Genomic DNA, 142865 nt, shown 5'->3' with positions numbered 1-142865 from the left:
AGTCTCATGGACTTTCTTACCTGAGCTGGCTTTGAACCATGATCTTTAGCTCTCCTTCTGTATAACTAGAATTACAGGTGTGAGCCACTGGTGCTCAAGTTCTTCCTTCCTCTTACCTCAAAGAAAAAATTATCCTTGACCTTTCCCAGTTGGGACACTTTGCCTGTGTGTCTGATTGAAGCTGTGTTCTGAGTTCCAAGCCCTCCCCCACATTATGCCCACACAGCTGTCCATGCTCTGGTTCCTGGGGCATCTCCAGCTTGCCTCTGGCTCTGCTATCCCTGAGTAGCAGCGTGACTTACAAATCTAGAGCAGGGCCTGCTTTCCCTTCCATTGGGGGTGTTCTCACTCCTTCTTCTCCAAGTGGAATGTGGCTCACCCCGCCCCCAACCTCCTCCATGAAGCCTGGTTAGATCAGCTACTTCCTTGCTCTGCAGTCTACTTGGGCAGATCCTATAGATAGAAGGACCTGTGTCTCTTTATTGTATTTGTTCGTGTCTTTGCTCCCTGATTCCCCACCCTCTGCCCTCATGGATTTCACAGTCACCGGAAGTGCTTGGGCTATGTTTGTTGACTGGATAGGTAATGCTTGCATTTTGATGAAGATCGTGCTTGTATATGGAGCCACTCAACCTCCCCTCCTCCCCCTCTCTACTGTCCCCTCAGTCCCCTCCTTCCCCCCAAGGCACAAGGCCACTGGTGATGTCTTGCTTTACTCTAGCAATCACTGTCTCTGCTGGTCTTCCTTCAGCCTGCCTCCTTTTATTCTCCTCTTCAGTCTCTGTTGTCTCCACTAAATTCTGAAGCATGAGGGTCAGGAGCCACTGTCTATACTATGTCTCTGATCTTTCCTGTGTACCATCCATTGAGCCATATCAGGCCAAAGCTTCTCAGGGCTTTTCCCTGCTTAAAGGACGAATGACAGCTGCTGAGTCTTGAGTATTTACTGCATGCTAGGCTCTGATATATATTAGCTTATAATTATTCCTTCTTTTACTGTGCTGTACTGGGATTTGAGCTCAGGGCCTGGGAGCTATCCCTGACTTTTTGCTCAATACTAGCACTCTACCACTTGAGTCACAGCTCCATTTTTTTGGTAGTTAATTGAGGATAAGAGCCTTAGTCTTTCCTGCCCAGGCTGGCTTCAAACTGTGATCCTAATATCTCAGCCTCCTAAGTTGTTAGGTTACAGGAATGAGTCACCAACATCTGGCTTTATTATTACTCTGATTAGAGGGCACCTATTAGCTTCATTGGGAGGAAAAAAGGAACTGAGTCTTAGAAATATCAATTAGTCTTTCTCACTTTTCAGGTGGGAATCTCAACTTTCCCTATGAAACTCTGGCTTCTGACCTTTCTCTCTTCTATCCCATCTTCATTCATGGATGCCCTGGATGTGAGTTTGGGCCCATCCTCATCTACTGTCACTGTCTTCCATAAAGGCCACACTACTATTCTGAGTCACTTCCTTCATGGTTTTTCTCCTAGGATCCTAGACATACCTTCCCTCCTCAGGTCTGGGCCAAACTTCTGTTCCTCTTTGAAGCTTCAAACAGCTCTCTCTTCCTCCAGGAAGCCTGTCTGGTTGTTCTATCAGGAAATATGATCACCCTTTTTTGATTCTTTAGACTTACTTCTCCCTGCAGTTTCTGGCTGCTTCTGTGTAAGCTTCTCCAGGATAGATATTCTGTACCCTCAGCCAGTGCAGGGCCTCAAGCATGCAAGGCCCTCACCACAGATGGCTTCTCTATTCAATTAATCTTTGGAGAAGCCGCTAAGGACCAGGTCTTGATGGGGGGACCCAGAGATGAGGATGAAGATGATGGCCATGATGGAGATGGTGATTTTTGACGGCTGTCTTCAGCAGTTCTGACTGCTATTAATAAGTGGAACCTCAAGGTGGTAGTGTTGTCAGGTTCTGGGTTGCAGATTGCTGATTTCTTCTAGTATTCTGACAGGGTGAGGAGAGAGTGGAAGAGCTGCCTTGGTCCCTTTTATTAAGGTGTTGATCCCATTTGTGATGGGCCATCTTCATGAAATAACCAGCTCCAGAAGGCCCTACCTCCTAACACTATTGCAGTGGGGTGGGGTGCAAAGATTTCAACATAGAGATGGGGGAGGAGAATGCAGACCTCAGGTTCATTGCAATAGCACATGACTGCGAGGTTGTGTTTTTCTTCTAAAGGATTGCTGAATTCGGCAATCTGATGAACCAAATACTACTGCCAGCCCCATTTTACAGAAGCAGAAAGTGAGGTTACAAAATTGCCACGGTCACATAGTAAATGGCAAATCAGAAGCCAGGAATCTTGGCTAAGTCCAATCTTGGCTGAGTCATCATCGAACTCAGTCTGAGGCTCCCATTTCTATGCTGGCTAATTTCGGAGTAATAATAACGACTTTTTATTGCGTTATTTAACACACATAATATTCTATGCTCAGCACTTTAGAGACATTTCATTGCAATTCTCCCCTCCTCCCCCAATCCTTACAAAGCCAGGATTATGATTCACCTTTCACAGAGAAAGAGAGAGAGGCTGCAGGGAAAGTGGATTTGCCCAAGGTCATGAGCGCACAGGATACAGAGGTGGGACCAGAGCCCAGGTCAGTGTAACTTCCAATAGATGCATTCATTACCACTGACTTTGGCTGCCCCTGCCACCACAAGACCTCAGACTTGATGGAGCCACCTTTTGAAGGCACCAGGCTCCATTTCCTTCTTGATGGGGGAAAGCCATCCTTAGAATCTGTGACAGAATATTCTCCTGGCCCCAAAAGAATCTTTCCAGGGGTGATCAGCTCCCTTCCTCCTGGGGCAGGCAGCCAGCCCATCGGTGGTTAGAAGGTGCTAGAGAACACTTTTTCTCCAAAGAGTCCAAGAAATGAGCCACCCTCCTCAGTGCCCAGCAAGTCCACTCCAGAGCTGCCTGTATCCTCCTCTTAAGGATCCAGCTTTGCTTTGCAGGAGGATTGTCTGGCCTATCCAGGGTTGTGCAGGGAAGGGGTGGGCAGTGGTGGGGGGGGGGTGGGGATGGGGAAGGAGGTAGGGAGCTGGGCAAGTTGCAGGCTTCCCTGGAGGAAAGAGATGTGCAAATCTTCTGGGCCTTTCATCTTAAGTGGTTTCCGATCTGTCTGTCTGAGCGATTGCCTGGAGCCACCCCTGATTAACATTCATGTGGATTCCAGGCTGGGTTGTTGCAGAAGCAAATCACCATGCTTGCTTTCACTCCCCTCCCTCCCCCCTAGTCCCCAATCCCCAGCCTCCCCAGGCCAAGGATCTCCTTAGTTTCCATGGCAACAGGGCCATCTGTTTCACATAGCATCCCAGGCCAGGAGAAGTTCATTCTGTCCCAACTCTGCTAAGTTATGGAGGGTGCTGGGAAAAGGGAGGTGGCCCTGTGGTTCTTTCTCACCCTACTGAAATGTGAACAAGGCAGCAGATCACAGTTGGAAGAGCCCTTAGGGGTCAAGGCCTGATACTCATTTTTTTTTTTTTTTTGAGAAGAGGTAGTCACAGACACATTAGCTTCAAAACTGGGTCTAGGAGGCAGCTGATAAACATTTGATGAATCATAAAGAAAGTCAGAGGTAGCTAACACGTTATGCAAAATTTCTATTGAATGCAGCGAAGTGTTCAGAAGTCGTACTCAACAACCAATGGTCATCCTCAGTATGCTCGCATGCTGCTGGTGATAGGGTGATCATGGTCTGTCTCACATCATTCCACTGGTTTGAATACAGAAAGTTCTTCTGCCTAGTCATGCATCTTTCCAGCCTGCCACCCTATACAGTTTGTTACCCATCCATTCCAGTTCTGCTCTTTGGAACCACAGAGATTCAAACTCTCCACATGTGTTGTCTTATAGCTTTTCTCTGAGGGCTGTCACTGGGTGGAGTCTGAGAAAGAGATGGACCTCTATCTTACAGGGCTCAGAAGAGGTGAAATAATTGACCAGATACCCAGACCTGGATTAAGGTCCTAGCGTGCTCAGATGTCCTGCTTGAAGGAAGGAGGGCTGTCTTTGGGCTCTTCTTACTCTTTTTCCATTAGTCAGGCTCTTGGAGACTGACCCATGTGCTTCTTGCTTTAGCCAGTTGTGTAATTAATTCCAGAACTTCTCTTCTTATCTTTCTGTCTCTCCCACTTATGGATCAATATTTCTGTGGGGGCAAAAAAGCAGTTGCCCTGGCCAAGTTCATGCCTAGACCTTTTGTGTGCATGAGCTGTGTATGAAGGAAGGAGAGGGAGATGGAGATGGTTCTACACCCAATCATTGCCTCTCAGCTCCTTCATCACCAAGAGAACAGCCTGCAAATTCCCTGGTGATGTGAAGTTTGGAGAAACGAGTAAGACAGGAGTGGATGTCCTCACTAGGAGCAGCTCTATTCTATACATTTGGGGAGGTGACTAAGCTTCCCCCAAACATTTCCCCTCTCCGGCCTTCATGTCTCTTAATGCCTGGAATTTTCTTCCAGGAGCCTCAAGCAGGAAAGTGTTTGTGGTCATCTTTGGGATACTGAGCCAAGGGAATATAAGAAGTTATGGCAAGAAGAAGAAGTAAAGCTGAGAAAGGGCAGTAGAAAAAGGCCTTTGGGGAACTTAATTTTTCCTTTGCACCCCTCTTAAACTTGACCTCTTTCTCTTCCCTTTTAAGATGATCCCATTTTACCCCAGAACAGTTTGCTCTACTCTGTAGACCATCCTTCCTAGTCCTCTAATGGAGCTGACCACTATAGGGTGAATGGACACCTGGATTTCCTCTACACTGAGAGATTGCTTTCTACCACAGGAGATGGTGATTTAGCCAATCAGTGCCAGGTATGCAAATGAGAGCCTTTTCCCTGGCCACTCATCAGCTGAATTAGCACTTTGGCTTTCTGATTGGCCCATCAGAAGACAGTTTGGGAGTTCAGGCTGAGTTATGGTCTCTAATGAGCCAGTAGGAAAGGAAAGAACAAAAGAATAATGAGAAGGAAATAACAACCTGTTTTTAGTTTGCTTGGGAATATACCATATCAGAATTGCTCATTATACTTGACTTCAACTAATATAACAACAGAATTGACTTTTGTTGAAGGAGCTTGGGGGAAGACAGATCATAGGGTGGACAAGGTACTAACAGGCCCTTCAATAGTTACCTCTCCACCTTTGATTGGTATCTGACCTTTCTTATTTTGTCCCCTCTACCCCCATTAAAAACGTGTTCATGGGAAACTTTCCAACTTTTAGCACCAATACCTCTGGGTGTGTCCAGAGCAAAGTTCCATATGCACAGACCAGACATAAAGATGGATTGTTCCCTGCAATAGATATTGACTGATTCATAAATCTGGTTGCCAGATTCAATCAAAGTTGCTGCATAATCCAGAAGCAGGAAGATGCCAGCTAATTCTGTGCCAGGCCAGCTGATTCCCAATGGAAGTTGTATATATGTCTTTGATGTCTGCTCTCTACAGCTTGAGGCTCTGTGAGTCCTGGCCAAGAGTGCTGGTCTCTGGACAGTTGTTGGATGAGCTGAGAGACCAGAGGGCTCTAGAGGGCAGACTCTGACCCTTCTCCTTCCTCTTCCTTAGTCTTCTCAGAACTGCCAACTCATAGGCCGGCAGCCGTCTCTACAGCAACCACACTCAGACTGAACCCAGAGGGCGTTGAACATCTGGATGAAAAGCAGAGCCAGCCCATCGCTCAGATGTTTCTAACTACATAGAGCATCAAAGAGAGACAGAAATAGAACATCTTGACAAGGATGATTTTCGCGTTTCAGCCAGGTGTTGGATGCCAGGTAGAGTCCAAGTAGCCTTGCATTGTTTTCCCAGAACCCTATCTTACTGACTTGAAATTTCTCAAAAGCCCCCTCTCTTCTCTACCCTGTTCCCCCGCTGTGAGAAACTTCATGGAATGGAGAAGGTGGTCACATTCCCTTTGGGTGACTTGGGGAGCTGTCTTCTTACATTCAATCTGCTCTGCCACTAGGGGAATTAGGGTTTTATTTAAGGCAGGAGACAGGGCCACCCCTTGCTCTCCATTACCCCCTCTTGGCCCTTCCGCAAGCCATCATTCTCCTCTCTCACTTAGCCACCTTTTTACTTTCCTAATGAGGACTTGCCAAGTGTTTACCTACTACAAAACAGTCTTCCTCCTCTTCCTTTTTCCTCCTCCTCTTCCTCTTCCTCCTCCTTCTCCTCCTCCTTCCTCTCCTCCACTTCTTCCTCTTCCTCTTCCACTTCATCCTCCTCCTCCACTTCTTCCTCCTCCTATTTCTGGCATCATGCCTGGCTCAATATGCAAATGAATCTTTCTGTAAGACTGACTTCAAGAACCCCAGCCCTGTCTAGCCTAAACCTGGCAGTTGCTGGGTTCTCTGTGTTTCCTGGTTAAGGAGAGGCAGTACTGGGGAGGGTCTGACCTGGGCATGATGAGATTCCAACAGATGATGCCAGGGGGTAGTTTTGAGGGCTACAAATAATTTATTCTCAGCTGGGCACTGGTGGCTCAGGCCTGTAATCCTAACTACTCAGGAGGCTGAGATCTGAGGATCACAGTTCAAAGCCAGTCCCAGCAGGAAAATTCATGAGACTTATCTCCAATTAACTACCAGAAAACCAGAAGTGGCGCTGTGGCTCAAGTGGTAAAGTGCTAGCCTTGAGCTGAAGAGCTCAGGGACAACGCCCAGGCCCAGAGTTCAAGTCTCACAGCTGGCAACAACAACAAAAAAATCATTTACTCTCTCATCTCACATACCACAAACTACTGGAGCTGGAGAGGCCCTGAGAGGGCAGGCAGGGTAGCTATTCATAGTATAGATATCAAAAGGAGGCACAAAGTGAGCAAGAGGTGTTTCCACCAGTGTTGCCAGTGGTAGAGCCTGGACAGCCATTATCATCCCGGAGGGCGTTCCCAAACACAACCCATCTCCAGACCAGCCAGGTAAGTGCAGCTCAAGAGAGGTGCCACATAGAAGATCAAAGCCAAATGACACCATTTGCACCCTCAAAGAACAGGTACTGAAACAGCAGGGGTAGTGGTGTGGGGGGGAGACATCCTCACAGCCATATATATAGCATGCGATGGTGGGTCAGGAACCCAGCAGCATGGGTGTCATGGTCAAGCAGTCCTGTACGCAATTTCAGACCTCTCCAGCTTCCCCTGTCACCTGCTCCCTTTCTGTGTTTCCTTTAGCTCTCAATATATCATTCTATTTTTTTTTCTTTCACCCTACTCCCTGCCCAGTGGCTCCTCCTGACTTAATAGAAGCATATGTTGCTGTGGAGAGAAATGTGTGCCTATAATTGCCATCATAATTGAAGCCACTCTGCGGAAATTTCCTCTCTGGCCCGGCCTGGCCTTGCCTCCGGCCTCTCAACGCTCCCACTTAGGCATTCATTCACAGTTGCCTGATTTTACAGGTGTCTGGATGTGGAATCTTCTAGCTGCTTCTAAACCTCTCCAGTTCATGGCCCAGGGTGGGGCCAGCTCTCACCTGCAGAAAGCCATACATCTCAGTGGATGTTGCTGCTGCACCTATGTGCCGGGCACTGTCAGAGTCTCAGGGCAGAGCAGTGCCTGCCACGGACTGCCCTCGTGAAGCATCTGTGCCAGTACAGCCAAATGCATACAGGTGCGAGGGTAAAGTAGGCTAGGTTGGATGGGGAGAGGCATGTGAGGGGAAAGGCAAGGGCGGTGTAGGTCCGGGGATGGGGGTGATGGCCAGATCCAGATAGTGTTACTGGATCCAGGTAAGAAGAGAGTGAGCCAGTTACATGGTGTCTGGGGAGCCATAGCAAAGGCTCAGAGGTAGCACAGTGTCCAGGGGCTCTGAGAGGCAACAGAATGGCTAACATGGCTGAAATAAGCCCCCAGGACAGAAGCAGAAGGCAAGGTAGTGAGGTCATGGGTCTGCATCTCACCCAGCCCCGATAGTCATTGCAAGAAAGCTTTTACACTATGGAAACCAAAAAAAAAAACTGAAAATAAAGCCTACCATATAATCCTGCTATACAGCTTCTGCTCATGTATCCTAAGTCGGCATCTAATAGCTATCTCTGCACACCCGTATTTATTGCAGCATGCCTCACAATAGTCAAACTACGAAATCAGTCGATGTGTCCAGCAACTGATGGATGGATAAAGAAAACTCGGTGTACAATGGAATGCTATTCAGCCATAAGGAAGAACAAACTTACGTGAAGACAAATAAACCAGACTCATAAAGACAAATGTCTTATTTCTCATAGGTAGAATCTACATCTAAAAAAAATTTGAGGGCTGGGAAGGTGGCTCAGTGGTAGAGCGCTTGCCTTGCATGCATGAGGCCCTGGGTTCAATTCCTCAGCACCACATAAGCAAAAAGAAAAAAGCCGGAAGTGGTGCTGTGGCTCAAGTGGTAGAGCGCTAGCCTTGAGCTGAAGAGCTGAGGGACAGCGCCCAGGCCCAGAGTTCAGGCCCCACAACCGGACCCCCCAAAAAAATTTTTTTTTTGATGCAAAAGGGGGCATGAATGTAAAAGTGAGGACTACTTGAAGGGGAACCGGCTAGAGGATGAAAAGAGAGGGTGAATGGAGGTGAATATGATGCAAGTGTATCTAAGCATGTAAGAAAATGTCATAACAAAATCCATTAAAACACTTGAAAAGGGAAGGGAGGATAAGAAGGAGCAATAGAGGGGGTACATATGATCAAAGAACATCATATAGTCACCGTATTTCCATGTATATGTATGGAAATATCACCCCAATATCCTTCTGGTTGTGAAATTAATATACACTAAAAAAAGGAAGGGAAGAGAGGAAGACAGAAAGAGAATGATGAAGAAAGAAATGAAAAAGGAAGGAAAGAAGGCAGACAGAAAGAAAGAGGAAAGAAAAAAAGGAAGGAAGGAAGGAAGGAAGAAAGGAAGGAAGGAAGGAAGGAAGGAAGGAAGAAAGGAAGGAAGGAAGGAAGGAAGGAAGGAAGGAAGGAAGGAAGGAAGGAAGGAAGGAAGGAAGGAAGGAAGGAAGGAAGGACAAAAGCTGGCCAGCCAGCCAGCAGGCTTTTGCTCTGGAGAGCACCAGTCTCCCAGAACATCTGATGTTCTAGGCTCAAAGGTCAGAGCAACTTCATCAGTCACCTGCCAGAGCCTTGGCTGCCTCCTTCCCTCATCTCCTCCTCCTTCCTGACTGAGTCAGGAAGAGTGGTAGATGTTCCTCTGCTACTCTGGCACACTCTGTGTCCATCTAGTTCGAGTCCACCTCTGGGCCAGGGCCACATCTTCTGTACCCAGGGCCCAGCCTCAAGGAGGAAGTGAGGAAGGCCTGGTCCCAGGTGAAGTTTTGATCAGCCAGTGCTGCCCACTGGCTGGGTTCTCCTGCACTGGCAATAGGAATGTCAGCTGCCTCCTTGCAAAGTCCTGGTACTAGAGACATGCAGCATTTCCCCCCGCCCCCCTCCCCCGCCATGTATGTGAGAGTTGGCCCTTGAGTCCTAACTCTCTTTCTACCTAGCCCCTTTCCCAGACAGCAGAATTCAAAACAAACCAAATTCGAATCTTAAGGCAGAATTGGGAAGAGCCTGAGCTCCAGATCCAGGTGATCTCTAGCCCCTAGATCCACCACATTCCTGCTGTGTGAGCTGAACTGCTGGCTGAGCTCCTCAAAGCTCGTTCCCGGATCTGTAGAGTACACAGGTAATAGCACCTAACTCATGGAGAGGTGGGCTGGATGTGTGTAGAGGGCCTGGCATGAAGTGGGCCTTTGGTGAACCTGGGTCTCTGCAATGGTGGTACATGGACAGACTGATACAAGGATCGTGGGGTCCCTGACTCACTCCCAGGGCCAGGGAGGCTGAAGCCCCTCAGCCACTCCAACCCAAGGCACTGCTCAGGGCCCAAGGTGCTCTGAGAATGGCTGAGGCCCTGGCACTCCAGACCCAGCCACAGTTCTATGGGCCACACGGGGACTTTCCGCAAAGGCTCATGGGTTCTCAGGTCCAGTAAGGCAATGTTGTCTTCTCCAAGGCAATGTTGTCTTCTCCAAGGCAATGTTGTCTTCTCCAAGGCAATGTTGTCTTCTCCAATCACCTCTTGCCTTCCTCTTTACGTGCAAATCTCTGCACGTTATAAAATGAGTCTGTGCAGAAAATCTGAGTTCTCACCTGCCTGTGTGACCTGGCTGTGTGACCTCGGGCAGATTGTTTCTCCATCCTAGGTCCAAGCAATCATTTTTGTCAAAATCCCAGCTTGGTCGAAGAGACCAAGGGTCCCTCTGGCCAGAGGAGGGGGAAAAAAAGTCTATTCTGAGGATCAAAAAAAAAAATGGATCAAAGCCAAGTTCTGGTGCCAAAGTTGAAAGCGGCTCATCTATGAGGAGGGTTTAAATTAAAACAGCAGAGAGGAGAGGAATTCCTGGAGCACAGAATGTGAAGTCCAGTGGGATGCTGCTTTTTGGGCAGAGCAGGGGAAGGTAGGGTGAGATGGTTATTCCGGGCAGCTGAGCATTTGGACTCCAATCTCAGATTTCAAAGGTCTGGCAGGTGTGGGAAGGGGCAGGCGGTGTGACTCAGGTGCCAGGAAGTAAGGGAAGGTGGGTCATAGAGGGGGAAACGTGAGAGGGACCCGAGGGAAATGGGCCAAATAGTCTGTTTGGAGGATGGTTTCTCCCCAGTGAGATAGCATTGCAAACCTGGCGGAGGCTTCAGAGTGTATGCTTGGTCTTCTGCCATTCAGTGATTTGGAGCTTCAGTGCTGGACATTGGTGGGAGATGGGGACAGATGCAGGGGTGGGTGGGTGGATGAGGCCGGGGCGGGAGGCTGGTCCAGAATCCATCTTGTTTTCTAGATGTGGGAGCCATTCATGTCTTCCCCGAAGCCACACAAACTCTCAGGGAGCTTGCCTGGGGCCCTAGAGCAAATATAGGGCAAGAGAGGAAGCCAGAATTGTGATTTATAAAGGCAGGTACCTCCGTTCCCCAGCACTAGGTGGAGGTTATATCCTCTAAAGTCCAAGGACAGAGCTTCTGGGAAACACACGCATATATCCAGTAAGCATCAAGAAGTCCCAGGCACAACGATGTCATCAGAGATTGTTTGTCTTTTTCTTCCAAGAGTGGGACTTGAACTCAGGGTCTGATGCTTGCACTCACAGGGTGGTACTCTGCCTCCTGAGCCATGCCTCCAGCCCCTGGAGATCGGAGGATGACTATGACACTCTTGGCTCTGGTTCTCTTGGACCTTGGAGTGGTGAAAACTAGACTGGACCTGCCAGCCATGTGGAGGAAGCAAATGGTGTCTCTTCCCAAAGTGTGGTGCTTGCTGAAATCTGATGTCCGTCTGTCAGGGCAGCTCTATGAGGAAGGGCTAGGTGTAGACAAAGACCTTATGGAAGGTCTGTGGTCCATCCATGCTTCATAGACAAGGCCTACAGCTTGTGGGTGACACCATCTGCTCTAAGTTGCCGCAATATAAATGGGAGCTAGAATTTTATCCAGATTTTATTCCAGAATCCAAACCGAGGGCTTTTTCAGTGGCCTGTGTTGGGAGCTGAAGAGGGGGGACTCTTGTTGTCTTGGATCAGGCACAGCTCCAACAGAGGTGTGACTTAATGCAATCTGATTGTGATGTCACCTTGGATATTCCTAATTCTTGGCCCTTCAATCCCTGGCTTGGGGTTTAGCAGGCTCAGGGGTCCCAGCCTCCCAAACCTTCAGGTGATCAGCAAGCCCCAGGTAGGAGACAATGGCTCTGAGGTAGCCAGCCAGACCATGCTCTAGTTTCTTTTCTGAGGAAGAACAAAAATAAACCTTGCTGTCATCAAGCAATTAAGTGGAAATCAAATCATCTAAAGGACAGAAAAGCCAATTAATAAAGGAGCAGTGAACGCTAAAAGCAGAGCCCGGGGGCTGAGTGTAAATGCTAAGCAAGTCCAGGCTGGAATAGCCCAGCGGGCTGTGGGCTGTGGGCTGGGTGGGGGAGGAGACCCTGCACACCCAGGGTCCCTAGTCAGAGGGGATTCCCCAGAGATGCCTGGCTAAAGATGCATGACCTCTGATGTACAGGACCTGGGAATTAAGTGTAGTAAGCCGCTGTCCTGTTAGGCTTATTCTAGGAGTTTTTACACAGCACAAATGGCTGAGTTAATACCTTTAACTTGACTGTCTTGCATTTAAAACTCAAGTCCTTCCAAAAGTGCCCTCCTAAATGTGGTCTTTGTCCGCCACATGCTTCCTTTTACCTGCCTCTTCTCTCCTTTCTGTGTCTCTTGACACTCAACACACAGCCATCCCAGGACTTTTGCACCTACTGGTCATTTCTATCTGCTGTATCCTTCCCTTAGAGTGCAGGCCTTGACTCTATTCCAATGTCTTCCCTTTAGAGAAGCCTTTCTTGACTTCATGTCCTAAAATAGCAACCCGCTGTGGGTACTTGGGTGCATTGCCTCATATCTTGTGGTTCCTATGCAGCAATACAGGTCCATCACTGTCCCTTGCAATCCAGAGAACTGAGACTCCTGAATCCCAGCCATGTGACTTTTTTTTATTGTGGGAATACCGTACAGAGGAGTTACAATTACATGGGCAAGATGATGAGTACATTTCTTAGCAAGCATTGTTGCCTCCTCCTTTGTTTCCCCTTCCCATCCCTTCCCATACTCCTCCCTTCCCCCACTCGATCCCCCCCCCCCCACCAAAGTTGTGAAGATCATTTTCGACATAACGACTTGTACATCTCATTGTTGCAATGGGTCCACCTGTATCCCTAGTTAAATGATTTGTTTTTTCCCTTCCCTCCACAAATTATACCAACATCAAATACAGTGAAAGCAGGGGTTATACCATGGGAGAGGGGCATACAAAGCAACATAGAAATCATCTTATAAATATGTTAGAAACAATTGAATGAAAGGAAAAAAAACAACAAAAAAAAAACATTTGAATGCTTATCTTGGGGTTCATTCCCCTAACATAAACTTATCTGACCTTTTCTGCTTGACTCAGACATATACTAGTTATTGCAAATAAGGGAAACCATGGGACCTATGTTTCTTTGGGCCTGGCTTACTTCACTTAATATAATTTTTTCCAAGTCTTTCCATTTCCTAACAAATGGGGCAATGTCATTCTTTCTGATGGAGGCATAGAATTCCATTTTGTATATATACCACATTTTCTTGATCTGGGCATCTGGGTTGGTTCCATATCTTAGCTATGGTAAATAATGCTGCAATAAACATAGTTGTGCTGGTAGCTTTAGTATGATCTTGTTTGTGATCATTTGGGTAAATGCCCAAAAGTAGGATTGCTGGGTCATAGGGGAGCTCTATGTGGAGTCTTTTGAGGTACCTCCATACTGCTTTCCAAAGTGGTTGAACAAGTTTACACTCGCACCAACAATGCAGTACGGTTCCCTTCTGTCCACATCCCCTCCAGCATCTGTTGTTATTAGAGTTCTTGATTATAGCCATCCTAACTGGGGTGAGGTGGTATCCCATCCATGTGTTTTTAAAGCTCTTTTGATGACAAAACTTGGGGGGGACAGGAGGCTGTAGCTACAGGGCATTTACTCATCATGCTTTGTGTTCATAACCAACTGTTTCTCCCTGAACACTATGGGTTCTTCCTGTGAGGTGGAGGCATAACACTTCCATTTTACACATCTAAAGGCAGAAGCTCAGAAAGGTTGAGTAACACTGTTAGGATTACCCAGTAGCTAAGTGTCAGAGCTGTACTCAAAGAAGTCCCAGCCTTAGGTACAAGTATATCATCTAATTAAAATGTCCTCTGTCAGCTTGACTTGTTTTCCTAGAGGTAGTGTAAGGTGAATTTTACCTGGTGGCCTCTGTCTCGCCCTCCCCTGCGTTGGCCTTGGGGAGGGCTGACTAGAGCCCTGGGCAACTAACTTCTGTATTGTGTGCTGTGCAGGAGGAGAGTAGGAGTTATGACCAGCCTGGCCTGTGATCATGGCTGGAAATGGCCAACCATGCCTGGTCCTTCTCTTCCTTCTTACCACAGCCTCTTGGCATGGAAGGTTAGCTCCTGAAGCACCCCACTTAGACTGGGGTAGGGGACTTAGGCTTAGAAGCAAAGCAGAAAATTCTAACCCCTTCAGAATGCCAGCCAAAGTTTCATCTTCCCTTGGGTTTCAGTTAAGAGAACGATCTTCCTCCCCCTCGTCAGTGTGTGGATGGGCTGGCTAATGGAGGCAGGGAATGGCCCAGATACCCATAGCATGTCATGTCCCTTCTGGTGACACTCAGACAGAGAGAAGGAGGGATGGAGGGCCAGGTGATTCTCCCTCTAACGGGACCATGGGTGGCCTCAGCTAGCTCTAAGACCCTAAAGCAGGACAAGAGGCAGGCAGGGGACTCCTGATACCCACTCTCCTTTTAATTACCCCTCAGCTTAATTTTTCTTCCAACTCCCTCTCTCTGCCTGGCGGGGAGAGACTCTTGTTCACTGCCTTCATGTTTACTAAGCAAATGGGGTTTAAAAGCTTTCGTAGACAGAGAGCCCATTTAGGAGTCTCGGCAGATAAAATTATTTATAGAGATTAATGGTTATGGTTCTTGTGCCTTCAGGAGATCAGAAGCCATATGCTACAGCAGCGCGATGGGGTGGTGGGGCCAGGCTGCTGCTCCCACGCCTGCCCTGTTCTCCCAGCCTGGCCTCTGCCTTGCTCCTCCTCCTTCTCTGATTCAGCCGCTGCCCTTCCTCGCTCATCCATCTCAGATTCTCTGTGGGAATTGTGCTTTCTCTCTGGCTCCCCATCACACCCCTTTCAGTCTTCTCCCTTTGGTCCTTTTTTCCTGCCTGTCTCCTCACTGCCTGTCTGTAGTTGTATCTATCATGTTTCCTCTGTCTTCGTGCTCTTCTTTGTCCGGGTGGCTCTATGTTTTGCTGTATCTGCCTCAATGACTCTGTCTGTCCACTGCTTTGTGTCTCCCGGTCTCCCTCTGGCTCTGTGTCTCTGCCATTCACCTCTCTCCCATCTCTCTGTTCTTGCTGTGTTTTCCTCTTCCTCTCCCCTCCAGCTGAATCCTGCCTGTTTTGTCCCAGAAACAATATACTGAGCTATGGCAAGAGGGGAAGTTTGCTCCCTTCTGGATCTTTTTCATTCTTGTCTCTCCTAGGGCAAAGCCATGCTACTGGCTGGTAAGGTGGGCTACTGCATGGGGACTCAGGCTTTAGAGAGGGATCCACTGTCCCTCTGCAGAGTGGGACAGCATACTGCTCAAGGCTGTCAGCAGGGGGCAGGAAAGCAGAGAATGCTGTGTCCTCTCAGGCTGTGATTCTCAGGTTGAGAGTCATGGACCAGAGAGTAGTCCAAGGAGGCAAGAGGGACTTCCAGAGGTCAGAGATTCAGGGAAAGCTCTTGGGAACAGAGTGGTCTTTGAAGTTTTTGTTCATCTCGGATGCAGACCTCTTGATGCAAAAAGACAGAAAACTCTCCTGAAGCTGAGTGCTGGTGGCTCACACCTGTAATGCTAGCTACTCAGGAGGCTGAGAGCTGAAGACTGCAGATTTTTTTGTGGATTGCAGTTTGAAGCCAGTCCAGGTGGGAAAGTATGTGAAACTCTTTTGTCCAATAAACCATCAAAAAGCCCAAAGGAGAACCATAGCTCAAGTAGTAAAGCACCAACCTTGAGTGAAAAAACTAAGGGACAGCATCCAGGCCCAGAGTTTAAGCTTCATCACTGGCACAAAATACACACACACACACACACACACACACACACACACACAACCAAACCAAACAAAAACTGACTTATCTCAAGCTGAGCACTGTGGCTCACATCTGTAATCCTAGCTATTCAAGAGGCTGAGAATCTGAGACTCATGGTTCAAAGCCAGCCCAAGCAGGAAAGTCCATGAGACTCTTATCTCCAATGAACCACCGGAAAATTGGAAGGAGAGCTGTGGCCCAAAGTGGTAGAGTGCTAGCCTTGAGCAAAAGAGCCTAGAGACTGCGCCCAGACCCTGAGTTCAAGCCCCACAACTCATAAAAAGAAAAACAACAAAACCAAACAAACTCAACAAACATCGACCATCTCTATCTGTGAGTTTGTTTGGGGAAGCTTGGCCGGAGGCCACCCCTCTATGCTGAATGGCACCTCCGTGAACAGGAATGAGAATCTGGGCAGGCCCAGGCAGATGAAAGCCAGAGCTTCCCCAGTGCATGGCTGGCGGGCTGGGCTCCAGTTCAACTCAACACAGCCCTAATTATGAGCCCTGAGCCCTGTACCTTGGCAGAGTCACCCATTCAAGCCTTGATTTCTTCTTCAGGAGAATAGGGTTGGAGGTATCATAGTGCCTTCGTTTCTAGGTTGATGGCAATACAACATGGTAGCCATGAGCCTGAGGTAGGGTTGCTGAAACTCCGTGTTCTAATTCAGACTGCCCTGCTTTCTAGGTGTGTGGCCTTGTGTTGGTTCCTTAACCTCTCTGTGCTGCCGTTTCTCTACAAAATGGTAACAAAAAGAATCCCTTACACCTTCGAGCTGTTAGGAGAATAATTCAGCAAGGTTCTGTTAGGCCTAGTGATGACCTTAGGTAAGTTACTTAACCTCTCTGTGCTCACATTTCCTCATCCATAAAATGGGGATCTGTATGATCTCCCCTGCAAGGATGACAGTGAGGACTGAAAAAAAATACCACAAAACCTGTGGACCAGGGCCTGTTCAGAATGAACATCACAGGAGGGTCACCTATGCTTCTTAGCACAAGGCCTGGACTGTAATAGGATGTGGTAAACTCCACCCTCTGGACTCCTCCTCCTCCTCCTCCTGTCCTCGGTGAGTCCTCTCTTTCACTAGAAAGAAGACAAAAGAAGACAGCATTGGTTATAACCAGAGATGCCTTCCTCCTCTTCCTCTTCTCCCTCTTACCTCCTTGCTGCTTCCTGCTAGCAGATTCAGCCCAGAGGAACAGGGTAGGGATGGGTAGAGCATCTTCAGAGAGTGAAGCCTCAGTTTGTGGAGGGAGGGGTGTCTCTCCCAGTTCTCCCCTAAGGGGCCAGGCCTTCAAGCTGCTGCCCCTGGAGCACTATGGGGCTCATGGGTCCCTTTGATGAAAGTACACAGCAAGGCAGACTACCAGGATTTTAGTCCTCAGACTCTGTGGCTGGTGTCCTTCTGCCTCAGCTACTCTGGGTGCCCTGGAGCCCTGTGGCAAGCCTCCTCCCTCTTCCCTAGCTACTTATGAAGAAATCCTGTTCAAGGATTTGTGAGAGGAATTAACTTGGGGTGGTGGCGGTGGCAGTGGTGGGGTGGGGGGGGGAGTTCTTGTTTTCTGGCTTCTCATTTGACCTTACATTTAGAGATGGTTTAAATCTCCCTCTCATCTGGACCTCCATTTGTCAGTTTATAGAATGAAATTAACCCTGACCTTCACTTAGCCTTTCACAAAAGGGAAACAGATTATTAATTAATAACCACAGGAATACCAGCCAGCATTTACTCAGCACTTACTGTGTGCTGGGTACTATGCGAAGGCATTTGAAGTGTTGAATGTCTCTAGCCTCCCCTGTATGGCCCCTTTCCATGTGCACGGAAATGGGGCAATGAGGCCTGTTCTTGACCTCCCACAGTGTGTGATCCGTGGGGGAAAGCTAGGATTCCATCTTTATTCTGATTGGCTGCCCAGGGTCCTCTCTACCCAATCATAATAATGAAGGGCTGCGTCTGGAGACCTAAGAACTTTGATATAGAAAAGTGCTCATTTCTTTCCTAGTGAAAGATCCCCTTTTCGAGGGAACCCTCTACTTGGCTCTCCTGGAGCTAGCCCTACGGAAACCCTGCATCCATCATGGGTGTGTTTGGCTGGAATGTATGTGTGGGGAATGTGGGGGTTGGAATGCAGGGCCTCTCTGGGTCCACAAGACCCTCTAAATCCAGGGCCAGTTGGAACATGAGTGATAGCAGAGTGAAAGCCAAGAGAAGGTGAGAGACCACCCTTCTGGTGGGCTCTATTTTGGGCACATGTTTTCTTAGAGTAGATGCTCAGTTAAAGCTGCCAGGATGGATGATTGACTTTGGAACCCAGCAGAAAATGCTTAGCTCCCTCCTGTGAGACCTAGGGACTGGATGCAGCTGTTTTGGCTGTGAGTGGGATCCATGGAGAAACTGACGTCTATCTGTGTTTCTGTGAACACAAACAACCACATAGGTGTAGGGAGGCGCCACTGAGAGATTGTACCACCTTGGCCATGTTGGGGGTGGCAAAGGAACAATGATACAGGGGTAGCAGTGCTGGGGCTAGTTACACTGCAGGGGAAGACACTTCTGGTGTACCTCCAAGACACCCATCCCCCCATTTTAGATTCTAGGTGAAAGGGGTTTGCGATATTGGAAGGATTAAGGGACAGCTCATTTTGGAGAGGTCTAATGAAGACTTGCATACAGAAATGACATGAATATGCATCCGCAGTCATATTAACTCACTCATTACTGGGGGCCCCAGTGAGAGCACCCCACACCTGCCATCACGTAAGCTGGGCCAAAGTGAGCTCAGGAATTGATCCAGGAACTGGCCATCTGTCAACAATCCACACAATGCTCCATCACAATGCTCCTCTGAGAACAGGTGACATCCTGTGGGCAGGAATTAGCATTCTTGTCCATTGGGGCCTGCCTGACATCTGGGAAGAGGTGTGGAGGGAGGGGGAGAGGTGGGAAGGGACCTGTCATTGTCATCTTTGCTCTGGACACCCTCTGTCCAGGCATGGCTTACCTGCTTCCAGGGACAGGCCATCGCTTAGGTGACCTGAGCAACACACACTTCCGTAGGCACTTGACGTGGGTTGAATCTAAGGGCCCTTCTGAGACCAGTATTGTATTTATGCTAAGCTTCCATTACCCGACCACGGGACATGGAAGAGCTGAGCAATCCCTGCTACCTCTCCCCTTTCCTGAGAGGTGCTCTCATGTTTGGACAAAGCCTTTTAGAGGTGATGGGGGGCAATAGATGGAAGGTAGGGCGGCAGAGGGGAGAAGGGAGGAAGGGCTGGTGGTAAGTGACCAAGGAGTGGCTCCAGCAGCAGGTGGGGAGAGAGGAAGGAGGGCGGAGCTCCAGCCTGGAAGTCTTGGGACTGGGGTGCCACCCCACCATTGCATGCCCTTGATAGGTGAAGTCCTCTGTGTTTTACTTGCAAAGAGAGGTGATAGGAGAAGATATGTGGGTGCCCATAAATCTGACTTCTTTGTAGGTCACCCATGGCTGGCAGGTCTTCCCAGAGCTCACTGACCAGAGAGGCCAGGCTACCTTTCCTTCCTGTTCATCTCTCCAGACCCAACCTTGTCCAGAAGCCTCCCTTCCTTTCCCACTCCCAGGCTTCTCGGGCAGGCTCCTAATCACTCAGCAGTAGTCCTGGGATTACCTTGTCACCCAGTAGATATTAACTATTGTTGTACCCCTGCAAGGGAGCCCCTTACCCAGGGATCACTGGCAGCTCCCACGGTGCCAGGTCTCCTCGGATCTTGGAGCATCCTTGCTAGCGAAGGCAGTGGTTTTGGGAAAGTAGATAACAAGATGAGGAGGGACAAGGAAAGGAAAGGCAGGAGGAGGAGAGACCCAGCTGGGCAAGGTGTGCAAGTGTGAGCTGCCAAGAGTTGCTGCCAGTGCGGGCGATGATTAGCTCGGGAGGAGGCGAGGCGCCCAGCCGAGTCTGGCTGCTGGTAGCAGAGCTGGCATCTGGTTGGAGACTTATCTTTCAGGACAGGAGCCCACTGGAGTTCCTCCAGACAGGAGAACTCTCCCTGGGGACACCCATGAGGCTGGATGGAGACAGCTTTCTCGGAGGGGGAGCAAAGAAAACTTGGCACCCATCCCAAGCAGCTTCTGCTAGAGATGCTCTTTCCTGTGTGTGGGAGGCAGGGGAGGAGCCCAGTATGGCTGGAGTAGACATAGTACTGGCACCTGCCTGGCACTGCCCCATCCAAACTGCAAGGCAACAAAGTGGCCGAGGTCAGACCAAAGGTTGGTGCAAGCATTCCACTGCAAAGTCTCACTTTGCAGTTAGAGATAGGAGGAAGAGCTCATACTTTCCATTTTATGGAGGAGAAAAATAGATAAGCACTAACCCAAGGGGAGGTGTCAGTGTTAAACAGCTCAGGGTTAGAACCTCACTGGGTTTGTTCATCAGCATGTGGGGTGTAGGGGTGGAGATGTTACTCCAAGACAGCTTGAAGTCAAGCTTAAGTGCCGAGATCTTGGTCAAGGAGTAGACAAGGAGCAGGAGAGGCTCAGCCTGCCAGTGGCTAGCTGGGCAACATCCCAGGCTCCCAGGCTGCTCTGGAAGCTGAGGGGTCAGAGGCTGCCAGGCCTGTTGGCAGTGTGGTGGCCACACTCTGGGAATGGGGAGAAGATGGGATTCAGGAATCATCACTGGTGCGGTGTTCCAGCATGCTGGGCTGGCTCCTGGCAGTGCCCGCCTGGATCCCAGCTACTCTGGGTTGGTGCTCCTGCTAAGCAGGGGCTATTCTAACAACTCACTCCAAGGCTGGATACAGTCCCGAGCTGCCACATCCTCCCCAGCCTTAGCTGCATGGTCCATGGGGAACATTGCCAGGCTCTTTGTGCAGAGGACCTCTGCCAAGCCTGGAGGAAGCGCTGCTTTGGGGCCAGGTGAGAACAGTCAGCGTCTCCGTCGAGGGGGTTCTGGACCTCCTAAACAAAAAACAAAGTGGGCAAGACAGGTGGGGAGAGAGAGCTGATATTCATTCAGTGACTGCAGGTGCCTGTAGCATCAACCATCCTTACCATATCTTCAGGAAGTGACCACCACTGTTCCCCTGGATGGGCCAGCATCAGAGATCCACACACCTCTCAATGGGGGCCGTTTGGATGGCAAAGCACAGATGTGACCCTCCCCTCTTGTGTAGTAAGAGAAGTGAGAGGAAGGAGCTGTGAGTTCCCATGGGAGTCCCATGGAAAGGTTTCACAAAGACAAGGCATTTGCTGAAAGGTAGAAGAAAGAGCCAGAAGAGTAGTAAAGAGGCCTAATGTTAGCTAGGGGTGTTTGAGCGGATCCTGTAGTTTTATCCCTGCAATGTGACTATTTGATTAATATCTATCTCTTCCAACAATCTGTGAGCTCTGTGAGGCCGGAGAGGATGTCTGTTTATTTATTTTTCCCCCATTATAACTTTAACATGTAGTACCCTGTGGGCAAATACTAGGGACTCAATAAGGATGTGTCAATCAAATAGCAAGTTCCTGCTTCAGCTGGGCCTCAGGCCCTTCCTCTGCCACCCCTCCCTTCCTAGGCTTTCAGACCTCCGATACCTTCCACTGCCCCTTCCCAGGTGAGAGATTCATTTAGTTGATGGGAAATCTCCCACTGCCTGCCCTCCCCCCCCCCCCCCCCCCCCCAGTGTGGGGCTCAGGGTCAGAGTGCACAAGGGAGGTCCACAAATACTTAAGTGTCTAAATACTTAAAAGTCATTCACTCAACCAATAGGCTGGTGAGCAAACTATATTTCCTCACTCATTCTTGGCAAGTCTTCCATCACTGGATAGCTGAAAAATATGTATTCAACCATGTTTGCAAATACCAAGGATTACTGAATTTCTGCATAACTGAGTTTTGAGTCTTTACACTGTGCGTGCCTTGGTATTCTATTGGTGGGATGCTCATGTCTATGTGAGTAATTAAACAAAGGCTCAGGAAAGGAGCTAAACCTAAAGGGAAGAGAATATGTGATATCATTTACGAGTTGCTCTGGAAGGTTGTAGAAGGTTCAGTGGTAGAGCACCTGTCTGGCAAGCATGAGGCCCTGAGTTCAAGCCCTGATAGCACTTAAAAATCGAGGGAAATGTGCATGCTCAAGTGATTACATATTTGCCCCCATGAAATTTATTTTTCTTGCCTTTATGCTAGCAAAATTGCCAAATTGCCAATTTGAAGGTTAAATTTTCAGTTTTGTGGTTAAGATGGGGATTTCTAGGCTGGGAATATGGCTTGGTGGTAGAGTGCTTGCCTAGCATGCATGAAGCCCTGGGTTCGATTCCTTAGTACTACATATACAGAAAAAGCCAGAAGTGGCACTGTGGCTCAAATGGTAGAGTGCTAGCCTTGAGCAAAAGAAGCTCAGGAGCAGTGCCCAGGCACTGAGTTCAAGCCCCAGGACTGGCAAAAAAAAAGAGAGGATTTCCATATAACTTGTGTTGTAGGGACCAGTGGAAATATAGATCACAATGTGATCTGTGGGTCCTCCATTAAAAAAATGAAACAGGTGAAACAATCTTTTTTTTTTTTTTTTTTTTTTGTTAGACCTGGGGTTTGAACTCTGGGCCTGGGTACTATCCCTGAGCTCTTCAGCTCAAGGCTAGTGTTTTACCACTTGAGCCACAGGGCTACTTCTGGTTTTCTGAGTGGTTTATTGGAGTCTCATGGTCTTTCTTGCTCGGGCTGGTTTTGAACCATGATCCTTAGATCTCAGCCTCTTGAGTAGCTGGGTTTACAGGTGTGAGCTACTGGTGCCCTGCTGAAATTAATCTTAATGGCACTATTCAATCCAACATATCCAAAATATTTCCAACTGGCAATCAGTATAAAATTATTAATAATATATTTTAGGTTCTTGTTTAACTATTAAGTCTAAGAATTTTGGGTGCATTTTGTATTTACAGCATATTTTGAAACAAACCAGGTCCGTTTCAGAGGCTCCTCAATGATATGTAAACAATAGCTATTGTACTGGATCTTTTAGACAAAGGAATTAGAGAATAAAATGAAATCATATTCAGCACCTACTATTTGAATGAATTTTCATTAAATGTTTAAGTTAAAGTAGTCGTAAAAAGCTAAAAAAACAGACATATCAAATGTGTTTTCTTTTTTATTCTTTGTGTGTGTGTGTGTGTGTATGTGTGTGTGTGTGTGTGTGTGTGTGTGTGTGTGTGTGTGTGTGTGTGCTAGAACTGGAGCTTGAACTCAGGGCCTGGGCACTCTCCCTGAGCTTTTGTGTGGAAGGCTAGTGCTCTACCACTTGGAGCTACAGCTCTACTTTTGTCTTTTTGGGGATAAGAGTCTCACAGACTTTCCTGTTAGGGTTGGAACCTTGATTCTCAGATCTCAGCTTCCTGATTAGCTAGGATTACAGGTGTGAGCCACTCACCTGGCTCAAATATATGTTCAAAAAAAGAATTCCAAATGATCTATTAAAATCAAAAGGTATCATTAGAAATGACAAAATAATGGCATTTGCAGGGAAATGGATGGAGCTAGAAGGAATCATGTTGAGCGAGGTAAGCCAAGAACGAAGAGACAAACGGTACATGGTCTCCCTGATAAGTGGATGCTAAATCCAAAAGGTTAGGTGATACGACAAAACTAACAGGACTTAAGAAACAAAGAACTCCCGCTCATCTGGTTGAACCACTACTAAATATCCCCATGCTGCTGATCACAAACATGGTATATAACATGTGAACACTGTTATATATTACAGACTGTGGTAGACAATTTGCTCCAGGGAAGTTAGAATGAACTTGTGACTTTGAAATTATGTAATCATTTAATCACAATCAAAAAAAAAAGAACCTCGGGGAAGGGAGGGAGGGAGGGGATGGTAGGGGGAAAACAATGGAGGGGGTAACAATGTTCAAGAGGAAGTGTACTCATTACCTCACTCATGTAACTGTAACCCTCTGTATAGTAGCTTTACAATAAAATAAAATTAAAAAAAAATCAAAAGGTATAATTCATTTTATAAGGTATGAAAGTAAATAATGTAAATAAAGAACATTGAACTATAGATGAAATTTCATTTAAAGTTTGTGAGAAGGTAGCTTCCAATTATTGAATTTTTTTTCCAGTCCTGGAGATGGAACTAAGGCTTGGGTACTGTCCCTCAGCTCTTCAGCTCAAGGCTAGCACTCTATCACTTGAGCTACAGTACCACTTCCAGCCTTTTCTGTTTATATGGTACTGAGGAATTGAATTCAGGGTTTCTGCATGTTAGGCAAGTACTCCATCACTAAAACATATTCCCAGCCCTATTGCATATTTTTATCAGAATGAAACTGTTCATAGCCATTGTACTGCATATCCATTCTTTTGTTGTAATGAATGTGGGCTACATTTCACATCTACACCTACAAATATTCTATATGATTATAGATATGACTTGCTAAGGTTGCAGCTGAGTGTTTCTTCCTGCCCTGTGAAGGGGATGTAAATGCTACAAATAATAATTAGGTAACTTGTGGGTATTTCTACAACCATTCATCGGAACAGGAAGACAGCCAGAAAATGGACACTTGGCATCACTTAGAAACGACACTTTGTTTCAAGGATCTATTACATTCAAGCTATCAGCAAGCAAGAATTTGAAAAGCTAATTAATTCTTCTTCCTACCTCGGCCTTTTGCTGCTCCACATTCTGAAGTAAGGGGCAGGGTGCCACCAGCAGCAATTCTAGCAATGTGGACTCTTTGTGTGTATGTGTAGTGTGTGTGTGTGTGTGTGTGTGTGTGTATACGCGTTTAAGTATCTCAGGGTCATGATTGGTATTTTGCTCACAGTTGTTGCTTTTCCACTAAGCCACACCTCCAGTCTAGCATTTTGCTGGTTAATCAGAGAGGGAATCTTAACCAGATTATTCTCCTCAGGCTGGTTTTGAACTGCTGCCTCTAGGTCTCAACTTCCTGAGTAGCTAAGATTACAGATGTGAGCCTCTGGCACTCTGATTCAGATTACCTTTTATTTTAAGAACACTACAGTCAAATATGTGAGGAAACCTTTCCTGGGTCCTGAGTAGTGTTGAGCAGGACAGCAGAAACTGGATGCCAGATGATACATGGTAATATTGAGTCTGGTAAGCTTGAGTGACAAGAAATGTTCCTGTGTTCTTTAAGGAGTGTGTGTGTGTGTGTGTGTGTGTGTGTGTGTGTGTGTGTGTGTGTGTGTGTGCAAGACAGAGACAGAGAGAAGAGAGAGAGAGAGATTCCAGCAGATGGCTGCCTATTTTCAGAAATATAGTCATCCTGGAGCTCAGCTCCGTTTACTTATTTATTCAAATACTGTCCCTGGTTGCCTTTGAGCTGCAAGGACTGGCCAGGCCTCTGTGAGGTCTGCAGTATTTGGTCGAGCAACTACTTCTGCTACAATTATTCACTTTCCAAAACAGGCCCTCCAAATCCTCCTCTGGGGGCTTCTGCTGTATTGGGTAATGAATTCGCCATTTCCATGGCATGTAGGACAATGCTCTCTCACCCATGAAACACAGTAAGCAGGTGGTCAGGGGCAGACCAAGAGAATGGTTTTCTTCATGTTTCTCTTACTCCTTACTCTTCCTAAGAAGGGCCAGGTGGGAATTTCCCACAATACTCCACTCCTGAAGGGCTGCAGTTGTACTGAACCTTCTCTCTCTTTCCTCTAGATCCAATGTCCTGAATGGTGGTGGTTCTAAGAGAGTCTTCTCTGGGTATTCTGACCCAGCTCAGCAGGGGTGGCTGGTGTGAAGTAGGTCAGGAGAATGATGTTGGGACATGTTGTTGACAGCATTTTGCTTGTTTCTGTGTCATTTTCCTCCCTTGAATACATCTTTCTTGCTCAGCACCTTGTATATGTATATTATATATATATATATATATATATATACACACACACATATATACATATATATGTATATATACATATATATTTATGTATATATTTATATATACATATATAGTGGTAGAGTGCTTGCCAGCATACACACACACACACACACACACACACACACATATATATGTACACCAGACTCACTGTTTATAGCTGCAGTCAGCTATCTTTGGCATGGGCTTATGCCAGGCCCAGGAAAAGGGTTACAAAAAATAAATCCAAATGATCTGTATCCTCAAATAGTTAATGGCCCAGGAGAAATAGGAAGGCTAGCAACAGACCCTTTTGAGGACTGGAGCCTCAAGAAAGTGTTCAATCTGAGACTTGCAAGCAAAGGCTCCCATAATTCAGCCCGGAGAGATTGTGAGGCTTCCGCAGAGAGGAGACAAATTGAGCTACTTGTTGAACGCAAGTGTGGACAAATGAGCCTGAGGCTGTGGCTGTGAACTTTAAAAATGTGGGGAAGGATTGTCTGGGAAGTTTTCATTGCAATCTGCGCCAGACATTCCTGAGCTGAAAGCTGGGGCAGGGTTTGGGGAGGGGGGGGAGTCCTAGAGCAAGAGAACCAAGGCTAGAGCCCAGGGATGGACTTGGAGTTTCTGCTTGGCTCTACCCAGCAGTACCTGCTGAGAGAGACAAGCCCAGCTGGAGTCAGGGCCCAGGAAAAATAGCCCTGCTCCTCCTGTGAGAGAGATGAGCTGTTGCTGCATGAGACAAATCTCTTTTAATTTTGTTCTCTGGAGGGGAGAGATGGAGGGTTGGAGTAGAGCAAGAGAATGGCTCAGTGAATAATGGCCTTGCTGCTTCCACTGACACCCTAGGTAAAGGGAGAAACGCCTCCTCCCCTGGGCCTATCCTGGAGCTGGCTGGTCACTAGGGGACAAGGGGGAGCGGCTGTCTGCTTGGCTTCTTCTAGGATTCAGGACTTGGAAAAGTTCGAAGCCATCCAACAAGGGCTTCTGAAAATGTCCCCCCTGAAGTGCTAAGGGAACCTTGTTGGTGGGGGTTCCTCAGCAAGTCAGCTACCCCTGAACAGTGGGAAAATGTTGCACAAGTCAGGATTTTTAAAGAAAGGTAAAGTGTGTGTGTGTGTGTGTGTGTGTATGCCTATCATAAAAGTTACTCCTGGGTTTCATCAAAAGGGGCTACGAGGGCTGGGAATGTGGCTTAGTGGTAGAGTGTTTGCCTAGCATGCATGAAGCCCTGGGTTCAATTCCTCAGTACCACCTACACAGAAAAAGCCAGAAGTGGAGCTGTGGCTCAGGTGGTAGAGTGCTAGCCTTGAGCTAAAAGAAACTCAGGGACAGTGCCTAGGTCCTGAGTTCAAGCCCTAGGACCAGCAAAAAAGCAGGGGGGGGGGGGAAAGGGCTACGATCGGGAAGAATGATGGAAAGGGGTGACATTGACCAGGATGCACTGCACTCACCATCTAACCCAATGAATTGAAAGCCCTTTGCACAACTACTTCAAGGCAATAATAATCTAAATAAATAACTAAACAAATGATAAAAGGGGGCTACAATCCCACCTAAGTTAGACCTCCTGACTCTTCTCCTTTGCTTCACAGAGGGGTCTCATCATGGAGGTTGAGGAGGGCTCTGTGAGGGCTGATTTGGGTGATAGTCATCTTTATCTGTACCTCCTCTTGGTCTCTAAAGCCTCTGGCTAAAGAGGGGCATTGAATGAGGGGAACTTCTCTCTTCCTATGAACAATGGTTGGGGTAAGATGTGGAGCAACAAAGCCAGGTTCCTGTCACTGTCTGGTGTGGGCCACCATGTGGATGAGTTCTTGCTCCTACTCCCCCAGGGTCTCAGGAGCTGAGAGGAGCCCCGTATTGGAGGAGGCAGATGGACATCCCCCTGTGTGGACCATCCCCTGGGCTATCACAGGCCTGATCTTTGCTCCCTCTCCAACCAAAGGACATCCAGAAAAGATGTGGGGGTGTGCAGCCCTCTAAGGGGTGACAGGATCAGATGTAGATGGTTCTGAAGCCAGAATGGGCAGGGGGAGAGCCAGGGAGGAAGAGAGGTAGGAGGGTGTCCAGGTAGCATTCCTGATGAGAACAGAGGTTTGGGGCAGAGTGAAAGAGTATTGAGGGAGTCCTAGTTTTGCTGGTGATGGAGCAGCCACCAAAGGCTGGTGCTGAGAACTTTAAACGTAGACAGATAGATTGTTTCTAAAGTTTTTTAATGAAGCCAGCCTCAATCCCTGCTTTAATGAATAGTTCCTCTGGGCAAGGCTCATCTCTGCATTGCACTGCATTTTATCTATCCATTAGATGGGGGGGAGGGGAATCAGCACAGTGCAACTCTTCTTAGCAAATGAAACATGAAGATGCCAGCAGTTCACACTGGATGCCTATAGCTTATGCCTGTAATCCTAGCTCACTCAGGAGGCTGAGATCTGAGGATCACAGTTCAAAACCAGCCCAGGCAGGAAAGTCTATGAGACTCTTCTCTCCAATTAACTATGAAAAAGCTAGAAGCAGAGCCATGGCTCAAGTGGTAGAGTACCAACCTTGAGTAGAAAAAACTAAGCTACATCACCCATGCCCTGAGTTCAAGCCCCAGAACTGGCACAACACACACGCACACACACACACACACACACACACACACAGAGTAAGTATAAACATGTATAAATGTTCATTGAGGACAAATGGAAAGTAACAAGGACTTGAGAAAGATCTAAGTAGAAATGGTTGTGGGAGGGGACTCTGTAACTGTCAGTAAACAAAATCTGTAGAAGGCCATTGATTGGCACTAGGCTCTTGTATTGGGTCCAACAGACCAAACCAATATGGAGTCACTCATGCTAAATGAAGCTAAGGAACTTAGGAGCACACTCATGCAACAAATGGCTGAGCTTTCGGTCAATTACAGCAGCTGACTGCTAGTCAATGGTGGGTGACCGACTGTGTCACACAAGGCAAATGCCAAGCTAAGTGAGCCCTGAAGCCCACTCCTGTCTTTATGGATACTTCTGTTTTCCATCCATGAATCCTGCCTGGCCAGGTTGCAGCCCTTGCATGCTTTGATCCTCTTCTCTTTCTAACAGCTGCCCAATTCTAGAATCATGTGTAAAAATAGGCAAGATCTCCAAGCTACCTGTACTGTAATTGTGATTTCTTTTCTTTTTATTTTCTTTTACAGTACTGAGGTTTTTTTTTTTTTAATTTTATTTTATTGTAAAGCTACTATACAGAGGGTTACAGTTACATGAGTGAGGTAATGAGTACACTTCCTCTTGAACATTGTTACCCCCTCCATTGTTTTCCCCCTACCATCCCCTCCCAGTACTGAGGTTTTTGCACTCACTTACTAAGCAGTTACTTTGCTGCTGAGCCATGCATGCCTGCAGCCCTTTCTGGCTCTCATTATTTTTGAGGTAGGGTCTCACTTTTGCCCAGGTGCATGCCTGGATATAATCTTACTAATTTTTTTTTCTGCTTCCTGTCCTAAATGGGATGGCAGGTGTGTGCCACCACACCCATCTTTTCCCATTGAGGTGGAATCTCTTGGACTTTCCTGGTTTGGCTCGCCTGGAACTTTGATCCTCTTGGTCTCTCAGTCTCCTGTGTGTCTGGGCTGACATGTGTATGCCACTTCACTCAGCTATTGATTGAGAAGGAGTCTTGGGCTGGTCTTGAACTTCCATCCTCCCAAGTAACTAGGATTACAGGTGCAAATCTCTGGCAGCTGTAACCGTGACCTTTCACAGGTCAAACCCCACTTGGAAGTGTTAATAGATAATCCACCTACCTCTGTTGGTTTGCCCTACATTTTTTTTTAAATGATGTGATGATAGAAAAAGACAATATATATTCATTAGAAACTATCCTCCGAATTTGGGATGCTGATCTTTTCCCAGGCTAGCAATATGCAGTCAGATACCACCATGCAGCTGCAGCTCCCAGTCTGAGCCAACCAGCCAGGTTACAAGGGGAAACAGCCACACTTGAAGGTGTGCTGTGATGCCGAACCTTGATGCTTGGTAGAGGAGGAGGGTTAAATACACTTCCAATTTGTAATCTTTTCAATTTATGATGGGCTTACCAGGGCATAACCTGATAGGAAGCAGCAAGACCTCTGTACTTTTCTTTCCTGGAAGTGTGTGACAGAGCTGTTTGGGATCTGGCCTCTGACTTGGGAGGAGACTAAGAACTTTGGTGTTACACAGCTTCTAGCTCAGTTCTGAATGCAGAGGATGCGGAGATATCCCTACAGGCATATTAAGAGAAAGAAGGTTCAATGGGGGCAGAGGTGGGATAAATTATTGAACTACCTGAAGCTGCTTTTGATGATAAGAAAGATCCTGAGAATGCTGGGAAGGGAGAGGGGGAAGTGACTTGGGTGTTGGCTTGGTAGGATTACAGCAGTGGCATTGAGGGGGGGGTAGTTCAGGGAGGAGGGTAGCAGGGACAAAGACGAGGCTCTGAGAGCACTTTGGAAACCCAATCATTTTCTTCTTGGACCACCTCAGAGGTAAAAATAATTATGGTCTGAAATCATGGTCTATCTGCCTTTCTAAGGTTTACTGGCTTTTTTACTCAAGGCTCTACCATTTGAACCACTTCTCCACATCCAGCTTTAAGTGGTTAATTGGAGTCTCATGGACTTTCCTGCCCTGGCTATCTTGGAGCTAAGAGCCTCAGAGATCAGCCTCCTAGTAGCTGGGATTACAGGTGGGAGCCAATGGAGCCAGTGAACATTTAGCTCTAGAAAGTGCAAGTCCTGTGGGTTGCAGGCAGCGAGGGAAATAAGTCCTCCATTGTTTCCTGTCTCCTACACTGTAGAACACTGACTGTGGAGCTGGGCTGGCTCGGGGTTTCTCTCTGCAAGGCTGGCCTGTTTGCTACTTCGCTGCATAACAGATGGATGACATGGAGGCTCCATTTTTCTCCTACAGCAGTGGGAAAATGAATCTCGCCAAGTGTTGCCGACACCATCCTACCAGGTTCCACATTCATCGCAGACCAGGGCCGCTGACAGAGCCCAGGTCATCCCTCAGCCCTGTGCCGGAGCCCAGGGACACTGTGGTACACATTTAGCATCTCTCCTTTCCTCGTGCCGGCCCTCCCTCATCTGCTTTGGCTGCTGCTGGAGGCTGGGCCTTGGAAAAAGATGCTCCAGGACAGGGAGAAAAAAAGTGAGCCTGTGGCCTGGGAGGAACAAAGAGAAGGCATTGCACCCAGACCCCGGACCTTCTCATCCCACACAACCAGAAAGGGCACATCTCAATGGAAGGCCTTGAAGGCTAAGTGTATTTGGGAGAGAGGCAGTAGAAAGATGGAAGAGGCACCCTGAGTTTGAATCCCAGCTCTGTTACCAATGATGCTGTCACATGTCGGACAAATCACTCCACTGTTTGGGTTCTTGGTTTCTTCCAGAATTTGAATAGATTTCTTTTAGGGTGAGAATAGTGTTCTTTTAGTATTTAGAATTAGTGAGTCTAGATTTAACAACATACGTTGGAATGTAAAGACATGGGCCTGATGCTCCCTGTGGGCTAGGCCCTGAGTCAGGTGTGTGTAGGGTGGGGAGCTCAGTAAAACAAGGTCCCAGTCCTCAGGAAGATACACAGAACTTGAGCTAAATAGAAGGCCAGGTCATGGCAGATGCTGTAAAAATAGCTGAGGCCAGTAGGGGACAGGGGACAGAAGAGTGTGTGTGTGTGTGTGTGTGTGTGTGTGTGTGTGTGTGTGAGAGAGAGAGAGAGAGAGAGAGAGAGAGAGAGAGAGAGAGAGCCATTTAGAAAGGTTAGGCCAGGAGGGCAAAGGTCCAGGACTTCAGGACTTTAGGAACTGGAGTTTCATGAAACTGACTTTAGGGGTTCAGTGCCTCTGGGAGAGGCCAAGCAGAAGGCAGCTCCCAGGACCTGCTGTGGGACCTGACGCTGGGATACCTAGTCTGTGCACCTTCATGGAATATGAGTACACCAAGGGCTACAGCTTATCAGGAGGCTCAGCCCAAGGGGAGGTCATTTGTTCACAAAGCCCACCCATTGCTCCCTGGCCATGCCCTGCCTTGAAAAAAAACAGCCCCCATTAGCAGACAGTTACCTAGCTGTCATTCTCTGCTTCTATTTTTCTCTCCCCCTGGCTGTGCTGACTGCAGAAATCCCTCCCTTGGGAAGGGGCCAGGCTGGTATGTCTAGAATTCCCTTTTCTAGTACAGGGCCTCATCAGGAAGATGAAGATGCAGGCCTTGGACAAAGATAGAAGAAGGATGGAGAGTGGGGGGAAGTGGTAGTTGGCCAGCTAGCTGGCATCCTTCCTGTCTGTGAACACAGCCAGGAGAAAGGCCAGTGTGGGCTCAACTCCCTGCTTGTAGGCCTGGGCCTTATCTGCTCTCTGTAGATAGACATCTTGGCCTGGCTGGGTTCTGTGTCAGGCTGAGGAGTGGGAAGGGGTACTGCATGCAGTGTGGCCTGGTAAACAGTTCCCAGGCCTTGTCTTAGGAGATCACATCCAGGGGCTTGCCTGTCTTCACTAAGCATTGCTATCCCACTATGATGGTACCTTGAACAAGCAGGCTGGCTGCCACAGATTAGGAAAGTTCCAGGGAATTGAACCTTAGGAAAAAGCTGGCCTTGAAAAATACTTTAAAGGTAGACGTTCCCAACACCAGCTTCTCCTCACGCTCCTTTGTTGTTCTCATCTCTGCCTGCCCCAACTTACCAAAGTATCCATCTCTTTCTTTGCTGGGGACCTTCCAACCACGCTGCCCCTGAGATGACTCCATTTAAAAAGGGAGGTCTTAGCTCAAATGCCAGGCCAGAAAGCAAAACACCACTAGCATCAGATGGGGATGGAGCCTAGATCTCCACCATCATCTCATCTCAGGAGTTCATCTTTCTTTGGAAAAAAAATGAGAAAAGAAGAGCTTGCATTTGCTGAATCAAAGCGGCAGGCTGGACATTTCTTGTTATTTGTGTGCAGTTACTCCTTTAATCCTCTGAGATAAGTGGGGTTTTTTTTTGGTGCCCATTTCCTGGCTGAGGAGAAGAAGCTCAGAGAAGGTTAATTCTTCCTCTGGCCAGGCCAATTGGGCCAGTGTCACCCAGGTGTCCTTTCCTCCCCTTTGCCCAGCCTCTTGCAGGGTACTCTCTGTACACAGAGTCTCTCCTCTGTCTTCTCAGAAGCCCTATTGGCTGCCATGCAAAGAACAGCGTACCCCCTACCCCGCCCCTTGAAGGAGGGCTTCTGTCCCCAGGCTCATCTTTCCAGGCACTAGCCCTGAAGGAATCATTTCATTAGCGTTAATAGTTAATAACTAGCCCCTTTAACTGCGAAGTGTTTCCACACACAGGGCCCTCCAGTCTGCTATCAGGAGCAGATAAGCATCTTTGTAATTAACTCAGTGATGGCTGGCATGTAAATGGTATCTCTCTGGATGCTAGGAACCCATTTATTTACTGTTTTACGTGTGAAGTAGATGTGGTCTTGGCCAACCCTATTTCTGACAAGCTCTTAGACTCGCAGGAACTCACAGGAAGGTTACTTAATGGAGGTGGGCAGCATTCCCCCTCTGCAGAGACCCGCTGGGTGTACCAGGGCTGGGAAGGCTGCCTGGTTTAGCTGCCTTCCTGTCCTGGGTCCAGGAGAAAAGCAAATCAAAGAATCACAGCTCTGTGAGTCTGCCTTCACTCTTGGGATCTGGGTCTACCTATCATCGAATCAACTCTGCTTGATGCTATAGGCTAGCACCAGCTGCCGCTGGCTAGAGCTCCATTGGGACTGGGGCTCCCACTGCCCATGTAGTGGGGTGTGTACATGTGTGCAAGTGTAGAGTGCATGCATACGTGTATGTGCGGGATGTGTGCAGTATGTGGGTGTGTAAGAGTGTCTGAGAGGATATGGGTCTGTATGTGCATTTGGAGTTCAGCTGGTGGAGATATGGGTGTGTATGCTGCTGGCCGCCAGCCCATTTCCTCTTCCTCTGACAAAGGCTGCACTTTAATCACTTGACTAGACAGGTGCTTTCTTGTGTTCTTCTGGAGTGGGGTTTTCTGAGAGTGGGGATTGTCATTGGAGATTTCCTAGCAGAGCTATTCTGCCAGAATGTTCTCTTCTCCTTTCATCTCCTTTATCCCTCACTCCCTAAAAGATATAGTCACTTCCCAGTGGGTAACCAAAGTCCAGCCCCCACTGCCTGGCTAGAGATTCAATAGGAGATGAATCTAGACACGGAGCCTAGAGAGCATGGGAGTGGGTTTGTATGGGGCGAGGGGGTACATAACAAAAGGGGATCACCCGGCTCCATCACAAAGAGAACCAAAGTCCCTAGGGCCAGGAATGCTTGAAAAGAAGAAAACCAGTTATGCTACATTGTCAGTAGCTCAGGAGGGAAGTGGTTCCTCCTCATACCACAGGAAGACAGTATGGCCTTGCCTGAGGAGGTAAAGGATGGAAGGATCTGAGCTGGGTGGGCAAGGGGCCCTGTGGCTGCCTGCTCCTTCTCTCCAGGCTAGATCCACTCCTCCATGCCTAGACAGGAGCTGTTAAGGTCTCACAGCTGTGAGGATGGGCCTGATCTGCAGATGGGGTAAGGGCTGCGTCACTGGGGCTCTGCTTGGGGCACAGAGTCCAGGGCCAGACCCTTAGGGGATGTGGAGTCCAGATCCTCTCTCTCAGAGTAGAGAAATGGAGATGCAGGAAAGTTGGCCCTGGAGAGTGGGAGGCTCGGGAGACTGAGGCCACACTTCTGGTCTTATTCAAGCTTTTCCTGGCAGGACCACCTTGCTTCCTCATCCCTAGTCTCCCTTCTGACATATTGGCCAAACAGTGGGCATTTTCTTCCTCATGTGCCCCTCCAAGCTATCCTTTGCTTTAACTGTCTACTTCCCACATTTGCTCTCTCCCTGTGTTGTGGGTATAAACTATGTGTACAGAACCCTGTACATGTGCGGGTCTTTTTCTCTGAGGCTATGAGGAAATCTTTTCTTTGGGGGTGTAGTCCAGTTCCTCTATCAGAGGGAAGAAGGCAGGGGTGAGTTGAAAGGCTTGAGTGGAGGCCTGGATTCATACCCTGATGCCTCAGACTGAAGGTGCTGGAGGGCTCAGCCAGACACTGGATTTTGTGGCCCAGCTCATGGCCAATGGAGAGAGCCTCTTATGGATGAGGGCTGGGTGGGGCCCTGGGAACGGATGCAATGGGGCTTTGGCTCTTGGCTCTGCTACGGATTTGCCATGTGTCACGAGGCAGATCATAGCACTTCTCTGAGCCTTGGTTTTTAACCATCTATGATGGTAGTGCTTACCTTTCTTGGGGGTTGTGAAGGGTCAAAGAATGGCTATCATGTGGCCAGTGGGCAGTGAGCTCTTGGTAACTGCTCGTGGTTATTTGATGTGTCTCCTTCCTCTGTGCCTTGCCACTGGGTTAGATCTATGGCAAGGTCTAAGAAACACTCAATGAGCACTAATATAGCAGGGATGAGTGGAGAATAACAAAGGAGGGGGTAACAATGCTCCACAAGCAATGTACTCATTACCTTACTCATGCAACTATAACCCCTCTGTACAGCATCTTTACAATAAAACAATTAAAAATGAGCATTAATTTGGGAGGGATGCAAGGTCTAGGGGGATGTCCTCCCCTCCTCTATTTCTCTTGTTTTAGCCTTAGGGCTGGAAAGAGAGCCAGGGTCCTCAGTGGAAGGGCAGGGGAGGGCTCCCACCTAACTTCCTACACTGGCGTTTCTGCTATGTCACCAGACATAGCCCAGCTCTGCACCTGCTCAGGAAAGCTCCAGGACAGCTCTCTGCTTGGAGTGGTTAAATGGTTGCTATCTGGAACTAGAGGTCCCGGAGGGAAAGGAACATGTCCCTCCAGCAGTGGCTGAGAGGCCAGGAGTGTACTATCTGTCCCAAACACTATCGATACCTGTGCCTCAACCTCCATCTCCTCCAGCCCGGTTCCCACCCATGAGCCACGGGTTCCTTAGCAACCCTTTCCCCTCCCACTGTCACCTTCTCCCTCCAGTCACCTGTCAATCTCATCTGGATGTAGCCAGACAGCGGGTGGGTTTTGAGTTCCAGCCAGGTCATGTCTAACCTAGAGACCTTGAGCAAGCTCCTTTCCCTCTTTTGTGCTTGTGTCCTCATCTATAAACTAGGGATAGGGACTCCTGCCTCCTGAGAATCTTGGTAGAACACAAGTATTGAACTCGTAGTCAGGGAAGCCAGTGGGTATTGCCTGTTAGGGCAATTTCCTTTTTTTTTTACAAGTAGGGAAATACGGGCTCAGAGCTGGTGGTGTATTGACTGAAGCTCACACAGCAAACACACGGTCAGACCTCCAGAAGCCCCCCCCACCAACTTATCTAGGGAAGTTTGGTCCCTTCAGGTATGAGTTTCCTTTTTTGGCCCATTTATTGTATTTATAAATTTTCTGTTTATCCCTAGAAACTATCTCCTTGCCCCCTGCGGCCTGCCACCCCCCCCTCCCACCGCCCTGGCCCCCCTCAGCATCCTGACATTCTTTTAAGGGGAACACAGTGCTTAGTATGTGGTAGGTACTCAGTTAATATCGGTTGGAGACAGGTCTGGCAGGGCAGGGCAGGCTGGCATGGACAGGGAGGCGGGGTAGAGTTGGGCAAGGAATGAGCCCTGGGGCGGGGGATCAGCTAAGCATTTCCTCCAGCAGCTTCCCCCCCCTGCCCCCCACCTCCCCCCGCCCTCTCTGCCCTGCTGTGGCTGGCTGAGAAATCTCATTTTTTAGTGAGCTGATTCATGGGCTTGGCTTCTTGGTGCTCCCTGAGCAGCTTTGTCAATAACTATTCTTTACAAGGTCCCTCGATTCGTTTTGGGGGTTGAAGGCAATTTTGTTTTTTTAAAGAGGAGTTCAGTGGCATAGCCATTCCAGAGGGGCTGTTAAGTTAATGCCCCACCTTGCCCCTGCCCGGCCTGCTTCGGCTGCTGGAATTCCACCAGGGTCAGGCACTGTTGCCGTTTCTTGCAATTAACTTCCTAGTTTCTCACGTGTGGGCCAAAGGTGAGGGATGAAGAGAAAGGGACACAAATGACAGAGCCGCAGGGCCGGTTCTATTTCAATGTTTGCTGGGTGACTTTTGGCACACAGCGCCTCTCCTCTCTGGGCCCTGATCTCCAGTCCTTAAAGCAATGGCAAAAGCCATTTTAACAGTCATATCCACATCAATCCTGCAGTGGCCTGGGGTCTCGAGCCCATGCAGCAAGAAAGCTCTATCACCGTCCTAGATGGCAGTGGATAAGACCTGTCCATCTTCCCTGTGGGGCTGGGACTTCCTTGATGACAGACCCTTATGGCTTCCTGGACTCCTGGCAGAGCCTCCCTATCCCCCGCACCTCCACCCACCCAGTAGGAGTTTAATTTGTGGAATGAACAGCTCCACACTGCAAGTTCAGTCCATTCTGGACACCTCCATGGTTTCCTCCCCTCGGCCCCCAAGAAACCACAGGGGGATGCTTTGCTACATGTAATTTTCTACACTGATTAAGGGGATTCCAACTCCAAACACTTGCAATTGTCCAGTACCTGCCAATCCCCAGCACAGTGCTGGATACCAGGGGCTCGCTAAAGTGACCTGGGACCTTCACACAAGCCCCATGGTTCAGCCTTATGCAAAAACGTGTGGCCAAGTCCATTCACTGAGACCCTCCATGTAGGGCAACCTAGGGTAGGTGTGCCTGCCCGTTGCCAGATAACCTTCATACATGGGCTCATGTAACTCTCAAGAAGTCTGGGGTTGGCGTGATGGGTGGAGCTGCTGGTCTCAGAAGCCTGGCATCTTTCTGTGGTGGCCCATGGGGAAGTGTCAATGCAGTCCACCAAGAGATGGCTGCTGGCAGCCACCTTGTCCAAACTCCTTCCCCCTCAAGCTTGCAGCCTCTGTGCTCCCCACCCGGGGTTGCTATCTGTGCTGGGGCAACGATATCCAGGGCAAGGAGATACTTGTGCATGCTCCCAGGCCAGCCACAGACCACTGGCAGGGCAGGGTGCATGCATCATGCCTGGTTTGGGCCTTTTCCCACTGGTCCAACAGCAAAGGAAGAACTGAAGACAGCAAAGGAAACTGAAGATGCCCAGGTGGACATCTTAACCCTTGGCCTTCTCCTTAGTTTTCTCTGCCCTTCCTTTTTTCTACAAGTCCTGAGGCCCACTTTGAGCCAACCAATCACAGCTGACTCCTGGTTGGGGGAAGAGGAACAATTCTATGAAGGACACATTCAATAGCTCTTTCGTCTCTTATGTGGGCATCCTCATAGTACGAGAGGGGCTGAGGGTCCTGCATGGTAGAGGAAGGAAAAGCAGGACACCAACCTGCTTGGGCTAGCCAGTCATATGATATACTCTGTGTGTGTGTGTGTGTGTTTATGCCAGTCCACCCAAGGAAGAGACTGCCAATCACCAGTCATCATGTACTGTCTGATCATGGGAGCTACGGCCCCCATCCCCAGGCTGATGGCCTCCATTTATTTATGAAAAATCTGACACAGTGGTGGGTAAAACCCAAGAGAAAAGTGACTGTGTGGGAGGAGGGAGAGGAGGGCATCAGCTCCCTTCTGCCTTTGCTCACTTCACAAGAGGCCTCTGCAGTCCTCCCCGCCCCAGGGGTTGTATGTGGGGATGGGAGGGGGAGACAGTGGCTCCCTGCCCTGCCGTGCAGAGGGGAGGGAAGCAGTGGTGAGCAGAGCAGAGCTGGGCAGGCTGGGTGGCTAAGGCGCAATAGTGTTGACTTTGCTGGGGTTGGGGGCAGGCGGCACCCAGGCCTCCCTGGGCCTGCAGACCACAGTGCTTAGGATGTTTGGCCAGAGAGGTAGGAGAAACCCCTTTCCCCTTCCCCGCTTGAACCCTAGCCTGTGGGCCAGAGAGAATCCCAGGGAGACCCCAGGAAGGCGCTGTCTTCACACCAGATCGGCTCCAAGTCTTTGAGGAGTTGGGGGGGGATGGTCACCCAGAAGCCAGCAAATAACAATGACATTGCCCCCAGACCCCCCCCCCCCAAATGTTTTGTCCGCAGCAAGATCCTTGGCAAGGCAGGCAGCTGCCACCTCCCACCCTGCAGGACAGAAATCCCTGAATATTAGTTTGAGAAAAGTCTTTGTGCATCCTGTGACACAAGCCCCCTCCTCCCCCGAAGTTCCCCTCACACAGAGGGGTGGGAGGAGACAGGAGACATGGAAGGCAGGGCCGGGCACAGTGTGGATCCACCTTGCCCACCCCGAGGAGTATGGCCTCCGTGCCTGACTCTTGGGGCGGGGTGGGGAACAAGGGGTTACCTTGCATGGGAGGAGGTTTAGGCAGGGGAGAGCAAGGCCAGGCTGCTTTCCTCCAGGTCCTCCTCCACTTGGAATGGGCAAGAAGCCCGTAACCTCCGGCCTGGGACTGGATGGACAGACCAGGGAGGCAGTGGCTGGCTAGGAGCAAAGCAGTGTGTGTGGGGGGGGAGAGAAAGGGGGAGGAGAGGACACGAAGTAGAAAACCAGTTCAGCCGCCCTGGTTAGTGTGAGCTGGGAGGGCAGGGGGGGTCCCAGCTAAATCCCATCCAGAGCAGAACATGTGTGTGTGTGTGTGTGTGTGTGTGTGTGTGTGTGTGTGTGTGTGCGGTGGGGGTGTCCATAGCACCCCGGATGTCCCTTCTATGCAATCTCTTTGATTCTGCGCATGTAATTGTGCAGGTCTGGGGGAGGCGTGGGCCGCGCAGTGCCTGTCACATCGGGGCAGCTCCAGCCTAGGTCTTCTTCCTCCTCCTCTTCCTCCTCTTCCCCAGCAGGTACGGAGTCATAGGCCAGCTCCTCTGAGGGCAGTGTGGTAAACGTGGTGAACTTGACCCTCTTGCGCTTGGAGGTGGGTGAGCTGGCAGGGTCCTCTGCTTGGTCCCGGGCAGAGCCCCCCGAAGAGCCGTCACCACGCCCATGCACCTGGCTCTGCACGCTGGTCTGGGAGCTGCCGCTGCTGTGGTGGTCACCATGGCAGCAAGCGGGCACGGTTTCCAGCGGGTTACCCGTGGGTGGCGAGAGCTCACCTTGGACCCGGAGAGGCTGCCCGTTACCCAGGAACACCCAGTGGTGAGAGTGGTCCATGCTGGTCTGGCCCTCGGGGGGAATGCGCTTGTGCCGGTAACGCAGCACAAAGACAATGCAGTTGATGAGGAAGACAAGGATGGCCAGGCAGAAGACACCCAACAGTGCGTACATGCCGATCTCCAGGTCTGTCAGGCCCCGGGGCATCTGCAGGAACCCCGTGGGCAGTGGCAAGAAGTCTTCCGTGGGTAATGCTGCAGGGTTGGAAGTGCCCAGGCCAGGGGCCTCCAGGGCAGGCACCGCTGTGCCCAGAGGACCAGCTCCCCGGGCTTCGTCCTCACCCCCACCAGGCCCAGGCTGGCTGGGGCCGGGGTAGTCATATGTAGGGTCCTCCTCCTCCCGCCCGAAGTGCACACGCAACCCCACGGGGGTGGTGGCCAACACGCTCTTGCGTTTGGTTTTCTGGCAGCTCTCGGCGATGGTGAGTTCTGCCCGGAGCAGCTCCCCTGTCCCCTCGGCCTCGGCCACCACCAACGGGAAGGCTCGGTCCTGAATCACGGTGGCCACTCGCTCATCCAGACTACTCACCAGCAGCCCATAGTCCCGGGGGCTGTAAAGGGAGAGTGGAGCTGTGGTACCATCACTGTAAGATATCCAGAGACTCAGGAGGGCTTCCTGGAGGAGGAGGAGGCAAAGGAGGAGGAAGAGACTCAGAGAGAAGGTATTAAGGAGCCCAAGAGCATTATGTTGGCCTCACACTACCCCTTGAAGAGCATTCCTCGGATGACCTGATGGACTGAAGGTAAGTTATGCTGTGGGTTCAACTCAAGGCTCTTCTGCTGCAGCATCATTACACCTGATCTGGGAAACCCCCTCATCAGACTTTTGTTAATGAGAATGTACACCCACCCAGCTGTAGACAAGGAAGCAGAGCCCAGCAAGCCCACGGGCATGGGTAACTGAGAATCAGGGGCAGAGGACACACGCACTCCTAGCCTGGCACTGGCGCCCACCGATTCACTACCCCATGCCGCCCCCAGTAACTTTTCCACACTCATCCTGGAACCAGTGCCTAAGCCATGTAGAGATGGATTTAGACTTCCTGCAGGAGGCAGAGGTGATGGCATTCTGAGAGTCCAGGAGAGAGTGTTCAGCAGGAGCACCGGGACCCCGTGCAGGCCAATGCGATGGGGTAGCAGGTGTGTATCTTCCAAGACCTCAAATCCTAACTTGGGGGTTCACAGCACATGAAGTGGAGTACCCCCCTCACCCCCATCCTCTATCCATACCCCAGACTTCCTGGCTGAGTGGCTGCTTACCTGCTTGAGGAAGCTGAGGGTCTGCTGTGCGGCTGTGGTGGCCAGGATGGTATGGCTGCTCCCAGGGCTGGGCCGTAGGGAGAGGGCCAGGCTGGCCACCACCTGGGCCTGAAGCTGTGTGATGCTCACCTTCTCCTCCGTCACCGTCAGCATTGTCTCCCCCAGCACAGCCTCCGTCAACGGGGACACCACCTGGGGCATAGCAAGCTGGGGTAGGAGACCACCAGGAAAGCAACAGACCCTGTCTGTGGTCCCCACTGGGCCCAGAGTCCTATTATTAAGCTTAAAGGGCCCCAGAGGGGATGAGGCAGTGAGAGGGGGAGGAAAAGTCAGGGTTCCTGGCTCTGCCTTAGTTTGCATGTGTAAGAACAAGGGTTCAGAGGTCATGGGAGGATGGGGGGCTCATGGAAGCCAGGCAGCAGTGTGCAATGCGGCGAGCTGATCTTCAGGAAAACAACCCCAATGTCAAGAGGACAGAAGGGAGTGGTGGGAACTATGGCAGACAGGTGACCTCGTGCCCCATGTTGAGAGGGGGCCCCTCATATCAAACCTGGCTGATCATTGCCAGGTGGCAGTGGTGGCCCAATATTGCTAGATTCTTTTTTTTCCCCTCTTCTTCTTGTAAAAACCAGAAATCTAGATTATTATTTTTTTTAACGAGAGGCTTCACATGTGAAATGTTGGATCGATTATTTCGTAACTAAGAATGTTTTGTTTTCTGTAGGCCGCTCCAGCTTGTGTACAACCCTTGTGTACAACCCCTACCTAGACACCCAATAGTCAGGAAGAAAGGTCAACGTGGGGTCCCTAGCCACCGCCCTCCCCTCCAAGTTGCCTGCCTACTGACCCTCTCTATACCTGCTCTTGGAGAGGGGTCCACGTGAGTACCCTCGCCGAGTTAGGGAAGGGTTGATAAAGGTAGAGAAAGCTTGGAGTGATGGCTTTACCACAGCAAAGCTACAAAAACCTTGACCTTAAAAGGTGCAGGCAGAGGGGCAAGACTGAAGGAAGCGTGGGGTGGGACTAGTGGAGACTGCTCCTGGGAGACCAAGGCTTCTCCACCCACAGGTAACACAGCCTCCTGTGTACTTGGATGGCACCCTTTCCTACCTTGAAGGGGGTAGTGCCTGGCTCCAGGCCCGCCAGGGTGCTGCTGTCCACCAGGTGTGCCACTCTTGGGTCGCCTATCCGCATGAAATCACTGACCAGGTCTGTGACCTCCACCAGCCAGTCCGGGCCCAGCATGGTGACTACCTGATCGGTGCCCTCAGAGGATGTGGTATGGAACTGGGTGAACACCTGCAGCGTGGCATGCTGGTACTGCAGAGTGCAGCCGCGGCTGGCGCTCTGCCGCCGCTCCTCCTCCTCCTCGTCCTCATCCTCACTCTCTCGGGCTGACCTGGGGGCAGAACGGACCAAGCTCAGAGCCAGCCAGGTGGAGAGAACCTTATGCTGGCTCTAACTTGCATGAGTCATGGTCCTCGTGGTTTTTCCTGCTGGCTCCTCTCTGTCTCTCCCCATGGCGGAAGTTCAACAAATAGCACCCCTCTTCCCTGGTCCAGGTCTTCCACTGTTGAGTTTAGAGCTCTGAGAGACCTAGAGTATCTCTCTTCTTGGACCCTCCTCACTTGTGCCTGGAAATAGCTAGCATCTGACCTCTGCCCTTTCTTCAGCTCTGTGCTTGAAGCTGGTGCTGTGCTGTGCTGGGCTGGAGCTTAGGGCATCTCTGCTGTAGACACGGACAAGCACAGCCAATCGTGTCTAAAGCAACGTGGAAAGCAGACTTGTAAGTGATGAACCTGGGTGTTTAACTGAGGAGATTTCCAAGCAAAGTGTGGGAGGCACAGCCTGGTTTTCTCTGGCTGCTTGTAGTACAACATGAGAGTAGATACAACTAAAAAAATAAAAGATGAAACCATTGACGCAAAAGGGAACTTGGATCTGAAAGATTCTGGGAACCCTGCAGCCTATGCAGACTGGGGAAGAAGCTAACAACAGGAAATTCATTGCCAGGAAGGCATGCCTGAGCTCTCTTTGAGCCAGTGCTTCGTGAGTGCTTTGAAGAGATCAACCAGAATATCTGTTTGCACCGAGGGCTTTTAAAATCTGTGCTAATTATTTTCTTTCTTTATTTGGTTCCAAGAATGGAACTCAAACTTGGTACCTGATGCTTTTGCTTCTTGGCTGGTGCCACACATCCAATCCCTTTGCTATGGAATTCAATCCTCACCATAATCCTATGGGCTATTAGCTTGCTCATTCGACACAGAGGAAAATGAAGCACAGAGAGGTTATGTAAACAGCCAGTAAGGTCACATAGCTAGTCAACACCAGAGTCAGGATTTAAACCAGGCTGTCTGGCTGCAAGGGTGCATTATATCCTGCCTCTTAAAGCACCACAGCCACCACTTGGTGGATGTGAGTATTTCAGAACCACAGGCTTTGCCCCTAACCTGGCCCAGTGAGAATCTTCATTCTGTCAGGAAGTGCCGGCCATATGTAGGCTCAGTCAAGCTTGAGAGGCTCTGGTCTGTACTACCTCCACCCTGCCAATCTCTGTGGTTTTCCCATGGCCACCTGTGGCTTTCTCCCTAGCCCTGCCCCCAGTTGTCTACCATGCCCTTGCTCTTCTCCTGCATACTGACGGCACTCAGGTGTGGCAGCCTGACTCCCAGAAAGAGAGCCTGGCAATGCATCAGAGACTACACTGTGCCAGTGGGACCAGGCTGGGGCTCACCTGTTCAGGTGTGTATACTGCTCCATTTTGGGCTACCCGATTGCCGTCTCATCCAGTGTTCTCAGCCAGTCCCTTTCTACCTCTCCTTTAAGACTCAGCTCCAGGAAGTCTGCTTTGGCTTCTGATGGAAGAGGGGTTCTCATCTTCCTCTAGACGCCTTGATTCTTTGCCTGCTGGCCCTCCCACATATCACCATGCTCTGGGGCATGTGCCTTAACTAACTAGCTGCCCAGCTGGACTAGGAGCTTGGCTCACTCAGACAGTGGCCACACTCTCCCCGAACCTCAAACCCCTGTCAGTGCCTGGCACAGTGTAGCTACTCCATCAAAGTCTGCTGACTGCATAACAGATCCACAGACTGTGTCTACTGAAGGCTTCAGATTAGATGCTTCTGAGTCTGTGTCCACCTCTCCCATGTCCCGAGGGTATGCTCTGTGTGAGGGCTGTACCTGCGGTCGGGGAGGATGGGCACTCTCCAGCCTTTCACTTGGCTAAGGTGAGCGTCTGAGAGCTCAATGTCCAGGGGCAGCTTGGGGACCCAGACTGTCATCTCCAGAGGAGCACTGAGAACGTCGTAGCGAAAGGTGACTCTGGCGTTCATGGATCCCCGGGACTCCTTTCCACTCACAAACACATAGTCACAGCTGCTGGACACCTGCAGGAAGGGAGGAGCGAGTGGCACTGTGTGGCCCTTTTAGACCTCTATCAGTGAGGCCGGGGCAGGGGACTTAGATCTGACCAGCAGCAGGGCCTACAGAGCTGCTGGAGTAAAAGCACCAGCCACAGGGGGCCACAGGAAGGAAGCCAGGTAAGTGAAGGCCCTGGTTGGGGGGGGGGAGGGGTGCACCAGCCCCTGTGCCCCTGTCCCTGGGAGTGGCTCTTGGTCTCTGGAAAATAGCCAATGTGCTATTTATTTATTTATTTTTGTTGTTGGTCGTAGGGCTTGAACTCAGGGCCTGGGTGCTGTCCCTGAGTTCTTTTGAGCTCAACACACTACCACTTTGAGCCACAGCACCACTTCCGGGTTTTTTTTTTTTTTTGGTGGTTAATTGGAGATAAGAGTCTCATGGAAAAATAAAAAATAAAAAAGAGTCTTATGGACTTTCTTTCCAGGCTGGCTTCAAACTGGAATCCTCAGATCTCAGCCTCCCGAGTAGCTAGGATTACAGGCATGAGGCACCAGCACCCGGCTAATTATTATTTTTTAATTAAGTCTTGGTCTGTGGGAAACCACATGAAGGAGGCTCCCAGGGAAGAGGCATCTTGGAGAGTTCCCTAACTGAGGCTCTGAGGCGCATGGAGTCCTCCACCTACGGGGGTGCTCAACTGGACAGCAGGGAGAAGGATGGGGAGAGAGTCCAGAGAGAGGGCAAATGGTTCACTTCGGGTTCACTTCAGGCTATTGTTGGCAGGGATGGAGGAGAGGGAGTAGAAGAGGACAAGGCAGGAAGGAGACACCCAAGCACAGCCCGGTGGATGGTTGCCACCCATGTGTGCTGTTTTGACAGGCGCGTGCCTGCCTGGCTAGCAACCCCTGTTCCTAAAGGCTCCTGGGCACATGCCAGTGGAGACCAGTGCCCACTCAGTGCCAGGACATGTCTGCCAATGCTTCAGAACAGATGCAGCTGGCCGTGTATATGAAAGGTGCCCACGCACACACCTGGCATGCATTGGAGTGGAACCCCAGGTGCACACATCCACACCCAGCTCCGGCTGAAATGTGTCCCTAGGGCCCTGCCCTGACTATGAGGGAAGATCTAGAATGCAGCTGGTGGGGCTGATGATACCTCACATCTCTGCAGGGGTGGGAAGGGTGCTGGGCTCTCCACATCAAGGAGACAGAGGACAGAGGAAAGTGGAAACTGCAGCCTTGCCGGAAATGAGTTCCTTCCCAGCTTGAAGGCGGAGAATTCTGCAGGTTAGTTGTCTCCACCAAGGGCAGGAGCATATTTCTCTGGGTGGCAGAGAAGGCACAGGATGCAGGCCCATCCGGTGCTGTCCCAGCCTGCCACGGGGCAAGGTGACCCCTTTAATGAAGGGGATACAGGTGTGGATGAAGCTGTGCCCTGGCTCCCTGGAGGGCCTTCTGTGTGGATAGGTGTAGATGGGGGAGCCCCAGGCTCTTCAGACCCAGGAGACCCAGCGTGAGTGTAAGGAAGCCCAGGTAAGCAGAACAGGACCCACAGAGCCCACTTGCACTGTCCTCCAAACTGAGCGGTCACAAGATCAGCCAGCAGACCCTGATGTCTGGTTTCTGTCCTGCTGAAGGCAAGCCCACCCTATGGGCATCAGGGCTGGACACACTGTCATATCATTGCCTTCTCCACTGCCTCCTACCCCGCCGTTTAGCCTCTGACTCCTGTCCAAGGAGCAAGTCTGGAAGGGGTGACAGCCAGGAAGAGGCCCCAAGGAGCTGGAGGAGTTGAGGTGTGTGAGACAGGCATGAACAGCCTTTACCCCTAGTCTAATCCACATGCTTCCCTCGGGGCAAGCCTTTGGGAGGCCTACACCCCATATTTGACTCTCCCTTTCCTTTCTCCTTCCTCTGCTCCCCACCCACCCCCTACACCATGTCTGTCATACACCAGGCCTCTTAAACAATTTTCCGAGTTGAATTCAGGTGGTCCACACTGCTGTTTCCCTTCTACCTGCCATATTTCTACAGGAAGTGTGGAACCCCTGCCAGAGCAGGAAATACTGGGGTGATCCACCGCTGTGGGGGTGAACACAGTGAGGTGGGACTGAGAAATAATCAACCCAGGCTGGGGCAGGAATTCCTGCCCGCCCAGAGCACAGTCGGGCACATGTAGTCTTCAAGGGTGAGTAAGTTAAACTGTGTGGACTCCTCCCACTCCACCCCCTCACCCCCAGGCCCTCCCCTCCAGGAAGCTTACCTTGATGATGTCTTCATTGTCAGATTCGCACTCCACCAGGGCAGAGACATCTAGGACAAGGCCAGTCACCTCAATGGCAATGACCTTGACAGGGATGGCTACGGTGCGGCCCGTCAGGATGGCTGTGTTGATGATCTCTGTGTCCTGTAGGGAGGAGAGGAGGGAGAGGATGCTCTGTCTTCGGTCTCTTACTCTGTGGGGACCTGTCAGTCAGCCAAGACCCTAGCTCCTCGCTGTTGCTGCTCCTCAGATATTCATGGAACCTCTTAGGCTGCTCAGGTGCTCTGCCAGAAAACAGCCCATCCCCAGGCCCCGAGATCAGGACCCTCTGAGGAATATCAACATGCCTTCCTGGCCATTGAAGGGACCCTGGGCTGGTCCCAGGCAGACACTGCAGCCCTCTATCCCGCTACACTCAGTCTAAACCTCTGAACCAACTACTCAGTGCTGTGCCTTTGCCCATGGGACTCCTGTCTAGGGTACCCAGTCTAGGATATCTTCAAGCTTCAACAGCACAGATGCCTCCTCCAGGAAGCTACCCCTCCATGGGGACTTCTTCTACTTCAGCTCCTTGGCACCCAAACCAGGTGCAGAACACTGCCTGCCTCCTGTGGGTACACAGGTGCCCCTTCCCACACACTGTGCCCATCCATCCGCATGCAGGCTCGGCCTTATGAGGCCTCTTCCCACATGTGCACACTTGTGTCCAGGGGCCTGGGCACTGCCCACTCACTCACCATGGCCAGGGGCAGGATGGCTTGCACATCCCTCTGGATGACCGTCAGCTCAGTGACTGCTCTCTCCAGGTCAGGCAGGGAACCATGACCTCGGTAGTCGATGTGCCACATGATCCGCCGCTTGACTGACTGGCTGGTGAAGTTTTCCATCTCAAAGTCCAGCTGCAGGATCTCCAGAGGCCCCTGGCCTTCCCTGCAGAGCAGGGCAGAGAGAAGAGCGGGTGAAGTGGGTTAGGAGAAGCCCAGGGGCCCTGCGACCTCAAGGGGAGGGGGGCTTCTTCCCCTCCTTGGAAACTGTCTCCCTAACCCATTCCCCTATGGGACCCCAGCTCTGGCTCTCAGATTTCCATCAATGGAGTCTCAACCCTGTAGAGCCTAATCTCCTTCATACAGTGCCCCCAAGCCCTACAGGTGCCTGTTCTTTGGTGGTGGTAGGTGGGGGGGTCTCACCAGGGTGGCAGGGGTGTGCCCTGGGCCCAGGCTACATCTACAGTGGCTGTTGAGTGCTTTGCCCCGGTCAGCAGCTCTGAGGTCACATGCCACTGACCACTCCGAGACTTGGTGCCTAGAAGGGTCACACCCTTCTTGGCCTTCACCCTGGAACAAAGGAGAGGAAGAAGACAAGTCAGGCTGGAATCCAAAGTTGGCCTGCCTGGCCAGCAGCACTAAACTGGAGCTAGGGGAGGGGAATAGGTGAGCTCTATGATGAGGATATCTGGTATCACCAGGCCAAAACTTCTGAGGTTCAATAGGAGTTGCCATCTGCTCTGCCATGTTCTTTTCCCAGGCTTTGTCCAGACTTGAGTGCCTGAGTGACAAGACTTCTGCATATGTCTCAGACCTTCTTCAGGGAGACCAGAAGGATGTGTGCATTCCTTTTTCATAAATGAAAATGGTCCTGGGTTCTCCTGGGGAAAGGAAGGGCAACTAGTCTCCATCTTTTTGTGTGTGTGCTGGGGCTTGAACTCAGGGACTCAGAGCTTGTGCTCTTTGTTTGATGATTAACTGGAGATATAAGAGACTCACAAGTTTTTCTGTCCATGATCCTCAGATCTCAGACTGCTAAGCAACTAGGATTACAGAAGTGAGTCACTGGTGCCTGGCTAATCTCTGTTTTAATTGTGACATGTGTGTGTGTGTGTGTGTGTGTGTGTGTGTTACTAAGGATAGAAACCAGGGTCTCAAACACACTAGGCAAATGGTCTTCCACTTGAGCCATAACTCTAACCGTGTTCGTGTGTGTGTGTGTGTGTGTGTGTGTCTGTGTATGTGTGTGTGTGTGTACTAAGACTTTAATGCAGGGCTTCACACTTTTCACACTTTCCTTGACTTTTTTTTTGCTCTAGGCTAGCATTGGGCCACACCTCTACTTCTGTTTCTTTGCTGGCTAGTTGGAGAAAAAGAGTCTCGTGGACTTTTCTGCCAGGACTGGATTTGAACTGCAGTCCTCAGATCTCAGCCTCTTGAATGGCTAGGGTTATAGGTATGAGCCACCAGTATCTGGCATTGTTTGTATTTGTTTCTGAGACAGGGTCTCTCTAACTTTGCCCATGCTGGTCTTGAACTTGTGATCCTCTTGCCTTCTCCTCCTCCTCCTGAGTGGTAGGATTATGGATGTGAGCCATGGCACCTAGCTAATAGAGACAGTCCTTTAGATAACTAATAAGGAGATCTTGGCATCTTCTCCAGTTCTTCCATTTATTTTTGCCATGGTTTCAAATCACTCCATAGCCCAATTGCTATCTCCCAGACGCTCTGAGCACAGGAGAGGAGATACCCTGCACACTTCCGTTCTGCTCTAATTCACACTGACGAAAGCGGGATAATGCTTGCCTCCTAAAGTCTATACTCTCCACTCCTATTAGTGCAGCCCGAGATCTCTGATGACTGAAATAATTCCTACTCATGTTCAGCTAGCAAGCGTGGAATATCAGGCCTGACCCTTTAGAGGAATAGGGGAGCTGCACAGGAGAATGCTCAGGGGAGGGAGCAAGGCTTGATTCAAAGATGGAGGCAAATGGTGCGGATGATTCTGGTCCCACAAGCATACTGCTTGTGTGGGCCAGCATTCTGGTGGAGTCTTTTCTACATCTTTAAAATCCTAGAATGTGACTCAACCCCTTCCCCCAAAAGTAGATTTCCACTGTGAAATATTATGTATCACCATCATCCATACACTTCGAGGCATTTTTGGATATTTAAGGATTTGGGGATATACTTTAAGGAGTTTCTGAATTCATGAACTGGGTCCTTCAGAAGGTATAGAAGGAGCTGGGATCCTGAAAACTCTTCTCAACTTCGAGATGGAGCCATCATCCCAGCAGGCATAGATCCAGTTTATGTTTTGTTCAGCAGCCCCCGGGGACTGTTTCCTGACTTCAATCTCCTCCTGTACCACAGAAGAGCTGTACCTATTTACATCTAAGGTCCTGTCTGGCTGGGATCCTACCATTCTTGACCTCCTTACTTGTGGAAGGTGACATTCGATTCTGTTTCTAGGAGACACCGGGAGAGGCAGACATGGTGGTTGCCACTAGACAGGGAAGAACATCCAATGAACACTGTTTCTTGAGGTTGCTCAAATGATACCTGGGAAAACTGGGATGAGGATGCCAGCTGAATCAGGATCCAGGCTGGGACCCCTGCAAAGGGTCAGGGATCCATTTGACTACAGAGGAGAAGACAATCCCGCCCTTCCGCCCACCTCCACTTACCTGAGTGTGAAATGCTCCACGCTGGGGCTGGCGGGCGCTGAGGAGTTGGGCGCCAGGTAGAGGAGGATGCTGAGCACCTCGCCAGGCTTGAGTGGCCGATCCGGCAGTCGGATCATCAGGTTACTGTCCAGTCGGTGCTCCTGCACGGTCCTCCGGGGAGGCGGGCGGAACAGGCTGATGCTGCCGATGCGCAGGAGCGGGTGCTGCGTGGGGCTCTCAGCGCGCGCCCCTGCCCCGGATCCCGGGCCCCGCCTTGCGCCCCCGCAGCCTCCCGCCGCATCCGGGGCGTGCAGGGTGTAATAGAGCTCGGCCTGCTGGCTCTCCGCCGCCGTCTCGGGTTCCAGGCCGTCCGGGGACTTGCGGCGGGCGCTGGCAGGCACCGCCGGGGCTGGGGGCCCGAACCAAGCCAGGGGCAGCTCGGCGCGCACCAGACAGGTGGCCAGGCCTCCGCGGAGGCGACAGGAGCTCTTGACCTCGCGTGCGTCCCGGAAGGCGTGCAGACGGACGCAGGGCAGCCGCTCGGTGACCCCGAAGTCATCCCAGTCCCGGCCGGCCACGTAGAAGAGCACCTGCGCCACGGGCGCCGAGGCGGGCACGCGGGCGCGCACGATGAAAGCGCGCACCTTCCAGTTGACCGTCAGGCGCTCCGGGATGTCCAGGGTGCTGGATGGCTGCAGCAGCTCCCGTGCCACCGCCTGGCTGGTGCTGAAGGGTCCCAGGGACACGTTGAGGACCGGCAGCTCCTTGGTCTGGAACACCACGAAGGGCTCCGAGCGCTGCAGGGAACCGTTGGCCACGGCAGGCGATGGAGGGCGAGTCTCCCGCAGGAAGAAGGCCAGCCGCGTGTGGGACAGGCGGTAGCTGACAGGGAGCACCGGGCTAGCCTGCGACCCTGGGGGACTGGGACTGGCCGGGTGGGAACGGCCCGATGCTGGGGACACACAAAGCAAAAGAGGCTCAAGGGTCACGAGAGATGGCGTTGGGGTGCCCCAGCCCTTCAGAACCAGCCTGGTCCTCCATCATGGTTGGGTACCCTGCCTGGCGCCACTTGTGTTCACCACCCTTGCTTGGTTTCTTCACCGGCAACCCAGGGGTAAAGGGATCCCCATCGCAAGGCTCTGTGGGGTTCCTCAGGATTTCAAGACCCCCAAAAAGAACATAGAAAAAGCTTCCTGCCTCAGAATGGCTCTGAGGACTTTCCAAAAAAAAAAAAAAAAAATCTGTGCACAAAGGGCGGATCTTGGGCTCTCTCATCAGAAGGGCTCTACCCTCCCCTCTGCCCATCCCTACAGCCCAACTGATGTGTGCATGGTGCTTGGCCAGCATTGACTTATTTCATACTAAAATCAATCCTTACAGTAGGAATTATAGTCTCCAGTTCCTCATTCAATTATAATCTCCTGTCTGCCTATAGCTTAGAACTATTATTATTATTATTGTTATTATTATTGTGCATATCAATTCTGGAGGTTGAATTTAGGGCCTCACGCTCCTGCTTGGCATTTTTTTTTTTTTGGTTCAAGGTGGGTGCTCTGCTGCTTGAACCACCTCTCTGCTTCCTCCACGGTTTCTTTGAGGAGGGTAAGGTGGGAGGCGGGGAGAACTTTATCCTTACATCTTACCAATAAAGAAGCTAAAGTCTAAGGCACTTGTGATTTCCCCAAGTCACATAGGCAAAGGGTCAGCCACAGGATTTGAACCAGGGCCTCAGCCCTTTACAACACCAACTTTTTCAGGAGGTGTAGAGTGTGCTTCTCCCTTTCACCAAACATGATGCAAGCAGGAATTCTGTCCCTGGTCTCTCAATCCTACGTGTGGTCCTCTCCCCAGCAGTCTGGGAAGCTCCCAATTCTAATAATCCCACCTCTTCACTCAGTGCTATGTCCTGAGATGTCCTCTGCCCTCAGTTCTGGCCTCACTGATTGATAATGCTGCCTAACTGGGCTCTCCTTCCTCAATCTCCCTTTCCATGCTGGCTTTCCTCCTCCACACCCCACAGTAACCACAGTGTCCTTTTCTTGGGCACAAACAGGCCCTCCATGCCCAGTCAAGGACCAGAAAGGACTCATGAAGAAGGCCTGGAGGTGGTGATCCTTTTCAGGATCTTCTTAGGAGCTCTCTGAGTCTGGCCCTTCAACTTGAAAATCAGAGCAACAGTGACAGTCTCCTAGGATGCCATTTGTCATTTGTTTCTGTGTTTGAGAATCACATAAGCAAACGCTATAAATTCTGTAACACAATGCAAACACGGGCAGGTATTATTGAAGAATCTTTCCTCCCTGCTGACAGAATAAAACCCACATCTACCTCACTCCTGAGAGCAGCATTCAGGGCTGAGTGCCTATGGCCTCTGGGCTCCTCTTCTGAGCCTCCACTGGCCAAGTAACTGGATACCTCACTGTGGTCTTTGTTCCAGGTTTTATTTCCCTCCCTTGCTCCCTGCATCCAATTCTGTCTTCTTCCAAATCTGAATCTGGCTGCAAGGCCCAACTCCAACACTGCCTTCTACAGGAAGCCTTCCAGGATGTCTCAATGTCTGGGAATATCCTCAGATCTCTGTCCTTGGACACATGGCTTCACCTACTGCCTTGTGTTTGTTTGTGTGTGTGTGTGTGTGTGTGTGTGTGTGTGTGAGAGAGAGAGAGAGAGAGAGAGAGAGAGAGAGAGAGAGAGAGACAATTTCTATGGCCTTGCCCCAGGTCAGGCTACAAGAAATCACAATCAAGCTTTTGTGAATGACTGCCGACCCTTTGGTCCCAAAGAGGTGAGTTAAACAGTAGTAGGTGTTCGGCGCAGTTCATGCATATTTATCATTTTCTTGATGCCAATCCAACATTGGCAGTTTCCCAACCATCCACACCCAATTTCTCACGAAAGCAGTGAACTACAAAACCCTGTTCCCTCCTATTTAAATTCTACAGGGCAATGACCTCATTCAAAACAAAACGGTTGGCAGAAGCGCTTGCTAAGCATGTGAGAAGCAACGGGTTCTACCCCCAACATTGCAACAAAATAAAGCCAACTGAGCAAACAAAAATAAAACCAAGGCAATTGGCTTGGGGCCTAGCAAGGGCATTGGGGTCAGTTATGGGGGCACTGGGTTTCTCCTGAGTAGCCTACAAATGTCCCTGGTCCTTGGGCATGAGACAGACGGCTTCCCTGTTTTCAGGAGGCTGCAGGCCCAGGCCTGTCCTTCCTGCTGGAGTGCCTGCATGGGGCGCTGGTAGCTTCTGAGCTAGAGGAGGCTAGCAGAGTCAACTATGGGGTCAGGAAGAGACTAAGAGAATCCTTCTGACTTGTGCCTAGACTCCTCACCCCTGATGACCCCTCGAAGGTTCCAGAATGTATCTCTGCAGCTTGGGAGGCTGGCCCTAAGGCATGCATGTTGGGAACCCAGGCAAGATCCTAAGCTGGTACAGCAGCTAGTCATCTACATTGAAAGCAGCAGGAAGCAGGCAAAGAAGATGGGGCTTTGGGCTCAAAGTCATGACCTCTCCCCACCACAGACTCTCAAGCCTGGGCAAGTTGCTTCCCATTTTGAGTCTCAGTATCCACCTCTCAGACTGCAGGGTGACATCAGCTCCATCAATTTCCTAGAGGCAGTGACTGTGGCTGAAAGACCCAGATCAGCCCCCAGGAGCATCGGCACATACAGTGGGTTCGTTACTCAGACCCTGGGACTACACATCCTTAGGCTTGGAGAAGGGCAGCATACCATTTAGTGCCATTTGCCCCATCTCAGTATCCCAATTATATAGCCAACCATCTGGATCCCTTGGGGGGCACAGTGGGGACAGAGGTCACCAGATGGGCACCAGAGGCATGATGGGAAGGGACTGAGGAACATGGTTGCATGTTCTCTCTGCCTCCTAGAGTGAGGAGCTGCTCTGGTAAAATGAAGATCTTGGATTATCCAAACTGTCCTGGATGTTCCCAGAATCTGCTGAGCAAATACTTCTGCCTCAGGCCTCGAGTGTGGTGTTCCCCAGCCCGAAACTCGGTTCCCTTGACAGTGTGTCTTTACAGCTTTGTTCTGGGACCTGTGTCCTGGGCATCCCATCCAAAAGGGCATGTCCTTCTCCCCTTCTCTATCCATCCTCTTCCTTCATCGATTTTCTTTGGAGCTCTTTGCACCACCTAACTCTCACAGGCTCTGCTTGTATCTGTTGGCCTTCTGCAGGCCGCATGGCTCTGCTCCCTGCTCTAACTCCAGTGCTTTGAGCACAGCTTGATGCAGGATAGGCCCTCAGCCAACATTTACTGAAAGGATGGAATTCCCTGGATGAGCTGTCAACCCCACCTGGCCACCTGGGTGTGCTGTGGGGTGAGGAGTTCCGGTCTATGAGGGAGTAGACTGGGTGGTTTCGGTGGGCGGGGTGGGAGGCTCCTCATGTCCTCTTCCATGGAGTGTCTGAGTGGGGAAGTGTGAACACTAAGAAATCAGCTGATATTCAGAAAGAGAGCAAAGCTTGAGCTTGGGATTGGGCTATAATCTTAGCTACCAGGGCAGTACGGATCAAGGGAGGGAGGTTTGAGGCCAGTCCAGACACGGAAGTTCAAGAGAACTCTATCTCAATCAATGCCTGGGCACAGTGGGCACATACCTGTCATCCCAGCAACACAGGGAGCAAAAATAGGAAGATCGCAGTTCAGGCTGTGATCAGGCATACAGCGTGAAAAGAATCAACTCCAAAAGGGACTGGAAGTGTGGCTCAAGTGATAGAGCACCTGTCTAGAGAGCACAGGTGTGAACACCAGAGAAAAGGGGAGGAAGAAAGATGGTGTATGTTATTATGTCACCCAGGATTCTCATTCCCCACTGTGAACCACCTGTATCCTTCTGGGGCCCTGAGGTCCCTCTGTGGCAGAGCCAGGGGAAGCACTCATTTCTGTTCCCTGCTTGCTTAGTTTGCAGTAGAAAGGAAGTCGTTTGAAGTATTCAGGCCTCGGTTTCTCTAGGAGATGGGGAGGTGCGGTAGCCTTGGAAGCATTGCCCTATGGCTGGAGGGTGGCAGGGAGGCCTGGTAGATCACTCAGCAGGCAGGCCAGGTTTCCAGAGACCATGAGTGTAAATGCCTGAGTGTGTGAGTGTGTGTGTGTGACACATGTATGTGCTGACACATACCTGTACCTCAGCACAGAGCTCTGATCTCAAGATATCATGGAGTAAAACCTAAAGAGGAGAAGCAGCTGGAAGATTTCTTGAAGGAAGACAGGTGGAAGGAAGACAGTGGACAATCTACACAAAGAGAGAGGGGTCAAGCCAGGGGTGTGTGGAGAGAGAGAGAGAGAGAGAGAGAGAGAGACAGACAGACAGACAGATGGAGGGAGTAAGAGAGGAAGATGGAGAGAGGGGAAGGGAGGGAGGAGAAGAGGCTCAGAGGTGAGACAGGTTGGAAGTGGTAACTTGCACCTCGTTGGACATAACACAGAGGAGTTTCCCACAGCCTCCAGGCTGTGTACACACACATGCATACAAGTGCACACACACACACACACACACACACACACACACACAATACCCTGGTGCACCCCATGCCCTCAGCTCCACTGTTTACTGCAGTTTCCTGGACCGGTTCCTGGACCGGTTCTGAACCCTAACCCGCCCCCATTCCCTGTGTTTCAGCCCCAGCTCATGCACAGAGCAGGTCGGTCCTGCCTGCCTGTGGCTCCACTCTGCTTTGGAGTACATGTGTGCCCCTGGAAGACCCTCCCTCAGAGAAGGGGCTTCTCTGTATTGTTTCTGCCTTGGATGGTTATTAGGAGTTAAATCATGTCCCCATAGCTCATACTCCCAGGATCTCCGAATGGAGGTTTACAGATAAGGTCTCTGAAGAAGTAGTGGAGAACTGAAATGAGACCTGCGGTGTGACAGGTGTCTTTGCACGGAGGACAGCTGGACAGATATACACAGAGGGAAGCTGACGTGGGACAGAGGGAGGAGACAGGCCTTTGCCACACAGCACCCTGCTAACACCTCCACCCCAGGCTTAAACACATCTCAGTTGCCTAGGCCACCCTGCTGTGGCATCATGTTAAAACAGACCTAGCAAACAAACAGGGGGATCTGCTACTTCTGCCTCTCCTGGCCTCAGTTTCCCAGAGGCAGCATGCAGGGAGAGGAAGATAGTCTGGGATCCGGATCATCTGATTCTGCCCATAGGATAGTGATGTCCACCAAGGTGTCCATGCCAGTGGCCCTCACCTTGCCAGATGGACACCTGGTGAGTGACCCCTCTTCCACAGGCTGAGTGGATTCCCTCCACCCCACCAATGAAAGAGACAGGAGAAAGAATAGCAGGTTAAAGGTCTTGCAGAAGGATTACCCACCCAACCAGGGCTAGAGATGGGTCCCCATATCCTTTCATATCCATCCTGAGCGGGGATACCCTGAATCTCCCTTCATGGTGCCCCCCTGAAAGACAGTCCCCGACTCCTGCTTGCTGCAGCTGCTTTTTCTGTGCAGCCATGGCTCTGAAGGGTCAACAGCCTGGCCCCGGGGTGAGCGAGACACAGACCACCATGGACTCTCTGTAACTGTCCTCCCCTGGGGCCAGAGAGGCCACCCTGGGGCCAGCTCCTATCGCCCTTGGCCAGAGAGGAATTTTCTCAAGCTACCTCCACCACTAGAGGCATGAGCTTATGTTTTCACACGTTTTATTTCCCCTGATAGAGTCTCACTATGTAGGCCAGAGTGGCCTCCAGCCTCCAGATGGCCTTCTTGTCTCTGTCTCCCAAGTGTGTGTTTTATACTTCTGTTTTGCCAGCTGGGCTGGGAGAAGACCAGCAATGCACAGTACAAGGTGTGACATTGTCCTTAAAATGGCAGTAATGTGGCCAGGGGACCCGCCTGGGACTGGTGGACCTCCTCTTTATTCTCCACCTGGTGCTGGGTGTCCGGAAGCACACTTGGTTCTTCCCTCCCCTCCCATCATGACCTTATCCCCAGGGGTAGAGGGACATCAGCCCTTATGGAACACCTAAGTGAATCTTCATAAAGGCTTGGGGAAGGTAGGGTGGGGGAGGGCTTCTGGCCATCTCCTGGTTTCTAATCAGGATCAGAAAAAAAATGAAAAAAAAAACCCACAATGAACATCATTAGCTTCAGTCAATGTAAGAGTGAGGGGCTAAGTGGGCATGCCAGCGAGGTTGAAGGGCATGAGGTTGCACGGGAGAGGGCTCAGCCTGGGTAACTCTGTGTGTGTGTGTGTGTGTGTGTATACGTGCGCGTGCACATGCACCTGCCCTACACATGTGTAGGGCACCCGCAGGTCATGTTTGGGGATCCTCCCAGCATTTGATCCTGAGCTTATCCCAATGCAAAACAGCTTGAGAAAAAAAATCCCAACAGTTAACAGAATCTAGGGATCCATCCAGGCTGCAACAATGGGAATTCACAGAGGAGAGTTGAGGTAAGTAATCCACGGGTTCATTGAGAGCTCAGGTGTTGTTATCATCACAGAGGTTTAGTAGGAAAGGGTGGTGAAGGCACCGAAGATTTGTGACTGCCATAATGTAAGGGTAGCAGTGAGTATGGTTAATGCCAAGCCTAAAATAGTGCCTGGATTGTAGAGTTGACGAGCAAGTCCTTCTGTTTTTGTTTTTGTTTTGGTCAGATCTATGAATGAATGAATGAAAGAATGAATGTATTGGTGTGCAAATATATGTATGTATTATGGATAGATGAATGATGGATAGATAGATGTGTGGATGGATAAATTGATAGATAGATGAATGGATGGATAAATAAAATGGATGGGTAGACAAATGGATGGATGGATGGATGGATGGATGGATGGATGGATGGATGGATGGATGGATTGATGGATAGGTGGATGAATGGATGGATGAATGGAGGGATGGGTAGATGGTTGGATGGATTGATGGATGAATGAATGAATGGATGGATGGATAGGTAGGTGGATGGATGGATAGATGGGTAGGTGGATGGATGGATAGAGGGTAGGTGGATGGATGATAGAATGAATGAATGAATGAGAGGAAGAAAGAGCCATGGTCATAAGGATCCTAGAGGCCAGGATGGCTCTCCTCAGTGACCACCCAAACCCTGACCCAAGGCCTAGGGGGCAAGAGGGACTGGCTCTGGAGAAACACCACTGGCCCAAGATAGCACAGTGGACGAAGTAGAGCCCAAGTCTACACAGAAAAGAGTTCTGACCTGGGGATTGCTTTGGTCCCAGGCCTGCTCTCTGTGCCTTACTTTCCCACAAGTGAAAGGGAATTTAATAGCCTGTGGTAATGTGTATGCCTGGAAAGCAGAGTTCAGCTGTGGGGAAACCAAGTCATGAAGAAGAAGGCACCCAGTATTCGCCAGCACTTAAAGACATAGGGAATCCCTTTGCCAGACTGGTAGATGATGCACTTTTTTAGGAAGCGATTTCAAAATATATTTAACAATTTCCAATCCATTCATGCTCCTTTAAGGTAGCAAATCCTCCTTTCCCTCCCCCAGTCAGGAATCTCACAAGAGAAATGGGCTCAAAGGTTTACATAGAAAGATGTAACGCAATGTAATACTGGTGATTGAAAAGCAAGAAAAGAACCAGAAATGTTCAAAAGTGGGGTTGGGTTAAATAGATGAGAATGTTCAAGTATGGAAAAAAGCATCCATTATAGATTATGTTTTCAAAAAAAATTTATCTACCGCGGTGGAGAAATACAAAGTTCCCACAGTAGCTCTGTGGTATGATACCTGTTCATATCACCAGATGAAGACCCTGGGAGGAAATTCGTCAAAATGCTAATGGTGGTTATCTCTGGGAGGTGGGAATTATAGATGATTGTTATTTTTTTACTTTATGCTTTTATGCATTTCCCAGTTGTCTGAAATAAACATGTATAGCTTGTAAAATTAGACAGGAAACAATAAATGCCTTTTAAAATGAAGGGAAGCGTTTGAAGCGGTTCCAAGAATAAAAATAAAGGAAACTGAAGAAGAAGAAAAAAGTGTGTGTAGAGGGGAGGGAGGAGTGGAGGAGAGAAAGGAAGATAGAACCTGTGTGGCCTAGAGTCACATTCAAGTCCCAGAGCTGATTATTTCCTAGGGGTGTGATCTTAGGCACATTGCTAAACCTCTCTGAGCCTCCATCTCCATACCTGACCCATGGATCTCACAGAACCCATTTCATAAAACTGTCATGAATAAAGAAGCAAATTAGTTGGCATAGTGCCAGTGAACTAATTCATTCATTCACTCATTCCACACATTGGTCATTCTGTTTCAAGAAGATGAATGTGCTGACCTGTTTTCTACAGCACTTGGTACACAGTTTGGCTCATGGAAGGTCCTCTGTCAACATCTGTTAAGTTAAACAGGACAAATAAGAGGTGACAGGGGTATGAAGCAAGGCCCCAAGGGCCCAGGCGTGGAAGCTAGAAAAAGTGCCAGCTACGGGGGTTCATAGGAACTGGTCTCTGCTGCTGGTCTGCTGTGGGACCTGGGCTTGGACCCCTCTGCCTTTGTAGGCCTCACCTTTCTTGGCTGGGGAGGACAATGGTCTCTTCAGGTATGCCATAGGCTGACATAGAAGTGGAGAGGAGGATTCCGATGGGAATGCAAATACACAAGAATAGAGAAATACCCCTGCACCTGGAGAGCCAGACAGGACCTCTCTGTGGTTTGGAACAGGTTAGTGCTTCCAGCAAAGATGTTCAGCTCAGAGAGCAAGCAGGGTGCACAACATCACCCTAGCTCTGCTCTGCACTCTAGGGCCTAGTGTGGAGATGCTTCAGGATTTGTCTAAGCTGTCCAAAGATGCTATCTACCTGGGGTGGTCCATAGGTGCATGTCTGCTTGGTTGGAATTCCAGAAGTAGAAACAGGCATCCAGCAGATGTGGAAGAATGGCTGTCTCCCTTGAGGTCTGGGTGGAGAAAGACCTCCACCCAGCCAGCCCCCCATCAAGCTGCGTCTCTGTCCTCCAACCTCTGGGCTCCTTTCCCAGGCACCTTACAGTCCCTATCATGGAGCTTTAGCCCTCTTCTCCAGGACCACTGTGGCGCTCCTCCAAGGCAGGGGGCTCCCCTTTCTCTGATGCCTGCATCCCCAACACGAGGGCCCAGTGCATCCTCAATCAGGGACTCCCAATGCACCAGCTCCTGCCCCAGTGTTAGGTGGAAGGGCAGCAAAGCTCCCAGCAGCCTGCAGATGGCTATGACTGACTCCTGGCAGCCCCAGGCTGTAAATCCTAGAGAGGCATTTCCCAGCACTGCCTCTACCTCACCCCCACCCAAGCAGCAGTAAGTCATCTGGGAGGAGAGACCTGCAGGCTGGCGGTGCCCTCCTCCTCCCTCCCTCCCATGAGCTAAGTCCTCCCAGGAGACCTCCTCCCTGCCAGTGCCATCCAACAGTTAGCTTTCCTTCCATCTGTCTGGGAACTCCCCTACTTCTCAGCCAAGGGGGTGTCAGGGGCTTACACATTGATTTTACAGGAGGAAAAGGGTCACGAAGGCTGGGGTTGGGCTGGCTCTGCCATTTATCAGCTGTGTGCTCATGGGCTGGTGGTTTAGCTTCCCCTGCTAGCTTGGCTTCCTCAACTGTGAAATGGGGTGAGAAAAGTACCTCTCTCCTGTGTTTTAAGATCTCCGTGGAATGCCCCTGTGTTGGGTACACCACTGACGCTCCTGGAATACTATGGGAGGGTTGTGGATAGCTAACTGGACCCACACATGGCCTCCTGAGTCAGGGCCCAGAGATCCTCCAAGACCCCATGAATGGCTCCCCTCCCCTCCCCTCTCTCCCACATGGAACCCTGACACCAAGCCTCTAGTGGTTCACTGGAGACTGATCTGCTTCCCACCAAGGGCAGAGACCCCAGTGTTTTCATTATCCCTGACACCCAGCATGGATTATTATATGTGGTTGGTGGTGAGGACAGGGTTGCAGAATTGATGGATGGATGGATGGATGGGTGCACTAATGCATGCTTGGGGCAGGAGGCTATGTCCCCCCCCCCCCCCCCCCCCCACACACACCAGCACCGCTGTCATACCTCTGGCCTGGGTTATCTGTCTTTACTCCTTCTGTATCCTCAGCCTCCAACCTTCCACCTGACCAGAGGCTGTGACTCAGCTGACTCTGGGAGAGTAGGGAAGGGCAAAGGAGTGATGTAGGAGGGGAGGGAAGGGCTAAGAAGAGGCAGAGTGAGAGAATGAACTGAGTGCACTCACTGAGGGGCTAAGACCTGCTTCGTGAGAGCCCAGACACTGGGCCAGACACTGAGCCCCACAAAGCTGCAGTGGGGACAGCCCTTGCTTGCTAGATCCAGCTGTGTAGTCTGGCTTCTGGGGAAAGTGAGGCCCAGCGAGCAAAGACATGCTCACAACAGTATACCACAGAACTCAGGTCTGTTATTTTGTCTGCTGCCCGTTCCTCTCCAGGACACTTGGCCTGGTGGCCCCTGGAGCTCCTAAAAGTCAGGAAGCAATTCCAGGGGGGTGTCCTGGAGCCATCCCTGTGTCCTGGGAGATGGTCCTCTGCTTGCCCTTTAGCTTCTGCTCCCATGGGACCACGCACAGCTCCCTGGGGCACAGAGCTGGTAGAGTCCAGAGGTAGGATGGGCCTCATGGGGACAGGGTCTGCGCGATGAATGACTCAAGCTGGTGTCCCTAGGTTATGGGTTCCGAGTATCCTGGGATGGATGGTAGTAATGGAGGCCCAGTACTGGGAAGAGATGTCCAGGTCAGGGGTGGGGTGGATCTTGGCTGCTGGGACAGAAGTGGTGCACCTGGTAGGGCAATGGCCTGGAATCTTCCCAGTGCCCTCTCCCTGTCCTATGAGTCTGGAGGCTAGGACTGCTAGTTTGTGACCTCAGGGATGTGGCCAGGGCCTCCTGCAGGCCTGTTAAAACAAGATGCCTTTTTATTTCCTGTCATTCCGCCATCCCTGCCTCCCCCTCCCCCACACTTTCCCTCCACCTGCAAACAGCTCTTTTATTTCTGGAAATCTGGAGGGCCCCCCATCTCTTCCCCTGTCCTCCGGGGCAAACCCTTGTCCCTGCCCTCCATCTGCCCAGTCCAGATGGGCTTCCACGTGAGGTCCCTTTGGGTGATGATGAAGGCTAGTGGCTGGGACAGAGGATGGAGGAAAGGGGTGGGGCAGGAAGGCAGGCTAGGAGGGGCTCATTGGTCTCCAGATCCAGGAGTTGGCCAGGAGCTGACCTTTTGTTCTTCAGGGTCCCCATTACCTATAACCCCTGCTCAAGCCAGTTCCCCCCCCCCCCCCCCATCAGAGGCTTCCTATGCAGCTGGCAATATGGAGACACACCCCCTCCCCTCCCCAGAGAAAGTCATGGCTTCTTGGATTCCAGGAAAGAGAGGCTGAAGGCATGGAGTGGTGGAGATGTAGAGGGAGAGGAGAGGCAGAGAAATAACATAGGAAGCAAGCAGGAATGGAGAGGGAGGAAAGGCAGGAGAATCCCTCTGTGTGTGGGGGGGGGCAGACAGGGAGAGAGGAGCAAGGGGAGGGAGGAAGGAATAGGGCAGGCGGAGGCTGGGGAGGGAGGTGGACCTGTTTGCCTGGTTGAGCCAGGAAGTGGGGGAGGGGCAGGGGCGGGGGAGGGAGGCCAAGAGTTACACTAAATGACTAATGTGCATTATCCTAATTATAGCCGAGCAAGCTGAGTCTCCCCACTGGTGCAGCCGCCTGCATCTCCTAATAAACAATTAGCCACAAACAACAGAGAGAGAGAGAGAGAGAGGGAGGGAGGGAGAGAGAGAGACAGACAGACAGAGACAGAGACAGAGACAGAGAAGGGGGGAGGGAGAGACAGAAAGACAGAGACAGAGAGACAGAAAGAGAAAGAAATTCCAGCATTGACAGGATGAGTGGGGGTGAGGTTGGAGCTGGGCCCAAGGTGAAGGTCTGTAGGTTGAGGGCTAGAACAAACTGTTGGGGCCTTGCTATGTAGGGTGGGCCCTGAAGGGTCCAGATAACATTCAGAGGCAGTCTTGGGGTGCTAAGCACTGGACTCCGTGTGGCACTGCCCTCGTAATAACCCTGAGGATGTGATCTCCTTTGTTCTTACAAAGGAAGGAATGGGAGCTCAGAGAGGCTAAGAGGCTTGCTGAAGCACACACAGCAGAGGGTGGGCCTCATCAGCCATCCTGACTTCCCTTGGCCCTGGGCCTAGGTCATGGGAGCGCTGGGGCCTGGCATTTGGGAAGCAGCCCATCCATGCAGGCCCTGAGCCGCTCTGGAGGGCAGCATGGTTACAAAAAAAATGGAAAATGTAGTTTCTCCCGAATCCACAGAGCACTGGCTTGGTGGAGGAGCTCAGCTGTTTCCAGGGTAGATCTGCTCTGGTCCCCACTGGTATTACAGCTTAGAGATGGGAGGATGCTCCAAGGTCTTAGTGCAGGGTGAGTGGCACCTAGAACCCCAACTCTAAGTGGAGGCTATATCAGGGCTGCAGGCTGGGCACAGCAGAGAACCACACAGAGCAATCTCAGGTGGGTAGGGTCCCCTGTTTCTGGGGAGGAAGTGCCCTCTTCCTCATCCCTGCTTGTCTCCTGACTCATGAGGTGCTGGCTGGTTCTCCATGTCAGTTACAAGCATCTCCATCTTCCTGGCGATCCCAGAAGCTCCCAGCTCGTGGCTAGAGTTTAAGAAGCCTCAAGAACCAGGTGCTTAGCCAGGAAAGCCCAGGTACATGCCGGGAGTGGGGTTTGGGGCCTGGCCACCTACAAGGAAGTGTCAGGGCCTTGCTCCCTGTAAGTGGAGACTCCCGTTGAGATGACTTTCTGGAGAACAAGGACCAGGGCCTCTCCCTGACTGGCTCTGCTCTCTCCTCCTCCCTGAGCCAACGCCCAAGTATAGAGCCTAGCCTGGCTCTCCTTACACTGTGTCTGAGCTGACAGCTGTCTAATTTTGACTCTGCCCTGTGCCTTGGCCATGCTGTTTCCCCTGTGCACTGGACACATGGAACCTTGTTCCACTTGTCCTTTGTCTTCTCCCAGGCATCACCTTCTCTAGGAGGCCTTCCTTGACTACCCCTGAGAGGAAGGGCAGGCATCGGACAGTGGAGCTGCTTGGACCCTTTGTTCTGTACTTTTCTCTCTGCACGCTGTACTTTCTCTGAGATGGAGATCTTGCTCCGGGCAGGAACCCTGACTTCCTCGGTGCGGCCAGAGTGTCTGGTCCACCACGAGGGCAGCTTGAGACTGACAGATGCTCAAAACACATTCAACAAGTAAATATTTATCCAGACCTGCTTTGCAAAGACCCTGCTGGGAACCGCCAGGGGAGACAGAGATAAAGAAGATCGGTTCTGCCCTGAAGGAATGTGCCGGCTAACAGGAGCCCAGGCACGTACATAAATAACCGTGCTAAAAGGTGGGCAGTGTTGGGAGCTTGTGCAGGAGCGTGGCTCCCTGGGCTCGCTGCCAGCCGGCTGGCAGGGCCCACTCACCGGGCATCCTGATGGAGGGAGGAGGAGTTGGAAGGCTGTTCATGAAACCAGGGCAGAAATTCAGCCAGGGGCTGGGTGAAGTGGGGAGCTGGGCGGGGTCTGGAGGTCTTAGGTAGAAGAGGGTGGAGAGTGGGGTCAGGGACTGATGGTGGGCATGTAGTGTTGAAACTGAACTAGCAACATGGCACCCGGGGGGGCATGGGTTTTAGGGGCTCCTTGTCCCTTGGAGCCCTGGGGCTCTGTGAAGTGACTCAGGTCCCAGGGCTGCCTTTACGGCTCTTCCCTGTATTGCTACACAGCAATTCCAGAATGGATCCTGTACCTTTCAAAGTTTGCTCACTATGCTGTGACAATGGGGAGCCAGTAAGATTCTTTTTTTCTTTTTGTCAGTTGTGGGGCTTGAACTCTGAGCCTGGGCTCTGTCCCTCAGCTCTTCAGCTCAAGGCAAGTGCTCTACCATTTGAGCCATAACATCACTTCTGGTTTTCTGGTGGTTTTTATTAGAGAGAAGAGGCTCACGGACTTTCCTATCCGGGCTTTAAACCTCGATCTTCAGATCTCAGCCTCCTGAGTAGCTAGCTAGCATTATGGGTGTGAGCCACCAGCACCCGGTGAATCAGCTGATTCATGGTGTCTGCTGTGAAGGCTAATGGGAAAGTTTCCTGTGGTATCTTTACTGCCCTAGACTCCTGACCCCAAATGTCAGTGTTCAACTGGACATTTTTGAGGCTCTCTCCAACCCTCTGAGTCTAGGCGAGAACACACAAAAGCTGGTGCCAAGAGAGGGCTCTTATGTGCCCCTGAAATGCCCACAGCTGGTCTTGTTGCCAGGCACCTCCATCCACAGTCTGAGATGGGCAGGCCACAGAGTCATAATCCTAGCGATTCTCTGTAGACGCCAACTTGGGGTAAGGGTATAAAGTCCCACTCAGGTCAAAGTCTGGGTTTAGGATGTAACTCAATGGTAGAATACTTGCCTACTATACATGAGGTCCTGGGTTCAATAACCAGTCCTCCCATATAAACAAATAAATAGAAGGTACATGTGTGCTAAATGCGAATTCCATTTCCAAAGCGTGTCAGCAACAGCCACACTACCATTCATTGTATCCTCTGCCTTCATTGTGTTCTGTGCTTTCCATGGTCCCACCAGAGAATATGCACGTGAAATCTTTCTTTCTTGTTTTTCTTTTTTCCTCCCTCCTTCTCTCCCTTTCTCTCTTTTTCTTTCTTTCTCTCTTTCTCCCTTTCTCTCTCTCCTTCCTTCCTTCCTTCTTTCCTTCCTTTCTTCCTTCCTTCCTTCCTTCTTTCCTTCTTTTCTTTCTATGGGGCTGGGTTTGAACTATGGCCTCATGCCCTCTCATAAGTGAGCAGTCTTGGTTGGTGTTCTACCACTTGAGCCATGTCTCCAACCCAGATTTTTGCTAATTAATTGGAGATGAGATACTCTGATCTCTCTCTCTCTCTCTCTCTCTCTCACACACACACACACACACATTCGCATGATTACAGGCATGAGCCACTGAAATCCTGCTGTTCTCAAGTTTAAATAGAGGACAAAACACCTCAGCCATCGAAGGTCCAAGATTACAGATCTGGAACTCAGATCTGGGTCTAGTACCAAAGCACCTGCAAAAGTCCTGTGGAAGAGCAAGGTTGGGTTTCATAAAACCATGTATTTGGTCTTTGTCCTCTGTTTCCCTCTGTTTCCAGCACAGAGTATCTAAAAACCCTCCTTATTGCTCCGTTTTAGGGGTGAGAGGAGAATCCTTTGATATGCATAATGAGTCCCTTTCAACCACCCCAGAGTTTATGCTAATGAGCTGACTTCTAGAGGATGCTGTGGTTGCCAGGGGAACTAAGCACATGATGATGAGAGAGTTGGGATTTTCAGCCCCACCCCCTGACCTCTGGGTGGAGCCAGGGATTGGAGATCGAGTTGCTCACCAATGACCACTGACTGGTTCACTCCTGACAGTATGGGAACACCTCAACTGCAGGGCTGGAGAGTGGCTGACTAGTGGAATATAGGATGGTGATAGGGACAGAGGCCCCTGCATGCAGGACTCCTCCAGATCTCACCCTAGACACTTCTTCTCTGAGCCACCCACTTAGATCCTTCCCAATGGACTGGCAAGAGCAGGCAATGTTGCCCAAGTTGTTTGAGCCATGACACAACCATGGAATCTGAAGAAAGGTTCATGGTAGTGAAGATGGACAGAAGTGTGAGAACTCTGGCCATCCCATCCTTGCCATCGGCATCTCCTGCCGAGGACAGTCCTGTGGATTACACCCTTAACCTGTGAAACAGAATGAGTAATTTCTTAGCTACCCTGGCTGTGAAAGGGTTGTCTAGTCGGGTAGTGAGTTCCTGGTGGGTCCACAGAAGGATCCCAGACCCTTGTATCTCACTGTTTTCTGTTGGAGAGATGCTTCTGCATGGCAGAAGGCTGCCATGAATGCCACCCACCTTTGAGACTCTGGGAGGCTGCCCTGCAAGGGACAGGTTGGGAAGATGGGACTGGAGCTGGAGGAACTTAAAACAGCTCATTAGGGAGGTCTATGGTTTGGACTTGGAATGTTACCCCAAAAGCCTGGTCCTCAAACTGGCACTGGGGATGGTGGCACCTTTAGGAGGCAGGACCTATAGTGGGAGGTCTTCAGGTCATTGGGGGCGTGGCCTTGGAGGGGATTGTGGGATCTCCAGCTTCTTCATCTTTCTCTCTGTACTTTCTGGCCAGGAGGGGAGCAGTTTTGCTCTGTACCTGCTTTGGCTGCAAGGCGCTACTCAATCATGGACTGGAACGTTCAAGGCTATTGGTAGAAATCAACCTTTATTCTACATGAATATGATCATGATTATCTCAGCCTCTTGTTATAGTGATGCATAACTGTCAGCTGGGTAGGCTATTGCCCACAGCCTAATGTGGTTTAGTCCCTCCCTCTCTCAAGGGACCCCAACAGGAGCTGAGGCTGGGCTGAGCACCTCTTTCCTAGAGATGGGGTTTCCCAGCAGTCATGGAGGAAAGGTAAAGTTGAGTGGTAGAGAAAATCTAGGACGCTCATGCAGGTCTGGCTCCTCCCAGCCCTTGCTGTGTGACTTAGGTGTGTCTCTCCAGGTCCCAGGGCATGAGTTCCTGTGCTTACAGTGGCTCAGGCCCTTTCCAATTCTGGCTTCTGGACCTCTATATTCTTGGGTGGTAGAATGAACTGGCCCAAACTTTTTTGTTTTTTAAAATTTTATTTGTTTTTTAGGTGGTGACTGAGCTCAGAGTCTTGGGCTTGTTAGACCACCCCTAGTCCCTTCTTCCCATCCCTTTTTTTTTTTGTATTTTGTGCTGGTCCCGGGAGTTGAACTTAGGACCTGGGCACGCTGTCCCTGAGCTTTTGTGCTCAAGGCTGAGACTACCTCTTGAGCCACAGCTCCACTTCTAGCTTTCCTTAGTAATTAATTGGAGATAACAGTCTCATGGACTTTTCCTGCCTGGGCTGGCTTTGAATCTCAATCCTCAGATCTCAGCCTCCTAAGTAGTTAGGATTACAGGCGTGAGCCACTGGTGCTCGACTCCTTTTACCCCCTCCTTTTTCTTTTTTTCATTTTTAGTTTGTTTTTCAGATAGGGTCTCATGCTTTTGCCTGGGTCCATCACATTGTGATGCTCTGACCACTGCCTCCTGAATAGCTGGGATTAAAGATGTGTGTTGCCATATCTACTTGGTGCAAAATTCCTCAGGCCCTGAAATAACAGGATAAGCCCTAGGCTGGTGATGGCCTGTGGGAGGAGAGCCCTTCCCTTGCTCCTGACCTGGGGCTTGCTCTGCCCATGGACTTTAGCTAATGAGACTCCAGCCCATAGGGCACACACAGACAATGCAGATGTGCTTGCACCACTAGGCCTGTTCACCAGGACAAGAATGCATCCCAATTGGGGCCTGATGCAAACAGGTAGGGAGGAAGGTAGACAGAGCAGAACCTATCCAGCCAGTGGAGCTCAGCCTGGCTCAGCCATACCTCCAACACCTGGGCAGCTTACAAGAAGCAAATTCTCCTGGCTGCAGTCCATAGCATCAGGAGGAGGGTCACCACAACATTTAGCTCCTTTCCTAGACACGTGGAGTCCTGGAGCTCTCACAGGCCTGGGAAGTTCTACCACCTTCAGCCTTTCCACTGCCCATGAGGGGGCGTAGCTTGCACTAGCCACAGGACAGAGCCTGGTCTGTCTGTCTGAATGGCAAGCAGGATAGCAGGTCAGGGGCAGGCTATGTGAGTGTCCAGGTGGGGCTTGGGTTGGTGAAGACCCGCCTGGTCCTTCCCAAAGAGGCCAGAGTACAGAGTGCCCCTGACTCCCGATGACAAATGGAGATACTTTGTCTGGGTCCAGTCTTGAAGTGCAGTGTGGCTCCGGAGCGGGTCCAGCTTCACTTATCACATGGTTCATGGTCCGAGAGCCCCAATTGCCCGTGTGACAGCTGGGTGCCAGGGACCCAAGGCTGCTCACTTAGGACTTCATGGCTGATTACGTCAGGAAACACAAGCAGTGACTCAAGCAGCAGGAGAGGGGCATGGCCGCCCCTGCCCCCTCACCCTATGCAACCCTTTCATCTGCTGGGTCCTCCAGGGCCATCAGTGACCCTGAGCAGCCAGGGCAGCTGGACTCAGCACTGATGATGCCAGGTTAGCTTCTGGACCCTGAGAGATTTCCTACTTCCCCACCCACCCCCCATCTCTAAGCTCAGTCCTGCTTCTTCTCAGAGGTGTGACCTTGAGCAAGTTGCTTAACCTTGCTGGGCCTCAGCCATGTGACCTTCAAACACAAATACATCCCCCACCCCAGGGTGGTCACTGTAGGGCTGAGCTGCTGGGGCCTCCTGGCCCACCATGGTGCCTGGCACACTTAGAGCGAGCACTCAGTAATAAATGCTGCCAGTGACGATCAATCATAAATCATTCTCGATAGACTTTGGCTTATCTCTTCCTCCAAGTGTGTTCATTTATTGATGGCTTATTTGGTTCTTAAAGGTTTTGCCGTGTGCCAGGCGGATCATGGAGAGGTCACAGTTGGTCTCCAAGGGGGACAGGCCTGTAAGCGGCTGACAGAGCTTCCCAAGGTGTGCAGTGCAGGGGTGTCGCTCCCACCTGAGAAACTGAGAAGACTCCTAGTAGGCAGAGTGTAGAGGGATTTGTCAGGAAGCAGGGCACCGTGGCACAGGCCTGTCATCTGACTACTTGGGAGGCTGAGACAAGGGGGATTGAGGATTGAGTGAAAAGTTAGTGAGACCCTATCTCACCATCTCAAAGAACAAAGTGGGTGGGGTGGTTCCTTTCTGCCATCTCTGTTACTCAAGAGGCAAACGTAGGATTACATCATGAGGCTGCCCTTGGCAAAAATGTGAGCTTCTTCCTGACAATTGGCTGAGGCAAAAAGGGAGGGAGGCATGGTTTGAGTGGTAAAGCACTTGCATAGTAAGTACAAGGCTGTGAGTTCAAACTCAAGTCTCTCTCTCTCTCACACACACACACACATGCTCATCCTGAGAATATTGTGTGTGTGTGTATGTGTGTGTGTGTGAGAGAGAGAGAGAGAGAGAGAGAGAGAGAGAGAGAATGTTAAAAGAAGAAAATGACAAAGGGATAATGGCACAGGGCAGCAGGTGAGGCCAGACCACAGAAAGGGGGTTCCTTGGAAACCACCCCCACCCACCCTGGCAGCAGGACTCCTCTGGACCACAGCTTCAGGGCCCTAGGAAAACTGTAGGAGCCATTAAGTACCTGGTACCCATAATGACAGTGGAGCACTGGCTGGAGTCTGAATGTTGGGCTTGGATCCCTCTCCTTCCACAGTTCCCTCTAGAGGAGCCCTAATGCCCTGGAAGACAGTAAACTCTGGGGGGGGGCAGCTGTAGACTGATGGCTGTGCAGATCCCTGGACAATGGTGGGGGTCAGAGGTCCCCAAAGGTCCCTGAGCCTGGGGCTTCCTGAGGGGAGAGGGAGAAAAGGAATCTTGAAGCTAGTGGCTGCCTGTCCTTGCTTTCAGTCCACTCAGGCCCCAGTGGGGCCAGAGCCATTACCTAGAAGGGACTTCCGTCAACAAAGACAAATTGGCTTAATTGACCCAAATTAGCAGCCAGGAGAGAAGGCCCAACAGCCCAGCTGCTGGTGCATTTAATCACTGTCACCCTGTGTGGTAAGGGACAGTCCCCTCCCCCAAGGCCATCAGGGTCATCTCCCCTGTGAATGGCTGCCTCTCTGGGGTGTTCCATCAGCTGGAAGCAGGGCTGGGACTTTGAGGGGACAAAGACAGCCTGTGGCCAGAGCTCTGAAGAGCTAGCTGACAGTGTGGCTGCAGTAGAGACGCCTGACCTGGGACCTCAAGCCCCTTGGTCAAAAGCAGCCCCTAGGAAAGGGAAGGCCTCTCTGGGACCCTAAGTGTGTGGGTGCTCTAACCACAGGACCTCTGTGGAGAAGATGGTGCCTCTTGGACTTTGTGGAGGGCATCAGAATAGCTGGTCAGCCCAGGCCTCAGAGCCTCTCAATGCTGGAATGAAGTCGGTAGGGACCCCCAAAAAACCTTTACCAGGGTGCAGGTAGAGAGCCCTCTGTGGCCTCTGACTACACTCTCTTCAAGACTCTCTCTCTCTCACTCTGTACACCTGGTGAGATGTTGGGGAAATGGTGGTCTATCTCATGTGCATCTTTTAAGCACATAGCCTGATGGGAGTTTCATGCAGTGTTCTTAAGGCACCTGCTTTTCTGACTGTCGGGGTCCTTTGAGATCTGGGGGAGAATTTCCCTCTAGGAAAGTTTCAGAGTTTAGACTATTTTAGATTTTGGTCTTTGGATGGGGCATATTCAGCTTGTAGTAATTCTCAGCGTTTACATTCCCAGGTTACCCCACTCAACAGATCTCACCCATAAGTCTTCGAGTAACTGTCCAAGGAACCAACTATGTATTTGATGTGGCACAATGGTGGTTCTAGGAGGGTTCTCCTGAGCTCTGGGGACCCAACTAGGGAACAATGTGTGTATGTGTGTGTGTGTGTGTGTGTGTGTGTGTGTGTGTGTGTGTGTGTGTGTGTAAGAGAGAGAGAGAGAACAAGAAAGAGCAAGAAAGAGAGAGAGGGATTGAACGAGATAGTGAATGAAAATGTTTCTCTCAAAATCTTTTTTTTTTTTGCAGGTCCTGGGGCTTGAAGTCAGGGCCTGGGCTCTGTCCTTGAGCCTCTCTGTGCTCAAGACTAACACTCTACCGCTTGAGCCACAGCTCCCCTTCCGGCTTTTTCTGAGTAGTTAATTGAAGATAAAAGAGACTTTCCTGCCCAACTTGGCTTTGAACCATGACCTTCAGATCTCAGCCTCCTGCATAGCTAGGATTATAGGCAGGAGCCACTGGCGCCTGGCTCAAAACCATTTTAAAACCCTATTGCCAATGCACATTCTATGCTCCACCTCCTTGCTCTCTACAAGGCAGATTGGCCAGGTGCCCAACTGTCAGAATACAGATGGTCCCGTTCCCTCTTCCTTCTGCCTCCTGATACACTAGGAAGTTGTGCCCTGGAATTGGGTTTCTTTCCTAGGTTCCTATTAACTGGGTACAAATTTGCAATCTCTAGGCTAGGATGTGGGTCCCATTGCTTCAAATATACCCCTCAGTGTGTCGCTGTGATTGAAAACCTCCTGCCTGGCTGTTCTGTTTTCTTTTCCTTGAGTCCAGAGGACCACGATTCACATCTGTGTCTCCCCCCTGTGCCCTCGCTCCATGACACCACGGCAACAGCATCCAACACACACACACACACACACACACACACAGATGGCTCCATGGTGACACAGCTGATGGCTGACTGGGGGTCAGTGGGTGCCACATCCACAGGTGCCAATGGGAACCGGGGAAGGGGGGTCCTTATGCAGGTTTCTAGGTTGCTCCCTAACGCAAGCCATTTGTCTTCCATGCTCTGATTCTCTGCACCCCACTTGCTATGAAGAAACCTCCATTTTTGCTTTCTCAGACAAGAGCCACTCTGGACAGCTCGGAGAACCCACTCTGTCCATCTGTAAAGCTTTTGCCTGAGGCTCCTGACGTTCGGGTTGGGCCTTTCCCTCTCCGTCCTTCCCGGTACCCACATCTGTACCTTGACTTATTTCAAAAGTGTGTCATTTATCTCCATGTGCCTGGGCTCGGGCAGGATCCCGTGAACTGGTGCCTGTGAACTCTGGGCTGGTGAACTTGGCCCAGGATGCAGACAAATGGCAGGATGTGTGTGGCACAGAGGAGTCAATCGCAGGGCCTGGCCTGGATCTCCTGACACCTAGAATTGGGATGGAGAGCTCTGCTGACCACCCTGCCTTCCACCCCCTTCTCCTGGAGGAAGAATGAGAAGAAACAGCCCCGAAGCCCTGACTGCTAGCCCAGGGCCATCCTGCTGCTGCATGCAGGCCCACACCCCCACGCTGGTGGAAGGTGATTGCACATTTGTAACAATTATTCACTTAATTGGGTTCCAATTAAATCAGAGAGGGAGCAGAGGCCTGTGTCTATGTTTGTTCTCCTCCTTGCTCCTTGGCATAGGAGAGTGAGCACACACGGGATGGAGGATGGAGGATGACAAACAGCTCCATCTCATCCGGCACAATTCGCCTACTGTTGGGTCGTATTGGCCCGGGTGCCCGCCTGCCACCTCCCGAGTTTCTCATGCCCATGGCTCTAATGAGGGACTGGATCCCACACCAGGGGCCGAGATAGGCATCTTTACCTCCTCTGGGTGACAGAGTGGGGTCATAGGAGAAGGGGCAGAAGGGTGTGAGACCCATCCATTAGCAGTATCAGCTGGACCCCTGGCAGCACAGTAGCCCTCAGGGAGGGAGGAAGTGGACCCAAGTCCTGCCAGCTGGCTCCTTGGGGGCTTCTCAAGGCTGTCATGGAGGAAGGGGGGACTAATGAGATCTCGGGGAGGCCTCTCCACCCTGCCCCCTGCAGCCAGCAGTGTGCACTGATCTGTCATAGCTCATGGATGCTGCATATGTGTGATATAAATATATTATGCTCTATTACACAGTGCATATATTATACAGTTCGCCCTGGCTAAAGGTGTTTTTAGAAAAATCACATTTCCCATCCAGTCTTATCATATCACAGACAGGGAAACTGAGGTCCAGGAGCGGGGAAAGGACTTGCTCAAAGCTACTTCAGAGTTGAAGTGCAAGGAAGGTCCCTTCATTTTTGCCCCTAGAGCCAGGCGATGGTACAGCTGCATGGGGAGGGGCACAGGGGGGATTCTGAGGGCAGCAGGGCCACAACAGAGTTCCATAGGAGACATTCCCTCCCTCAGAGGGCCCCTCCCTAGCTCACACTGACTGAGGCTGCAGTCATGATGGCCAGCCATGGTGGCTTAGGTCTGAGGCTGGATTCACAACCATGGGGTATGACCTCAGTGCTGGTCCTTCACAGGCCCGACCCACCCCAAGGACAGCCAGGGCCACACCCTGAGGTCTTAGGCACAGGAGCTCTTTCAGAGGATGTGTATGTATCCAGTTAGGGTGTAGCGCACAGTGAGTATCTAAGAAAATTTTGGGGGGGGGTGAATGAATGAATGAGCCAATGGGTGAATGAATGACCATGTATGCTCTCAGTCTAGAAGAAACAAAGCTCTGTAAGGAAATGAGATGCAGAACTCTAGCTCTCAAGTTTCCCCAGCCTGGAGGACACAGACTAGGAAAATCCCCTAGTCTGATGGGAGAGGCTCAGTTTCTCTGGAGCAGTTCCTACACTGATGAGGGAGGTAGGCCCTCCCATCAGCCACTGGGGGGAGGGTGCTGATGAGCCCTCCCTCCATGACTGATGGAGGTCACAGTCCTGAGCAGGGCAGCCTCCTGCCCAAGGGAGGAGATGAGGCTCAGGCTCTGAGGCCTTGGAGCAGAGGGGCAGAGTCTGCAGGCCTTGAAGAGAAGGAGCTGGGCGCTGCTGTGGCCAAGCGGGAGAGACATCATCGGCATTCCGGTCAGGCAGCCAGTAGCTGAGTTATTATTATTTCGTTCTTCCTTTTTCTTTTTTCCTTTTTTTTTTGGAGCTACTTAGAGCAATTTACAGAAATCATTTAGGGGCCGTTTAGGGAGAAGAGAAAAGATGAATACTTTTAAAGGCAGGGCCTGGGGATGGCTTATGCAAATCAGCTTCGCAGGGACACAGAGGAGAGTGTAGGTTGTGCACAAGGAGGGGCTGCAGGGTTCTGTACCTCCACACCTGAGGCCGGGGAACCAAGGATACAGAAGCGGCAGGGATGGAGGGCTGACACTTGAGGAAGGAAGCCACCCTGTGCCTCAGATTCCCAGGGGGACTGAGTGGAGTAGAGATTGTGCATCTTCCACATCAGAGGCTGGAAGAAGCAGGGGGCTTGGGATCCAGCAACCCAGAGTTGGAGGGAGTGGTTCAGGACCTGAGGAAGGGGAAGCATGGTCTCCAGAGACCAAGCCCCACCCTACCAGCTCCGGTCTCTGTGTTCACTTCCCCTCACTCAGCCTCTGTTTCTCCATCCACACAATGGGAATCATGATGATCCAGTATCAAGATGGAGCTGGCATGGGGTCAGGTGTGTGCATCTATTACTGAATTAGCCGCCAACGGCTCCCTGCTCCTCGGTCATGGAGGGGGGGGGGCGGCAAGGGTGTGTGTGTGTTGGGGGGAGTCCAGGGGTCAGAATTTGACCTTTAAATGCACACACCCCAGACAAGAGAGAACTCTCTCGTCCACACGTGCACGCACACATGGGTGTGATACACATGAATGTACCATATAGGAAGAAGGGTGAGGGTTCTATTGAGGGGAGTGGAGAGGAAAACAAGCACTCAGGTCTTGTGTGTAATGAAGCTCTCTCCACAGTTTGTGCCTCACACTTATGGGTGATGCATGCCTGGGGACAGACTCTGGCTACCTCATGTAAACATCACACCTGCTGAGGCTCGGCCTTTCCCTCTACACAGCACCAGCTGGGGACATCCACGTCCGTGACCAACCAGCTTCCTCCAGGCGGTCCTTGGCTATGCTGAGTTCACCCTCTCCACAGGTCTTGGCTTCCTAGCTCCTGACCGCTGTGAGCTAAGACCCTTCCTTGAGTCTCTGGGCCTTAGTCTTCTCATCGTTAAAACAGCGATGGTTCCAGATGAGAGGAGGCCAAAGACACTTTGAGCTTCCCTGGCACAAGTTCCTGTAAGTTTCGAGAGGTTGCCCAGAACAGAGGAGACTGTAGAGTGCAGGAGGCTTTTGGGCGGTGCCCCAGGGCACAGACAGAGCATCACGGCCTTATCTGTGCACTCACAAGGAGGCCAGGGCTGGTCCTGCTTTCCCATCGTCGGGTCCAGACCATGCGGCAAGGGACAGCATCGCTGTTTAAGAATACCCACTGGGGTCCCCTGTGTACGAAGCATTGAGACTCCCATGTCTTGGTTCACTGAATCCTGGGATCACGACTTACAGATGAACTAGAAGCTCTGGACACAGACACAGACAGTGACACAGACCCCAGCTGGGGGGTGGGGTAGGGGATACTGATCACTCTAACTTTTAAGAGGTACTCTTTCATTGTGATTATTTTTATGGTGCTGGGGATGGGACCCAGGGCCTTGCATGTGCTAGGCAGGTGCTCTACCACTGAGCCACACCCACAGCCAGGGCACTGTGGTGTCAGGGGTGGGAGAGGTAACAGAGGACTCACACTCCAAAGGCAACCACTGAATAGCAGCTACTATTTACTGAGTACGTACCATAACCCAACCACAGCTCCCAATGGATATTGACTCATGTGCTCATGACAAACATACCACATAGCAGTCTATGCATGGTATAAATGTGTGATCAGCCACAGAGAAGGCAGGCAATATCCCTAAGACCACACAGCTAGGGTTTGACAGATAATGACAGAATTTTTCCACCTTTGGTCCTTGCCACTCATTTAGTGATTGACTAAAAGCCTTTCTAGTGGCTCCCTGGATAGGAAGAGAAAAGATGGTGGGAGGATGGAGGGGCCTCTGGGAGTCATCCCTTCAACTCACAAATAAGGACTGAACAAGTTTCCATCCCTGGTTCTGATGCTGGGGTAAAGCCTTGAGAAAAAGAGATATGGTCCCCGCTAGAAGGGGTGCCTGTTCCTCTGGGGATGTTTAGTCATGTTGATACATAGTGTACAGGAAGACAGAGCAGAGTAAAGGATAGACAGGGAGGGAAAATCTAGTGAGAAGTATTTTGGAGAGACCTGGAAAGCATTCCAGGAGAGGCAGAGGAAATCCTGAGGCATTGTTTCTGGTAAGCTGGGGACAGCAAGGAAGCCAGGTGACCAGGCTGGGCAGTCGGGAGAGGCAGTGTCAGAAGGAACAAACAATAATTACATTGGTAGCCTCAGTAAGGATGTCAACTTTCACTCCCAGTTTGGTGGAAGGTTCTAAGCAGGAAGGGGACCTGAGCCGGCCTGTGCATTCTACCTTGTCCTGGTGGGTTAGGGAGATAGGATCTCTGGAGGTAATGGGAAAGAGCAGCTCCTCCCAGCCCTGACCACAGCTGCCTTTGTCTGAGGGAGGATGTGATCACCATTGCTAACTGGGAAGGGCATGCAGGCCCTGAGCAGGTAGAGGACTTCCAAGAAGGCTGTGCAGGAAGGAGGGTGGATGTGGTCATGGGGAGTCAGCAGGCTGACTCCAGAGCCCAGCAGGGCCTCCGTGTAAGGCTGCAGAGCCAGTGAACCGAGTCCTATCCCAGCTGTGGGGCTGTTGGGGCTAGGAGAGACATGCAAGAATGTTACAGAAAAGGAAGGAAGGAAGGAAGGAAGGAAGGAAGGAAGGAAGGAAGGAAGGAAGGAAGGAAGGAAGAAGGGAGGGAGGGAGGGAGGGAGGGAGGGAGGGAGGGAGGGAGGGAGGGAGGGAGGAAGGCAGAACTCCACATGTCACACTCAAAATGTGTTATATGGATTCTTTCCATGCTCAAGTGATAATGTTTCAGATCTTTCGGTTCAAATACTATTAAGTAATAAGAATTAATATTATTAAAAATCAATATTCAAGTGAAGCCCATCGATTTCATGTTTGTTCTTCCTGAATCAGATAAAATTTATATCAGATATGTGGTTCCTGTTAGAGTTCTGTTGGGCAGTGCTGAGTGACTTGGTAACCTAGAGGGTTTGGGGCTTTTTTGTTTGGTTGTTTGTTTTATACTGGTCCTGGGGCTTGAACTCTGGGCCTAGGTACTGTCCCTGAGCTTTTTTTTTTTTTTTTTTTTTTTGTCAAGGCTAGCATTCTACTGCTTGAGCCACAGATCCACTTCTGATTTTTTCTGGGATTAATTGGAGATACGAGTCTCCTGGGCTTTCCTGCCCCGGCTGGCTTCGAACCTTGATCCTCAGATCTCAGTCTCTTGCGTAGCTAAGATTATAGGTGTGAGCCACCGCCCACACCCACTACCACCCAGACTTCTAAGGCAGGAACACTGAACCTTATCAAGAAGCAGGGCTGGTCCCAGACTGCACAGCTGGTGAGGCAGGAACCCTCTAAGAAGGGGAAGAGCAAATAGCAGAGGGAGGGGAAGACTGAGACCCGGTTGGGGTGTGGGGGAGAGGAAGGGCAGGTCACTGGGTGGATCAGGCCTGCTGGAAAGTAATCCCCAGAGGCTCCTGGGCACCAACAGTCCCACTTGGAATCAAACAGAGGTCCCAGTGACTCCTTACTTAACTTCATGAGGCCGGGTGGGGGCCATGACCTCAGCTACAGCACACCCGCCCTATGGGATGAGGAGGTTTTGCAGCTCATTGTTGGTGGTCCGAGGTCACTTGGTCACTGGCCAGCAGTGGATGCAAAGGCTCTGGAACCAGGGTTCTCAGGGTTTGGTCCCTGAATATTTTCAGACTGTGGGACAAGGCTGGCCTGATCTCTAAAACTCCCTGATTCTGACAAGGGGGTGCTTTCCCTGAGTGGTGTGTGGGAAGGGATGGGAGTTTTGGTAGGTTATGGCTTTGTTATCCAGGTGCCCACCCTGCCAGGGCTGCAGAGGCCAGCTGTCAGGTGGGGCCCAGCAACAAAGGTTCCACTGGGGTGGGTCGCAGAGGCTTTGTGAACATAGGGTGATGTCTGCAGTTGTCTTCTTAGTCAGGAAAGGAGTAGAGACAGGACAGGGACCAACAGCTGGTCACTGCTGCTTTAAACAAAACCAACCAACCCAGCAGCATGTTGCTAGGAAGCATCAAAGCAAAGCAAAACAAAAAACCCCAAACTAAAGAAAACAATAAAAAAAAAAAACCTCAGCTACCAAAAAACACAGTTTTTCCAGGAAGTCTTTGGCAGGGTCTTGACATCTCAGCAGGTGGCAAGGCCTAGCTCCAAGCAAGAAAGGAAGGAAATCACCCAGTGACTCTTGCCAGTAATCCTAGCTGCTCAGGAGGCTGAAATCCGGGTGAATCAAAGTTTGAAGCCAGTCCAGGAGGAAAGGTCTGAGATACTCCTCCTCTTATTAACCAGCAAAAAGCTATGCTGGAGGTATAGCTCAAGTGGTAAAGTACCAGTCAAACATGCAAACCAGGCAGGTGCAAGGCTCCCTGAGTTCAAACCTGGGTACCAGGCCAGGAAAACAACCTGGGGCCTGTGGCAGGTGCTGGCATTTGTACCAAGTGCCTCCACAGTTTCCCCCCACCACCTTGCAGAATGCTGACCTGAAAGATGATGCTATCACCCCACACTTCAGGCAAGGAAATCTAGGCTCAGGGAAATAAGTTCTCCCCAAATCCCCACTCCTGGTTCACTTAGCTTCACTGTGGCAGGTGAGGATTTGAACCTGCTAGTGCCATTCAAATCCTACTACCAAGCTGGGTGCCAGTGGCTCACGCCTGTAGTCCTAGCTACTCAGGAGGCTGAGATCTGAGGATCATGATTTGAATCCAGCCTGGGCAGGAAAGTCGTAAGACTTTCATCTCCAATGAACCACCAGAAAACTGGAGGTGGCGTTGTGGCTCAAAGTGTGAGAGCACTGGCCTTGAGCAATAAAACTCAGGGGATGGCGCCCAAGCCCTGAGTTCAAGCCCCATGACAAAAAAAAAAAAAAAATTAATAAAACCCACAACCATTCTGGGGTCCCTCAAACTGAGGGGACCCTAGAATAGGCTTGTCTTTTGTGTCCCCGGGTGTTGGGATGATGGACAGCTGGGCATACATCACAAAGAGCAAGGGAGATACTGACTCTGGGCAATCCTGTTGGACCACTTTCTCCAAGGCTCCATAAAGACTCTTGCACTGCAGAGTGTGTGTTACTGGCTATGAGTGACAAGCCAGGCCTGTGCTTCCCGCTCTCCAAACCTTGGCTGTGAAAGTAATAAAAAGCATTTCCTCCACACTGAGCCTCTGGACTGCAGGTCCCCAACTCCCATGGGCCATCCAATCTTAGAGAGCTGGACAGTGAGGAGCAGAGGAGCCATCAGGGTGTTGGGAAGTGGTGGAGCCGGCTGTTCACAAGCACACCCATCCTTCTGCTTCCCAAAGTGGCCTCTCTGCCTTCTGTTGGTGCTAAGGCTGGCACCTGTGGCCATTTCCCATCTCATGATCCCACTCCCCGATCAGTCACTCTCACCGCTCCTGTCCACTCTGCAGCAGACTGCAAACTGTCTCTGGGCAGTGATTCTGGAGACTCCTCCTTAGATCACATCATTCCTTCTCTCCATGACTCTCTACCGCTCTCTAGAACTCCATGGAATGCAGGGTCCCCAGTTCTAGGAGACCATCTGCATAAAGAATTTTAAAAAACCCACAAAACAAAACTGGGTGCTGGTAGTTCAGGCCTGTAATCCCAGCTTTCCAGGAGGCTGAGATCTAAGGATAGAGGTTCAAAGTCCACCTGGCACAGGAAAGTCCAGGAGATGCTTATCTCCAATTGACCACCAAAAAGCCAGACGCAGAGCTGTGGTTCAAGTGTTAAGAGTGCTAGCCTTGAGTGAAAAAGGGACAGTAGCAGGCCCTGAGTCCAAGCCCCAATATTAGTGTCCCCCCAATAAATAGATAGTAGATTTTAAAAATGAAAATAAATTTAAAAAATATTACTAACCACGCACCTGATATTTTGCCTCGAACCCTGTATTCTTTACCCTGACTGTTCTCTACCCAGAATCTGGCTGCTGAAGGCCAGCATCCAATTTTTCCCCTAGTTTCTGTCTTTCCCGGTGTGTATCACACACAGGTGAGGTGCTGACTGATTCATCTTCAGAGAAAGAAATCTAGAACTTGATTAAGGATTATTATTTTTTTGGGGTGGGGGTCTGGTCATGGGGTCTGAACTCTGGGCCTGGGTGCTGTCCCTCAGCTCTTCAGCTCAAGGCTAGCGCTCTACCACTTGAGCCACAGCGCCACTTCCGGCTTTTTTCTTTTTGCTGATGTGGTGCTGAGGAATTGAACCCAGGGCCTCATACATGCAAGGCAAGCTCTCTACCACTGAGCCACCTTCCCAGCCCCCTGATTAAGGATTCTTGAAGTGGCACCTCCTCTGAGAAGCTTCCCTTGCCTTCTCCCACAGTTATGGATTATCTCCCTCTCCTCCCACCACATCCTGGGTCTCTCTCACAGTGTCTGTGACTATGTTTGATCAGAATCTTTGCGGATGCAGCTCCTCTCCCTACTTAACACCATCTTAGAGACTCCTCCCGGGACAGATCATCCTATTTCCTTCATCGTTACACTCAATACGGTGCTCGGCACTGATGATAACATTAATAGCAAAATATTAACAACTGTCACTTCTGCACTTTCAGACTGTGCCAGGCATGATTCTAAATATTTGACATGTAACAACTCATTGAGTCATCATAACAGCCCTGTAAGTGAGGTACTCCAAGTCATTTGCAAATGAAAATAGAGAAGCACAGCATGGTTAAGTAACTTGCCTCAAACCACACAGGAAACAACGAAGCCAGACAGTCTGGTCTCCAGGCGTGAGATCGGGGAGGAGGAAAGTTATGAACCCGGAGACTATGTCCAAACTCAACAGAGTTCACACTGAGATTCTACTATGGATCACATAGCAGATGTACAATGATATTAACCTACTCAGTAACTATTAAAGTAAGAGAGCCCAGCACCGGTGGCTCATGCCTGTACTCCCAGTTACTCAGGAGGCTGAGATCTAAAGAATGAGGTCTGAAGCCCAATTGGGCAGAAGTAGAGAAGCTAGAAGTGGAGCCGTGTCTTAAGTGGTAGAGCATCAGTCTTGAGCAGGAAAGCTCAGGGTCAGAACTCAGGCCCCGAGTTCAAGCCCTAATACAGGTGTGTGTTCATGAACATGTGCACACACACACATACATGCATTGCACATGTGTGCGTGTGCGCACACACAATTAAAGTAATAACATGGTGGCTGCTCAGACACAGCTGTGCAGCTGGTGGGGGTCTGGAGCTGAGGTAGAATGGCCCAGGCTAGCAGTGCCCTGCTGGGAACCCAGCACTCCCTCTGTTTAGACAGCCCTCCCTGTCATCACCACCTCCCCCAGCCCCAGCTTCCAGTCCCTAGCAGGCTCAGACCTCTCATGCATGGGCTGGCTGCCGGCAGTTTTTCTCCTGTGGAGAATAGCACAGAAAATTGAGATCATTTCTCTGCTGTGTTGGCAGCTGAGAAAATAGCATTTCCCCCCCCTCTATTTCCAATCCAAGATTTCCTTCCTATTGGACAATACCCCCCACAAGCCTGTGTGTCCCCTGAAAAGATAGGGCAGGGGATGAGATGGTGGTCTGCTTCACCAAGAGACATGGGCTACAATAACCTTACAGTGACAAGTAGCTGGTGGTGGGAGAGGAGGCCACCAACCAGGATGCCTGCGGACATACAACCATCTATACAGAGGTCAGAGCAGCAGGTGACCCAGAGCACAGCTCTCTGGGACTTAGGGGAAAGGGGTTGTGCAATCTCTGAACACAAGGGCCCTACCTCTTGACTGCCATTCCCCCAAAGCAGAGTCCTGTTAAATCTGGCCAAAGGAGCCAGCCAGCACAGGCAAACCCTACAGCCCCTGGGAGCTGATTCTTTGTGAAGGTAGCTGATTAGTTAGAAGATCAGAATCTGTGTGTGAGAGAAATAAAAATTCGCATAGTCTCAAATGAGAGATAAGAACGGTTGGCATTTGGCCTCCATCAGGACAGCCATGACATAGCTCACTCAGCCTGAGTGCCACTGTCACCCAGACCCAAGAGTGTAGACTCCAACTCCACCTACCTCCCACTGCCCCGCCCCTCCAGCTTCCTTCCTGCTCCCTGAATGGTCACATCCCCGCTCCTGGGTCCTTCATTGGCCCCACCCTCTGCCCAAGACCTGTTCTAGGTATAGGTGTGGGGATGTTCTATTCACTAGGCTTACTTCCTCCCCCCTCCTGCAACTCCAAGCTCAAAGGATTGGTTCATTTCTATGCTCCACATCCCTCCACAAACACCTCTCAAATTTCCCAATTCCCCTAATCTTTCCTTCCTTCCTTCCTTCCTTCCTTCCTTCCTTTCTTCCTTCCTTCCTTCCTTCCTTCCATTTTTCCCTTCCTTCTCTCCCTCTCTCCCTCCCTCCCTTCCTTCCTTTCTACCTTTCTTCCTTCCTTCTTTTTCACCTTTCTTTCTTGTGGTTTTTGAATTAGCCTTGAGATTTGAACTCAGGGACTCATACTTGCTAGACTGGTATTCTACCACTTGAACCATTCCTTTAAGTCTTGCTTCTTGCTGGTTATTTCTGGAGATGGAATCTAGCAAAGTTTTCTCTCCAGGCTCACCTTAAGCCACAATCCTCTAGATCTCAGCTTCCTGAGTAGCAGGTATTACAGGTGTGAGCACCTACACCCTGCCCCCTGCCACGACTTCTGCCTTCTAATGCATATCATTTATTATTATCCTCTGTTCCTACCCCTTACACAATACAAAAGCTATAGGCTTCCGGAGTTCTAGTATTTTTGTTATGTACTAATGCCCAGAAGCATGGCTGGTAAGTAGCAGTAAGTAAGTAGGAGGAGGAGTAACCTAATGCTTGTTGAGTGATAAGGAGGGTGTCTTTGTGGCACCAGGGTGCACCATGGCCCATGCTTGTTTCATTTGACCATTCATCAAAGATCCTCTGTATGCCAGAGGGTGGAGGGAGGCAGTCATAAGCTATTTCAATCCATTGGACTCAGCCAGTAGGGAGGCCAAGAAGCATCACACAGTTAAAAACAGGATAAATCTGCACATGGGGGCAGTGGGTGCTTGTTCATTGGAGAACTTGAGTGGCCTTCTAGAGGAAAATGGTGGACACATGCTGGATGGAAGGCTGGGTAGTGGAAGAGTGTTCTGGTCAGAGGGAAAGCAGGTGCCAACATTCTGACATGAAAAAGAACATCTCATTCAAGAGACTAGGAAAGAAGCTAGGAAAGAGACTAGAAGAAGCTAGGAAAGAAAGAGCAAGTGGGGTGAACATGAGGTGCCGCCCCCATGCCTGGCTCAGGGGTGTGATCCCTGTGTCTGTTTGCAGGAATCTCCGTGTGTGGAGTCAGAAAACCTGACTGCAAGAGATGGTACGGCCAGGAACTTGTGGAGCCTCGGTTTCCCTTCTGTGAAGTGGGAACCTCAATGCAGTCTTTAGGTAGCAGCTGCTGTGAGAAACAAATAGAACCCCAGATCTGAAATGCAGAGAACGATCAGGACTCTCCTGGGTAGCAAGGTGTGAGTGAGTGAGCTGGAGTGGGTGTGCATGAGTGTGCGCCTGCACTCTAGCTCCCACGGATACCTTGATCCTGCTGTGACGAACCAGCTGCGTCATCTGAACCAAGCCGCCAAAAATACACTGAATCTGGGCCACAGCCAGGCTCCCCACAGCTCTGGAGGTGGAGGAGGCCTGTGGGAGTTGGGGGGCAGGGTCCTGTCAACTCTCACTAACAGACTCTCACCATTCAAGGGGCTCTGGCCACCTGTGAGGTCCAGGGCTGAGCCTCCCTGATCAAATCAGGGACCTCAGGGATGGCTCAATTCAGCCTCCTCCTTCCCTTCCTCTCTCGATCCTTCTCTCCTTTCCTCCCTCCTTTTCTCCCTTCCAACCTTCTTTTCTACCAAAAACCAGAGTGGTACACACAGGCTGTGGCTGGTTCTAGTTAAATGCTAGCCAACTTCAGGGTGGGTCCTGGGAGGAGTTTAATCAAGGTGAAGGGCAGGTGTCTCTTAGCTGCTTGCTCTTTCTGGGCCTAGGTCCTGCCCTGTTGGGTCTGATGGTATTCACATCTGGAATTCCTGGATGGAGATGATCCAGAGAACTAGCACTATTTTAAGAGACAGCCCTCCATTGTGGAGACCTGGAGCACATCTCTTTCAGCTCTGAGGACCACCGGGAGATAGGCCCAGGGAAACAGATAAAATGACACCTTCCATTAGCAAGCCCACATCCTAACCGCTGTCCTCAGTGTGAACTGAATAGGGAAAACCATACCAAAGAAAAGAGTAAACCAGTTGTCCATCCTTTTGGGCCAAAAAAAGTACAGGTAAGAATGCAACAGGAAGAACTCCAAATTTTATACATAAGGAGAACTTCCAAAAGGCAGATAATTACCTACATAATTTAGGCAAAAAAAGAGAGATTTTCTTCAATTATCTTTTCTACTTTTTTCTACACTGAATTATTCATATTTTTTTTTTTTTGCATTCATTCATTCGTGCAACAAGCATTGAATTATCTAGGTAATTGCTTCCATTTTCTACTTCATCCTGCTGGGCTGTCTGTCCACTAGCCAGCAGGCCTAGGGTAGAGAGGGAAGGGAGTATGGGGCATGCAGAGGCGATAGAGTGATTGCTAGACTCTCAGTCTGTGGGTGCTATCATTCTCACATCTAGCTGGTCCCTTTTTCGCTTTACTGGCCTCTCTTGTCTCCCTCTGATCTGGGCAGTCTATTTGTCCTCTAAACACTGGGTGTGGCCAGGCATGGCCGCTTTATGCCTACACCCCTGTCCTTGAGCCCTGCTGGAGTAGGCTTAGCCCAGCTGACAGGATAAAGGAGGCTTTTCTTTGCATTATAAAAGACAGAGGAGGAAAATAGCAGAAGACATCTATTTTCTTTAAAACACACACACACACACACATGCACACAACTGGTTCATTAATTTCTTATTAAAATTCTGTGTGGAGCCTGGGGAAGGAAGGAGGGAGAAGACCCTGGGGAGGGGAGGGGTGGCGGATTGCATCTACTTGTTAGCATCTGCCGAAGGTCTCCATGGAGAGAGGTCGGGAAAAGAGGAGGGTGAAGGAAGGGCTTCTTAACTGGGCACTGTAATCCTAGCTACTCGGGAAGCCGAGATCTGAAGATCTAAGTTCAACGTCAACCCCGAGGAAGGAGAAAGTTCAAGATGTTCTTATCTTCAGTGAAGTAGCAAAAAGCTAGAAGTGGAGCTGCGGCTTAAGTGGTAGAGGGTCAGCCTTTGGTGGAAAAGCTAAAGTTCAACATCCCGACCTTGAGTTCAAGCCCCGGTACCAGCACTACAAAAAACAACAACACAAAAAACCTTCTCAATATCCCTAATCAAGAGTTGGATGGGGCCCTGAGGACATCCTTCTCCTCACTACTGGCAGAGGAGAAAAATAAGACTATGGAGAAAGAGGCTTTCTTGGGCTATACAGTAAATCTGGGAGATTGGGGTTTGGACCCGGGTATCCTGCAACCTTAGGATTATGATTGCAGATTGCTTTGAATGTGCAGACTGGAGCTTTAGAGCTTGAATGTGAAGACTGGAGCTTTGGAGCTTGAATGTGAAGACTGGGGCTTTAGAGCTCCAGGCAGCAAGTGAAGGAAGAGCCCTCGATGCCCTCCATGCTTCTTTCACTGTGCTTGCTCAGCTGTATCTGCGATGGCTACCAGAAACTAGCTTGGGACCAGAGATGCCTCTCTGGAAGAGGCTGCAGAGGGGATGACCTAGGTGGTGGCATCTGCCGAGAAGCCTGGGGCAAGCTGCCAATCCATTTAGGCTCTGGGGCTAATTCTGACTCCAGATTTAACTGGCCGAGTGACCTTGGCCAGTCCCTGCCCCTACATGTCCATTTGCACATCCACGCCACGGGGTGACTCAGTGAGTTTGTGGTCGCGTGGTTACAGGTAGGGAGACAGTGAGATCCCACCCTGGCAGCTGAGCCAAGCCTTAGGGATGGGTGGTGGTACCCTCAGCATCCAGGTCTGTATTTTCCAGACAAGTCCAGTTCTGGCACTCACGATGCCTTCCCTTCCTCCCAGCCCAGCACCCAGCCTTCCTCGGAATGGATTCCAATAAAGCTCATTTTCTGCCACCAAGTTTATAACACATCCCCACCTACTGGTCTTAAACATTAACAAAGCTGTGTGGTGGCATATGGCTCTGCGTGGCCACAAGGAAGCCCGGTCTGAGTGAATGGAAGCCGGGCCAGCATACATCTTCCTCTTCACAGTGGAGAGCCTGAGGCCTCCTGCATTCTCCCCAAGCCCCCAGTCTGGCTTCTTACAATGTGCAGGAGAAATGCTGGGTGGGTGGGCTGGGGACCACATGCATCCAAAATCACACTGCACCCAGGGTAACACGGGACAGGGTCATGGCATCCCACCGGAGACCCATGCTTTCCGTGTGCGCTGCCCCAGGGCCTGCTCCTTCCTCTTGTTCTCTTCCTGCCCTCTCTGCCTCGTTATTCCCTCTCTCTCTCTTCAGTCTCTTGCCCCAGAGCTCCCCTTCCCAAGAGCCTGCTGTGTGTGGAGCATGGGAGAAGGAGATTGATGAGTGCAAGACATAACCCCTGCCTTAAGACAACAGTGTGGGTACCAGGATGGTGATCCGGCAAACATGTCTAGCACCCTGTGTGAGCAGGGATAGCATGGCAGTAGGCAGTGCCAATGGCGCATACACATGAGTTGTGTATATGTATGCTTCCTTCTGCTGGGATTGCTTGTGTGAAGCCAGAGGAATCTAGGGAGACTCCCTAGAGTCTCAAATAGAGTGCTATTTGAGCTGGTCTTTGAAAGCTAAGTAAGGAGTTGAATATCCTTGATCCTATAGGCAATGGGGAGTCAGGGCTGGTTACTGAGGAAGGGGGCAAACATAATCAGCTCTTCAGCAGATGTAATCACTACTCAGCACCCACCCCGAATACTCCCATTTAAACTGAAAATAGGGGAGATCTTCCCGCAGAGATTGACATAAGAAAGTAGCCTTCACAGACATTCTGTGGAAGAAGTCTTAGGACTTGAAACTGTGGTAGTAATTGGGGGACCAGCCAGACACACCACTCTGCCCATGCCATGGGCCAAGCTGGGACCTGCAAGGGAGCGGGAACCAGTTCACATGTGATCTCTGCCCAGAAGTCCTGACAGCAAGCAAGAGCAGGGAGGTGGGCCAGAGACCACACTGCTGTGGGGAGCTGGAGGGAAGCAGCCCAAGGTCACACTGCCCCATGGCGCCAGAGGCGTGCAGAAATCCAGGCTGCTTGGCCTCCAGTCTGGCTATGTGGTCAGAACCCTGTGGCCTCACTGCTCTGCCAAACATCAAACCCTGAAGACGCCTGCCCAGGCCTCAGTGTCTTACCACGAGCCCAGAAAAATCCAACCAGAAGTTAGCCTGGAGTGGGCACCTTTCCTGATTGAAGGAAGGGAAATATGGGTGAGGTGGGTGTCAGGCAGCTCTAGTAGAGGAAAGCCCAGGGTACATTTATTTACTTATTTGACAGAGCTGTTTTTACTAGCCTTATCCATCTGCGAGATACATAGTTTTAAGCATCTGCTGGCACCTGGGGAGACTGATCATGGAAAAGGAAGAGACGTCAGAGCTCATGGTAGTCAGGAAGGAGAATGGCTGGCAGCAGAGCCTCCTGGCTCACCTCTTCCATTCTTCTTCCTACAGCCAGGCCCTGAGCCCCATGCGAACTGGCACTGCCAGCACTGGCTTGTATGGACAGGGAGAACCTTAAAGCCACCACTCCAGGACTACTGGGGGACAAAAAGGCCTGGAACCTACAGGAAAGAAGTCAGCAGCTACTCCCAAGAATGATATAGGAGGCAGGATGGCCAGGGAGGGTCACCTAGGGCTGTGGTGGCATGTAAGCAACGGGAAAAGCTCTCCAATACCAGGCTGGGGGATTAGGGAGGTGGGTCATGGGGACCTAGAGACAGCTGCCTGGAGACAATACCTGGGATTGAAACTGGAACTCTTGAGAGCAAAATGCAAGAACCACACCTAGACCCAAGGCCTGAGCTTGCAAGCCTCTTCCTGCTGGGTATTCAAGCTTCTTGCTCCTCAGGGCCACAAGGCCAACATACACAGTTCCCAGGAGCAGACAGACAGACAGACAGATCATTTCCTGGCTGCCTCTGTTTCTTCCTTGCAACATGGATGATGTTTCTGGCTCCTATTGAACCTCTACATTGCTCCCCTATCCTACCCCTGTAGGGGACCCTGCCCAACTCATTGCTGGATAAAGACTTGAGGCTAGCCACTGAACAGAAAACAGCTCCCCAGAAGCCATGGGCCAGCCAGGAAGAGCCAATCGATCCACCGAGGGTGGAGAGTCTGCTTCCTCCCCGCCCCCCGCCCCCCCCCCCCCAGCCTCTGGACCCCATGAATCTTATTCAAGAGTCCATTTGCTTTCTTTTACTTCCACCTTTAGAAACGCTCCCTGCTCAGGGTGCAGGGTGAGGAGAAAGCTGGGCATCACAAACAGAAGGTCCTCCACTAACACCTAGAGCACAGGGTCCCCCCTCAATGAGACCCCCACCCCATCCCGTCCCAAGCTTGTCCCCCTCAGTGTCGGGCATCGAAGCTCCCCAACTCGCTCTGGCTGGTGGGGGGAAATGCATCCCAGGTCTGCTGGCTTCACATTGGGAGGGGGCTTGGGGCTGCTCCTCTCCCCTCTTCCCCCACCCCAGCTGTCCCTCCCGGCTAGCTGGCTGGGTCAGCGCCCCTCATCGCCTGGAGCGTTTCCAGCTTGCGGGAGGCCCGCTGCAGCTCCCTGGCGTCTGGTCTGAGCTCTCACTCTTTTTGAAAAAGGGGTAGGGGGGAGATATTGTTCCGAGACCCTCTGTACACTCTCCCCCCCCCCAAATCCCCGCTGTCCCACAGCCAAAGCGCGCCAAGACGGGCCCCTCCTTCCCCCACCCCGTTACCGCGGAGCCCCGGGGCGAGCCTGGGGAGCAGACGCAACAGATAGCAGACCGCCAGAGCTCGGATCCCGCCCGCTCCCTCCGCGCGCTGCCCGCCCGCCCGGCGCCTGCGGCCCAGCGCATCCCCCCTCCACCCCCACCCCGGCCGCCCTCCGGGGCTCGGCGGGGGCCGGCCCTGTAGATGCAGCTCGCTGCTGGACTTCGGCAGGCCGGCCTCCGCCGCTGCCCGCCCCGGGTCTGGCCACTTCCCTTCTCCCGAGGATCGCCGCAGGAAGCCAGGCAGCGAGCCCGCGGCGGCTGTGCACCAGCCTGCGCGCCAGGGGCCAAGGAAGGCGCGATCCAGCGGATCACCACCGTCCCCCTTCCCCGCCGGGTGGGCTGCAGGGCGAGGAGGGGGGGGGGGCCGGCGGGGTGGGGAGAAGCAGGGGACACGATCCAGCGGGTTTCTAGGAGCCCTGTAAGATTTCCGTGGGCGGACACGCCCCCAAGATGCTTAGGTTGGGATCCTTCTCTTCCCACCCTTCTCCTGCACCCGGCTGGGTCCCCTCCGCGGGCTCGAACCTCGGACTCCCCGCTGGGGGGCTTGGCTGCCGGCGGTCATTCGAGCTGCAGCCCGTAAGGCAGGTCTGGGAGCCGTGGCCGGAGTGTGTGTGCGTGTGTTGTGTGTGTGTAAGAGGGGGTGCTCTCCTAGTCCTCCCTGCGCCCCCCTCCAGTGGCGCCCGCTGCATCTTCACCCCCGAGTCTGCGCCGCGACACTTACCGTGGGCGAGCAGCGCCGAGAGGCAGAGCAGGGCGGCGCCGCCGCGGCCCGACATCCCCGGGGCCATGGCCGAGGCCGGGGGGAGGGGAGGGGAGGCGGGAAGAGTCCGAGGTGGGGGCGACAGTCCACGGCGACGTGGCCCCTGGCGGGGCTCGGTCACATCCAACTCACTGTGAGGCTCAGCTGTCTCTGCGGAGGCTTTGTGGTCGGTGGTGATGGGTGGTGAGGGTGGTGGTGGGGGAGACCCAGGGACCGCGATCGGAGGGACGCTTGGCGGGGAGGGGGCGTCCCAGACGCCGCCCGGCGACACCCCGGGAAGCTGGCCGAGGAGACGCGGCTCGGGGCGGGAGGAGCCTCCACCTCCCTCGGCTGGTGCCCCCTGCAGGATCTGCCAGGCGAGGGGTGTGTTGGGAGGGAGGGAGGGTTGGTGGGGAGTGGGGGGCACCGCACGTGCGGTTCCCGGGGAGCGCCCCCACCCCACCGGGGAGCCCGCGGGAGTCCCGGGTGCGGAGGGTGCTGCTTGCTTAGATTCTGGTGCCGGATCTCGGGGCCTCGCGGCCCGGTTGGAGTCGGTGCGCGTGCGAGGAGGGTGCGGGTTCCCAGCGCCCGCCCCGGTGGCTTCGCTTTCGGCGGGCACCCCGCATGGAGAGCGCGGCTTCCCTTCCTCCCAGAGCCCGGCAGCGACCCCGGAATAAATAATAATAATAATAGTAAAAATACAAAAAAATCCCAGGTCAGGTGGCCGAGGGATGATCTCTCTTTCCCAAAGAGAGAAAGGAGAGTGAGGGGGAGGGGGGAGAAAAAAAATCCAGGCAACTTTAATCCATCCAGAGAAGGAAAAGTTTCCGTGCAGTGCTGAGACCAGGCGACACGGGCCGCCACCCCCCGAGGCGACGCCCAGATGGAACGGCCAAGGCGGGTGGCCCGAGGTCGGTCCCCTCGCAGAGCTCCTTCCGGGACTCCAGCGCGCTCGCTCCAGTCTCGACCCGGGCGGGCCCCGCGCGAACACAGGCCGGCTCCGTGCCTCCCGGCCGGCGGGGCAGCGGTTCCGCAGCTGGGGGGAGAGATGGCGGTACGGCCGGAACCGGCTACCCCATCAAGATGGGGTTTGGAGAACACGAAGGAGCTTGTGGGAAAGCAAGCTAACGTTCCCGGACCCGAGTCCTTCCAGCCGGCAGCGTCGACTCCAGCCTCCAGCCCATCAACGCCGTAGGATGGAAAAGGAGGGGAGGGCGCTCGGCTTAGCCCGCGGCGGCTCCGGGCCACCCTTCTCTGGCTCTCGGGTCTCCGGTGTCAGCAGAGGGGGTGCACTGCCCCGCTGGTTTCTCCGTCTTCCCTGGGGGAGGAGGGAGAGGGTTGGCTGCACAAACCTTGAACTTTCCCGAGGTTCACGCTCTCCGATGGCTCCTTCTCCCAGCTGCCCCTGCCCGGCCCCCCCTCCCCGGACGCGCGCTCTCCCGCTGTCTCCGGGACGGCGGGACACCGACGCTCGGCTCTCCCGGGGTCAGTTGAGATGAGCGGATCGCCGCACCAGTCCGGGCTGCGGGTGTCCAGACGTGGGCGCGGAGCCAGGGGACCAGGGTACCCCGGCACCTGCGCAGCCCCGGGCTGGGGACGAGGCAGCCGATGCCTTCGGGGCCGAGTAGAGAGGGGGTGCTGGCGGCGGGGGGGACCGGCTCCCCATGGACGTGTGTGTGTAAGGGTGGGGGGAGAATCCAGGAGCAAAGAGGAGGCGTGGGGGCTTCACAGTTGCAGGAAGCCTTGGCCGCCGCCGTCGCCTCTTTCTCGGCGCTCGCGCCGGCTGCTCCGCCGTAAATGACTGGAGAGGGAGAGCAGAGCGAGGCGCACGCTCGCGCCCTCCCTCCCGGGTCCGGGGATCCAGCGCGCCCACCCGGGCAGCGGCGGGCGCCGAGCTGGGCGCGCTCGCTCCCCTCCCCGCCCGACTCCCCGCGGTCACGTGGCCCTGGAGCGCGCGGCCCACGGCTTGCGCGCCACGGAGACCCCCCCCCTCCGCCCCTCCGCTCCCCACACCCCTGTCCCCCCCCCACCATCCCCGCACTCCCACCCCCGTCTGTCCACGTGTCCGTTCCGCATTCCCAGCCTGGGGGCGCGCGCGCGGCTCCTTCTGGAGATTCGAGCCGGGGCTGGCCCGGCGATTCCGCGCTCCGGGTTTACGCTTTATTATTATTATTTCCACCCCCCGCCCCTTCTCCAATGCAGGCCGGCGCTGGGACCCGAGCGGGGCCGGCCGGCGGCGGCAGCCGCCACCGCAGTCACCGCGGTCCCTTGGCAAAGGATGCCAGCTCCCTGCCGGGCGCCGGAGGTGGTTGTTTTTCAGCCGATCTACCAGAGGCGCGGGTAGGGGGCCTCTTAACCACCGCCCCCCGCCCCCAACACCCAGAGCCTGCGTGGGTTTGTCCTGGGGACCCGGTGGGAACCAGCCCGGCGGCTTGTGGCCGCGCCCAGCTCCGCCCCGGCGGCGCGGGAGCTCTCGGGGGCTCCGCTCGGTGCAGGGAGGCGCAGGGAAGAGGGGCGGGCGACGGAGGGCAGGCCCGGTTGGTGGGGAGGAAGGAGGGGACTGCGAAACCCACAGGTTGTTTTTGCAAATCTCTAAAAAGGTCTGGGGTGGTCGTGAGGAGCCTGCTGACGAGAGGAAAGGGGGGGTGGTCTCTTCCACTGGAGTGCAATCTCCATCAGACCCGACGAGGCAATCAGACATTGGATCGAGGATAGTGATTTTATAGCATCATGGGGCATCGCGTCCCCCTAACCCAGAAGTAACGTTGGATGGATGAGGGGCGCTCCATCCTCCCCTCAGGGGCAACCGTAGTCGCCCCTGTGACTTTTCCTTTTAATCCAAGAAAGGGACATTTTGTTTTTGGAAAATGGTCTTGGACCGGATCCTGGAAACCTTCCTTCTCTTGGGCTGATGATGATCGTGGTCTCAGCTTAATACCGGGGGATCTGCAGGAGCAGCTCTCCCCTCTCCCACTGCTATGTGTCTGGAACTCTGAGGTACAAGTGTGGAGGGGTGCGGCGGGGAGAGGGGCAGGTGCGGATGTTGCAGGCTCTGAGGATGGAAGGTGCTGGAGTAGTCAAAGAAGATGATTCTCATTAAGCCTCTAATGCGGGATGGCAATTAATGTCACCCAAGGGCTTATTAACCATCCCACTGAGAGGCACAAGCCAGCAATCAGCCTGTATGTGTGGGAGAAGGGGAAAGAGCCACCCCCTGAGGTAGGGGAAGGAGAAGGGGGGGGCCTTTCACAGGCCCTTCTCCAACAGGAGTGCACTCAGGATCTGGGGATGGCCAGAGGGAAGAGGCAAGGTGTCTCCGTCCTTCTCCACAATATTGTGTAGCTACCTTTGGAGCAAGAGGGTCCTGGGTTTCAGGCCACTGTCTTCCTGCCCATCCTCAAAACAAAACTGTTCTGGTCAGAGCGCCTGTGACTCAGTCACGGACTCTGTGCCTGACTCAGTTTCCCCTCTTCTTGCCAACAAACTTTGGTGAATATGTCCAACACCATAGGCATTACGGGTACCATAAGGAGCCAGAGAAACCAGCTTTGTTCCACAGGGAACATCCCTTCTGGAATGGAAAGCAAGACACTGAGCTTGTGACCACATACGGTTGTGGCACCTGGTTGTTGTGCGTTTTTGTTCATCTTCTGAGCAGGAAGAGACTTGTCTCAGGAAAAGCCAGGGGCTCCTTGCCATTTCAGCCCAATTCTTCCTGTCCTTCCACTGAGGAGCTGCTCTTCAGTATGTCCAGAGCCTCCTGCTGGGTCAGTAGACCCATTAGTCCTTCCTTCATCCTCCACAGTCTATGACTCCTTCTTCCCTACCTCAGAAGGGAAGGAAGGGCTCATAATCTTTTCCCCACCTCACCCCCCCTAGAATACCTAATAATTCCTATTCCAGTTCGCCGGGGACCTGTCACTCTTGGCAGTGCATGTTCTAGGACTCAGGGAGAAAGCAATTAGCAACAGGCAAGTCAGCCAGCTGCTCTGCCTGGTCCAATCCCACCTGCCATTTACCTGGGAAGGAGCTGATGCATTTCTCACTGCCCTTGGCCTTCCCCGTGAATCCTCATTCTAGGTTTCCAGATAGCAATGAAATGGGAGAGGCTAGTGGAGTAATCCCAGGTGGAGCCCAGGGAGGAGAGAGGTCCTGGTAGGGCTATTCTTCACTTCTGTCTTCTAGGAGAGCCCTACCACACCTTCTCTTCCTGGTTGGGGCTGAGTGTCTTTTTGGATGGAAGATTGTTGATATGGAGGGTTGTCTTCATTTCCAACTCCTGGCTCTAGCTTCCTTACAAGTACAAGGGCAGTGAATGGGGCTCTGTCCCAGGCTCCAATGCCCTTCATAGATGACCACCAATGACCCCATACTGAAACTAGCACCTACTCCCTGTCCTGCCTGACCTATCTTCACAGGGGACAGGTGATACCTGACCTCCAGCATGTCCCTGGCTTTCAGAATACTTCCTGATGAACAAGACTGTCACTGAGAGAATGGTCTTGGGACTACCCTGGATCACTCATCTGTGTCAGCAGAAAGAGGGCCCTAGTTTCCTAAACTAGCACTCCTCCTTTACCACTGCACATAACCAAGGCCTGCTACTTCCATCATTTTATTAAGCTCTCATTGTGCGGGAAGCATCATGCTAGCTATTAGAATGCACAGGCTGAGCAAAAGTTCAAGAACCTGTACAAAACCATATTGAGAAGCTGGTGATACTAGCAGCTGATGTTAATGAGGGCTTCTTCTGTGCCAGGTACGGTGCTTGGCATGTTGCTTGGCATTACCTGGATCCTTGCTACAAACCTGTCATTTCCAGATGAGAAAACTAAGGCTCCAGGAAGCTAAGTGTCCTGCCTAGTGTCACACAACTAGAAAGATTGCACGGCTCAGTTATGTAACCTACTTGACCACTTTTACTGTGATAGGTAACAGCTCAGTTTAGAGATGGCAAGCTACCATGCTTACTGGACACTCTTATGAGCAATAGGGCTCTAAGCACAAACAAGCCATGAGCCCAGGGTGATCAGTGATGCTGCGGGCCAGCACAGGGTCTCTGCAGGGAAGGTAGCACTCTGTGGAGTAGCTCAGCCTCTTACCCTCTCCATTTCCCTCAGCACCTAGACTAATGCCCACGTGTGTTAGCTATGCATTGGGTCTCACTTGTTACGTATGAATGGCTATCTTAAGTGTCACACAGCCTCTACCTTGCAGCTTGACTACTTTGCCTCCCCTTGCAGGACCAGCTCCCAGTTCACATTCTAGAACTAGTGCAAATGCACACTGTTTGGGGAAAGTCAACAGCCAGTGGCAATAGCATGTGATGGGCAGCAGAGACCCCCGTCCAGTCTTCTAAGATGAGTCAACAGCAGTGGTCCACTCTAGTGGCCATAACAGATACCACAGGCTGGGCCACTTGAAACGCACATATGTTTATTTCTGACAGTCCTGGGAGGCTCAATGACCAAGAAAAGGTGCTGGTGGGGTTGGCTGGCTTCCCTGAGGCCTCTCTGCTTGGTGGGCAGATGGGAGTCCTTATTGTGGCTTTACACAGTGGTCATCTCTCTGTGTTCATGAGTGAGTTCCTGGTCACCTCTCCATGCTCTTCCTCTCCTGACCAGGAGACCTGGATTAGGGCCCCATGCTATCTCACTTCCTTCCTTCCTTCCTTCCTTCCTTTCTTTCTTTCTTTTCTTTCTTTCTTTCTTTCTTTCTTTCTTTCTTTCTTTCTTTCTTTCTTTCTTTCTTTCTTTCTTTCTTTCTTTCTGTCTTTCTTCCTTTCTTTCTCTCTCTCCCTTCTCCCTCCCTTTTCCTTCCTTCCTTCCTTCCTTCCTTTCTTTCTTTCTTTCTTTCTTTCTTTCTTTCTTTCTTTCTTTCTTTCTTTCTTTCTTTCTTTCTCTCTCTCTCTCTTTTTCTCTGTCTCTTTCTTTCTCTCTCTCTCTCTTTTTCTCTCTCTCTTTCTCTCTCTCTCTCTTTCTTTCTCTCTTTCTTTTTCTTTCTTTGTTGTGGGGCTTGAACTCTAGGCCTGGGTGTTGTCCTTCAGCTCTTCAGCTCAAGGTAAGCTTTCTACCACTTGAGCCGCAGAGAAACTTCTGGTTTTCTGGTGGTTTATTGGAGATAAGAGTCTCATGGACTTTCCTGCCCAGTCTGGCTTTGAACCATGATCCTCAGCTCTCAGCCTCCTGAGTAGCTAGGATTATAGGTATGAGCCATGGATGCCTGGCCTCTCACTCATTTCTTTAAAGACTTTTTTTCTAAATGGAATTTTATTCTGTGGCCCTTCAAAAAAGATCAATTTAGCAGGATGAGATATCACTCTTAGCAATGACTCTATCATTAAACTGAGTTAATTTTGAGAGCAAAAAGGGGCGCTATTGATAATTTCCTTGGCATATTAGCCTTAAGTAAACCCATCCAAGGAAATGGGATGACATGTCCCTAACATTCAGACCCCAGCCCTATCCTGTAGCTCTACCTTTAACTACCTCATCTCCAGCAAGTCCTGAGCACATTGATCCATTCAATTCCTCTTTGCATCTGGTCATTATGTACTAAATATCCTGACTTGGGCTCATGCTCTCAATTTAAGATTATAGGTCAGAATCTATACTGCCCCCCCCCCTCCTTCTCCAGCCCTGGGGATTGAACCCAGAGCCTCACACATATTAAGCAAGTATGCTACCACTGAGCTACAGCCCCAATCTCTTTTCCTATTTTTTCTAAATATGAAATGTAAGGGAGGGGGTTATGACTCAAATGGTAGAGTGTTTGCCTAATAAGCACAAGGCTCTGAGTTCAAGCCCCCAATACTGAAGAAAAAAAAGAAGGAAGGAAGAAAAAAAAAGGAAGAGAGGGATTAAGAGAGGAAGGAAGGGAGGGAGAGTAAAAGAGGGAAGGGAGGGGAAGAAGGATAAAGAAGAAGAAGGAGGGAAAGAAAAAAGAAAAGAAGGAAGGGGAGGGAAGAAAGAAGGAAGGAAACTGAAACTCAGAGAGCTAGTGACAGGGCCAAGATCATATAGCCAGTTATTGACACAGACAAGAATGCAATCCCTTGTAAGGATAGACATGTCCATCCCCAAAGTTTCACTATCTGGCTCAGCTCCAAGAGGACGTGGGAAACCATCATGTCTCTCCTGGAGGGAATGAACTTTCTTAGATGATTGTTTCAGGTGTTCAGCCTAGTCGGTGGGGATTGGCTCATCTTAGACTTGGGGCTGGGGTTATAACACATTGTATTTGCATGCTCATTCATTCATGCAGCCTCAGCTTGGATGTGAAATCTTTCCCTCTCCTGCAGCACTCACACTGTCTTAGTCTTCCTGCAGATAAGCATCTATCTGGCTGCATTGGCTTATCTGTCTCCCTCTGTAGAGAAGAGACCCAGGAATGTAATCTATCTGTGTTGTCCCCTACTGTTTGACCCTTGCCTGACATATGTCAAGGACTTGGTTAATGGGCATTGAGTAAGTGAACTGTTAATCATCCACGATGGGTCCAGAGCTCTGACAGATCACCAGGCTGGCCCCCAGTCCTGAGGCACTCTTCAGGTAGGAAGCGATTGCAGGCATTACAGACACAGCCATGGAAGAGGTGTACGGCAGTGAGTGCCACGACAAAGGACGGGGGCTATGGCATTGGGCAGATAATGGAAGGCTTCCTGGAAGAAGTGACTTGTGCCATGCCCTGAAGGAAGACAAGCTGGTGTGGGCCAGGCATGGGGCAAGAAGAGGGAGCTATGGCCTTAAGCTGGAGCCGGAGTGTCAGGAAACTGAGCAGTCATATCATAACACATGGCTGTGATATGAGCTAGCAGAGAAGGAAGCTGAGGAAGCCAGCAGGTCTACCATCCCCACCACAGAGGTCCATGCCTGTGATGACCTGTACATCGAGGATTGGCATATTCAGTTACATGCAGTTGTCAGTTCAGTTACATGCATACAAGGAGACTTAGAACATCTTTGTAGCGCATATGCTAATGCACATGTATGCACACCACATATGACACACAGACACACAGACACACAGACACACACACACACATACACACACACACACACACCCCAAAGCTATGCAAAGTGAGTTGCTCTCTGAACCATCTGTTTATAAATCTTTTTTATTCTTATTTCCTAGAATCGACACCTTTGGTTCCTCTTTCAAGAACACACTCCTTCCTTCCCGTCCCCACCCATGCCCAGCCCTCCCTCCCTCTGGCTGTCCCTGCCCTCTCCTACACATACACAGTTTGCAAGCTAGGACCACCCTGGGCTCCCAGCCAAGGGAGGACTTGGACTTGGGCCATGCAGGCTGGATGGGCAGGATGCTGCTCCCCTCCTCCCTTCTTCCCTCTCCCTGCTACAGCCTCGTTTAATTCCACTATGAGTGTGTGCGAGAAAGAAAGAGGGGGCCGGGACAGATAGACAATGAGAAAGTAGGAGAAGGAGAGAGAGAGAGAGACAGACAGACAGACAGACAGAGAAGATCATTTCTGCCCCAGCCTAGCAGCTACATGGCAGTACACATAACATTATTACAACATGTTTTACCTGGTTACCAGGCATAGAGGATCAGGGGTTTCACTGTCTCCCCAGAGCCTCCTGAACTGCCCCTGAAGCCCCACATCGTTGTCAATCCAGCTCTGCCTGGCTCCTGGAGTTGGTACTGTCTAGGATTCCTGCCCTGGGTAAAGAGAGCCAAGACGGGGAGCTAAGGGAGGAGAGGGAGGCAGGCAGGGTCAGTGAATGCAGTGTGGGGGGGGGGAGAGGGAAGAGGGGGGAATCTCTGAAGACAGAGTATCTAGAGATCCAGTGGAGGTCTCTTGGGTCATCCATGGGCATATAATGGAACAAGAGACTCAGAAAAGCAGATATTTGCTTTTCTGGCTCACACTGGGAGCTCAGTGCAGGTCTCTGTGCAGACCCTCCCTCCTGCCTACCTCAGGTGAGAATCCTTGCTTTGGTTTCCCAGCCCACCTCCTCCATCGAATTGCAGATTCCTTGTGCTGTCCCATGGAATAGGGAGCTCCCTCGAATAGGGAGGATTAAGTCTGAATGCCTTGTATTTGCATTTCAGGCCGGGCCCTTCCTTTCCAGCTGGTTCTTCCTTCTAGATACTCTTTCCCCTATTCAACAGTGCCTTGCTCTGCCTGCTGGAATCAACTTGTGTCTTCCTCATAGCTAGACTTCACCCAACCTGTCGTAGTTTCCTCTACCTATGTGAAATCCTTAAGGATAAATATGCGCGCATGTGCACGCACGCGCGCTTACACACACACAATTTTTTGAAGGTACTGGATTTACTCAAAGTCTTCTTCTTGCTAGGCAGACATTCTACCATGCAATCAGACCTCTAGTCCTTTTTTTTTTTTTGAGTTATTTTGGGGCAAAGTTTTCATTTTTGCCTAGGTGCAGCAGGATGGGTGATCCTCTTGCCTTATGCTTTCTGCCATCGTTGAGATGGCAGGTTTTTAAACCTGCTTTGCCAAGCTTCTTCTGTTGAGAAGGGGTTTTGAGAACTTTTCTGCCCTGGCTGGACTTAAACCACAGTGCTTCGGACATCAGCCTCCTGAGTAGCTAGGATTATAGGCATGAGTCACGGCTTCCAACTAAGCTGATGTTTCACTCAACTTTATTTGTTTTCAGTTATTATAAAGATGCTGTACAGAGGGGTTACAGTTACGTGAGGAAGGCAACGAGTACATTTCTTGTCAAACATTGAGTACTGTTATCCCTTCCCTTGTTGTTTTCCCACTATCCCTTCCTTCCCCCCTTTCCTTCCTCCCCCCTCAAAGTTGTAGAGTTCATTTCCAATATACTGTCTGGTGAGTCTCATTGTTGCCATGGGTCATCCTGTGTCCTTGTTTCAGCGTTTTGTTATTCCTCTTCCCATCCCCAAATTAGACAAATATAGATATACAAGACACAAGGTACCAAAATCAAGTACAGTGACAACAGGAATATACCATAGGGGGGAAGACCATACAAAGGAGACAAAAGAAAATCACATAGTACATTAACAACACCAACAAAGATCTCTTGTGTCCGTATCTTAGGGTTCATTTCACTTAGCATCATCTTTTATGGTCATCTGTACACCGCTTTTCATTCAACTTTAAATCCTCCCCCCATACTGAACACAGTGCCACACATGGGGGTGATGTTCCTGAGTGTTTACTGAGCAAACAAGTGAATGAATAAGTAGATGAAGGAAGGATAAAAGAGGCAGTAGTTTGATGCCAGTGCTCTGTGCTGTGTCAGATACCTTCTATTCATCTCCATTTTGAACTAATGGCATATAGACATCATCTCCGTTGAGAGAGAGAGAAAGAGACAGAGAGAGAAAGAGACAGAGACAGGCAGACAGAGAAACAGAGAAAGAGAGAGACAGACAGAGTGAGTGAGAGAGAGAGAGCACTAAGGCTCAGAGAGGCAAAGCAACTTGCTCAATGTTACTCAGCTGGGAAAGGGAAGAGATAGGACTCAGCCCCTACACTCCAGTTCCTATAGCCTGTTGGTGTGCGATTTCCCAGGCTCACTGTCCAGCAGTGGAAGCAGATTTTGCTGGGTCTTCTCATGTCGACCTCAAATCCCTCCCTGGGGATCCACAAAGGGAGACAGGGCATCTGCAGAGCCCTGACCTCACGAGGCCCCACTGTCCTCCTCCCGACAAGCCAAATGAAGTAATCAACAGTCTAGACAAGCTGACAGAGGAGAGGGAATGGCACTGGTCTCACAGGAAATATTTTCTACCTCACCACCTGCCTTGCGGTGGTTACCAGCAGTGACCTCAACCCCAACACAGGAGCCAGTTCTTACTGCTTTGCTCTGTGACCATGGACGACTCACTTCACCTCTCAGTGCCCAGCTCGGGACCCCTGGGGCCATGGGTCACCCTCCAGTTCAGTGTAACAGGCACTTTGGAACAATGGTTGGATTGGTTGGCACCCTGGGCATGCTCACTCCACATTATGCTCCTTTTCTGAGACTCAAGGCCCAAGGGGTTCGCCTTATCTTCCTGCAAGCATTCAACTCATTTCCTTCTGCACGTTCTGGATAGATTCCCTACACACTCCCGGCTTTCCATGGAAGGCCAGGAAGAAAAATTGGGCCCAGAAAAAGCAGCTCCAAGGAAAAGCAAATCAAAGTGACTTTTGTGATGACAACTGCTTAATAATAACTTTACAAATCCAGTTGAATTACTATGAATAACAACCTCCTTCCCCCCCCCCCCACTTTTTTTTTCTTGTATGGGTACGGCTCCTGTCTCCCAGAGAACACACAGCTACAACCCTGAAATCTACCCAAAAGAATCATTACTGGGAAAACAAACTAAAAATAACTCCAAATGAAACAGCTCCCGACTCAGAAGCAGTTCTTTGGCAGTGGGGGCGTCCAAGGCCACTTGTCTGTTGCTTTTAGGGTACTAGATTTCATGTTTTTAAACCTCAGGTTGCTTTGGGAATGTATCTTGCCCCCTGCCCCACAATCTGTCTCCTTCTCTCCCCCTGCTCATGCGCAGCTCCCCTCCCACCTCCCCCCCCCCCCCCCCCCGCCCCCCCCGCCCCCCACCCGCCCAGGTCTACTTCAGGGTTCCTCTTAGACATCTGGCCCTCTTGGGTCAGGTTAAGATCCTACTGCTGGGCCCACATACTGGCTATTACCTGGTGGGTGTGGGAATGCCCTTCTTCCCCCCCTTTTCTTTTTGTCCGCTGTGGGGCCTGAACTCTGGGCCTGGGCGCTGTCCCTCAGCTCTTCAGCTCAAGGGTAGCACTCTACCATTTGAGTCATAGCGCCACTTCCGGGTTTTTCTGTTTATGTGGTGCTGAGGAATTGAACTCAGGGTTCATGCATGTGGGGCAAGCACTCTGAGCCACCTTCCCAGGCCCTGTCCTTCTTCCTCTTAAGAGTCAGAAACCTCAAACGGATCCTAACCACTTAACCTCCCTACCTGTGAGTTGGCCTGGCCCAGAGGCTGTCAGCCTCCACTGAGGGCCTCTATATAGCCACAGTTCTGCTGAGCCTTGCTTTCTCTTCAGTTCAGGTCCCATTTTCTAGGCAAAGCCAGAAGTGGAGCTATGGCTCAAGTGGTCGAGTGCTAGCCTTGTGTTAAAAAGCCAAGTGAATGTATAAGGCCCTGATTTCAAGCCCCAATATCAGCATGGGTGTGTGTACGCACATGCATGCATGCACACGCATGCACATGCGTGTACACACACATAAATAGATAACAAAAGGTGGATCCTAAGGATAGGATTCCCCCCTCCGTCTGTGTCTAGTCCCCCTCAGTTAGGAGGAATTCTCAAAACAGGGACTTCTCTCCCCTCTAGAATTGGGGGCTCCCTCCGTTAAAGACGGAGTTCTCTTCTTCCATTAAGTGCCAGACATGGGGCAATTGCTTCCATCTAACCATGTCTCATCAGTCTTTGCCCTTGACCTCTCTTCTTTCCACTTGCCTCCTGAATTCCAGACTTTCTGGCTGACGGGTGAGTAATGGGAAGGGCCATGGGGATAAATGCAGGGCTCCCCTTGGCGAGGACCGCGGCTGTTTGTCTCCTCTGCAGAGATGGATGTCTGACCCTGGGAGCGTTGACGGCTCTCTCCCTGAGAGTACCGCAGCTCCCCATGATTGAAATGTGCTCTTGGGGTGCTGCTGAGGCCCGCTTTGGGGACTGTGACTGCTATTCCTTCCCCTCTCCCCTGCCCATAGGCTCTGTCTGTCTGTCTGTCTGTCTATCTGCCTGTGGAAGATGGATGACATGGTTGCAAGCTAAGATGATGTACCCAAGGTCAGAGTGAAGTGTTTAATTGGAGTGTCAGAGGCCCGGCCTGCTTGCCTGCTGTGATTGATTCCCAGAGGATGTTAAAGAAATGGCCCCTGCAGAGGAAGTGGTGCAGGGAGTTCTGGGAGAGACCCTGGGGGAGGCCAGGGTAGACCGAGGCTTCTAGGCCCTGCTACTTCCTCAGTGTGGCTTTGCTTCTTCCATAGGTATTGCTTCTGTCAGAAGTTTCCAGAAGAAATCTGGGCACCCGATGGCTTATACCTGTACATCCTCACAACTCAATAGGAGGCTGAAATCTGAGGGTTGCAGTTCGAAGCCAGCCCAGTGAGAATGCTCATGAGATTCACCTCCAATTAACCACCCAAAACAAACAAACCAACAGAAAAAACAAGCCAGAACAGAACTGTATTTCAAGTAGTAGAGCACCAGCCTTGAGTATGAAAGCAAATGGACAATGCCAGGCCTTGAGTTCAAGGTCCAGTACCGACATACACACACACATATACACACATGCACACGCACATACACATGCGTGCACACACATGCCCACAGAGGAGATACAGTCCTAATGGAAGCATTCCTGGGGTGAGGGTCTGGAGCTGCACACTTCTCCTTTTTGTCTGTCTGACAGCTCTACTTCTCTTTCCCCCTCATCCCTTAGATCTCAGTGCTGACCCCAGGTCCCTGTCTGTAGGAGGTGGCTGAGGAGAAGGCAAAGCTGTGCCATGCCTTTTACAGACTTGTTCCTCTAGGTCCCAGAGATGAAGAGGTCACTCCTCTGAAGGGAAATTGAAGCAGAGGTCTGGGCTTGGTGACATCCTGTTACCAAGAAGGGAGGGCAGGGTGTGCCTGCAGACAGGGCTCTGTCTCCTTGCTTCATGTCTTAGGAGGCTGCCTACAGGGCAGTGCTGAATGGAATGAGGTCCAGGCAGGGAGAGGTGAGCTGTCATTGGGTCAGAATGGCTGCGGTGAGTGTGTGTGGTCCCTTCACCTGCACAGCAGCGAGTTGGAAAGGACAGCTGGGAGTAACCAGGGGAAGGCAGCCAGGGTATGAAGCGAGAGTGACACACAGGGGCTCTAGACCAAGTGAACACTGCAGGAAGGGGCTGGAGGAGACAGATAGGCTGAAGGGGAGATGTGACAGGGATTGGAGGGCCTGGGCTGGTACAAGGTAGGAAGATGTTCTGATAGGAGGTGAAGAGCAACTGGTATCCCCAAAGTATGCTTCCCCCTTCCATGTCTTGGCATCAGAGGGCTGGATCCAGGGCCTGGCATTGTCTGTATCACAAGCATGGATACTGTCATCACCGGTATCATTGCCACCATCTCTAATTTTCCCACAAACTCTACTGTGGGGTGATGATGACAATGGTGATGATAATTACCATCATCATCATCTTCAATATCATCACCATCATGGTCACTATCATCACTAACCCCATCATATCATCACCATCATCATCTTGTCATCATCGTCATTGTCATCACCATCGTCACTTCCATGATCGCCGTCACCATCACCGCCATCACCGTCCATGTCATTTCTACCAGCACCCTCATCGTCAATCTCATCAGAGCCATCATCATCACCTCTCAACGTCACCTCCTTACCCTCCCAAATCACTTCCACACCCTTTCTTACACAGCCAGTTACCCCGAGTTGTGTGTGGGGGCAAGCAGGGGACCCCAGGCATCTCCATCCTGCAGAAAAGAAGCTGGTTAAAGACAGGCTGAGGGGAAGCAGCGGTTCACAGACTGGCTACCACCAGAAGGGAGTTCTTCCAGAGCTCTTCCTGGTACCTCCCGCTGCTACGTATTTGCCATTGCTCTCCTTACCCTGCGCCTCCTCCTTCTACTTAGTGTAAGCACACACTGGCAGGGAAGATTCTAGTGCCAGTTAAACTGGAGCAGCTTCAGCCTCAGAAGTCCCAGACCAGATGCACACTCGTGGACAAGTCCCTTCGGTTTGTGTATCCCTCTCCCCATTGCCTCATTACCCAGTATAGGTATGGAACGGGTGAGATCTCAGGGCCCTTTCTATTCTACTAGTCCACGGAAGAGTTATAGAAACTGGAAAGTATAAAAAAGGTAGACAGACAGACCTGGGGAGGGGTGTGTGTGTGTGTGTGTGTGTGTGTGTTTGTGTGTGTGTAGATCAAGGCAGGGAGACCTGGGAAGACCCAGAGTAAAGTTTCATTAAGATTCAGGATGATACCGAGAGCATCAGATGAGAGATCGGGATCCAGTATAGCAAAAGGATCCAGCACATGTCAGAGTTGGTTTAAGAGGCAAAAGGCCCGGGCATGAAAAGAAAGTCTGAGCAGGTCTAAGTGGCTGTTGCTTGGCACGGCGGTCTCCACTCGGGATTTTATCCTGGTTTCTAGAGGGATAATTGCCAAAACCTGGCAGCTGGGCATAGCCCAAGGCATCTCTGACAGGCTTTGGCTGAGTGGGCCACTCCTGAGTGTGTATTCGTGTGTATGTGTGTGTGTGTGTGTGTGTTTCTGTGTTAGAAATGTGAATGTGGGATGCTTTCAGTCAAACCTCAGGAAGGATGTCAGGAGCTCGTGGGGGAGTTAACCTGCTTTCTCCACAGCCGGACCTTCACAGGAGTAGCAGCTGCTGATTTTTCACCGCCATTGGCTTTGATCCAGTGTCCATGAATGGGATGCCTAGGACGTGGGCTGCAGCTCTCAGTTGCATTCGTGAGGTGGGACCTCCCTGTCCCTCTTGGACTTGGAAATGGCTGCTTTCCTCTCTTGCCCACTCCCAGCTACAGAGGCGCTACCAAACTGGATTAGAGATTATCTCTGCTCATCCCTGCACTCCGCAGTGAATAGTCTTGAGCCTGACTCTTGCTCCTGGTTTACTGGAAGGGATGGGGATGAGTAAGCTCTGCATTCTGTGAGCCTGGTGAATGGACTTCCTTCAGTGACAAGCCATTGTTATATACTCTGTGTCCCCAATTCCCAGTGCTATCCCCCACCTCCACCCCCAATATTCTGGTTAGATTCTCCTCTCCTGGGTCATCAGTGCACCTGACCATTGGTTGTTCTGTTTACAAATCTAGCTGCATCGGTTCTCTGCCTAGAGCCCTCTAATGGCTTGGGAGAGAAGAGTTAGATTAGATAAGCTGAACTTGGGGGTGTCTGTGAACTTGGGTATGGAGGTATCCAGGAGGCAAGGGGCATAGGAGCCCTGAGCTCAGGAGACAGGTCTGAATCAGAGAGATAGACTTGGAAGTTAGGAGTTAGACTTAGGAGTTGGAGCGAGGTGTGTATGTGTGTGTGTGTGTGTGTTCTGAAGAAAGAACAGAGATCATCAGCTGAGGAAGAATGGGGCTTGGGGAAGACAGACTCCTTCTCTTACCCTGAGCTGGAGGCTTCCCATCAGTTGTTCAGGGCCCCCATAGTTTGGGGGAGGTGATGTGAGGCTAAGTCTCTGATCCTGGATTGTTCGGCACACCTCTCCCCCGCCCTTCCAGTAATGCTACCATTTTCTTTGGGTTATCCATCTGCAGGAAACCTGCCCCTCCCTTCCATCTCCTTTTACAAGGTTGGAATCACCAGCAAAGGATGTGGCAGCCTCACACAAGGCTGAATGGGATCTCAGACACTGATAGAGGAGCATAGTTGGAGGAGGTGAGCAAGGCCAGGTACAGCAGCAGCAGGGGCCAAGATGCAGGTTAGTCATGCCTCTGCCCTTGAGAATTAGAGCCATCCTGGGCACCAGGCATGGTGTGTAGGCACTATACAGATGCTCTCTCTTCAGAAGCCTTTGGGACAGGGAGTTTAACCTGTTTTACAACTGGAGACATTGAGGCTCAGATGCCTCCAGGACTCCACGGTCCTTGTCTTCCACCCATCATGGTCCCAGGAAAGAGTCCTAGAACTATGACACTTACCTGCCACATAGGACTTGTCAGTCCCAGGAGCTCTGGATGCAGGTATAGTATTCATCTGGTGTTGGGTCATAGCTGCTGCTTTATTTTCCCCGTGGCCAACATTAGAACTGTCACCTGATGTCTGGCTGACCCAGCAATGCCTACCCGCATATTGGGTTTCTCTGTCTGCCCTTCAGGGTGTGGCTCTCTGTTCATCCTGACTTAAGACATTGTAAGTGGATTTAGCACTTGTCACTTCCAGGCCAGGCATTTGGTTGACAAATTGGGACCCTTAAGAACTCTCTCTTCCTTCTGGTAGGGAGACTGGCCGCATGAAAAATGGCTGCCCTATCAGTCTGGGACCCAAGGTGAGTGTGAGTCAAGTCCCCTGCTGGCTGGCGATGGAAATGGGATAGGAACAGGAAATAATGTGGTTTTCGGCTGCTGAGATTTTGGAGGTTGATATTTCAGTTATAACATAGCCTATCCGGATTAAGATTTGTATCCTTGACTCATTCCTAGAATACATTTTGGACCTGCTTGATTCAAAAACTCTGCCTCTTGCTGGCCCCAGGACTGTCTCTCCTTGAATTTGGAGGGATCTGAGGGCTGGCCAATGTCCCCAGCAGAGCCAAACAGAGATGCGGGTTCCTCTCTGAGCACAGAGTCTGAGAGATTCTCCCAGATCCCTGACTTGCGTTTGGTGTCTGTGGATGGCTTCTTAGCTTTCAAAGACTCTTCATGCTTGTGAAGATGCCCAATTCTACAAACAACCTATCTGAGGGAGACACAGTGACACAGTCATTCCCATTGCATAGCAAGAAGAGGGGGAGGCAAAGCAGTTCTGGAACCCGGTGAGTCCCCTGTGGTTGTTTGATTCCCAGTGCTGGGAATAGAATCCAGGGCTCTTGACTCTTATTTCCCTGGGTTCCCCATTCATGATCTCCATCATTATGATCATCAGCAATTATGATTGTGACCATCATGACAGTATTCCTAATTACCATTCCTATATCACCACCAACACCATCATCACTATCATCAACAACACTATTGCCACAATCACCAACACCATCAACATCATCATCATCACCATCATCTTCATCTCCCCTACCACTGACATCTGAAGACTTTGGACAAGTCACTGGCTACAAAAGCTATATGACAGCTAGAGTTTTGAGTTGGGTACATGCTTTATATCATTCTGAGTTCATTAACACTTTTGATTTGCACAGGCTCCTCTTGATATTCACATGGTTATCTGGTGAACAGGACAACTGGGATTATCATGAGGTTCACCTGACACCAGCATGCATCTCTTGGGGCTAAACTATTAACTTTCTTTTCAGAGTCTGATGCCTTGTGGGTTGGTGACAAGTCACGTATAGGATAGTGTGGATGCACACTGGGTCCTCAAACTGTGATGATGTATGCACTGTGTGAGCCCATGAGCCTTCCACACCTACGTGTGCCTGTGTGTGTGTGTGCATGTGTAAGTGAGATACCATACAAAATGTACATGGGCCCACATGCTTTCTGGGCATGTGCTAGTCCACCTGCAGTGTTGTTTAACCTGCGGGCTTTGGCATGTCATGTGTGCAATTGTGAATGTGATGATATGTGAACCAGTAACGTGTGCCACTATCATGTGGGCTGTGTGGGCCACTGTGGGAGTATTTGCAGTGATGTGTGAGCTCTGGGGTCCAGTTGTGTGTGTGTGTGGGAAGAGTGTGGCCAGTGTGTGTGTGTGTGTGTGTGTGTGTGTGTGTGTGTACATAGCAGGGTGTGTGTGTGTGTGCTATGCTCTCTGCTTTTGATTGCATGAGTTTGTGTGTGCGTGCCCTGTGGGTGTTGCTTGTGCATCTATTCAGGAACCCATGACTCAATTGTGTGTCTAGCTGTGTCTCTGTATGCAGGGTGCAGGTGCGTGTGAGCATGTGTGCCAGTGGGCTGGATGCCCGGGGTGTCTCAGGGAGCCAGAAGGCTGGTGCAGTGTGGGCCGACAGAGCTGCGAGCTGGAGGGTTGAGGCAAGCATCTCCCTGGCTGAGGTCCAGCTGCACCTCTCTCTACAAATAGCACCCAGCAGACGCATTGAGTTTTTCCACACGTGGAAACATCCCTCTAAATATTTACCAGGCAGCCCGCTGGAAGTGCCTGCTGTGCTTCCTGATTCCCTCTCCACACACAGAGCCCCAAGGTGAGTGAGTGTTCAGCTTTCCCACTGCTCCCTGGGGCTGGGCGTGGTCTGGGTCTGAAGCCTCCCAAGGGACATGGCAAGCTCTCAGCACCATTAACTCATGCATGTCTACCAGGTGAATGGGCATGCCCCTTTATCATACCTGGACATTCCCCCTCCTTCGCTTTCCTGTACACTCGAGGACACCTGAGACATAACCTTGCCCTGCCTCCTTTCTGATGTCTACCCCGGCACCCTGGAGATCCTTTTGCCCTCTCTTTGCCTTCAGCAGCTTGCTCTCACCCATCCAGCAGCCTCTTTTTCTTCATCACTCTTAAACCTTGTCTCCATGTTCTTCTTTCCCCTAACCCAGGGCCTGAAGGTCTCTTTTCCCTTAGCACTGGAGAACCAGGTCTGGCTTATGGATCTGTCCAAGGTCCTGAACATTCACTCTTCCTACTGTCTCTCATTAACCCTGAGTAAATATTTCTAAAAGTGTTCAGGAGTTCTGAACTGAATGTAAAGAATCACTATAGGAAAAGCAAAAATCTAACACACATACACATGCGAGTGTGAGAGAGATAAATGAGATGCCAAGAGGCACCAGGTGCTGGTGGCTCACACCTGTAATCCTAGCTACTCAGGAGGCTAAGATCTGAGGATTGTGGTTCAAAGCCAGCCTGGGAAGAAAAGTTTGTAAGCCTCTTATCTCCAATTAACCACCAGAAAACTGGAAGTGATGCTGTGGCTCAAAGTGGTAGAGTGTTAGCTTTGAGCAGGGGAAAAACCTCAGGGACAACACCCAGGACCTGAGTTCAAGCTCCACAGCTTACAGAAGATAAAAAAGATCAAGAGACAAAGAGGAACAGAGGCAAAGGAACAAACCCAAAGCTACAGAGAGATAAAGAGAGACATAGAAGAGAGACACATAGAAAGGCAGAGACAGAGCGACCACCAAGGCAGGAGATAGGTAGAGGGAAATCGCTGGAAGAAACAAAGTACTATGAAATCTCAGAGAAGAAAAAATAATTGAGTTCTGTTTTGACACTACTTTCAAATAACTCTGCTCACTAAGACACCACATCACATTCCTTTGAGAAATTGGGGGAGTACTTGCTCCCCTACCCTTCTGATTCTCCCAACTGGAAAAACAACCAATGAAAACCAACTCTCAGATGTTGACACTCCCTAATAGGGTTTACAGTGTGACTTTGGGCCCAAGTTTGGGGTGTGTGTGTAGGTCCTCAGTGTCTGCCCTATTCCAGGGCTGTCATTCAGGTGGGTCTTGGTCTTCCTGCACTACCCAGGCCTGCAAATCCCTTCCCTGCCCTGGCCAAACATGGCTTTTAAGACCAGAGATTGGAGGAACAAACCAAAATCAGGTAGGCTCTCTGCCAGCTGCTGGCCACACTAGACCCTAGAGGCACAGGAGGCAGGAGGTACAGGAATGGGGCACTTGGGGTCAGACTCTGCCCCCTTTAATCTCACTGCTCCTCCCAGTCACACAGGGGGCTCCATGGGTCGTGTCTCTCCTGCCTTGATTATCAGGCACCTCACAAACCTGGCACTCTGCTAGTCACTTGGAGAGGGGGTGGTGTTAAGTAACTGGCCCAAAGTCCCACAGTGAGAAAGTGCCCAAATCCAAATGCTGATGCTTCTAGATGACTAGGGAATCTCTTCAAGGACTGGATGTGTGACTTCATCCCCTGGCAACCATCCGAGAGTGGCACTGTGTGGTTGTGGAGACAATACAGCTACCACAGTTAGATATGACCATGGGTGTGTTCCCATCTATTCTGGAAGGAGCCAGTGGGGGCTTCCTCAGCCTAGCTGGAAGATGCAGGAGATCAAGGGGTACAGGAGAATGTCAGAAAAGGACATAGTACAGCAGCCTAGCCTGGGCAGACTGAGTGGGTTCAGCCAACTGTGAAATGCCACAGCCTCTGGCTGCAGGCGCCCCTGCCCAGAGTGGCTGATTCTGCCTGGCAGGGCGGGAGCTCAACTAATGGCCGTGTTTATAGCTCAAAGCATTATTAGCTCTTAGGAGTGCTCAGGCCTCGCTAGTTGTCGACAGCTGAGCTTATTGATTGAGCGACTTGATGTTTTTGCTTATTAAGTGCCCGGAGTGTCGGCAGATTTGGGCCAGGCTTGGCTGGGCTGTGGAGGGGAGGGGGAAAGAAGAAAGCTGTGTGCCTATGGATGCATTCCAGCCTTGCTCTTTCTTTGATGGGGCCTGTGTGTTGGTGAGATGGGCCTCTTGGAGTGAAATCAGTGACCTAGACTTTGGTTCTTATGCCCAGCGACCATGGAGAAGCTCTGGAAAGAACTTCGGTTGGGAGAGGGGAGAGCTGGCTTTGAATCTTGGCTTTCTCTTTAATGCCAAACTAGAAGCTTGGCGTTTCTGAACTTTGCCTTCCTTATCTGGAAAATGGAGATTAATGTAACACTAGCACTGCCTAAATGTAAGGCAGTGTTCATGAGGCACAGTCCTTCATAAGCTGTAAAGTTCAAATATGGATCTGATGCCTTAAGTCAGTTTATGTTGGGATTCTGGTGATAGGATGGGAAAATAACAAGAAGGGGGATCCTGGGGTCCCTCACACTGGCCCTTGGTGCTCAGTTTCTTAAGAGGCCTCTGAAATTAGGCCCGGGGGTCTCAGGTTCCAGGCCTGACTCTGGTGCCCAGGTGCGGTGCAGCTTCAGGTGGGCAATTTTCTTCTCTGGGTTTTTCCTTTTATGTGTTGGAAGAGACTTGGATTCCAAGCTGTCTATGGCTGTCCTCAGCTCTGTCACCAATCTAAGGACATCTGAGTTTTTTATTTCTGGGTGCAGACCTTAGTGTAAATGCCTAAGGTTTGAGTCTGGGTCTCCTATGTGCCCTGTGGAGTTTTGCCTGTGCCTGGGTCCCCATTCTTACCCAAGCAGAGGGGACGGGAAACTAGCAGCCTCCCTGGGCTCCAGCAGCTAATGGGAAAGCCCGTTGCATAGCCGATAACAAGATGAGCCCATTAAAAGAGCAAATTAACTGCAAAGCCAAAGATTGCTTCTGTTCTGCCGTTGCTGCTGCTGCTGCTCAGTGAAGGGCTGTTGAATGTCGGGCTTCATTTGTTAAACAAACCCTTTTCCTTTGCTCTCGAGACACAGCTGTGGACAGGACATGCCATCCTGACCATCCTCTCCTCAAACCCTCCCTCAAAGCTGCCGCTTCATCCTTTTTCATCCTGGTTGGAGGACACCTCCTCCTTCTCTTCTTCCTCCTGGCTCTGAGCATCTAAGGGTTTGGTCCCCAGGAGGCTGGCCTTCCCCAGCTCCCCCCTTTCCCTGCTTTTCAATGGTAGCATTCCCTTGGTCTTTCAGCCATTCATTGTGAAGCCCTACTATGTGACGAATGGGTGCTGAGCCCAATCTCTGTCCAAAGGGAAGAGGAGCTTGAGAGAGAGAGAAAAGCAGACCCGAGAGCCACAGACCCGGTGAGGGAGGTCAGAAAAAAACCTCACAGAAAAGGTGGCATTGAAGGGCACCTCAAAGTATCAGTGGAGTTTTCTAGGCAATGAAGGGAGAGTGGGAAGCCTGCCATGGGATACAGTAGATGCTAAATTTATGCATAGAGGAAAGTGTGTTGCAAATGTGTCCACATTCATAGGGACTGGAATGGTAGCCACTGGCTTGTCACTCACAAAATGGGAATAATAATACTTCCAGCCTGGCAAAGATTGAAGACACGGTTATGGCTTACCTGGAGTAAGAGGTTTTGGGACTCAAACCCTCTCTCTTATGGCAGCCATCTGCCTCTAGGGAGGCAGAGAGGCTCTTTCTAAAGAGTCTTTTACTCTCTCTCTTTAGCAACTATCCCCAACCTCCCCTGCAGCCACTCCAGATGTGGGTCACTTCTTGTAATACCCAGCTACTTTTCCAGATTGCCGGGCCTTTGCATGTGCCAGTTCCCTGATTGGAGTGCTCCTGGAATAAACTCCCTTCAGAAAATGCTCACTCACTCCTTAAGACTCTGCAGAGTCCTGTCTGACCAGGAATGCTTTTACCACATTTCCTGGGGGAGGATGAGTCCTTGCGCCGCTGGTTCTCAGGCATTTTCTCGATGGTGAGATGCCATTGATTGTGAGATGCCCCATTGATTTCCTAAGAGCTTTTTTTTTTTTTTTTTTTTTTTTTTTTTTGGGAAAAGAAACCCAGCTATAATGTGCACATTTTCACCTCAGGAACCAGCAGATGCGTTTGAAAAGTGTATCCTAGAGTCAGGGGATTACAGTTAATACTTCTCTCATGGCACAAAGGCCACAAGGGTCCATCTATTCAGCCTTCTGTCCATCTAGATCTGTCCATCTTTCCATCTGTCCATCCATCCAACCAGCCAACCAACCAGCCATTGATCTATCTATCCATCTACCCTCAGATCTATTTGTCCATCCTTCCATCTGTCCATCCATCCATCCAATCATCCCCCTGCCACCCACCCATCTACCCATCCATCTACCCACCCACCCATCCATCCAGTTTCCACTGAGCTCTGCTGTAGTATTGAAGAGAAGCAGTCAATGAACCAAGTCTCAACCCACAAAGCTCCCAATACATCGTGAGGACAGCACACAAATAAAAACACACATTTAAATAATCTAGATGGAAGGTCATAGATATCCCACTGTTGGTGGGATTGTAAACTGGTATAACCACACTGGAAGGCAGTTTGGAAATTTCTCAAAAAACTAAACATAGAACCACAGATCTATTGGGCATTTATCCAGAAGAATACAAGTCAAGATACAATGAAGACACCTGCACACCCATGTTCATTGCTGCACTATTCACCATAGCTGAACCATGTAAATAGCTTAGACATCCTTCAATAGATGAATGACTCAAGAAAATGGGGGGGGAGGGGTGGGAAAGAAAACTGGGTATCTGCAGGGCTTCCCTGACTCCTGCCTCTTCTGCCCCCTATGATGGGCAATGTCCGGAGTCTCAGTTTTTCCTATCATTTCCATGGCGACTCCACTCTCCATACTATGGCCAGAGCCAGCTGCCTGGCTGTCATTCTGTTCTTGTTGTCCACCAACTAAGCCTTCCTAGGCCCCTTGGCCCCCAGGACAAAGTCCAAACTCTTCAGCATAGCTGACTCATAATGCACTGCATGACTCACCCTGCCACAGCCCCTTCCCCACTCAGGGAGAAAAGTCTGTGAGATGATTGTCTCCAATTAACCAGCAAAAAGCCAGAGTCCCTAGGCCATGAGTTCAAGCCCTAGAACCAGCGTGCACATGCACACACAAACATATACATACACATGCACTTGTGTGTGTGCACACACACATACACACATGGAATCTTTTCCTGGAGCCCTTCTCCTTATTCTACCCAGGCTCCCCACTGGGGACTCTGAGCCCACATCATAGGGACTGGAATCATCTGTCATCTGTCCTCTTGGCAGCGAGCTCTTAAGCAGCAGGGATTTTGTTCACATCTATATTCTTAGGCACTATGGAGGTGCCGGACACATTTGAAAAGGGGGGAAAGCCTAGTGAAAATGTAAATGTAAATGAATGGGATGTATGCACTTACATTCACTCACTCATTCATTTACTCGCTAAGCATCTGCTGGGAACCACCTGGAGGCCAGGGGCTGAGGGGACCACACTGAGTATGGCAAGAAGGCCACGCCTGTCATTCTAGAGAGTCAGAAGGCTGAAACCTGGAGAACTGTGGTTTGAAGTCAGCTCAGGCAGAAAAGTCTGTGAGAATTCATCCAATGAACCAGCAAAATGCTGGACAGGAGGCATGGTTCAAGTGGTAGAGTAAGTTATGAGCAACAAAGCTGAAAGTAAGAGGTCCTGAGCTCAAGTTCCAGTACCTGTGTGAGTGTGCTTGCACATGCCCATGTGTGCATGCACGCATGCGCGTGCACGCACACACACACACACACACACTTAAAAAGAACTAGGCCCCAGTGGCTCACATCTGTAATCCCAGCTACTCAGGAGGCTGAGACCTGAGGACTATGGTTCAAACCCATCCCTGGGCAGAAAAGTTCATGAGATGTTTGTCTTGTCTCCAATTAATCACCAAAAAGTTGGAAGTGGAGTTGTGGGTCAAGTGGTAGAGCACTAGCCTTGAGCAAACAAACTCAGGGACAGTACCCAGGCCCTGAGTTCAAGCTCCAGGACCAGGAGAAAAAATAAAAAAAAGAAAAAAGATAAAAAGGCCTCTGCCTATTTGCACACAATGAACATCATCTGTCAACCCCTTTTACATCTCAGAGATTTGGGTCTTTAAGTATTTCTTCTGCTGCAACTATCAAGGAAACCTTTTGGGTTCAGAGAGCATGTCTTATGAATTGTTGAAGTTATTGGCCAGAATTTTGATGAGAAGTTTTGCACCAATGTTCATCAAAGAAAGGAGTCTATAATTCTCTTTCTTTCATGAGTCCTTATCTGGTTTTGGGCTGAGGGTAGCTACATATGACCATATAAGATGACACTAAGCAAAATGAACTACAAGACATGGACACAAGAGATTTTTCTTTGTTGTTGTTGCTTTTAATGTACTATGTGATTTTTTTTGTTTCTTTTGGGAAGAACATTCAAAAGAAACAACAGAATGGTGAGACAGAGAACCAATGTAACAGTGATATACACAAGACTATATGTTGGAAATGATCTGTATAATTGGGGGTGGGGAGCGCAGTGGGGGAGGGAAAGTAAGAGAAAAATGAGGGAAAGTGTAACAAGTTCGACAAGAAATATACTTATTACCTTACTTATATAACTGTAACTCCTCTGTATATAACGTTGACAATAAAACAAATTGAACTTAAAAAAAAAAGAAGAGAGCATATCTTTGGGGTTGGAGCTAGGTACAAGCTGCAGGCCTCCCCCAGAGGCCATCCCTCTCCCCTCCTGAGAGCGTCCAGCCTGGAGGAAGGCCCCACACACCCACCTCTCCCTCAACTGCTCCATTTCTACCCAGGCAGCTTTGCTTAGGCCTCCCGGTAGGGCTTTTAATTTGGATTTATTGCTGGCTGTGACAGTATGTTAAACAAACTCCAGGCGATTATTAAAAACATGATTATGGAGGTTTATTGTCTCGCGTGGTCCTTGGTGGGTGTCCTGGAATGAAGAGTCGGGGGAGTACCTGTCACGTGAAAACCCCAGAGGAGGACCCCCTCCTCCCCAGGCTAGTCCCTCCTCCTGGGAGGAGAGGCAAAGGGCAGGGGGCAGGGCACTCTGAGGTGGGGCCCACAGCACTGAGCTATGGTGCCTGGGGGGCATCGTGCCAATGTAACTTTCCTGGGGTTTATTTGGGAACGAGAGTTGGACCAGGATGGCAGAGTACTCTGAGAGGTGATACTCAAGTACCTACTGGGGCTGTAAGGACTTAAAATGTCTGAACCACGAGCTCCTAGGAAACACGTACAAACTAGAATCTTCTGTCACAGTCATGTGATGAAATACTCCCCATCTGGGACCCAGCTGTACCGTCTCACAAACATCTCCTGTGTTCTGGCAAAGGTGTTTTCCAGGTTTGGGACACACTCAGACAGTTTAGGCACCGTTGATGAAGAGAAGGGCTCATTCTACCTGGAAGCTACAGCCCTGGGCTTCTGTCCATCTCTGCCTCTTCTCTATTCTGGCTTCAAGTTTCCTTTGCTGCAGAATAAACCACTGGACTCTCCAATGACTTGAAAACTTTAATTTTTGTGTGTACCAATCCTGAGGCTTGAACTCAGGTCCTGAAGGCTGTCCTTCAGTTTTATTCACTCAAGGCTAGCATTTACTGCTTGAACCACAGCTCCACTTCTGGCTTTTCTTTTCTTTCTTTCTTTTCTTTTGGTGGTTAATTGGAGATAAGAGTCTCACTGACTTAATCTTGCCTGGGCTGGTTTCAAAGTGTGATCCTTAGATCTCAGCCTCCTGAATAGCTAGGGTTATAGGTAAGTGCCACCAGTATCTGGTTTGTAAACTTGTTTAAAATTTTTAATCCATTAATTTTAATGTGGTGCTAGGGATTGAACTCTAGGCCTCCTGCTTGCTAGGCAAGGCTATACCAGTTGATCCACACTCTAGTCCTTCTGTATTTAGGTTTTGTTTGTTTTCAGATAGGGTCTTGAACTTTTGCCTGGGACAGCCTCACCTCTCCATCCTCCTCCCTCTGCCTCCTGAGTAGCTGGGATTACAGACATGTTCCATTGTGCCCAACTCCACTTGCAAACTTTAACAAAACAAGCAATCTCCCCTTTTTTTCCTAAGTAGAATCTTCATCTGACAGGTTGAGGGAAGGAGTTATTAGAGCTCAGGAGCAACAGAGAGCTGGAATGCTAGCTCTTTTTGCCCCTTCTTCTACTTGAACACCCCAGCAACAATCCTGCATTGTGCAGACAGTGGGCTCTACCAGGGTCTCATTGCTCCCCCACTTCTATTATAGGGCGGTTGAGAGGAGGGGCAGGCTGAGATTCTGCTCTGGTGCAGAGCCAGCACTCCTAAAATGTGAGCTCACGCTCTCCTCCAGCGGGGCACTTTCCTGTCTCTAGTTCTCTACAGCCTACTGGGGTGCCAGGGCCACAGGTGCACCTGGGCAGGGCCCCCGTACAGCTCCAGTACCTGTGCAGTCTGCTGGCATCCTGCTCCCTCCCTTTTCCTCCTCACCAGCTCCTCAGGCAAACGCTTGGGCCCATCCCAAGCCTGATGAATCTTTGATGATTTCTGAGTAAAGGCACTTTAAAAAATTCAGAAAGGTAGGGAGGTGTCGGGAAGCAGAGAGGCGGGGTGATTCTGAAGCATCCCCTGTCTCTGCCTTCCTGTTCTACCGTTCTTCTCCTGGCCTCTATCAGCTAATAACGCTGCAACTCTGCAGTGTGGGTATCAGAGAAGTGGGGCACACTTGAGCCCCCAGAGCAAGAAGGCAAAGAAAAGAGGCCAATGCAGCCTTTCCAAAGGAGGCAGAGGGCAAACTCAGGACCCAAAGCCTATTAGAGAAAGACAAAGCTTGCAAATACCATCTAAGTCAGACTCTGATCAGTACTGGAACACAGGTATGCAAAGTCAGCCCAATACGGCCCAGAAAGGACTAGAGGTCATGGCTCTCTCTCTCCCAGCCACACTGCTGCTTCATCTGCCTGAGACCAGCTTCAGATCCAAAGTCAGAGTTTCAGATTCAGCATTCCCTCCTCTCCCTCCCCCAAAGCCCAGCAGAGCCATCTCCTGGATGTACGGGACCCAGGGGACAGCTGGGCCATCCATCGCTGCAATGTGACCTGGAAAGATGGAGGCTCAGGGAAGTGGGAAGATGAGGGGCAGTCACACCTCTGCCTCTGTGACTGGTTTTTCCTGATGCCAATCAACAGCGGCTCCACCCCCCACTCTAGTCTTTCTACTCCTGAGGCGTGTCCATGGCTCAATTCCCTTTCCCCTTGAACCCTGAGACATTCTTCCAGTCTAGCCTGGATAAACCCATTTCCAGACTGGTTCATGGTACTCCCAGATGGCTGCTGGATGGAGGAGGGGCTGGTATTCATTGTTTTGAGGTCCAGTTCTGGCATTCTGTATGACTACTACCGCCACCAGCAGCGAGTTATTCAACCTCTTGGCTCCCCTTTCCTTATGCTGAGAATAAGAAGAGACAGCACCTAGTAGAGTGGGGGCATAAAATGAGTGCTTGGCCACATCTCTTTCTCCTTTTCAAATCTGTGTGGTAGCACATGTCTGTAATTCCAGCCACTCAGGAGACAGAGATCAGGAGGGTCTTGGTTCTATGACCGTCTGTGCCAAATGTATGAGACATACTATCTCCATAAATCAACTAGACATGGTGGTTTACTTTTGCAATCCTAGATACTTAGAAGGTTGTAGGTAGGAGGATCTTGATCTAGCCCCAGGTGAAAAATAGGAGACTCTATCAAAGAAAATAAGTAAATAAGTACATACATACACATACACACATACATAAAAATCACAAAAGCAAAGGAGTTATTCTGGGTAGGCAGCTAGCACTATGCAGCTAATAAACAAACACATCAATAATAAATTAATAAGTAAATAATGAATAATAAATACCTTTAAGTTCTAAAAATATTAAGACATTTTGTCACCATCTTCCTGGATGTCCTGCCCCTGTAATATGTCGTTGGTGATGGTGCCCCTGGGGGGCTGGAGGCTCTGTGTGGTGTCCCTAGTGAGGAAGCAGGTATAGAATTGCTGGTCCAGTAGCATCTGAGAAAGCTACTGGGTTTATTTGTTTCCTCCGGAAGTCCCTGCCCTTTGCTGAGCAGGAACACTTTGGTCTAGCTGACGCGTCTTCATACATTTGAACTTTATTCTCAGGCCTGCGATTTCAACTCGGTTCTCATAACTTAGATTTTAGCTTCCGGAACAGTGTTTCCCTCCACCAGAGAATCCTGCTTAGATTTCCAAGCACGTAAGATTCTAGAGACACATTTATTTTATTCATTTTTTTATTTTTTTGGTCTATTTCAGTGACACGTTCAGAAGACTTGTAAATATAAAAGAGACCTATAAACCTAGAGATGTTGGACAACGGTCTCAAAAACAGCATGCTTTATGTGTGAGCCTGAGGGGTCGTCCTTGAATTGGGCTTCTGGGTCTGGGCCCACCAAGTCTCCGAATGCACAGGAAAAGGCTGTACATGTGATTCAAAGGCCTCCTGGATTGCAGTGTTCAAGACAGAGCTCTGGTTCTATGTCCCTGGTTCTATAGCCTCGGCCTGGCTAAGTGGTCTTGGACAGGCTACACAACTTCTCTGGAGTTCTCGAGCCAACTGAAGCTCATAAGGATGCATTTACCTCACAGGGCTGGGCACACTTTACTGGGGTATCTGTGAAATCACAACCATGGCATGCCCCACCCTTATTCCTCCAGACTGCCGTTCAAGGGAAGTGAAACCTCAGAGAGGTCAGTCTGTACCTGCCAAAGAGCATTCAGGCAAATGGCAGCCTGACTCGGAACTTCACGCTTTATTTCCTAGTCTAGCTTAACCCTAAAGAACCTTTTTGTTGTTGGTGGTGGTGGTTGTGGGGTTTGAACTCAGGGTCTGGGTGCTATCCCTGAGATCTTTTGCTCAAGACTAGCTAGTGCCCTACTACTTTGAGTCACAGCACCACTTCTGATTTTCTGGTAGTTACTTGGAGATAAAAGTGTCATGGCCTTTCTTGTCTAGGCTGGCTTTTGAACCACAATCCTCAGATCTCAGCCTCCTGGGTAGCTAGGATTACAGGTGAGAGTCACCGGCACCCAGTTCCTAAAGAACATTTTTTTTTTGTAGCAACAATTTGTGCAACAGAATTTACCATTCTATTCCTTTCTAAGCACACAGCTCAGTGGTATCCAGTACTTGTATGGTGGCACAGTCATCTTTCTAGAACTGTCATCTTCCTCTAAACGCTTTAAATGTTTACCTTGTCCAGCCTGAAAGACACTCTTCCCACTCCGGTCCTCTGTGAATTTGCCTAGGCTAGCTCATTCCTCAGATACCAGAACAAGCATTTGTCATGTTGCTATGGGCCTATTCCGCTATTTTGTAATGTCCTTAAGGTCCTTCCATGTTGATAAATGTGTCAGAATTTTCTGAATTTTGAAGACTGGATAATACTCCATGGTATGGCCATACTGCACTATGCTTAGGTAAGGATATATTTGAATCTACTAAATCTAGTACCTAATAGGCACAAGTGACATTAGAATTATTCGTACCTCCCCTCTCTTTGTCTCTCTTTCTCTTTCTGTGCATGTACTGGTACTGAGATTTGAATTCAGGACCTTGTGCTCTTGCTTGGATGTTTTCACACAGCTGGTGCTCTACCACTTGAACCGCACCTCTAGTTCAGCTTTTTTGTAAATCAGCTGTGGATGGAGTCTCAGGCTTTTCTGCCTGGCTTTGAACTTTGACCCTCAGATCTTAGCCTTCTCCTGAGTGATGAGGATTACAGGCACCAGCCACCAGTGCTGAGCTTTGTTGGTACTTCTTGTTACTTTGATTATTTGACTATAATAAACATTTGCTACAAAATTCAATCTGTGGACAATATTAATAAAATCAATGGCAATAATAACTGCCTATTAAATAGAGAAGTCTCTCTTTTGATCCTATCTTAGCATCTTCCTGAACCCATGGGCTTAAACTTTGTTCTTTCCCCAAGCCACCTCAGAGCGGGTGAACCAAACAGAGCCATCCTTACCCTCCAATTGCCCCAAGTCCCTGAGTTCAGATGTGTAGAAAGCCCAAGCTTTCTCCTGTGCCAGATGTGTGAAAAAGGCCAGGACACCAAGATTAGGAGGATGGGAAATGACAGAAGAGGAGATGAAGCCTGCCATCCCTTCTTAGCTCTTCCAAGACCACAGGCTCTGGTTTTGTGACTGGTCCTGCCATGACGTCATCAGTGTTGGGCAACTAGAAACACCAGCTATAAGGAATGATTGCTTTGGACCTGCAATGAGAATGCAGGTTCCCGCCATCCATCTTCCCGCCCATCAAGGTGGGATTCTGGATCCAGGCTGGCATCATGAGGAGGCTGGGCAAGGTTATTTGTTTATAACTCACCTGGGAAGAGTCCTGGCCCGAGGATTGGGAAGTGCAGGTGACCCAGAGTCCTCACCACACCATTCCCGGTGTGGATCACCTTACCTCTGCCTAAGTATGTCCCCTGTCCCACTGCCTCCTGTAAAGGAAGTTCAGGCCGGAAGACAGTTCTGGCCAGATAGGGAAAACAAGCATCTTTTTGGACCGAGACAACTGGACATAGGTGAAGGTTCCAGAGTAAGGCAGAGAGAGACAAATGGGGGAGGAGTTTTTTCTCCACCATTCATTTATCTGCATAGTCTATCTACTGCTACTTATCCCTGAGGACACAGCCCCAAATCACCTCCTCTGGGAAGGCTTCCCTGCTCTGTATAGCTCTGATCATCTTGCCCTGGGAGGCATGAACAGAGGCCAACTCTCATTCATCCCATTACTTGGGTGATTTTGAGGTAGAGTCTCATGAACTTTTCTACTCGGAGACAGAATCACGATCCTCTTGATCTCAGTCTCCCACACACCTGAGATTACAGGTCTGAGTTGCTACACCCAGCCTCCTTAGCATCTTTACAATTTTCATCCCAAGAATAATGTTTTGGTTAGGAATCCTGCCAGAATAGATTCAGGTCACGGTTTGTTGTGGGGGCCCAGAGGTCATGTAGGGAATTAGAACGTGACTAACATAAGACAGCCTTAATGTCAGATGTCCTGAGCCAATTAAAGCTCAACTACTTTTTGAAAATGCCTGTACCACCAAACCTTAGTCATAACAAGTTCTAAATTCTACCCCATGACTTTGTGATGGCCCTGGGACACACTGACAGAGACCAATGGACAGACAGTAATGTTACATTTTGTCTGCATACCAGTTGTAACTTAAAATACTCTGAATGGGTAACCAGGCAAACTGGCTCATGCCTGTAATCCTAGCTACTCAAGAGGCTAAGATCTGAGGACAAAGGTTCAAAGCGCAGGGGCAGGAACATTTTCGAGACTCTTATCTCCAATTAAACACCAAAAAAGTCAGAAATGGAGTTGGAGTACAAGTGGTAGAATGCCAGCTTTGGGTAAAAATGCTTTGGGTCAGGACCCAGGTCTTTTCAAGTCTCAGCATGTGTGTACACGCACACACACACACACACACACACACACACACACACACACCCCTACACTCTCAGATTTGAGCCTGTATCATTTATATGCTATGGGTAAGTTTTATTTTATTTTATTTTGTGATACCTCCCAATGTCCATCTTGACCAATGAGTTGTCAGCTGAGTTTTGGAGAGCCTACTAGACGTCATGTACTGTCTATGTGAGTTGGGCCCCCTGGAGGCACAAAGTGGAATAATGCCCACAGGTGGAGTAGAGTGATCAACCAAGGTGATCTAAATGGAGGCTTAAAGAAACAAACACCCTAATTTTGGAATATTTTGAGATGTACAAAACAGTTGCAAAGGCAATGCAAACAGTTCCCGCAGATCCTTCCCCTAGTTTATTTTATTTTATTTTTTTGGGTCCGGTCGTGGGGCCTGAACTCTGGGCCTGGGCGCTGTCCCTCAGCTCTTTAGCTCAAGGCTAGCGCTCTACCACTTGAGCCACAGCGCTACTTCCAGCTTTTTTCTTTTTGCTTATGTGGTGCTGAGGAATCGAACCCAGGGCTTCATGCATGCAAGGCAAGCGCTCTACCACTGAGCCACCTTCCCAGCCCCTTCCCCTAGTTTTTAAAGGCTCTTCTTTAGAACTGGCCACGAGGGAATTCTCTTGTGTCCCTGTTAACAGGCTTGCTGTGCTTTTCCCTTTTCCTGTTACTCCTGTTTTTATTTCTAGGAACACCGTGAAGATGACAACTCTTAGAGTTTTTCTTTTTGTATCAACCACGAGGAAGCTCGGAGTTAAATCTGAGGCTCAATTCCGATTTAAAAAATAAATTAGAGTTCTTGGCAGATATTTTGAGTGTTGACTTTGCCCTGGGTTTCATCTCATTCTTCCCACATCATTTCCCCTGCTCTTGTTCACTCATTCTCTCTTTGTGTGTCTGAATTTTTGCTCTGCTGGCCTTCTCAAATCTATTTTTAAAACTTTATTTTTTTAGGGGTGGGGCGCGGAACAAGGTAGGAGCACATGGATAAACAAATAGGCCATTTTTTCTGCATTCCCAAGATGCTTGGTGCTGGCTTCTATTCTAGCATGTGTCGTATTATTTTATTATAATTGCTTGTTTATGTGTTTGACTCTCCCACTGGGCCACCTGGTTTTCCTGCAGCTGGACTTCTCTGCCTCCATAAATGCACCAGGCTAGGCTGGTGCTACTCAGACTCTGAGACTATGACTAAAAGTCTCATATCTGCCCCCTCACGCACACACAGGCACAGGCTCAGAGTTGGCATTAGCATTTCCTGGTGACCTTTGTGTGTCACATGAAATGGTCAGTCAGTACCCAGAAGAGAAGAAGATCCAGAGCGGCACCACACCCACACTCGGAAGAGGGTGAGCCTGGGAAGTTGAGGAGGGAAAGCAGAGATGCATACTGTCCCTATACTACTCACCTCTCTCCTGGCTTTGTTCCTGGTTATTCCCTGCTACTTGATTACCTGTTCATAGGTTAAAGGTCACACATGGCCCCTGAAATCTCAGGACTACAGATAGTTAGTTACAGATTATGTCTCACATACCCAAGCCTTTCTCTCCCTTCTTTTTTCCCCCTCTATGAACTCTTTCGTTGTAGAGGAGTGTTTGTTTGTTTAGTTATTTAGTCTAGGGTTTGAACTCAGGACCTTTTGCTTAATAGGAAAGTGCTCTGCTACTTCAGCCACCACTCAGCCCTTTTGCTTTTCCTCTATTTTGAATGGGCTCTGGTTTTTGTGCCAGATCAGCCTGGACCTCTATCCTCTTGTTTAGGATTTATCCTCTTGTTTAGCTGGGTTGACAGGCATGAACCACCCACACCCTGTTCTTTGGCCAAGATGAGAGTCTCATGTATTTTTTTTGCCACTTTGGCTGGCCTTGAACCTTCATCTTCTGGATCTCCGCCTCCAGAGTCGCTAAGATTATAGGTGTGAGTCATGACACCTGGCTTAGGAAGTGATTTCCCAAGGTCACATAGTAATCCCAGAAGACCGATTCTCCTTCTGCTGAGGAGTGAGGACTCTGGAACCTGGGAACATCAATAGAAAGTGAGCAGATGAGAGAGGGTTTGGGGGCTCTGGAAAGCCCTCCTGGTACCCTGTAGGCAGCCACCCCAAGAGGCTAGAAGGCAGCCACTTATTCCAGGCAAAGTCCTCCTCTCTGCTCACCCTGTTTCTGGAACTTATTAGACTCTGAAAGTTTACTTTGAAGAAGGGAGAGAAGGCTAAGGGAAAGCTTTAGGGAAAGAGGAAAGGTGGACAGGGAATGGGTCCGGTGATCATGTGTGGAAGATGGGGGAGAGAGTCCAGAATGTCAAAAGCAGGAATGACAAATTCTGACACTAGGATGGTCGTGTGGTCAGGATAACAATGAAGGGCTGGCATGCACAGGAGGAGGGGGGCCATCATGGCTGTCAGCTAAGATGTGTGCTGGCTGCCTAGCACTGCCAGGAAAGGAGGCCGACATGGTACAGTGCCAGAAATTCATTCTCTCCCTCTCCCTCTCCCCCTTTCTCTTTCTCCCCCCTCTCTCTCCCTCCCTCCCCCTCTCTCTCTCCCTCTCCCTCTCTTTCTCCCTCCCTTCCCCCTCTCTCCCTCTCTCTCTTTCTCTCCCTCTCTTTCTCCCTCCCTCCCCCTTTCTCTCCCTCTCTCTCTCCCTCTCTCTTTCCCTCCTGTCAGCTGAAAACCTGATGTTTATGTGAAATCCAGATTTTCATGTGTTGACAATGGATTCAAAAATTTAAAAGCTCTGTGTGAATACAACGTGTAGATTTTCCTGAATCAAACCACCTGTAAAAAGACATTTTTGAGACAATTAGGTAAATTTAAACACATCGAAGGTACTAGATAGACACTAATAAGGAATTATGTTTCATTTTGTGAGGGTGATAATGGTTTTGAAATTTTGTTCTTTGGGGAAAAAGTCTTCTGCTAGAGAAACATACTGTAGTATTTATGGGGGAATAATGTGATGTCTGGATTTGTTTTAAACTATTTCAGAAACAACAGCAAAAAAGATATGTGTTGGGACAGATGACAGGATTGACAAAGAAGGTGATGGTTATTGAAGCTGGCTGATGGCTGCATGGGTTCATAATAACAGTATCTACTTTCAGATATGTTTTAAAATGTCATTAAATAATAAGTTAGAATGTTATTAAATAATATAACTTGTCAGTTGGCTGGATATGGCCTTTAGATCATTATTCTTCAGCCTCTAGACAAATCTTGCAGCATGCAGAGTCTCTGGTGGTGAGACTCACATAATTAAAAGTTGGGAAACTCCAGCCAGTGTGGGGCAGGGAGGGGTAGGGGGGGTAGGGGGGGAGGGATTGGGTGTAGAGGAGACAACTCTGGCCCACTACTTTTTTTTTTCAATAAAACTTTATTGAAACAGACATGTAAATTTGTTCCCTTCTTATTTATGGTTACTTTGAGATTATAATAGTAGAGATGAGTAAGTGTGACAGAGACCATATATTCCCAAAGTCTAAAGTAATGGCTGTCTTACCCCCACAGAAGATAATGCTGACCCCAGGTCCAGCAGGTCTCAGAGGTGGACAGAGGGTACTTGAGTCCCTGTGCTGGAGCCTGGTGACACTCCAGGGGCTACCAAGGACTACTCTGATAGACAGGCAGTATGGGCAAGGCAGACAGCTTGGAGACACATAGGTCCCATCCCCAATCCTGACTAAGCCTGTGCCTCAGTTTCTCCTTTCGAAATATAAGAACACATAAATGCCAAGTCGTGTTCATGCTGTGGATTACAGGTGCTGGTGTTATGCATGTCCAAAAAGTAGATGCCTAATAAATGATATGTATTATTGTCTATCCATCCCTGCACTACAGGCATTGGGCTTCGGGATCATAAAAAGTCGATGTCTCTAAACTTTATTGTTTAACATTATCAAAACCCTCTTAATAAAAGGAAATACATGCTGATAATAGAGAATTTATACAAGTTTTGTTAAAGCCAGAACAGGGTGTTTATTGATCTCTTAAGAGAAAGCAAAAGAAAATACTGCATTTTTTTGCACCTATAAAAATAATATGTCCCCACTTGAATGAGAAACTAGAAGTTAACATCAGACACTAACCGTAAAAAAGTTTTAAACCAAAAGAGCATTATGGTTGGGTGTTTTAGTGAACCCCTGTAATACCAGCTACTTGAGAGGCAGCAATCAGAAAAGTTGAAGTCCTAGCCAGTCTGGGTAAGAAGTTAATGAGACCCAGTCTCAATCCACAAATTGGGTATGCTAGGTGTGGTGTACATAATCCCAGTTATGCAGGAGGTGCAGGTAGAAGGATTCCAATCAAAGACCAGCCCAGGCCAAGAAAGTATGAGGCATTAGCTGAAAAACAACCAAAGCAAAAACTACTGAGGGGTGTGGCAAATGGTAGAGTACCTACTTGCCTGGTGAGCTTGAGGCCCTGAGTTTAAACTCAGTACTGCCACAAACAACAACAACAACAAAAGCACATTATTGTGACTGTTCTTCTAGGATCCAGTTCAAGTGGCAGCAGGTAGATTCCGGAAAGCTTTCCATCTGTGTATATGGGCCATGGTTGGTGTGGTCTTCCTGTACCTGCTCGAGGTAAGCCTTGGTGAGCTGAGAAGAATACCTGCTATGTGCTGTGTTGTTCCGGAGATGAGTGAGAAAGTTTCCATTATCCTAGCAGAGTGACACCTGTCCCACACAGTAGGTATGCACCAAGCGTGCATCTCACCAATGTCCATATTCTTCTATCAATCATCGTCCGTGTCGTCGGTTTCCCAGCCCCCCAAAACTCCCTGCATTTGGCTTGTGTGTTTCAAGATCCCGTTGGTGGCTATGCGGGCTGCGATATAGGCTTGCTTTAGTCTGGGCTTTTCCAACAATCCTAGCAATATGTTTCTTACCAATGGGCCTGAGAAACAGGCTTCCAGGAGTTGTGGAAACTGAGTCACACCTTCACTATCAAAGAAGACACAGCAAGGTTTCTTGGCTCAGTGCTAGTGATATTCAGAACTGGATCATTCACGCTTATAGGCTGATTGGGGTTATCATGGTGGGTGTGAGGTGGTCAATTGTCCCCTCTCTAGTCTCTCTACTCCCCAGAGGTGACAGCTAACAGTGTCCCCAGATACTGCAAAGGGACACTGGGGTGGAGGATGAAGTCACTTCCAGCGGAGAACTAGGGTGAAGAGAATAATGTATCCAAAAGGCAGGGCAGGCCGCAGTGTGGAGAGTGCAGGAAGCGATGGGCTGTCTGGATGACAGGCCACATATAATGGTGGCATGAGATTATGTCACCTAATGATGTCAGAGTCTATCTGGTTTGTGCACGGACCGTCTGTGACATTTGCACAGTGGAAACACCTGATAGCATGTCTTTCAGGTCCCTGTTGTTAAGTGACCCACGATTAATGGCTTGACATAGGCAGCCAAGTGTTTAAAGACTGGCATTTTGATGTCCTCGTGATGATGACGGTGATGGTGATGACCACGAATGATGACGGAAGGAGGGATGGCCTTATCTCCTGCAGTACCCTAGGCCCTAACTCTTAACTTTCCAGTCTCCTTAGGGATCCAGAGTTCTAGCCTACTTTCTGTTCTAGTTCATTTTCTGTGACTATCATAACATACTTAAGCCTGGGTCATTGATAAGGCACTTGATAAGGAATTGATTTGGCTCCAGGGCTGAAGGTTGGAAAGTTCAAGTCCATGGTCCTGATGCCTGCCAGGCCCCCGGTGAGGGGCTTCCTGTGGCATCACAACATGGCAGAGGAGGTCATGTAAAGAGGCAGAGTTGGAAAGCTGGCATGCCACCACTGGAGTCATGACTCCATTTCCAGCTTATTGGTGATAAGATTGACCTTCCTGCCTGGGCTGGCTTCAAACTGCAATCCTCAGGTATCAGCTTCCTGAGTAGCTAGGATTACAGATACGTGCCACTAGCGCCTGATTGCTGCTGTGGCTCTTCCTCCTCCTCCTCTCCCTCCTCCTCCTCCACTTCTTCCTCCTCCTCTACTTCCTCCTCCTCCACTTCCTACACTTCTTCACCCTTCTCTTCCTCCTCTTCCTCCTCCTCCTCCTCCTCTTCCTCCTCCTCCTCGTCCTCCTCCTTCTATAAAGTCACTAACTGCCATCACGGTATCCTGTGCTTATGACTTCTTGGTGTCTTAATTACTTTCCAGAGGCCCCAATTCCACATGCAATGGGCATATGAATCTGGAGATTGAATGGTCAACACTTGAATTTTTAACATTGAAACCAAAGCACCTTTGCCCAGCAATCCTCTATGGGCATCTGTGTGAGTACAAATCTCCCTTTAGGGTTTACCTGTTGCCCATCACTGCTGAAACTCGCACAGAAGGGGATGTGTGATTACCTTGTTTACAGACAAGAAACCCCCAAGTTTTCAGGGCTAAGTGTTCAGGATTGCAGGACAATGTGGAGCTGGAGGTGGCTGCCAGCTGAGATGTCCCAGATGCTCCTGGAAGGAGGTAGGTCCACTCACTCTCCCCAAGGGGCTGTCATCCCTCCTCCCCACTTCTTCCCTGTCCCTTTTGTCAGGGATGCATAGAGACTCTGAAATAGCAATGACAGGCCTATAGACATCACCATTTGGGATACCTTACAAGTGCCATTCTACGTTTCCCTCTTAACATCGTGATGATAATAGTACACATGGGGAAATTAAGGCACAGAGCATAAAATAAGTTGTCCAAGGTTGTGGAACTCATGACCTGGAGTCAGGGTTCCAGCCCAAGAAGTCTGGCCCTAGAACCCACATGCCACATGTCCTGTGGGGGTTGGAAATCCAGCCCTCCCACTTTCTAGGTTGTCATGTTGCCACTGTGGAGATCAAGGACATGGTCACTAGCTGTCAGAGGTGCCCAGATGAGTGTTCTGCTGGGCTGGAGCTGCTGCTGTACCTAGGTAGTGTCTCTCCATGTTGAGACATCTCCTGCCATGCTGCTGGGCGGCTGACAATCCTTCTGTGTGAGTTCCCAGAGCTGCCTCACACTCACGGCGACTGAATGACAGGTGCGCAAGCTTGTTAGCCTTGTAATGAATGCCTCAGCCTCCTCTGGTGGGAGCCAGCCTGCCTGAGGATGGTGGAGAACCAAGGGAGGTAGAGAAGCCGCCTTCAAAGCCATCAGCCACTGTCAGCGAGCCCAGGGAACACACCTGCGCGGGCAGACAGAGCGTGGATGCCAGCTGGCTGACGGGTGGAGGAGAAACCATGGAAGATATGGATTTGGACTTTGTTTCTCCAATCAGCCATGTTCCAGCTGGGTGGCTTTGGGTAACCATGTGATCTCACTGAGCTCTTCCCTCCCTCCCTCTCTCCCTCCTTCCCTTCCTTCCTTCCTTCCTTCCTCCTTTCCTTCCTTCCAAAGTTATCTTTAAGTAGTTTTACAAAGGAGTTTCAATTCAACATATCCGTTTAGGAGCACAACTCATCTTGATCACCATTGCCCCTTCCATTGTTCTCCCCATTTCTTCTTCCCCATTCATCCCTCTCAAGTTACCTAGTTCTTTTTTCAAATATTATGACTACGATTGTCTACGTTTCCTCTCTCCATTCCTCTGTCCCCCCTTCCCTGTACTTCCCTGTAAACTTCACCCCCCCTTACACACGCGTGCACGTGCACGTGCACGCGCGCACACACACACACACACACAACACACACACACACACACACACAACACACACACACACACACACACACACACACACACACACACACACGCAAGTTGCAGCCTCCTGGTAATCATTTTGTTCAACTCTGAGTTAGTTGCTCAAAGGAGTTACATCATTGGAATTCTCCCCTGCATATACCATACTTTAGTTAATACGTTTGTGTGAATGTGCACAGGCTATGTTTTCATAGATGTTTATAATTTAAATCTAACCCCTCCACATATGAGAGAAAACATGTTCTCTCTGACTTACTTCACTTAACATAATTCTTTTTTCCAGCTCCATCCATTTTCTTGCAAATGACACAGTATTATTCTTCCTGATGGATGAGGAACATTCTATTGCGTACATATCACATTTTCTTGATCCATTCATCCATTGAAGGGCATCTAGGCTGTTTCTGTAGCTTGGCTATGGTGAATAGTGCAGCAAGTGAACACAAGTGTGTAAATGACTTTGCTGTATTCTGACCTGTAATCTGTAATCTTTTGGGAAAAAGCCCAGGAGTGGTATGGCTGGATTGTAGGGTAGTTCTAGTTCTGGATAGTTCTATGTTTATATTTTTTTTTATGCTCAGATTTTCTGAATCTGTGGTGATCTTGTGGGGAGGATTAGGGAAAATCCATTGTGGGTACCTGGAAGCTCCTGGACTTTCTGTAGGTGAATGACAATGCTGAAACATCACGTGAGCTGGGCCCTGGAGACAGCTGAGCTTGCTGGGAAAGTTGACAAGTCACATAATGAGCCTTATTGTGCTTGTCTAGATAATAGGTTCCTCTATTTGGGGAAACAGCTCCCTACCTTTGGGGAGCTTTTCCTCCCCAATCCACACAGTACCAGAGGGGCTGTCAATCTCAGGATTGTGACTCCATTAAACACAGCATGGACATGTGGCCCAAGGCTAGCCTGTCAGCATCTGCCCTTGACAACGTGGGCAGACACCTCTGGTCCTAGCCTTGAGAGCAACCCTGAGTTTCTTTTTGTCTGGGAATATGTGAGGCATGGCACTTCCCTGACTCTTCTGTCTTGCCTCTTCAACCTCATGGAGAGCTGGTGGACCCCAGACAGAGGATCCCATTTATGCAAGGGAGAGGAGCTTAAATGGTGAAGTCCATGAGGATGTTTCCCGTGGCCCACCCCAACTTCTCACTTCAGCTCTCTTATGTTTATCTTTTGTTCTTTTTCTTTTCAAATAGCGTTCACCCATAAGAAACCTGGCTCCTGCAAAGGAGGTCTTCTAAGAGCCATGGGTGTATGCTATAGAGAACCACAGCAGATATTCCAGGGTCCAGTCAGAACCAGGCTGCCCAGAGCACTCGCCTCACGTGCTCTCCACTGTTATCGATCCCTTCCATCTTGCTCATCCTTTTATCTCAGAGCATTATACAGCTTCCATTGTGTTTAAGGGAGCATTAGATAACTGGGCTGGATTCTATAGCAAGAATCTTGTTTTAGCTCTGCTCAGTGGGGCCTTATCTACAGATGCCCGATGATGGGCTGGGTGCTCAGAGTTTGACTTGTAGCCCTGGGGCCAAGAAACCAATGTCATCTCATTGATCCAATGGGAGCCTCCAAGTCCTCCAGGATGATGTGATTGTATAAACAACAGCCCATGTGCGGTAGTGAAGCCAAGAGCTGGGCCCTCCCCAGCCCCAGATGCTGGTGGGGCTCCCAGGATGTCCCCACGATGGTGCATGGGGCTTGATTTAGTTGGAGAAGCTTTCACTGGCCAAATGTGGAAAGAAACTGCCCCGGATTCAGGATAAGAGCAACAGGTGGATTTGGGTTAAGCATCAGCAAAAGGTAGGTGATGAGGACCTGTACATATTGATAAGGAAAGGCGAAGGGAAAGTACTTTGCTGACCCTTGTCAGAGACCACATTAGATCCTTTATGTTCACCCTTTGGCCCTCCATTTCTGTGCTCCCTCCTTACCTTCCCCCAAACAGATACATGAGCAAACAAGACAAAAGGTACAGAAAACAAAAGCAGCAAGAAAGGGGGGGAAAAAAACCCTCATTTCCATTTCTTGGAGTTCGTTTTGATAAATAACATTTTGTATGATCATATGCACATCTTTTTGCACTAAAAATATCACTTTGTATGATCCGATGCATATCGTTTTGGACTGTGGCCTGAGTGAAACCAGACATGGAGGGTGGTGGTAGAGGTGGAGGTTCTGGTACAGGCAGGGTGGGGCTGAGGAGGGTGGTGGGTCTTCAAATGGGGAAACTCAAAACAACCCGGTGAGTCAGAAACTGTACTTCTAGGAACACCAACCCCAGGGAAGAGACCGCCACGCAAAGGCTGGTACACAAATGGTCACACATCACTTATCTCTGGGAGTCACAAGATGGGAATTGCCCCCAAATCTACTGATGAGAAGAAATGACGTGCGTTCTGTCCATTGAACGGTGAGGGGAAATTGAGTGTGTGGGGAGGGAGAGCTGGGAGGAGAGAGGGAGAGAAACTAATACATTCTACCACACAGGCACACCTTGAAAATACTCTCCTAAATGAGAGCAGCCTGGGCATTTGTATGCAGGCCCAGCTCAGGCAAGACACAGATGAGTCTACGGTAGATTAGCTAGGGGGAGGGAGGGAAGAGATTGGGAACTGCTAGCTAAGGGTGGTGAAGGGTTTTCTAGAGGACAAATGAAGAGATCCCCAGCTTGATGATGGTGATGAGTGTATGGTTCTTGCACCTACAGCTGTTACCTGTTCACTCCATGTTGGTGAACGATGCAGCTCATAGGTAGATCTTAAAGAGCTGCTGAAAGTTTTCTTTATTTGAGAGGAAAAAGAGATGGGAGGTAGAAATGTACATCAATTTTCTTTTTCAGGCTTGTGTACTGATGCTACTCTTTAAGAATGAGCATATGTAATAGAGTCAAACAAAAAAATATTAGGTGGGCTGAGAATGTGGCTTAGTGGTAGAGTGCTTGCCTAGCATGCATGAAGCCCTGGGTTCAATTCCTCAACACCACATAAACAGAAAAAGCTGGAAGTGGTGCTGTGGCTCAAGTGGTAGAGTGATCACCCAGGCCCTGAGTTCAGGCCCCAGAACTGGCACAAAACAACACACACACACACACACACACACACACCGCACACACACACACACACACACACACACACACACACACACACACACAAATTAGGTTAAAAACCATACCACGATCACCGAAAGCTCAATAGCTATGTGCCAATGATTATACAAAATGGAAATAAGAAATGGAAACAGGAAACAAGAAATGGAAACAATAGGTTACTTTTTGTTGTTATAAACAACAACAACAACAACAACAACAACCATACAGTGATCTTTGTAAAAGAAGAGAGAAAGCTGGCAGTCTGTTATCATCTCTATTTTATGGGGTGTGTGGGGAGAAGTATGATTTGAGAGCTGTGAAAGTTTCACTCAAGGTCAGGTTGCCAATAAGTGTGTGCAGGAACCTGACCTGCAGCCTCAGCTAGTGTGACTGCTGGTGTTTAACTGTATAAGGAGTATCTGCCCATTTCTCTTGGACACCATCTCTTCCAGGGATTGTACATCTCCACAGACAAATGGGGTTGACCTTGTTATGCTAACAGCCAAGCCCAGACAAGCCTAGGGATCCCCTTGTGGTGTGGGAAATGCTACCATGTGGGTGGATGCCAGACTCCATCCTTCCAAGACTGGTATAAGAAGTGGGGTAGGAGAGGAGCAGGGCTGGCCAGGTCCTGGTTCTCTCTTCCTCTCATAAGTTCCTTGCGGACATCTTGCCTACTTTGGGGAGACACTGACACTTTGGTAATTCTAACTCCACCCTGCACAAGAGGCCCTTGCTTTCATTTCCCCATAGCAGAGCCCAGAAGAGCCTAGATATTCTTTTGCTAAAGGCTGGAGAAGGCCTCTAATTTACAGGACAGAGAACAGGGACACAGGAGGCAAACACAGCTGCCTGAACTTGAGCAAGTCACATCACCTTTGAGCCTCACTTTTCTCATCTGTGGAAGGGGCCTAGGAATGCCCAGATCACACCATTACCAAAGAGCATGTTTAGTGGTGGGTGCTCAACATCCTTGTGTCCTTATGCCTTTGGGGCTGGATCTTGGGGACCCTGCGGATCTCGATGGTGATCAGTGCATTAATGCATTTTCTCTCCCAAGCACATTCTCTTCATGTGTCTAACCCTACTTTTTTTTTTTTTTGGTCAGTCGCAGGGCTTGAATTCAGGGCCTGAGTGCTGTCCCTGAGCTTTTCTGCTCAGGGCTAATGCTCTACCAATTTGAGCCGTAGCTCCACTTTCCATTTTCTGATGGTTTAATTAGAGATAAGAGTCTCATGGACTTCCTGCTTGCGCTGGCTTCAAACTGTGATCTTCGGATCTCAGCCTCCTGAGTAGCCAGGATTACAGGTGTGAGCCACCAGCGCCTGGCCTAAACTCTCGCTTGCAGGAGTTGTTCCTGCATTATCACTTCTCAGAAATGGTTTGAGTGTTATCTTGCTGAGGTCCAGCAAGGGCCCTCAGGGGCTGGCTCCTGTCTCTAAGGATTTAGAGTGGAACTGGGGTTGTAGTGGTCTGTAGGACAGGTGTGGGGGCAATGTGGGGAGAGGGAGGATTTTCATCCCTCCCTGCCCAGGCTAGCATGGGGCCTGCCTTCCAGTAGGCACTTAAGAAATACATTCAAGGACGGGAAGTAGAATGTCAAAGCTGAAAGAAGTCTCCGAGGACAGCCCAGCCAGTCATTCGCAATTTATTTTTAACCTCAAAACCCTGTTGTCAAAGGGAACACGTTATGACTGGGTCTATATATAGATAAAAGCTGAGCTCTCTTGACCAAGGTGGGGGTGGTGTGGGCCTCCCTCAGCTTGGTCCTCCCTGGGAGCCTTAGGAGCAGAGGGCAGAGTTTGGACGTGCTAATTTCATCTCAGCTGCTCATTTTACAGATGGGAAAACTAAGATCCTGAAGAGGAGAGAGGTAGTGACTTCGTTTTGGGTCTTGGGGGCGGGGTGAGTGCTGGGTTTGTAACCATAGTCTTAGCTCTGGGCCAGTTTCCCTTGTTCCTTCAATCTCCACAAACTCACCCTTCCTTCTGCACCATAGAGGGCTCCAGCTGTCTTTGAATGAGATTTTTCCCTCTCAAATCTCTCATTGTCCAGACTCCTGTGAACCAGCATCCTGGTCACTGCTCATGATCATGCTCCTGTTCATCTGGATTGGGAAGAAACACTGGAGGAGCAGGAGTGAGATGAGGTTTGCGGTCTTGCCTGGGAAAGCCAGGCTTCTTTATCCATACTACTCAGACAGGCTTCTCCCTTCCCTTCCCTTCCCTTCCCTTCCCTTCCCTTCCTTTCCCCTCCCCATTTCCCTCCCTTCTGCTCTCCTCCTTTCCCCTGCCCCCCTCTTTCTCCCCACCCCTCTTCTGGGGCTTGAATTTGGGGCCTGGACACCATCTCTCAGTTTTTTCTCTGGTTAATTGAAGATAAGATGGGCTTTGATGCCAGGGTTGTCTTTCAACCCTAACCCTCAGATCTCAGCCTCCTGAGCAGCTACGATTACAGGTGAGAGCTACCAGGGCCTAGCAACTTCCCTTCTTCTTTATTTAGCTCAACTCCAGCTAGTTGTCCATTCATCAATGCAAGCTGTAGAGGACTCTTGTTATTTCCTTGTTATTTGATATGAAAAGCCTCTAGACACATTGTTTTTACTGACCTGGGCTATTTGGGCATCTTAATGATAGGATTCAACTAAATTTTTCTGGCACCAGAATTATGTTGTATATGCAAGAGGTAGTCAAACAAAAGGGCTGGAAGGCCAGGTACCCGTGGCTCACACCTGTAATCATGGCTACCCAGGAAGCTAAGATCTAAGGAATTCATGGTTTGGAGCCAACTTGGACAGAAAAGTCCATGAGACTCTTATCTTCATTAACCAGCAAAATGCTGGACTAAAGGCATGACTCAAGTGGTAGAGTGATGGTCACAAGCAGAAAAAAAAATCAAATAAGAGCATGAAGCCAAAAAAGAAACATGAAAGAAAGCAAAAAAGAAACATGAAAGAAAGGGAGCCAGGTGCTGGTGGCTCACATCTGTAATCCTAGCTACTTAGGAGGCTGAGATCTGAGGATCGTGGGTTGAAGCCAGCGTGGGAAACACTGTGAGACTCTTATCTCCAATTAATCACAGAAAGTGCCAGAAGTGGCCTTTATGGCTCAGGTGGTAGAGTGCTAGCTTAAAGGAGCTCAGGGACCGCCTCCAGGTTGAGAGTTCAAACCTCAAGACTGGCCAAAAAAGGCGGGGGGGGTGTGCTGGTGGCTCTCACCTGTAATCCTAGCTACTCAGGAGGCTGAGATCTGAGGATTGCTAATCAAAGCCAGCCCAGGCTGGAAAGTCTGTGAGACTCTTACCTCCAATTAACCATCAGAAAACTGGAATTGGCACTGTGGTAGAGCACTAGCCTTGAGCTGAAGAGCTCTGAGACAGCGCCCAGGCCCAGAGTTCAAGCCCTATAACCAAGAAAAAAACAAAAAAAGGAGGGCTGGATGTCTTTCAGGGGGCATATGACACCTCAGCCTTTTAAACAGAAACACCACTTAGAATTTTTGCTCCTGTTCTCTCTGTTTATAAAATTGTGAATTTTGACCTTTTTGCATAGCAAATAGAGTTGAGTTTAAGTCTTAACAATACGGATGATGCCTCCACATCCTTGGACAGTTTGTGCTTTTCTGATCATGACCACAGCTTCCCCTGGGGAGCAGGGCTCTGTAGGTGTCCAGCTTCCTCTCTGACAAGACAGGAAGTTTCTGGAGAGCAAGAACAGATTTATTTATGTTTGTTTTCCCAGCCCCTCCAGAGCTATGGATGGTCCTTGGGATGTGGAAGGGCTTAAGTCAGGCAGGTTGAATTGTGTTATTGAGTAGATAAGCTTGCAATGGGAAATAAACAAACAACAGAAACCAACCGCAGCCCTCCACCCCCACCCATGCCACGATTCAAAGCTGCTCAACCTGTCACTTGCAGATTAAATCGGCACCACACTGATGGATGTTGATGGGAAAAGCTTTGAGACTCACAGACAGACAGACAGACAGGCTCACTGAACTCACACACCCTCCCTGAATCTCAGCAAGGATGGGCTTCTGGGCATGGGCCAAGTGAGCTGGTCAGTCTTTGGCTGTCCTGTAGAGCCTGGATCAGCACTGCAGGGATTCCTCTTCTCTCTGCCCCTCTTGGTTCCTGGATGTAGGCATGACTCCTTCCCTCTTGATCAAGTTTAAACAGTATCTTTAGAGACAACACTTCCATGGCCACTTCTGCTGTGGCTTTGGTCTCTGTCAGAGTGATGGGTCGGTTACAGATGCTGTGTAAAGGATGGGTCTCAAGTCTTGTGGCTCCCTTTTCCTGGCTGAAGTTTTACAGGGGAGAGTTTTGCTACCCAGGCTTTTGTTCTGTGTGTGGCATCGGATGGGTAATATTGTGAGGAAGGGAGGCTTCACAGCATCATGTGACCGGACAGTGGAGGCCTAGCTTGCCCAAGCAAAGCAACTCCAAAGGCAAAGAAGGAAAAGAAAAGAAAAGAAAGAAAAGAACAAAGGACAGTGTGAGAGAGCACAAGAGAGAGGGGGAAAGGAAGAAATGAATGAAGGAAGGAAGGAAGGAAAGAAGAAGGAATGAAGCTACTTGGAAAGTGCAGATGAGAGGATCACGGTTTAAGGCCAGCACAAGTAAGCCTGGATATCTCAAAGCCCAACTCTCTCTCAAGGAACATCTAGTTTTGTTGGTACACGTCTGTTAATCTCAGCTGCTCAGGAGGCACAGATAGGAGGATCAAGATCTGATGCAGACCCTGAGCAGAAAAGAGAAAACCTATCTAAAAAATAACTAAAGCAAGAAGGGCTGGAGAGTATAGCTCATCAAATCTCAATATTGCACAAAAAAATAAGAAATAAAATGGAATTTACAGAGGAAGAGAACCAAACCAATACATTCTTCTTCTCCTAACCTTCCATGTGTATCTCCTGGGCACAGTTGGTATCTCTGGCTTCTTAAAGTGTGATCTTTGGCCCAGGAGCACCAGCACCACCTGGTAACCTTTTGAAATGCAGAATCTCAGGCCCCACGCATAGTTGCTAAATTGAGAGTTTAGCCAGGTACCCCTGGCAGCTCAGGCTCCCAATCATTGCTACTGAGGAGGCTGAGATCTTTGGATCACATTCAAAGCCAGCCCCAGCAGGAAATCTGTGAGACTGTGATCTGCAGTTGGTCACCCAAAAGCCAGAAGTAGATCTGTGACTCAAGCAGTAGAGTGCCAGCCTTGAGTGGAGAAAGTTAAGGGACATGCTCAAGATTTGAGTTCAAGCAGTACCAGCATGTACACACACACACACACACAGAATTTAACAAGGTTTTTCAGGAGAGACAGCTAGCCAGGATCACACAGGTAAATGCGAGTTCTGATAACACTGACCTCCATGACCTTCCATGACCTTAAGACCTAGCTGTCTTTACCTTCAGACAGAAAGACCAACACCCAGAGTCCCTCACTCAGGAAGCCTGTGAGTGACAAAAAATAGCAAGCAGAGGAGTCCCATGTCCTTTGCCCAGTGTGACAAAACCATTTCACTGGTAAACATTTTAGCAATGTCAAGGCGGAAAGAAATTGCCTTGCTAGCAAGCTAGGCCTTTGTGCTACCTTCAAAGAAAACTAATTAAGGGAATTTTTCTTTAAAGTATGTTTGACCCGGACCTTCCTACTTCAGCTTTGGAAGCTGATCGGCTTTGAAAATCTGGTGTGAAGTCCGAATTATTAACACACACACACACACACACACACACACACACACACACACACACTCACACACATGAACATGAGGTAGGATTTGCTTTAGAACCTTCTGGGAGTGGAGTAGGATTTAACCGTATCTCTGTAGAGGGTTTGACGAAGACTGGAGGGGATGGGGGGTGGGCTTAAGCTAGAGAAGGCAGTATGTGTACATCTTTGTAAAAACCCACATGGTTCAAACTCGCTACCTTGTTGGAGATCGTCCGAGCTACTAGTTCAAATGACAGAGACACATTTTAAGGGGAAGTACTTTTGTTTTTTTTCCCTGCGAATGCATAAAACACAATCCACACTGCCTCCCTCTTTAAACAGCTTTGTTAAACAGTCGGCTGCAAGGCAGCGTCTCCCTGGCGGCCCTCCATCCGTCAGGAAATGGTATTTACACGGGCAGGCTTACCTGATGCTCTCGGGTGCCTTGGAAAACATTGCTGCATTCAGCTTCTCATCACGATTGCAGGAATCCAGAGAACACTCCTGGTTTATGTCTCTTCCTTCAGTGCCTGGATGGTGGCTCTGGGAAAAACAGACTCAGCAGAGCCAGAATAGCTCAGCTTCTGTCTTCTAGGATGGCTGGCACGGGATGGCCAGGTTGCTAGGATCTAGGGGTTAGGGATGGGGATGGGTGCCTGACTTACCTTCCTCCTTCTCCTCTTCATCACCCAAGTGCACAGAACGCTGTCATGTAAAACAGAACAAGGGGCAAAGCTGGTCTCCCTTTGACAATGACAACCATAGTTCTAATTAGCACACCTAATTTAATATGTCTCTGGCACCATGTTAAATGCTTGACATAGGTGGTTCAGTGAATTCTTGGGAGCCTACCAAGGGTGGCCCTTCTGTTTGCTAGGCTTGTGCTCTACCACTGAGCCATGCCTCCAGCCCTGAGTTTTTTTTTTGTCAGTCGTGGGGCTTAAACTCAGGGCCTGGGTACTGTCCCTTCCATTAGTTTTTTTTTTGTTGTTGTTCAAGGTTAGTGCTCTATCACTTTGAGCCACAGTACTACTTCCAGTTTTCTGGTGATTAATTTGGAGATAAGAGTCTCATGGACTTTCTTACCTGGGCTGGCTTTGAACTGTGATCCTCAGATTTCAGCTTCCCTTAGATGCTAGGATTTTAGGCGTGAGCTACCGTTGCCTGGCTAGATCCAGGTCTTGTGGGATAGGAAAAATTTCATCATGCAGAAAGCTGAGAAGGGGAAGGAGAAGGCCAGATCGCTCATCTTTTAAGACTAAACTGAGTCTTGACCCATACTAAGTTCTGGCACATAGTAGGTATTTTTGTGAGCCAAGTACAGAATGTATGTTGCTGGTATGATAGAGAAGATAATGGAGGTGGAGTAATCAGATTTCAGGGGGAAGATGTCAAGGTCCCAAGAAGGGCAGTGAACCAGGTAAGCAATGAGCCTTTGTTTGTGAACCTGACTCAGAGCCTTGGCTTGGACTTAGTGTCAAACTCCTACCCTGTGGCTCTGAGCCAGATGGTATTTTAACACTGTTTATCCCACTGTGGGTCAGGACTCAGGCTCTATCTCTAGCAAGTGAGAGAAGCATCTGGGAGACAAATAGCTTTTACCCACTAAAAAAATTAATCTGTGAGCCAAAGCCAATGCTAGGAGCATTCCTGGCTTGGAAAAGCCATGGAGAGGTTTGATGATTGACTGTTGGACAGAGCAAGAAAGCCTCCAGACCAGATTGTCAAATCCTGCTTGGAAAGGCTTTCCCAGTGTGAGGGTAGGGGAAAGGTTTCAGAACCTGCTTTCTTCCTCTCCTGGTCAGAACTCAGAGCCTGTGGTTTCCACTGTCAATGTAGCTAAATCCCCTCTCCTTTCCATCTGGATAGAATGGTGGGTATGCACTTTGAGAGGGAGTAGACTGCGGAAAGGCTTGCTGCTTCTTAGCTGTGTGATCACTGGCAAGTCACTCAACCTTCTGATGCCCTTCAAGGAGGGAGAGCGAGCCATTCTCACAGAGCGGTCTTGTGGACTTACTTTGGTGCCCCCTAGACATCAAAAGCCTGTCATATGCTGAATGCTGGTGGCTTACACCTGTAACCCTAGCTACTCAGGAGGCTGAGGATCACAGTTCAAAGCTAGCCTGGGCAGAAAAGTCTGTGAGACTCCTATCTCCAATTACCCACCAAAAAGCTGGAATTGGAGCTGTGGCTCAAGTGGTAGAGCACCAAAGCTAAGGAACAGTGCCCAGACTCTAAGTTCAAGCCCTGGAACACGTACGTGTACACGCACACACACATATATAAGGGCATATACAGACACCCACCCACCACCCATGCACACAAACCTGTCAATCACTACTTAGGTCCGCTCTACTTGACAGTGATCTCTTGTCCACTCCAACCCAGAGCAGAGCCTCCATCCTAACCACTCCTGCCCCCACACTGGCTATTTCCCCCTCCCATTCATCCCCACAGTGCCAGAAGCCCTGGCCACCTCTCCCTGTAGGTCAGAACATTCTAGTTAATCATTTACTCAGGCTCACAGAATAATATAGGGTCTCCGAGGACATAGCCCTGAAGTTAGGTAAAGGGTGTTCTGGTGATTTCTTCGTGTCTCAGTTTCCTCCTTTGTTAACCTGGTAGAAGGGAGTAGGGGTGCAGGCCTTAGATCTGCAGCAGGCAGAGGGCTAAACACCCTGTAACCGGTGTTAGAGATGTGGGCCTACTTGGGGTTCAGCTTAGGTGGCCTCTAAGACAGCTGGTACCTCACTAACCCTGCCCCAGTCCCCAGGCAGAGCTAGTTCTAGTGCTGAAGGCTGACTTTGCCCTGGTCTCCTGCGGCCTGCAGTCTCTCTCCCAGGAAGGCCCGTCTGAACTCCAAGGCCCTATCGGAGGCATCAGGAGCAGCCAGCTTTGCGCACGCCCTGTATTAGCGGCCGCTTCCTTCCCTGCTATCTCCCAAACACTCTCTGCAAGCTCGCTATCCTCCTGAGCCAGTATTATCGCTTTGCCTGTTATCTCCCTCCCTGGAAGGCTGGATGCTTCCTGAACCTCGCTTCCTCGCTCAGTACAGATGATTCCTTATAATGAGCACAATTCTCCAGCTAATCCAGTGCTTGGCTCCCACGGGCCCAGGGCACCCGGTGGGCTTTATCGCAGTCCTCCTCCTCCACTCAGGGTGATGCATCTTCTCATTTCACAAACAGGGAAACTGAAAGCAAGGCACCTGTGGTCTCCTCTGCTTGGTACCCGGTGTTCTCCCTGGACCTCTTCCTATCCCACTTTGCTAAACAACCTCCCTGCTTCAAGACTTTGCACAGCTATTCTACTGCACAGGAACCCTCTTCCTTGACCTGCTGCTCCTCCATTCTACTGAGTCCTCAGCTCCAATGCCACCATCCCAGACCTGACTTCATGCAGAGTTCCAAAACCCCTCTTTCCCCCAGCATGCTTTCAATGTTCTCCGTTGCTATCACTGTCTGAAATACTCTAGTCTCTTCATGGGCTAGGACCCTGACATTGTTGGTGTCTACCAGAATACTTGCTGCTGGACTAATGGCTTACATGGAGACTCACTGTACAGATGGCACAAGTA

General features: G+C 50.2%; 1 protein-coding gene across 1 annotated transcript; it reads right to left on the bottom strand.

Moving 5' to 3' along the window:
- Positions 1-39167: 39167 nt before the first annotated feature.
- Tmem132e (transmembrane protein 132E) lies at positions 39168-90346 on the bottom strand. Its single transcript, XM_042694670.1, has 9 exons — positions 90280-90346; positions 49982-50912; positions 47718-47864; positions 47268-47460; positions 46531-46674; positions 44086-44291; positions 42010-42298; positions 40900-41091; positions 39168-40255 (listed from the first exon to the last, which is right to left on the bottom strand). Exons 1-9 carry the CDS (start codon positions 90344-90346, stop codon positions 39197-39199), a joined length of 3228 nt encoding a protein of 1075 aa, XP_042550604.1. The 3' UTR covers positions 39168-39196.
- Between the last annotated feature and the right edge of the window lie 52519 nt (positions 90347-142865).

The sequence above is a fragment of the Dipodomys spectabilis genome, unplaced genomic scaffold (assembly GCF_019054845.1).
Source record: "Dipodomys spectabilis isolate Male_0828 unplaced genomic scaffold, ASM1905484v1 ptg000004l, whole genome shotgun sequence".
NCBI classification, from domain to species: domain Eukaryota; kingdom Metazoa; phylum Chordata; class Mammalia; order Rodentia; family Heteromyidae; genus Dipodomys; species Dipodomys spectabilis.
The sequence above is the reverse complement of the archived record's forward strand: the minus strand, read 5'-3'. Positions and strand labels throughout refer to the sequence as shown.

Excerpts from the sequence above, each read along its gene's own strand:
- Tmem132e (XM_042694670.1), bottom strand. The coding sequence starts at position 90,346 with ATGGCCCCGGGGATGTCGGGCCGCGGCGGCGCCGCCCTGCTCTGCCTC. Across the intron at positions 50,913-90,279 it reads CTCGGCGCTGCTCGCCCACG|CATCGGGCCGTTCCCACCCG; the intron begins GTAAGTGTCGCG and ends GTGTGTCCCCAG. Across the intron at positions 42,299-44,085 it reads CCCATCCTCCCCGACCGCAG|GTCAGCCCGAGAGAGTGAGG; the intron begins GTACAGCCCTCA and ends TTCTGCCCCCAG.